The sequence below is a fragment of the Cibotium barometz genome, chromosome 14 (genome assembly GCF_041138505.1).
Source record: "Cibotium barometz isolate CiBa-2024 chromosome 14, ASM4113850v1, whole genome shotgun sequence".
In the NCBI taxonomy this organism is placed as follows: Eukaryota; Viridiplantae; Streptophyta; class Polypodiopsida; order Cyatheales; family Cibotiaceae; genus Cibotium; species Cibotium barometz.
Genome location: NC_141059.1, coordinates 28,119,928 through 28,264,106, shown reverse-complemented (window position 1 = coordinate 28,264,106; position 144,179 = coordinate 28,119,928). Strand labels below are relative to the sequence as shown.

Sequence of the window (144,179 nt, the reverse complement as noted above, 5' to 3'; positions counted from 1 at the left end):
TTGCCTTCTTTTCCTTAGGCAAAGGCACTAACTCCCATGTTGCATTTGCATCCAATGCTGCCATCTCCTCATCCATGGCATCTTCCCATTTCTTATTTCCAATTTCCTGCTCAAAGCAAGTGGGCTCAACCTCATGTATTGCTTTTACCATGTAAGCATAATGATGGGTTGTACATCCATCATATCTCAACCTGTCAATAGGGTATCTAATCCTTGTAGACCTATGTACACCTGGATCACTGCCAGGTGTCCTCAAAACAGCCCTGGTTCTCCTTACACCAGGAGTAACCACAGAGGGAATGCCAAGCTCCTCATCAAGGCTCTGCTCAGAGCCACTAGAGTCACCATCTACATATGAGTGACCTGCTGTGACAGATCATGCACAAAAGATTGATCTACATGTTCCTTCCCTTTCTCCATGATACATGTGTACCTGCATCATTCCTCAACCTGCCTGTGACCATGGGCTAACATTGGATCCACCACTGCCCGAGGACTCCCCAGGTCCACTCAGCACCTGTGATTATTACTCTACATGTGGTGCAACACCATCACTTCTTACATCTGCATCTTCTATTGCCTTCACTCTACTGGTGCATACTAGCTACTCATCTCATTGTGAAGACAACATCTCTGCTTACTCGCATCTCACGAGTGGTAGGGTTATAGCACCTATAACCTTTTTGCTCCATATCATAACCAATGAAGATGCATTTCTCTGCCTTTGGATCCAACTTTGTTGTCACTTCATCAGGAACATGTACATATGCAATACACCCAAACACTTTCAAGTGAGACACATCCGGTCTTATGCCTGCAAACTTTTATTCAGGAGTCATACAAAGAACAACTGCAGCAGTGAGTGTCCTGTTCATAATGTACACAGCAGCTGTACTGCTTCTACCCAAAAGTAATGTGGCATATTCTTTTCATCCACATCAAGGCACGTGCCACTTCTGCAATGTGCCTGTTTTTCCTTTCTACACCATTCTGTTGTGGAGTGTACCTGCACGTAAACTCCCTCTCTTGATTCCTTGCTGTCTCAGGAAACCGCTGAACTCATTGGAGAAATATTCTCCCCTACCATCTGATCTTAGGCATTTTATTTGCATGTCTTTTTCCTTCTTGACCAAGGCTTTAAATCTATGAAAGTGAGAAAACACCTCACTTTTCTCCTTCATAAAATAAATCCACACTTTCCTAGTGTGGTCATCAATGAATGTAACATAGTACCTCTGATGGACATGCTTTTCTTTTCCACAATATGCAACTCTTGTTTTAACTGCAACTTCCTTGTCTTTGTGTTAGTCTAGAACATCTATACCAGATTCTACCATGCAACTGCTGGAGTGTTTGCATCCTGAATGTGTCCTATCATAGTGTCTATGACACTAATTGACAGCTAGTACATGACTTTTCTTGCACCCTGATTCCAATCCTTGAATGCCTTTATATCTACAGGAGTGGCATTCTCCTTAGCTAACTCTGGAGGCTCCTCTTTGTCTCCTTCTACATAATCCCAAAATCCTTTCCCCATTAGAAAATTGGTCATTTTGAACTTCCAGGCATGGAAGTTATTCTTATCCAACTTCTCACTAATAATCTGGTTAATTCTGTCAGGCATGTTTTCCTGCAGTAATCAAATAACCTGCAAACAGACAACTTCTGTATGCAACATGTAATAGAGCAGTATCTCCTGTGACTCTGCTGAGCAGCAGTACTTCAACACAACCTGTGTGTCACCAAATGTGACCAAAGTACATGTACATACACCTAGTATCAACAATACATGTGCGAACCCTGTCTACACTTCCAAAATGCATTGTTGCACTGCAATAACCAGATTTTGAGTAGAAACAGTTCTCTACCATAACTTCCAGAAAACTACCGAAAATACCTTGCAGTGATGAAATGGGGCCTGTAATGCTCCTAAAACACAAATCTGGCTGAAAAATTCCATCCAATAAGACAAAATACCTACCTTGTAGCTTTGCTCTCACGAAGACAGCTCCTCAATTGGAGATGTATAGCTCCCAGAGCTACTGAGGGGGTGTTGAACCTAGACCAAGAAGGGGAAAGAGAAGATGGTGCTCTTACCCATGTAGTACCGCTTCCTTCGTCCTTGCTTGTTCTTGCCTCTTTCTTGCATCCTTAGCTCTCACACTAACCAGGCTCTAATACCATACATAAAGAGAATGTGGGGGAGAGGAAGAGCTTCAAACCCTAGCACGCAAACACACACACACACACACACACACAAGAGAGAGCAAGACACAAGAGAGAGATGGATAGCTGAATTTTCTTCTATCTTCTTCTTCTCTACTCAACCAACATAGCATAAAGATAAGAGTACACACTATATGGGTTAGTACTCAACTACTACAACATATAAGGGTCGGTCCATAATGTGAACTGACTAAATGAGTTGGCGCTATAACTATGCCAGTCTCTAGTAATCCAAAATGGCTGTCACACAGCTTGTCATCCCACTAGCTGCATATCACCCATAATCTCACCAACCATGCCAGTGGTGTAGATGCAGAAGCTATCATCGAGGAGCGGGTTATCAATGTTCGCCTTAGCACTAGGCTAGCTTGATATCTCAACATATTGGAGCTAAACCTATCTTGCAATTTTTATGTGACCCCACAGGTAAAATGAAAGAGAGTATCATCCTTTGGAGGGGATGTATCATAGTCCCCAAAAAAGAACCATAACACTCAAAGATGGAGTCAATACCATGAGCCATGCCTCACCAACTTTAAAAATCTTAAACAAGAATGGAGAGCATTGGCTTCTACCTCGATTCATGTGCCGACACCACCTCTTTAGAGAAGTCGAAAGAGTCTATGGCTTCTACCTCGATTCATGTGCCGACACCACCTCTTTAGAGAAGTCGAAAGAGTCTATGGACTCCAAGCAACAAGAGGCAACATCTTCCCCATGGGAAGATGCCTTACTCATGTTTGTTATCATCAATGAAGAGCCACACCCATGGTGCCAAACCCTAAAGAATTCCTTGCACACACTTATGTGGCATTGCTGAAGTAGCCCCAAGGCTCAAAAAGACCATCAGACCCTCACAACACCTATGTGCACCATTTTGCAACACCAACTCATCATCAATAGTTGGAACTGGAAAGACAAAGATTAATCAAGCATACACACATGTACCTACAAAAACACATCACACACATACACACCCAAACTCACTTGCATGTGCACCCACACAGACATACGTACACTCAAACCTCCCCTAAAAAATACCCCTGCTTAGGCCCTTTTAATTTTTTCCCCTTACGCCCTTTAAAATTATTTCCCTAAATTTTTGAAAACCCATTCCTTGGAGAAAATTACTACACACACACAAACTTGAGAACTATTAAAAAAATGTTTCCACATCATCACAAAGGCTCATGTGTGCAACATCATCATGTAGGCTGACATGTGCAACATTATCACATAGGCTCACAATACCATGTCATCACATAGCCTCATGTTGCCATGTCATCCCAAAAATCTAGAAAAAAAGGTTACCACATCATCACGTAGGCTCACGTCACCATGTCATCACATAAAAACTATCAAAAAAAGTACCACATTGTCATGTAGGCCCACGAGGGCCACATCATCATGTAGGCTCACATCGTCATGTCATCACTTGAAAACGTTACCATGTCATCATGTAGGCCCACGTGTATCGTGGTATCACATAGGCTCTTGTTACCACATCATCTAAAAAACTTTTTTTTAAAAAGAAAAAAAGTGCCACATCATCTCGTAGACTTACATTACCACCTCATCACCACCCAAAAAAACAAGTGCCACATCATCATGTGGGGTCACATATGCCATATCATCACCAAAAAAACCTAAAGATAGAAAATATTTTGAACTAAAAATCATACACACACACACACACATGTTTTTCTTATATATTATTTATATATATTAGAATAGAAAAGAGAGAGAGAGAGAGAGAGAGAGAGAGAGAGAGAGAGCACATGAAAACCTCCCCCAAGAAGAGAACCTAACCAAGGTGAAGAGCCTATAATGCAATCGAAGTTAGTAAAAGCCTGAGAATCAAGTGGACTCCACATCTCGCTCCAAGGCATAAAACATGTCCACAACCATTCTAATCCCTCGGGGGGGGGGGTCACTCATAAATATGTAAGCGTAGCACGTGGGTTCAATAGAAGGGATTTTTTAATCCCTTTTTTATACATTTTTTACATACATAAGGGCACCATTTAAAGAGGGTATTTATAGATTGAATAGAAAAAGGGTGTGTTTTATTCATGAAAAATTTACAGATAAGGGGTTTTTAAATTAGGCCTTGAACGCACATGATATAGAGAGTTTACACATAGTGAACTGAGTGATAATCACCCTAGTGGTAGCAACAGTAATAACTTTAGTGGATGAATTGTGCCACTGAGCACTATCCTTCCTTACCCAAGATAATAGGATACACAAAACTACCTATAAACAAGTTGGGACACTATTTTAAAAGCGATGAAATGAATGTTGCATAAGGCATGACAATTAAATGATAAAATGAATGTCATGTTACCTGCCATTTGTAAAGGTACGACTGTCTCCGTGATCTTGGATGGTGGTGCTAGTGTCAACATAATCACCAAGGATTTCTAGGAGGCCTGGGTAAGCCCATCATTTTTAGGCACAAGCCTTGTGGTCAAGCTTGCCAATAAGAACGTAGTTGAACCTTTGGGTATCCTTCAAGATACAAAGATTAAGACCTTTGGACTAAGCTTCCACCACATATTTGTGGTGTTAGATTTTCAGAGAAGAGAGTCATACACCGTGATCATCAAAAGTCCTTACATGAGAGATGCAAGGCTAGTTCTTATGATTGGGAAACCAATCACATTTACATATGTAGCAAAGGTAACCAATCCTTGAAAATAAACTTAAAAAAAACAGGGAAGACTCATCCCATGGGTTGAGGCATTCTTTGCCAATGAGTTTAACACAATTGCTCGAACCACATCAATTGATACATATAGAGCTTAGAAGATGTGGGATGGTTAAGATAAGGAATATATATCCCTCCCATCAAAGTCTTCTGACTCTAAGGATTGGATTCACATTTTGGCAAAACCATGGACACCACTCTTCCATAGAAGCTTGGGACAAGGTTTACACGATTGGTGGACGCTGTCGAAATCACATCCTTGTTCATGCTTAACACATTTAAAATAGAACCAGTAATGGAACCTGCTAGACCTTTTTCATGCTTGTTCATGCATAAATTAGGCATAAACTCATCCACCCAACCACCCTTGAGCCCAAGGGGTGACGCACACATGGAACATAATGAAATACATCATACCTATACCTTGATGTCCCATACCATCAAGAGGTATAACTCCAATCCAATATCATGTAGCTATATATTCATGTAGCTATATTGTGAAATGGTAGGTGAGTAGATATGGACCTCTACACAAGAGACAACTTGCTACCACACGCTCTTGAAGCGAAAATTGCCATAAATACTTTGTCACACGAGTGCCTGTCCAAGTTGTAGCTTTGGACACTATTGCTTGATATCTTGAATGTATGACCCTTTGGTGTATCTACCGTAACTCCTTAATGTAAGATAATGGCCGTAGCTCTTATTAATCCTAGAATTGGATTAACATTCCCCCCTTCCTGATGACGATCGCGTCCTTGTGAGATCGTGTTGAAGACCTTTATGTGGGGAGAATGGACAAGCTTTGTCGATGGCTTTGATGTTGAATGACATTCAATAATCTGTGTTCCTCTGAAAGGAATAAGAAAATCTAGTTAATGAATAAAGAGGTTAGTGGTGTATTGGGAATTCCTAACGGGGTGAGGGGTTTTTACAAATGATTACATTTTTATATTTGTGTGAGTGCTTTTTTTTTGGCTTACTTTACATGTGATTTTTGTTAGTGGGGACACTAAGAGATGTTAATATGGGATAGAAGAGAGAGAAGGATCTGAAGGAACGTAGACGTAATCATCAGAACAAGACGGCAATTTTTAGTTCCTCATTTGATTCATTGAAGTGAAATTCATCATTTGAAGTAATTGGCTTGTGATGATGTCCCTTTGTGTGGTAGGATTCTTGTCAAATGTTGTTGAGTAGGACCTGATCCTGTTTTCTTCTGCCCATGTGCTTTGTATGTTTTTATGTATATTTAAGTGCTCTTAGAAGCATATTTACATGAAGTACAAGAATTGAGTCATATAGACTCTTAATTAACTGTTCTTTGTTGAAGTAGCCACACTTGGGGATTGAAAGGATTACGTCGACTTGAGGGCTAATAGAGATATCTTCACTAAGGATTGAAGATCATTGATTTGTGAAGATGGTGGCATTGTTTGGAGAGGTTTGTAATTTGAAAGAAAATTCCAAGCGATGGGTTGTACCATTGACCAGGCTTTCGTCCAGCATGGCTCCCCCATCCACAGATGTATTTGGAAGTTGTTGATGGTGAGGCTTTGGTGCAAATGTTCTCCAATGCATGAGTATGGATATAAACTGCAGGATTATGACGTGAAACATTGAGACGTGAAAGACCAGACGTGAATGGTCAGGACGTGAGACACCAAGACTTGAGACACCAAGACGTGAAAGACCATGACGTGAAACATATGATGTGAATGAGCAGACGTGAATTATCAGACCTGAAAGAGCAGACGTGAAAGTCCAAGATGTGAAGGACTAAGACGTGAAACATATGACGTGAATTGTCAGAGTGAAAGAGCAGACGTGAATTATTAGATGCGAAGGACTAAGATGTGAAAGACCCTGATGTGAAACATATGACATGAATTGTCATACATGAAAGAGCAGACGTGAAAGTCCAAGACGTGAATCTACAGACGTGAATTATCAGATGTGAAGGACTAAGACGTGAAAGACCATGTCGTGAAAGAGCAGACATGAAAGTCCAAGATGTGAAGGACTAAGAGGTGAATCTGCAGATGTGAAATTGCAAGGAGACTGACATGGGCCGTGAATTTACAACTATGTTTGCACATGCTTAGGATGGATCATTTATCATTTCCAAAGGGGTGACAAGAGCATTGTTATTTTTTTCTTGATGTGCTCTTAAGTCTCCATATTTGATCTTGAATTTGTTGTTGCTGAAATGATGTCGAGGCAGTAGGAAGAAGATTGCTGATTCTTTGTTTGAACAGACAAGTTCTTGTGTTGGTGCTGAATGCACGAGAGTGGTGTTGTTTGCTTGTTGTTGCTTGGGCCTCCATTCTTATTGAACTTTAGGTGAAGTTGTTGGGGTTGAAGTCGATGGTGAGGTTTTCTTCACGTTGTTCGATTTTGGCAACCATATGATCAAATTACCATCATAGTATCCTTGTTGTTGAAGCACAGGCACAGGTACCCATCTTTGATGAACATTGTAAAGTGGTGGCCGATGTGCTTGGGACTGAGGCTTTTTTTTTATGTAAGCTTAGGGGACTTTGCGATACGCTTAGGGACCCAAGCTTTGGTATTTATTTGGTAGTACCCTTGTGCCTGCAACAATGTTTTTGGTACCCACACTTGTTGCATTGGAGGAGTTCTTTGATGAAGAACTCGCATAGGCTTTTGTGGACGGTGTTGTGGAGTACTTATCTTCTTCCTTGGCTTGCGAGTGCTACGTTGAGGAATAGGTTTTGACTGTCGAGGCACACAAATTTGATTGGCACCTTCATAGTAGCCTTGAGCTACAAGTAGCTGCTTCTCCACCCACATTTTGATACTATTAAGATATTGTGATTGTGGTAGTCTTGGTGGAGTTTTCTTTAGGGTTGATGTGGAAGGTTTGGGGCCCTCTTGACTTTGGTTGGCACTGAGGCTGCAGGTTTGAGACTCATTGGCATTGTTGATGATGAGGTTAAAGTCTCCTGTGGAGTGGCCGTCGATGGCAAGGCCTTTGAGCATGTGGTTGTCTCCTTTGGTGAGGTTTGTTGATGAAGATGCATAGGATACGGGGCCTTTCCTTTGAGTTCCCTGTTAGAGATAAATGGTTGGGCTCTAGGAACTTCTTCAGAAATAGCTGCTGATTGCGAGATTTTGGCATTGAACTTTGTAGGTGAGGATGGGGTTGAAGGAGTAGAGGCTTTATCGAAGTTGGTTGTTGAGACGATGGTAGGTCCTTATGTAGAGGGGCTTTTGTGGAAGAGGCTTGTATCCTTTTTCGTTCAGCATCATAGATATCCATTAAAGTTGGATCCTCTTCCTGGCAGTATGGTATGTCAACTTTTTTGTCGTTGACCATCATGATGACTCTATTGCTGCTAGCAAAGTACACAGTGGTGCTTGGGCAACAACATTCCATTTATGCCCCAAGATCAAATTTGCTTCCAACACATACTCAACCACAAAAAACTTGCAAGTGAGGGGGTTAGTTTCAATATACATTGTATGTTCAAAGTGCCCCAAACATGGCATGTTCAAGTCTTGTGTAAAGGTAATCCTTTCAGGATGTGCTGTGAGTGTTGGTTGACCTAACAAATCCCACAGGTCAAAGGTCATGAGATTGTGTTCTCCTGTTGGATAAAGCTGTGCTTGAGCTGTGGTGATTTTATTTACAATTTCCAATCCAACCAAAATCCTAGGGGTCTTTTCAGTAAGATATATTGGAAGTTCCAACTCCTGCAAGGCTTCTTCCTCCTGTTAATAGTAGCAATTGTACATTGCATATGCAGGAGTGTTCAAGGAGGTGATTGTTTGCATGGATTCATCTAGTGAATACAATGATTCACTTATCCAAGTTCTGCCAACAAGGATGACATCATACTCAAGGGAATCTAGGGTGACATGAAATGTAAATTCCATGTCGCCATCGATTGTTTGATTAGTGTATCTAAAGTAACCTGGAACTTTAATGTTTTGTTCATTGGTTCCTTTTGTAAGACTATTGCTTGTCAGGGTGAGTTCAGGTTGTCCCAATGACACCCAAGTGTCTATTGTCATGATGTTATGACTTGCTCGAGGGCTATTGCTCGAGGGCTAATCAATGCATGTTTGCGTTTGTAAGATTCCTCCTCAGTCTAAATAATGAATAAGCTTTACTTCAATCCCTTGTAATCATTCCCTATTTCTGAATACAAGAAAATATTATTTTTTCTTATTTTTTTCTAGAGAGAAGAAAAATTCTAGAGAGAGGTAATTCATTATTGAGATAATTTTAGATAAACAAATTCTCCCAATATCAAAAATATATTTCCATGAAATAAAAATTTAAAATAAATTCTCTAAGGTGCATTAGGAATAAATTAAAAATGATTTAAAAGACCTTAGCCTAAGGGTCAAGATTTTTTGAAAATTTTTGGATTATGATCCAATTAAGGTTCCTATGGGCCAATTAAGGTTCCTATGGGCCAATAAAATTAATCCAAGTGTTGGAATGAGATAAATCCAATGAATAAAAGAAAATACCCAAAAATGAGTAAATACTCACATAAGATGAAGAGTTGACTGAGTACAAGATTTATTAGTTAAAAATTATGAGATATTACTAAAAAAAATGAGATATTTTGGAGGAATGATGAATTTTTAACACCTTGGTAAGGAGGGGGAGACTTTTGAGGTAGGCGCCTCCTTCACATGTGTGGGGGGGTTTTTAATTCAAAAATATTAAGATATTTTTATCTCTCCTCTCTCTTGAATCACAAACTAGATCAAAATGGGAGCTAAACTGGTCCAAATCTTGTCCAAATTCAACCAAACTAAAGCTAGAAAATTCTAGAACTTAGTTGGACTCAGTTAGTGGCCTCCCTCACCTATAAATAGACCCTCATTCTTTTCTATTCTCATCTGTGAACTAGACCATGCCAATATTACATTAAAATAAGTATATTTTCTATTATCCCCTAAAAATCCTCTACTTTTGGAGAGATTGGAGCTTCTCTCTCTCTTCAACAATCCTTGGAGCTTTCCTCTCAACACACTAAACCAATTGATTGGTTGGGGGCTTCCTTCTAAGAGAAAGAAGCAAGCAAAATCAAGAGGTAAGATGTAATTTCATGGTTTTCTTTAATATTCTCAATGATTTCACTTCTCAACCCCTCTCAAGCTTGAGAAGTTTCAAATGAATTATTTTTCAATGCAAATTAAGCTTTCGATAAGAATTCTGATGATTAATCACAAAAGTTTATATTTATGCTTAATTAGGATGTTTTTTATGTATATCTCTCTCTGCCCAAAAGAATGGTCATTCCTATGACTAATTCTTATTCAAATGGATGCTTCTCATTGATAAATTCTCAATTCAAAAATCAAACTCTATGCTAGTTAAGCTAGAGGTTAGAAAATGGCTTTTTTTTTGCTTTTATGCTAATAAAAATATAGTAAACTTATGATTTAATTCCATGAATTGGATTTAGGTCCAATGATAGTGATATTAAAATAATGAATATTTTTAGAAGAATTTTAGATAAATTTATTTTTATGCATGAGAAAATTTAAATAATAAAAGAGGAATTCCCATGACATTTGGAATTCAATCATTTAAATGGTAAAAGTGGAATTCTTGGGATAATTAAATTAATGGATAGTTTTATTTAAATTTTGAAGAAGAATTTTAGATAAATTTATTTTTATGCATGAGAAAATTTAAATGATAGAAGAGGAATTTCCATGATATTTGGAATTCAATCATTTAAATGGTAAAAGTGAAATTCTTGGCATATTTAAATTAATGGATATTTTTATTTAATTTAAAAAGAAATTTTAGATAAATTTATTTTATGATAAAAGAGAAATTTCCATGACAATTGGAATCCAATCATTAAATGAGAAAAAGAGAATTTTAAGCTTATTCAAAAAAATGGATATTGGTATATAGTTAAAAGAAGAATTTTTATGGTATTTAAGTAGAGAAAGAATTGAATTAATTTTTGGTGCAAAAGAGGAATTTTCACCAAAATTCCACCTAGAGAATTAGGGTTGATAAATTAAGTGGTAGAAAGAATATTTTTAGATATTTTATGTGGTTAAATCACTAAATTGGTATTTATCCAAAATTAGATTAAATGGAAGAAGAGTATTTTCATTAAAATCTGATATTCTCGTATAAAACTAATTCTTAATCTTTTATGGTTAAGAAGGAAGAAATTCACAAAGTTGGAATTTCCTTACGGTTTGAAGTTTAGTAGATGTTTATCTGAAGAAAATCCTTGGAATTAAAGCTAGAACTAAACCGAATGATTTGGTTAGTTAGACCACGACTATGAGAGGGACGGTCAACAAACTACTTGTCCATCTCTCGATCTGAATCAAGCAAAAACCTCGTGACCGATTCCAGTTATTAATACAAAGAATAGACTACCGTTAAATTAACTAGTTTTCCCTTGACCGAAATCACCAAGAATCTAGTTGGATAGTCAGTCAAATGATGGGTAGATTACCTTGATAAGAGATCAAGGATTCTCATTATGAAATTGGGGATTAAGGAAAAAGGGTTTTGCGGAACCAATCTTAAACTGGGATTTTTACTTGCATAGAACCTCTATTTTCTTTAAAAGGGGCGGGAGTCGTCAAGCAAAGCCTGCCGAGGTCTTGACCAGCCTTGGTACGGTTAAAATGGTGTGCTTCCGGTACAATGGGCGAGGACTGCGACGACGAAGCGGTCCCTGAGTGAAGTGCTAGGACACCTAAGTAGGATCCTAGAGGGTTCTGACCAGGTGATGCACGGGCTCGCGGTAGGACACCCATGCGTGCGTCGAGGAAGATTCAGCTGGACTAAAAAGAATGACTTTTGTGAATCAAATTTTGATATTGGATCTCGTTGTTTGGTTGGCCAGCTGGTCTTCAACGGAGAGTCCAGATGACATATTTTGTAATACAATGGACTCAGAATTTTGGAGGATGATGATCATTAATATTATGATTTTCATTGAAGGATTGTTTAAAGACAGCTAATTCTGTTATAATGGCAATTTCATATTGGGTGTGTACGTGGTATGCCTACCTTAATTTTTGCATGAAACGCCAACTAGGGGACCTGGGAACTCTTTTCCTTGGTACCCGGGCAAAACATAACCAAATCCTTATAAAGGAATCCCACCAATACAATGGTCCTAACCCATGGGCCAGTTATGGTTAGAGGTGGGGGATTCCCGCGATACCATTAAGTTACGATTAGTTATCAAGTTCAATGGTATGTGTTCCTCCAGATGGAATAAGAAAATCTAGTTAATGAATGAAGAGGTTAGTGGTGTATTCGGAATTCCTAACGGGGTGGGGGGTTTTTGCGAATGATTGCATTTTTATATTTGTGTGAGCTGCTTTTTTTGTTTTTTTGTTTTTTGGAGTATAGTGGGAAATACGAATTTTCCTTTTTGGGGGGAATATTTTTTGAATTTAAAATGAAAGGGATATGGGCATTTTCCCAAAAAGGTAAGTGGAATCAAAAAGTCAATCTTTTAATGACACAACTTACACCCTTCATAAATGACTCCCAAAATGGACAAATTGACAACTCATGAGCATCTTCTCATTGAATGCTCATTAGCCTTAATGAGTTATGTAAAAAGGTGATTAAGAATTAAGCCAAGATTAATCCATTCACTAATCTTTTTCTCTTTTACATACTAATTAAGGACTCTAATTAACCACTAATCCTTAATTAATTCACACAATTGAGCATACCATTGGATAGAGCAAGGAAAAACTAATCTATGTGCATCAACAATTATATAAATTAATCTAAATTAGAAAATTAATTAGACTCTTAATTGTATTCTCCTCTTTAAGATAAAATTAAGCAAAGAGAGTCAAATTTCTCTAATTGATCAAAAAATTGATGTGATTAGGTGTTTTGATGCATCTAGATGCTCTCAAAACACTCAAAAACCCTAATTTTGACTACTCATATGATCAATTTAGACCCCAACTAATACATTTTCTAAATTTTTAGCCTCTTAAATAAAATTAATCACCCTTAATGACAAAAACCAATCCATTAAGAGAAATTAGTCAAATTCAAGGGTTTTTTAGCTACTCCTAATGCTTGCTAACACTCTAATCTAAACAATTTTAACAAAAAACATACAATTAAACTAAAATTAATGATTTTAGATCTATGTTTAAAGTAAAGAGAGCTAGCATTCACTAAAAAATGCATTCTCTTGCATTCTTTGATGCAAAGGATGCAAACTAAGCCTAATACAAACTATGTGCAAGCCCTAAGAACATGAAAAACCATAAAAACAACAACAAAAACACAAATTAATCTAAAAATTAAGCAAAAAGCATTCTTTTAAAAAATAAAAAAGAGAGCTATTCTACACTAAATCTCACACAAATCACCATCAAATCCACATATTTTTCATGGAAAACCATTAATCAAGATAATGGCAATGGGTTATGTGTAGGTTAGAGGCAAAACGATGGAAAAAGCCAAGGGATGGCTCCCCGACAGTAGCGCCAAAAATGTTATGGCTCACCCTAACCCTCCTTGAAACACATCCAAAAAGAGATTACCTAGTGAACCGCAAATGTCATGAGGATCTTTCCAATGGCCGAGCTCATAACCCTTGAGGTCTCCAAGCTCTACAACTCCTTGGAGAAGCAATTTCACCACGTCTCCCCCGCCCAGCGTTGTCACACCGCCGCGTTGCACTACGGGTCCTCGTCCCTCCTCTCACCTCACTTCACTCACACACACTCACTAGCATGCATTATTAGGGAGAGAGATTAGCAAGAGCAAGACTCAATTGCACAATGGGAGAGTATCTTGTATTATGAGAGAAATTCACTTATATATATGGCCATAAGTGTTCACACTCACTTCAACTGTGGCCGGTCGGTACTTTAGGCTCATAAGAGGCCTAATGCTATTACGATGACTACTCTCATAATATATCCATGAAGTACATCACTTAGGACTTCATCCTAACTTGCTACCACACGCTCTTGAAGCGAGAATTGCCATAAATACTCTGTCACACCATTACAAGTGCCCGTCCAAGTTGTAGCTTTGGATGCTATTGCTTGATATCTTGATTGTATAACCCTTTGGTGTATCTACCGTGACTCCTTGATGTAAGATAATGGCGGTAGCTCTTGTTAATCCTAGAATTGGATTAACAGAGAGGGTCTTAGCAGGAGATATTGATCTCATGTATGTTAGCACAGAGGAGCAAGTAGCTGACATTTTCACGAATGCCCTGGGAGTAGAGAAGCTTCACAAATTTTGAACTCTATGATTGGAGTCCTAGAGATGGAGTTGAGGTTGAGGGGGAGTGTTGAGATATCAAGCTCAACACGAGCTGACACATGATATTCTTGGGTGACCATTTCTGCCACTTACATCATTAGCGTGTTTGATAGGATGCTGACATGATAGATCTTTGCCCCAGTGATTCTACAGCTGGACTATACCAGCTACTAGTCCACCACTGAGTTATGGCATACTTATCTTGGTAGCTCGCTCACTTAGCATGTTCACATTATATACCACATGTACATAGTACTTTAGTACTTATGTTGTATTTCCCTTATCTTTTAGTGAACCCTTTTGTTGAGAAGAAGAAGAACAACAAATTTTCAGCCTCTCATCTTGTGTGTTCTCTTCTAGGGTTTGTGTGAGTGTGCATGCTTGCAAGAGCTCAAGCTCTCTCATCTTTTTAGGAATGGGGAGAGGTTCACCTGTATCTGCTGCTTTGTATAGGGTAGTTGGGTCAAGATCAAGGACGGCAGTTTGTAATTGGCTCTCCCCAAGCCACTCACTTCAAATTGTTCTTAGGGTCCTAAGGGAGGAGGAAGTTTTGAAATTTCCACCATGTAGCATGTGAGCTCTTGGGCAGCTTCCAACCTGTCCAATAACTCGGACTCCTCTCTATAAGGTACTATATCTTCTTTGGGGTAAGTGATGGTTGGTATGGACAATGTGGATGTGATTGTGGCCCCTTTTGCCACGCCGCCTTGGTCTGGTCCCTCCTCCAACTTCAATTCTGTGGAGCCCTACTATTGAGGAAGGTATAATTTATCTCTCCCCCAATCATGCAGCATACCTGCACCTCTTAACCAAGGTCTTCCAATGATTAGGGAGTAAGCACCTTTAGCAGTTGGGAGCCTCATAACCATAAAATCAAGTAAGAAGGTAGTATCCTAAATTTGTACTGTGACTCCTTCCACCAACCCAAGGGGTGTCACTTCACGTTGGTCCAGCATGCGGACACAAAAGTTGGTCGGACGAGTGATCTGAAGTCCCAATGCATAGAGTGTAGATTTAGGCACATCAAATTGAAACCTGATCCACCATCTACTAATTTGCACAGTAATTTGAGGACTCTGGTAATCTATGAGAGAGGTACTGGGGATGAACCAACTCCCATGTACCTTGCGATCTGCTTACCTTTGTCTTGCCTTTTCCCACCACTATGAGGCTTCTTTCCCATTTGGAGGAGAAGTGATCCCAATTTGCTATTGCAATATGGCTGATGCCCAACAATTGGTACATTGACACCCCAGCTTGAGCTTCTTGAAGGAGAGTCCTCATGGAGAAATCTGATGTGGTGGTGTCGGGGTAGAAGTGGTGTCGGAGACTAGTAGGTGTGTCTACCATCGGGGAAGCATCTTGTAACTCTTTCAAGGCTTCCAAAAATGTGTGATCTAGAAAGTTATGATGAATAGGCGAAGAGGTTTCTTCTTTCTCTTTGACTAATGGTTCTATGCCCCCCATGGCCTTGGATTGAGTACGGGTGACAGCTGCAATGGTGAGGTGCCGAGGATGTGGTTAAGGAGAGTGGTGAAGGGATTATACCCAAGGAAGAAGATGGTATGGGGAGGGTGTGTGGTGCTTCATTTTCTACTTAGATTAGATGGGCACTAGGTGGGGTTGGAAACATGAAGTCTATGGAGGTTGATGCCTGTTATTTGGGATAGTCGTGGTGGGTATAGTGATTCTTGTCCTCTCTGGACAATGTTGCAAGGAGATGTACCTTCTGGAAGGGAACAATGGCTTTGGTAATGGCCATACTCCCCGCACACACCTGATAGAGGATTGGACAATTATGGGGAGCTGGTGGATGAGGTGGTCATGGAGGAGCAGCGGGTTTAAAGGCGCGGCTAGTGGAAAAAGTAGGTGAGATAGGAATGAGTGGCAGGTGCATAGGCTTGTGTTGAAGGAGTAGGATTTTTGTGCTACATTGAGATGGGGGAGAAGGAGCATAAGCTGTAGTGTGGTGAAACAGTGGCTTGGGAAGGTGCAAGTTGTTGTTGTTGTCGGTGAAGTTGGCGAACACCTTTGAGATAGCAGCAGTCCTTGTCTTCATGGACACTTTTGGCACAAAAGGTGCAATATCTTCTTTTAGAACATTCTTGTGGAGTATGGCCTGGCATTGGCAAATGGCACACCATACTCCTTGCTTTTCTTCTTGTGCTGGCCTTTTAGTGCTTCAATCTCCCTCTTCAGCTGAGCCAATGTGCCATCCTCTCCTTGTATCTTTTGAAGCTTCAAAGCTGAGGATAGCCACTGGATCTTCCAGTGAGGTTGCAGCACCTAAGGTTGAGCCTTCAAACATTTGCCTTACATTTTCTAGTTGGGAAGCTAGCTCTTAAAAATCCAACAAGGTGGTGGCCGGCTTACTCTCTCGGATCTTTTGTTGGGTGGTCCGAGGCAAGGCTTACGACACCCATTGTCGCACCATGAAATCACTAGGGTAGGCTGACAACAGGCCACCATCAACATGGTTCTTATCATGAGTTTAGATATTGTTTCTCCATGGAGTTCCTAGTTCTTGGAGAATTTGGTCCTCATAGTTGCTCAGCTAAAAAGTTTGGACGTAAGCTGCCCATGGTGGTGTTGAGCTTAGAGACCTCAAGGGTTATGAGCTCGGCCATTGGAAACGACATGAGGTAAGTGGTTCCCTCTTGCTATCTCTTAGCCTTAACATTTTTGGCACTATTGCCAGAAAGTAATCCCTTGGCTTTATCATTTATTTTCTCTAATACGGTTTACCCATTCTCACACTCTTAATAAATAGTGGAGCACCATGAACGAGAGTGGGATTTTATGGAGATTTATGTGGAAATGGTGTGATTTTTGTTTTCTTTTTGCTCTCTTTTATGTATTAACATAGACCTTAGATGCCTAATTTTTACATATTATCTAGTTTTTTATGGTATTTGATTATATTAGTATGTTAGAATTCATACTAGGTAGCTTAATCAATAAAAACAATTCATAAAAAATATAACAAAGCTCTTGATTTTTGCTAATTTTCACTAATACATTGGTTTTTTTATTAGTGAAGTCAAGAGGGTAGATTGGGCTCCATTGAACATGTATTCATGATCTTCATGCTTAGGAGCTCTACATTGTACAATTTGGTCAAGCAAAAACATAAAAAAATTTCCAAAATTTGAATTTTAAATCTTCTACAAAATCACGTTTTTGGGTAAAACCTTCAAAATCACGGCCCTCGTGATTATCTTCCTGAGATTCCTGTCACATGATTTTTGGGATTACGAGGCCAAAAGTAGTAAACCTTATCTTATCTTGATTGATGTGAGGGGAAATTTGATGATGTCTGCAAGAGGGATCAAAGCCCCAGCTAGAAGCCCTTAGATGTTGTAAATATGGGTAAGAGTACCTTTAGCCAGCTTGGCAATAGTTGACTGGAGTGCATGTAGAGAGTCATGGAAATAAGCTGTGTTGTATGATATACATGATGGTGATACATGGATGTATACATCTGGATGATAAGATAGGTGAGTGTATATATGTTGAGATGTTAAAGATGGCACATGGCTAATCATGTGAATAGTGGGTGTTAGGTGTGTATATATGTTGAGATGTTATAGATGGCTCATGGCTAATCATGTGAATAGTGGGTGTTAGGTGTGTATATATGTTATGTTAAAGATGGCTCTGGGCTAATCATGTGAATAGTGGGTGTTTCCTGTGTTTTTTGAGAGCAAAGGAAACGAGGGTGAGTTTGAGAAGGAAGGAAATAAGATGAAGTTGAGAGATCTAGAGGAAGAGATTCATCTCTCAACTTCATCTTGCTAAGGGTCCATTAGGAATAGTTGTTCTTTTTACTATTTTCAGCCTTCCTAATTATAATGGTTGCTCCATCATTATGTATGATAAGATGCTATGGGTTGAGACATTGGTATATGCATCCCATGTCTATACATGGAGAGATTCCACTTGGTAGGATTGGGGAGGCACCATCAGTCATGGAAGGGGCAAGGGACTAACAATGCAAAATGGAAAGTGAGCGGAGTTGCTAAATTTGAACGTGTGTGATGCTCACCAGAAGGAGAATTGGGGAAAAAAGAGGTTTTTTTGTAGGGAAAAGTTACACGCAGAGAGAAGAGGACTAATCTCAGCCTATTGTTAGCCGATTGACAGGGAAAAATGCTACTGAGCTGATGGTAGAACATACAAAACAGAGAGCAGAGAATGATGGAACCCGTGTGCCCGGACACTAGACAGGTAGATGAAAACATGGAACAAGGACCATGAAATTTTAACATGTAAAACCGCCAGTCTTGGTCAAAAAGCACAGAAAAGCAAAAAGTCCAACTATGTTGACTGCGGGCTGAGGGCACCACTAGCAAGAGGAGACTGAGCTGAACAAAAAAGCTAAAAGCAGCTCCAGGGCCAAAAAGCAAATTCCTGAAGCTACAAAAGCATAGATCAAGAACTTTGGCCCTATTTCACTATTTAAAAGAGGAAAAGCAAAAAGCAAAGCAAAAAGGCATAGATCAAGAACTTTGGCCCTATTTCACTATTTAAAAGAGGAAAAGCAAAAAGCAAAGCAAGGCATGGCAAAAAGCAGGGATCCCTTTCAAGTATATAAGAAGCTTGTACCCTCTTGAAGATGGGGAGAAGAACTCGTGGAGAGCTTTCTTGTGGGAAGAGCAAGAGAGTATCATGATCATCTTCATTATCTTCTCCACCACCTTGTGCCTCTACACGGCCATCATCTTCCTCCTCCATTGTTCAGCCACCGCCGCACCTCCATTGCCCCAGAGCCAACTTTGTCGATTGAGATACCACTTTTGCCGCCGCCTTCGTCGTCCCAAAGCTAGCTCCACCGGGAGAAACACCGCCTCTGCCCCACAGCCCTAGAGCTGCCTCCTACCACTTCTGAGACACTGCCGTCGTCGCCACCTCCGCTACCTCATGTGCCTTCCTCAGCCAGGTACCTAGCAGTGTCTGTTCCACCCTCTTGCTGCTCTTGAGTGTTGCACCGCTTACTGCCCCTAAGCGCTACAACACTGCCGCCTCCTGCAAAAGCGCCACCATAATTTTCGGTGATGTGTCCTTGTAAACTGAATAGAAATTGGGAAAAATGTACATACACTCTCTTTAGGCTCTAATCTAGGCATGTATAAAAATAAAATGTGAGCCGCGATCACTTACTAATTCTAATGGGCAGTCGAATCTTGAGATAATTTGCTCATATAAGAATTTTGTTGTTGTTCGTGCATCAGCTCTCTTCGAAGCTCTGGCTTCTGCCCATTTGGTAAAATAGTCCGTGACCACAATCACATATCAGGCTTGTGATGGATGTGCCACTAGACTAATAGGTCCAACAAAATCTACTCTCCATTTTTTGAAGGGTTGTCTTACAATAATAGGGGTGAGCGGCATCTTGTCCCTTTGTTATGGGATAGCAAATCGCTGACATTCTTCGCACCTTTTAACAAATTCAGTGGCGTCTCTAAACAATGTGAGCTACCATAATCCTGCTTGAAGTACCTTGCAAGCCGTGATCTCGCCAGCAAAATGCCCTCCGACTATCCCTGAATGAGCTTCATCTAATATCATGGACGAAGTCATCTTCTCTTACACATCTTCTTAGGACATTGTCTTTATCTAGCTTATATCTCCCGTAATTAATTGATAAGGTGCCATGCTTGATAAGCTATCCCATTTTATCTTTGTTCAAGGATGTTTCCTGTGGAAAACCATGAGCTAGATAATTAGATATCTCCTCGCTCCATTCGGGTACCATGTCCAGTTTGAACAAACAAGCATCAGGGAGATCATCTTCAACACCAGTTTGCTAGTTCCCCATTTGGAATTCTTGACATATGCCGTGTCCCTTTTCTTACCGTAACTGTAAAGTCGAATTCCAACAGTAAAGCAACCCCATCGTGTGATTCTTCCCGTGGTGCAAGGCTTATTCACTAAGTATAATAAGGCTTGATGGTCTACAAAGAATACGAATTTGTTGGCCAATAGGTAGTGTCGATACTTCTTGATAGCGTAGACCATGGCCAATCCTTCTCTCTCTGTGGTGGTGTAATTCACTTCTACATCATTCAATTGGCAACTAGTGAAGCAGACTGGATAGTCCAATTTGAACTCACCGGGCTAGGCTAGTACGCATCCACCAATAGCAAAGTTTGATGCATCAATATACACATAAAATATGAGGTTCCAATTGGGGGGTCGTAGAATTGGCACGCTAGCCAATGCTTGCTTCAATCAATCATATGTTTCCTGGCATTGCTCAGTCCATTCAAAGACAATGAGTAGCTTGTACAATGGCCTGGCGATTTCAGCATAGAAAATTATGAAGTGGTGGTAATACCCAACGTGGCCCATAAATCTTTGCACACCTTTGTAATTAGTGGGCGGTGGGAGTTCCAATATCAACTTGTACAATGGCCTGGCAATTTCAGCATAGAAAATTATGAAGTGGTGGTAATACCCAACGTGGCCCATAAATCTTTGCACACCTTTGTAATTAGTGGGCGGTGGGAGTTCCAATATCAACTTGACCTTTCTATCATCTGTGGATATACCGTTCTTTGAGACAATGTGTCCCAATATCACACCATGTTTGACCCAAAATTGGCACTTTGAAGGGTTTAGGGATATACGATATAATCGGCATCGCTCGAACACATTCCTTAAACAAGCCAGATGGTTTTCCCATCGAGAGTTTGCCCACAAATCATTAATGAATACCTCCAACCACTTCTGCAAGTAGTCTTTGAAGGCTGTGCACATCAATCATTGGAATGTTGCTGGGGCATTGGTGAGATCGAAGGGCATGACTTTGTATGCAAATGTCCCCCACATTGTATTGAAAGTTGTCTTATGCTTGTCTTCTGGTGCTATTGACACCTGATTGTAGCCTGAAAATCCGTCCAAGAAGTTGTAAGCTTCTTCACCAACCACTCTCTCCAAAACATGTTCTGTATATAGGGTAATGGATAATGGTCTTTCCTAGTAGCTGCGTTGATCTTTTTAAGATCGACACATACCCTAAGTTTTTTATTCTTTTTTGGCACTATTACGATTGGTGACAACCGATCCATGTGTTCTATCTCATAGATGAAATCTGCAGCAGCAAAGATCTTATCTATTTCCTCCTTTACCATTGCCGCATACTTAGGTTTCTGCTTGGTTGGTCTTGATCCTTGCATGATTGGAATCATATGCTGCACTACCTCAGGTGGTACACCCTTCATCTCCTTGTAATTCTAAAGGCGAAACAGTCCTTAAATTCCTTAAGGAGGGCAACGAGCTCATCTTCTTCAGCTGAAGTCAAGTCCTTAGCAATATATATGGGTCTGGCTTCCTCCCCTGGTCCTGCAATATCAACTTCCTTGACTTTCGCCAGGCCATCGTATGATGTGGATAGCCCATCCTCCTTAACCCTTATTGCTGTCGTATGGCGAAAGTCAACTTCCTTGACTTTCGCCAGGTCATCGTATGATGTGGATAGCCCATCCTCCTTAACCCTTATTGCCGTTAGTTGGACCACTTTCTGTTCATCCAACAGTGTAGGTTTTGAAGTGGTCTGGTACTGAGAGGAAGTTTAGTTTATCCTCATTCTCACTTTTTGTTTTAGCCATGACTTTTCTAGCCTCACGTTTGGCTTCTGCCAAAGCTTTGTTCCATTTTTTACGCCTAGCTTTCGTAAGCTTAGGTGTTTCTGGCTCTTGAAGGGTGACTTTCTCCTTGTGTTTTCTCCAGTGATATCTTACTTAATTCCTTACCCCAATCCTTGGAAAACTCATCGTGTACCTTAGTGGCCTCAAGGTATCTCATCCACTAGGCATTCGTGGGTGTTCATAATAGGGCATCTCGTCGGGCAATATATCGTTTCTGTTTTTGCCATCTTCTGAGGCATTGAGCATTGGTACGGCCTTGTGTTATGGTCCCTTCTATGCTAGAGGTCTCCTCTTCTGATTCTTCATCAATGGTTTGCCAATTAACCATACAAACAGAGGTCGCAGGGACAGTTCCAAATTCCACATATTGGGTCCCCCTGGGTTGCATCACAACTATGGTAGCTAGCACATGCATCCAATTTTCACTAAAGTATGGAGGAGGAAGTGATGTATACATTTCTGTTTCCTCTTCTTCCTTGGAATTTTCCACCGTTGGTCGGCATATTTGTACGGATGTGGTTCGCTCCGTTTGTGACCGAATCATTATCGAATAATTGCTCTTCCATGGGGTGTGCTCTCCATGTTCTCACATCTATCTTTAAAATTTGTGAATCCCTATGCACATACATGTGATCTAATGCCCAATCATGTACCAATTTGGATTCCCTCATGAAGGGTCTCCCCAATATTATGTCATATGAGTCAGGTTGGCGCAGGAAGTCCATTACCACAAATGCATGATGATAGCGAAACGTAAAGAGTTTGAGTCTCACATTCTCCAAAAGTCCAATGGGTCTTGAAGATGGTCCATCTGCCATTTTAACAATTAGATCTGATCTTTTTAGATTGGGTTTTCCCTAATTTTCCTAGCAGTGTTTCGTGATAATGCTAACCCCTGCCCCACCATCCAAAATAGCCAACCCGCCATGATAAATCGAGATTGTAGCATTTGTGTCGTCACTTTTACAATAACGTCCCAATTGATTAACTGGTATCTTGACGACTCGGGTTCTTCCTATGCATTTCGGTAGCTTCCTATGCATGCAGGTACTTACCGACATGCCGCTGCTAGATTATCCTCTTCTTCTAGGGTTACAAACCATTCCTCAGCTTTGGGCTCTTCATTTATGGGTCCTAAGTTTGGAATTTCTCCCTCACTTCTTCCCATAACTAATTCCGGCTCCTTACCCTGTGATTGGAGTAAGTTTAAACCTCCCATCTCCTTTTGTTCAGCTCTCGCTCTTTGATTATTGGGCTCTTGTTTCCTTAAGCTCGACTCTCGTGCTGTTGTTGCACCTTGATCCTTTTTAGATCTAACTCTACTTCCTCTGAGGTGGGGAAGAAGACTTGACCCGTCTTGGCCGCACTTTCCATGTCCTGTCTCATTCGGGGGGTGTCAGTGTTTGACAACCTTGAATTTGACGTTTGGATGGGCACTTCTTGCCTTGGACCAAGTCTAGCACTAGTTGATGGACCGATGCCCGCAGATTGCGCTTCTTTGTCATGACTAGTTTGGAGACCAAAAAATCCCCAAGCGATATCAATGATACCATTGGATCTAGTTGGGGAGGGTAGTTTATCCTCTTCCCCAAACCCAGAGTACCTCAGCCCTTCTTCCATGGACTCTTCACTACTAGTTTCAACGGTGGTCAGATTCCTTAAGACACTCAAGTAAATGCTTATTGAGTGGCCTGAACCCATACTTTTTTGATAGGAAGATCCTGGGTGATTTGATGCACTATCGTCAGGTGTAAGATCATCTCTAATGAGCTTTCCAGACCTTAAGTGCATGTATGTATGATTTGACAAGCTAATTTGCTGTCCCAATTAAGTTTTGATCGGATTCTGTCGACCTGTTTTCCTGAGGCCGTGAGATTGTAGAGAACACTTCACGGCGTGAAGTGTCAGAAAACAGTTCACGATGTGAACTGTTTTCTACACTTTCACGCGCAGTTAAAATTTTTGTCTCTTGGGATCAGAATTCCACGTTCCCTTGTTGTGGGTGTCAATCCTTTCAAGACCTTCGTAGCCTTAACCTGACTATACCAAGCTTATGAGTTGGATTGGATTAAGGCGTGAGATTGTAGGAAAAAGTTCACACTGTGAAGAGATAAGGTTTCACGTCGCGAAAAATAATAGGTTCACGTCGTGAAAAATAAATGGTTCACGCCGTGAAGAGTTATGAAATAGTTCATGTCGTGAATGATTTTTTATACTTTCACAATTCTTAATTTTTGTCAGACCTCCTGGCGTCAGAGGTGTCAGGATAAGGCCACCTATTTTTGGCAAGGTAATCCGGTGAATTGCGGCGTTAATCACGGTGCTGATGTTGGGAGTAGTTCACAGCGTGAAGTTGTAGAAAACGGTTCACGACGTGAACATTTTCTTGCAGTTTCACGTGGGAACTTCCCGCGTCGACTAATGTGATTCTAGGTGTAAAATACTTATCCAACAATTCCCAAAATGATTGTGCCACGTCTAAGGAGTGGAATATAAGTTTAAGGCATAGTCAATGGCTCCTTATTTTTTCGATTTTTGTGAATTTTTAGAAAAGAAGAAAAACAGAACACCAAACTGCTCATTCACGTTGATGATTCCAGTGACGCAATTATCAAAATTAACTAGAAAAAACAGTGAAGCTCTATTCTAAGACCACTCCACCACACAACAAACACAACAAACACAATCGATTTCTGACTATTTTTTACTTCCACACAAATCTTATCCATTCATTTCCTACACAATGCACTACTAGAATGCAAAGGCAATCATGAATCTTATGCAATGGGAGCTGAAAGTCCAAGAGGAAGGAAGAAACAAAGGTGTTTCCCCGGCAGTGGCACCAAAAATGTTATGGGCTACCACGCCTCCAAGAGGGACCTCAATGCATTCACCTAAAGGATGAGCAATAGAACACAACTGTCGTAGGGCACTTACCAATGTTCCAAACTCGAGTCTCTTGAGGCCTCCAAGCTTACTTGTTATTAAGCTCCAAACCTCCAAGCTCCACCTCCACACTGTCACCGTAGAGTCGCTCACACCGTCGCATAAGGCAATCAAGCATGAATCATACAAGCATAGAAGAGGCACAAATGCAAGAATGCTCTCTCTCAAGACACAAAGAAGAGCTCAAAGGGGGATTGTATCTTTTCATTATAAGAAAATGCCTTATATACTTTTAGCCCTTATTCACACTTGGACGCCCAAAACTTACTTAACTAGGCCTTGGGTGGCCAATATCTCATAATGTACAACTTTTATAGTGCCTTTTCATGACACTTATTAATGTCCTCAATTAGAGGAGCATACTTGTTAATCCAAAATGGGATTAACAGTAAGGGCATTGGGGTTACCCTCCATCACGAGCCAAAGTGTGGATACAAAACCCTAGTATAAATCTGGTAAAGCTGTGAGAATAGTAGACATCAATGAACTATCTAGATAGGTCTCATCAATACATGCAAGTTGCTTCATGAGATCTTTAATTCTTGTGAGGAACTCATCCATTAAATCTCTCTCATTCATATGCTCGAACTCTAGCTGCTTGCATAAGTAGGCCACTCGTGCCTTGTTACGCACTTGATAAAGCATATCAAGGGCATCCCAAGCCTGCTTGGCAGTTTTACATGAGCGAATATGAGCAATAATGCTTCTTTTCACATAAAGTGTCACTAGTGCATGTGTATGTGCATCCCTACCATCCCACCAATGCATGTGTATGTGCATCCCAACAATCCCACCTAACTTGTTCTATTTATGGAAGCTGTGGAGGCGGATGCCACAGTTACATTTGAATTGCTATCACCATTCGATGTACTTACATTATGCTACGCTAGTGAGAGATAGGGGCATGCCTAAATGCCAATAACAATATTCCAAAGTCTTTTACATGACACATCATATAGAACCATAATGGGTAGTTGGTCTCGTCAAGCTTATCGTCGTCAATGTGGGGAAAGCTTCCCAAATACATCTTTACCTGCCATTTTAGCTTGCAAATAACGAATCTCTGATACAAAATCCCAACTAATGTCCACCACCATTGATTACAACTGAGATGTCTATTAGCAAATCACTGATGATGAAGAGAAGCCTGCAAAGTGTATGAAAAATGGTGAAGTGTAGAGTGTAGAAATGTTACTAGCAAGAATGCATAAATTGATGATAATGATGACGATGCTGTATGTTTACTTATGTTGTTTATACCTAGTATGATCTCCATATGTACTATGAATGTACCTAACTTGGTCCTTCTAATCTCAATTTATATATCATGTATGAATCTTACTTGGTTGCTCCTAATCTCAATTTTGAATTAGCCAATTCTACAAAAATTAGAATTCTCTCTCATAAATAACAAATTGCAAAATTCAAAAGATTCTAAGTCCTTGATCATTAAGACACTTAACCAAAAGTACTTTGAGTGACCAATCCCACCAAGTCCATACTATGCCCCCTAAAAGAATTTTTTTGATACATAGACAAAGAATGCGTCGGTTGAAGCCTAGTAACTAATCTCGCGAAAGAATGCGTGTTTATTAAATTAGATATAATAAAAACCGTCCAGATTTGTTTACAACTAAGTAATGCATGAATAAAGGAGCAAGCTTTCGATTGCGTTGGAAAGCACACTCCTTCAGTGATCCAACAGCAGGTTCGATCCCCATAGCTATAGAAACCTTTCCATGACTGTCTGCACGGCTCCGATCAGGCGAACCATTGATCAATCTTGGATGAGAGATTATTGCTTGTAGCTGGCGATCCCCGTTCAATGAAGGCCGGAAGCTCTCCCAGACCAGCCTCTTCAGGTCCGCCAGTTTCTGGTTCCCTTTTGAGACAATCATGGAAGCGTCTGCAGGTATGCCCATCAAATCTGACCACTTTTCTTCTTCAACTCTCTTGTACATACATGCCCATTCATTTTTCTTGTGCAATTTTCTACATGCCTATGCATTTTTGTTGTGCAATGCATTCCTGTGAGAGTAGGGCAGCTACGCTGCTGCTGCCGTCTACAGACATACCATGAATACATACATAATTATGAAATATAGGGCAGCTATGTCTGCTGCTGCAGTCTATATATACAGGTAATGCAATTATGCCTGATGCTCATATGCATACATACTTACAAAATATAGGGAAGCTATGCCTGCTGTCCTTATCTACATACATACCATGAGGGCAGAGCAGCTATGTCTGCTTCTGCTATTTACGTACATGCCCATGAGGATTGTCATCCAGATTCTACATATATTCATTTTTTTGAAATTTAGGACAGCAAGGTTTGCCACTCTCATCTGCCAATATACCCATGGCATGTAGCGATGCTTCTGTGTCTGCTGCTGCGATTATCTATATAGATACATACCTACGAGATAGGGCAGCTATGTCTGCTGCTGTTGACACTCATAGCATGAGGGTATGGCAGCTATGTGAGGGTAACACAGCTATGTCTGCTGCTTTCATTATATACATACCATGAGGGTAGGGTAGTTATATTTGCTTTGACTATCTACATACATACCCAGGAGGGTAGGCCAGCAATGTCTGCTGCTATCATCTATGCAGCTAGGTCTGCTGCTTTCATCTGCATATGCAGCTATGGCCTGCAGGGAATCCATGTCTTCTGCTGCCATCTGCATACATATCCATCGGGTTATGTCTGCTGCCACTATTTACATATAGGGCATGTTTGCTGCTTCTACATTCATACCTGGCAACGATTTCAGCTGCTTCTATCTAGCAGCTATGTCTGCTGCTGTTATCTATAAACATTTCCATCAGGATAGAGCAGCTACGTCTGCTCTTGCTCTCTATATCTATACTATGACTGTACAGCAGCCATGGTCTGCTGCTACTATCTACATGCATGCCCATGACATAGTTGCACAATCATACTTGTATGGGAGTGTTGGAAAAGAACTTGTATTATACTCGCCTATGTTATGGACTTATCTATTGGCCTATTCCTAACAAATAGTCATTCTTGCATGTCAAAGTGTCTTAAACATTTGAAAAGATGATTGTGAACTGCCCAACAGTCGCTATCTATATACACCTGTAAGCAGCTCTGACATCTGTTTTGAGCACCTGTGTGATCACACATTTTCTTCAAATGCCTTACAAATCCCTCTAGTATAGTGTACCTCTTAAGTTTTGAGCGAGTAAATGCTAAACACTAAATGCTGCAGGCATGATGAAAAGCATCACGAAGATTCCCTTTTTTTTCTTTTTAACTTTGTATGTCTTTTTTATAAATGTAACTCTTCAACTCAATGTCTGATCTGCTGCTACTTCATTGGTGCATCTGGGTATTGATGTTTTGCTTTGATGCTTTGTGCAGGGTCCTCTGTTCCTTCTTTGGATTGTCTTGTGCTTCAAGGTGAGAGTGCCACCTTTACAAGGATTAAGCTGCCACTATTCTCATTGTTGGACGAAAAGCACATACCGACAGACTTCCTACAATAGCAGGGTGGATATCTACCTTGTAGTTCCATACAGCAGGGCAGTGCAGATCTGGCCGTACGATTGTGTTTGTGAGGTGGCTGGTGCAGTGTTGCTGATCAGGGAGCACTGAGCACTAGAGAGAGAAAAAGGGCGGAGTGCTGGGCAGCTAATGCTTTTCCTGCAAGGGGGTTGGAGTGTGATTTGTGGGAGCAAAGCTTCTCTTTTATAGCTTGAAATCCTGTCGAAAAGTCGGAAATCTAATAATTATAAATCTCACTTACCTTATCCTAGAAAAACTGTAGTCTTATTAGTCTTGACTCTTCACACACTTGTTATTCATCAATTTAGGGCACCTAGGATGGCCAATCCTTTCTTTGTGGATTTATAAATAACTCACATATAGATCTCCCACTTTACAAAGGATTGCCCATTCAAAGGTGATTCAGTTACCCATTCACACGTGTTGCCTAATCACAGGCTGTAACATGCAGAAGCTTCGGGGGAGATCGGTAACTTCAATGCTCAGAAATCAGCACACGTTTCACGACGAGAATAACGCACAAAACTGAAAATAGATGTGCAGAAAATAGAGAGAGAGAGAGAGAGGGAGAAGAGGACACAGTATTGGGTTCCGAATACCCTCTGTAGGGCCCCCACCACGTATGGTGTATTTGCTTTTATTAGAATGATGCAAAATCTGAAATAAAAGGCTGAACCTGAACCTTCTTGGTTGAGATAGATCTCTACCCTTGACCTTCAATCCTCCACCCTTGCGTTAGCTTCTCCCTTGGCTGTCCTGGCCTGTGAGTAGCTGCAGCACCTTGTGAATTATGAGATAGATGGACTGAATTTAAATTTTGGGTTTATATAGCCCCTTCTAGACTTGGTCGGCCATGTATACTCGGGTTGGGTTGCTGAATAAGCTCACGACCAGCAAATATTAGCATTTAATGCTAAAAAGACCAACGTTTTTACATTGTTGATATTTGCCCCGTCTGACCTGGTCTGGCCGCCCTGTGGGCTGCTGTCCAGGACTGCGCAGGCTGCCGGGCAGCCCTTGGGCACTCGTCGCCGATTGGTTGCTGGGCAGCCCTTTGTCCTGGCTGCCTTGCTGGGCTGGCCCATAGCCTATAGGCCTTGTCAGCTGCTTGGCCAGGCCCCTTGGGCTGACCGACAGTCTGCCCAGCCCAAAGCTAGGGCAAGAGGCACAGCATGGGGCCCTCCTAGCCCCTTGGGGTGGTTCTAAACCTCCCCATGCCCACTTAGGCTTGGCTCTGGGGTAGCCCTATGGACTAGCCTCTCTTCTACATGCAAACTTACATGTTCTACACAGTCGTCTGACATCTGGTCGTAAGACCAAACACACAGAGCAACTGACATCATTCCAGAGGGAGACTCATAGCGCGGATTGGCACTGCTTCATGTGCAGGACAATGCACACCTGACCTCGGATGCATGGAGTAGAACCTTGGCTGACTCGTCCCAGACTGGGTTCACATAGGACCAGTTTTCTACTCCAAGTCCTACACCTTCTTGTTCAGATATGTCCACGTGGCATCCAAGTGCGGGATGCATGTGACATCCCCTTCTGCTTAAGTTGATGGAAGCTGCATAGCCTCCAAATAGTCCGTCAATAAAGCCGGATAGTCGTCGAAGAACTTTTTGTGAAGCCATACCGTTTCGTGGGTCTCTCAGTCTTGAAACTTTGTGAGGAACTGTCTTTGTCTTCGGCATAGTAGCAACGAAACCCATTTCAGTCCATTTGAAACGGACTGAAACATTTCAAAAATGTTTCATTATTTGAAACGCGTTTTTTATCTATCCAACAAAAAAAAAACGTCTCATCACATACACTCGACGTGTACTTCGTGTACTTTCACAGCCGCACACGTTTCGACTTTTGAGCTGTCGACTCTCGTTGTCGTTGCCTATGCCGATTGAAGACTGTTGTCCACAGTCCACAGTCCACGACTCCCACCGTGACCCAGGACTGCTGTCCACAGTCCACGACTCCACCCGTGACCCAGGACCCGATTGCTTGGCGACTCCCGACTGCTGTGACTTGTCTGTCCTGTTCACGACTGCTGTGTCCTGTCCATTCGTGGCTGGTTGCTGAGGAGCGTGTGGCCGAGTGCCATGATTGACTGTTGTGACGCGTTCACCTTCACGACTGTTGGCTGAGCGCTGTGACCTGCACCACCCACCTTCACGAGTCACGACTGTTGTCGAGACTCCAAGCCTGTTGCCCAGTGCCAAGACTCAAGGTAAGCCTAGCTGCCTAGGTGTTTTATGTTTCTATACTATTGTGTTTTATGTTTCTATACAGTATACTATTAACTATACATAATACAGGTTGCTCTAGCCGACTGTCTGTAGCCTATATCAGGCTTTTTTTTTCCCATAACTAAAATGGGGATTTTATCACAACCTATGCAGGCAATAGGTTACAGGGTATTTCTCTTGCTGCTTGTAACTTTGCAAAATGCCTCGCGCACAGGATCCCTTGTGGAGCAATGTCACATGGGAGAGCAAGTATGTAGGCTCAGGCTCAGGAAAATGGAGGTGCAATTTTTGTGTAGAAGTGCTGTCACGTAGGCTGTAATGGCTGTGACCGACGGCAGACCGGATAGCCATGTCCGGGGTTCAGTGGGAGAGGACGCCCATGCGGAGTCATGGGCGGCCAGGCTAGTGTGGACGGCAGGCCACACACTATATAGCCGGGGGGATGAGGGGCAATCCTCATTCTTCCTCTATGGCTGGGTGGTGAGCCAGAGGCCGTCCCCTCTTGTGGTAACGCCCGTAGCGGCGTTACGGATATCTAACACTGGTATCAGAGCGTGGTTCGATGGGATCGTCAGAGTCCGCGCATGACCGGGGGACCGGAGCCCACTCGATGGTTTTCAACCATTCATCTCCTTATCCTTATCTCCAATGGAGTGTGTGGAGGGAGGCGGCCAAGAAGAATTGGAAGGGAAGAACTCTCTCTCTCTCTCTCTCCCCGTCACACACAGCAAGCAGCATCGCAGGTAAGCAAAAGCAATTTTCCATAGATGATATTTTTTCTGTGCGTTGAAATTGTCTGCGAAAAAATTTGTTGAAGCTTGGGTGTGGGGGGGCGGCACCAGCCCCACTGTCTGCGAAAGTTTCGTTGAACTTGTGTGTGGGGAGGGGGGGGGGGGGGGGGGGCGAATACCAGCCCCACTGCATTGCGCCGTTTGGCCGTAGTGCGAAGAGCCCATGTGAGTAGTTTGAGCAAATACTTGTTCGCTTGTGGTACAACCGTTGGGTGATGATGTCATGCCTGAGCAGGCCGGCCTTGGAAGGGAGTGCAGTGCCGTCAAACGGGGGGGGGGGGGGGGGGGGGGCGAATACCAGCCCCACGGCGGCGCCCAGGCAGGCCAAGCCAGCCAGTTGGGCGGCCATGCCAGCGGGCGGCCAGGGCGGGGGCGGCCAGGGCGGCCGCAGCCAACCCCACCCACGGTGGCGCCCAGGCAGGCCAGGCCAGCCCAGCCCTTACGCGGCCATGCCAGCGGGCGGTCAGCCCAGCGGGCGGCCAGGCGGGCGCCAGCCCAGAGGGCGGCCAGGGCCACGGCCAGCCTTGGGCGGCCAGAAGGGCGGCCAGCCCTTAGGCGCGCCATCATTTATGGGCCTGCCCAGCGCACAGCTGGCAACGGCGGCCAGCCAGGCAGCGACGGCCAAACTGAGCGAGAGTTGTGGACACTCCCCATGAGCGGGCGGAAGCGGCGATGGCCGGCCCGGCCCATTATTAAAAAAAAAAAAAAAAAGAAACACAAAACAATGGTACACCCCACGAAACAAACCCAACACAGCCGTCGCGCCGTGTGGCCGTAGTGCCCGTTTTCCACGAAAAATACCCACCGCACACGGCCGTAGCGCCGCGTGCTAAGAGAGAGACAAATCCCACGGCCGTAGCGCCAAGTCCTTCGAGAGAGAGACGTTCTATGGCCGTAGCGACTCGAGGGTAGCACATGTGGTGATCACACATTTGGTTCAGAGAGACTAAATTTAAGCTGAGCATAGACTTAGTATTGACCATCAAAGTCACGTAGTTTGGCTATAGTGTAAATCTAAAACTGTGGTGTGTTTTACTTGGGCTAAGAGGACCGGCAATGGCGTCAGTTGTGCCCAAATTAGACGAAGAGCTTATCACGAGAAATCAAGGTAAACCTAATTGAGCCGTAGTGCTCATAACCCTTCACAATCTTTTAACAATTGGATTGTGATAAACTTTGGCAAATGACAACCATGTACAAGCGTAATCTTGATGTGGTTATGCCTTGTGTCCAAACAAGTTGCTTACTGTTTGTAGCCACAAAAGAGCCTTGGCCCGTAGAGGCAAGCTGGCCCTTGTTGGTAGTAACAAAATAGTGTCACTACTTGGGCCTAGAGAGTAGTGACTAGTTTGATTTAGTCACGTAGATTGCCTTGTAAAAGTAATCCCTAAGGTGTGTTTACTTGGGATAAAGGGGCTAGCTGTGCTGCTAGCAGTACTCAATTGAATGGTTTATCTAGGAGTACTAATCTGAAGGATTAGTGTACGCCTAGATAATAATAGCAAATTTAGGATTGATTTGTAGAAATCAAAGGTAAATCTGAAGGGGTATAGTCTTGAGATGTAATGCTCAATGCCCTTATAGAAGTTGATCGAAGAGAACTGTTCTTAAACTTACTAGCATGGCTTTCTCTTCTTTTTATTGCCATGCGTCGACATCCCACTGCTCGAGAGTTTGTGGTGATCTTTCGAGGGGGGAAAGAGCCTTTTTATATGCCACATCAATTGGTTTGGTGGTAATTTGATGGTATGGGACATCAAATTCTCACGGAATCGATTGTAGTCTTGGTGGAATGGGACGCCAAGGCTTGTGCATGTAACTTGACTCTTTGGCAGGTCTGTATGTACACTTGTCTGTAGTGATAAAGTGTGCAAGATAAAATTTGAACTTTGAAAATTACCAAATATAGCCATAAGTTGGGATAAAACCCAGTTACAGAGTTCGGAGAAGCTCTAGGTAGCAAGACCATGATGGTGTACTAGTGCTAACAGAGTGATTTAGTTCCGGATAATCTGAATCTAGAGGTTAGCAGTAAGACTAGTTAGGTTGGACAGTTTCATGCATGGGGGACGCTCTATAGCATTTAGCAAGTGTAGTCTTGCCTATGTTCAACATAAGTGTGCGATTGTGAGCACATTTTAGTTGCTACCCTATGAATTTGGGAAATATATTACTTTCCTACATAAGCAATTGTAATATTGCATGACAGGCTATTTTGCTTACAAGTTCATGTGCGTGTAAACCCTATAAGTCGTATGACCCCTGGGGAATGAGTGGAGCATTTCTAGGATTTAATAAGGTTTTACATGGCAATAGTGAGTAGTATCTCACTCCAGACGAGCCTGGTTGTTGTTAGTATCGGATCCGACATATGTAGTGTACATAAACTCGGGCTGAGTTATAGGAGGCTAAGCCGGAGAGCTTAGTGGTAAATCCTACTGTATCTGGTGAGTTTTGACTTAACCGGAGTGTTAAGAAGTAAACTCAAAGTCTGGGGCTGAACTGGAGTGTTCGGAGGCAGACATATCTTTTGTTAAATCGGAGAATTTAGCAACAGATGAGCTTGGGGTGAACCATGGTACCCAGGAAAAAAGCTCTTCACACTAAAATAGTGCACAATAATTTTAGCGTGATAAAAATCCATCGCAAAAATGTTTTACAACTTTCCATAGATGATAGATGAAGACCATGTACTTTACGGAGTTAAAGTACATAGGTGGTGACTTCGGCGCCACATTTTTTGTAGGAAGTCACTAGTGGTGTGGTTAGGTTAGCCGAGACTCCACAAGACCTATGCACTAGTTTTTAAGTTGACCTCTATGATAAGGACGTCCTAAAATTCGTGTTGTAATACCAGAGATTGTACTGTAATGTGCAATGGAGGGGTCAATTTGTGTAGTCACTTCTTAGCAGCAAGTGACTTAAGCATCTTGTTATAGATGGTTGTATATGGTACTCCCACTCGGGGGAGGTACGCCATTGGGTACGGAGTTACTCACAGACTAGTATGGAGCTACTAGTGTGATGATAGTGGGTACGTAGTTACTCACTACTAATACATAGCTGCTAATAAAATTAAGATCCTCGAGTGAGAGATACTCTAGATCAACATTTTAAATTACCGAACCACAATCCATGAGTATCGAGGTACTCATAAATATGTTGACGTTGCTCAAATCGAGGGACCGATTTGTTCGATGGTATGGAAAGCAAGGAGAGTGGAGTAACTTAAAAGTTACACATCACTAGTCCTAGTGAGTTGTCAAGGTCATCCGTAGTTTGATGATACCCTCTACCTATCAGACAACATTCAATTTTGCAAGCCCTGGCATTTAATCCGTAGTGATTATGAGTTTGGTGTGAGATATGGTTATGAAGTTCTTACAAGAGTACTCGTTTATTTGCTTGTCATCGGTTATAGCTTGGTAGAGATTGCCACCTGTGATGACTAGGTAGCTTTGCCGCTATAATGAGGAGGCAGCAAACAATGTTCTCATAGTTATACTTCATACCAACACCAAACAGGGATAGGATGAAATTCCTAAGTTCATCATCACGAAGTACTATGATGTTTACATTTATATTGAATGTATGATGTAATAAACATTGGGCTTGTGTAATTACCATCAATTATCTAGCAACCTATGGCTTCGCAGCAAGCTCGGTCATTATCTGTGGATTGATAATGTGGTTATTAGTAGTTTGGAATTTTCTTGATAGATGGTACAACCCACCCACATGATTCATAAGTGTGTAACCGCTTATGAAGGGTAATAATATGCAACAATGAAGCACTTTGTTACAAGTGTGAAACCACTGATCTGTTGCAAAGCAGTTTATCAATAGTACCACCATATGTGCGTAGACACTATACCACATCTTCGTTGCAAGATGTTTAAAAGTTTCTTGGAAGGACTCAAGAATATAACATATGATATTAAACACGGTCTAGATTTGTTCTTGGACCTATGACACTAGCGCGTAGTCCGCTTGAGAGTAGAGTTTTTGAGGACAAAAACCTTTCTTGAGGGAAAGGAGGGATATCCTCAAATATCACATAAACTCGAATAGTTGTGTGAGTCCAGACAATACTTGAAGGGATGTGTTTGGTAATAGCAACAAAGAGTTGTAAGTGATTGGATGTAACTCCAGACACCCGTAGTGGTGCAAGAATCTTTATCAAACATCTCCACATACTATATGGTCTGCCCGCATATATAGTATGGCATAAGAGATAGGAAGTTTGATTGTTATATTTGAAGGGAAATCTTCAAAAAGTTACATTTACTCTGAGTTAGAGTGGAGTTTAACCATCCGTAGATTGATGGTAGTTAGAAACTCAACAAGATTCTAGAGCATATGCTTGTGCAAGATGTTACTCTAAGAGAGAAAGTATCTCTCAGCTTTGGAATTAATCCTTGTGATGCATGATTAGATTGGCTCTAGTTTATTTCTCCTATGGCCGTAGAGCTTTCCAAGAAGAAGTTTTAACAAGTTGGTGATGCAACATGGTAGCGTAGTCTACAAATATCTAGTAGCTTAGTCTAAGAACTTGCGCTACTAGAATGCTCTCTAGTACATTAGCTTCTGTGCTAATGACATGATGCAAAATCAAGGCATGAAATTTGCCTTGGGGTTTTGGTTGAAATACCAAATCACGGCTTGCGTGAGTACTACTGGACATTTGCTTACCAATGACTTCCCCAGTTAATGGCACGTCGGATTGCCCGTAGCGGCGGTCGAGCTCGACTAGACACGTGGGAGAAATATGCTAATTACTCCATTGACGACGACGGGTACTTACTTTACAAGGGTAGAGTATGTGTACCAACTATTGGTGACTTTCGGGCCCAATTCTTAAAGAAAGATAGTCTAAGTGCGGGTCATCCTGGGATTTAGAAGACCTATGCACTAGTAAAAAGACAGTTTTATTGGCCTAGTTTGTTCCAGAACGTCCAGACTTATGTGCTGAAATGCAGTAAGTGCCAGGTCAATAAACATGAACGTCTTAAGGTAGGAGGACTACTCCATCCGCTGGAGATTCCTCAAGGGAAATGGGAAAGCATTTCCATGGATTTCATTACCGGTTTACCCAAGACGAGTCGAGGGAATGACTCGGTGTGGGTGGTAGTGGACAGGTTAACTAAAATGGCAAAGTTTATTACCACAAAGAAAACTGTAAAAACGCCAGAGTTGGCAAAACTCTTTATTGAACATCTCTATAAGCTATATGGCCTGCCCGCAGATATAGTGTCAGATAGAGATAGAAAGTTCAACAGTCATTTTTGGAGGGAAGTCTTCAAAAAGTTGGATACTACTCTGAGTATGAGTACGGCAGATCATCCGGAGTCTGGTGGTCAAACTGAAAGAGTTGACCAAATTCTAGAGGATATGTTGCGTTCTTATGTTAGTAAGAAGCAATCTAATTGGGAAGAGTACTTGCCCTTATTGGAGTTTGCCTATAACAGCTCCAAACACTCAGCGAGACTGGATTTACACCATTCATGTTAATGTATGGATTCCAGCCGAGATCTCCGATGGCTGTAGGCCTTGAAAAGGAGAAGATTCAATCTGTCAAGGATTTCCTTGAAGATATGAATGATATGCTCAGAGCCGCACGAGAGAGCATTCGCAACGCTCAGGATCGCGCTAAAACTTATGCGGATAAAGGACGAAGAAAGGTGACCTTTGCAGAAGGTGACTTTGTATTCCTCAAGGTTCCTGCGCAGTCAGAAACCATGAAAACGGGAAAGTGTGATAAACTTTCTCCGAGATATTGTGGTCCTTTTAAAATCCTTAAGAAGATTGGGGACGTAGCATATGAACTTGAGTTACGGAGAGTTCTCAAGTCCATTCCGTCTTCCATGTCAGTAAACTGAAGAAATCAGTTCACGGGTTAGAGAACGCAGTTTCTCCAGAGATTTTGGTGGACTTGATAGAGCCACCAAAGATACCACATGAATCTGAAAAGATTCTACAGTATCGTGACAGACAAACCCGACATAAAGTGTACTAGGAGGTACTTGATAAATGGACAGATAGGGATGAGGAGGTGGCAACCTGGGAACGCCGTAGTGCAATTTCCAAAAGGTTTCCCCAGTTTGTTTTCGAGGACGAAAACTCTTCTTAAGGGGGGGGTAATGTCACGTAGGTTGTAATGCCTGTGACCGATAGCAGACCGGATAGCCATGTCCGGGGTTCAGTGGGAGAGGACGCCCATGCGGAGTCATGGGCGGCCAGGCTAGTGTGGACGGCAGGCCACACACTATATAGCCTGGGGGATGAGGGGCAATCCTCATTCTTCCTCTATGGCTGGGTGGTGAGCCAGAGGCCGTCCCCTCTTGTGGTAACGCCCGTAGCGGCGTTACGGATATCTAACAAGTGCATCCTGGCAGCATTACACGGTTGAAGGCACACTTCACACATACAAAGGACCATGGGGTGGAACCTTGTAAGGCCATATCAAGGCACATTTATGAAAGCCTTAAGGCTTGGAAGGCTAAGGAAGTAGGCCTTCCCGTTGAGGAGATCGTGGAATCATCTTGAGTGTTCCTTGGAAAGAAAAATGAGTCATCCGCATAAGCTTGGCTAACAAAGTGATTTACATCCGAAATCTGTATGCCATGTAGCTTGTTCTATGCAAGTAGTTTGTCCATTAATAAGAGCATGGGATGAGTGGCTATTGCATAGAGCAATACACTGAGGGAGCAACTTTGTCGCACTGATTTGCCTAGAGACCAAAAATCTGAAAGACCCTTGTGTAATATACATCGAGCAGTTCCTCCTTCATAGAGCTAGTAAATAATATTTCTCATCATAGGGCCAAAGCCCATATTTTCCATGACATCGGCAATAAATTGCCATTGTACTGAATCAAATGCTTCTTTTTCTATGCCAATCTGCATTATGAGTACATCATGTTGAGTATATTTCACATATTCAATGCCAATGTAAGCATTGGCAATGCTCTCCATCATTTGCCTTTTGGGTACAAAACTATATTGTGCAGGGTGTAGACCCTCATATAAGATGTTCTTCAAACGGTTAACCATAATTTTTGCAACCAGTTTGTAAACCACAGGCATAAGAGATTGGTCTCCAATCTGATAACTTTTCAGAAAGATGTTTTTTGGGAAATAAATGAACCAATCCCTCTTTCCAAGAAGAAGGGTGTCTCCCCGAATGCCAACAACAATTAATCATGAAAAGCGGCTCAAATTTCAGCATATTCCAGAAGGCTAGAAAAAATTCTACCGTTAGGCTATCTGAGCCTGGGGATTTCCATTTGCCCAAATTGTGTAGAGCATGTTGTAGTTCATCCATGGTGAATTCAACCTCAAAATCAGATGCCTATTGGTGGGACACAATTCTATTTACATTGCAAAGCAACATGTGCCGTGCATCCATAATCCTTTTAGTAGGTTCATCGGGGGCAACAAAAAGGTCACTGAAGTAGCCATAAACTTTCCTTTGTAATTGCTGCCTATTGTCAATCCAACAATCATCGTGATTCTGAACTCTATGAATGCATTGCAAAGTCCTGGAAGCATGTAAGTCCTTGAAAAATCCTTTAGACGAGCAACCTGTGTCTTTTAGAGGTTTTTGTTTGGACCTGATCTGCCACTTATGCAGCTTTCTTTCATCATTTCTCTTAAGACAAATTGTTATATGATGAGGTTGATCATAGTAATCACAGTCTTAATTAACTTAATTACTGTAGAGATGAATGCAATGCAACTATATTAATGATGCAAATGATTACAGCTAAGATGAGATCTGGGAACATAGGATCTGGGAACAGATCTATGATGCTGATGCTGACTTCAACTGCGGAACTATCGACTTGATCAACTTTTGATCTGATGAATGAACTTGATGATGGAATGATTTTATGTTGAATAATCAGCGCTTCTTATATATTAATGAATGCAATGCAACTATATTAATGATGCAAATGATTACAGCTAAGATGAGATCTGGGAACATAGGATCTGGGAACAGATCTATGATGCTGATGTTGACTTCAACTGCGGAACTATCGACTTGATCAACTTTTGATCTGATGAATGAACTTGATGATGGAATGATTTTATGTTGAATAATCAGCGCTTCTTATATATGAATCCTTGTTGTCGGCCGGCCAGAAGTATGCTGTTGGCCCGATGCTAATTGGACAAATAATGCTTAAATCAACATTAAATGCTGGCTGACTGGTTGATGCTTCATGACTTGCTACTAAGTGGATAAATGCTAGCCGACTGGGATCCTTATGTTGATGGTTATGATGATGTGTTGATGATGCCAGCTTGTCACTGTGCAACTTGAAGGGTGTGCACGTGACATTCCCTTCTACTAAACTTGTTGCTAAGGTGGAGACCTTGCAACACTTTGATTTCGACAATTGATTCCAACTCCACTGACACCACTGACCCCCTACGTCTTCTTCTCTGGGGATTGAGGCTTATGCAGGAGCAACTAGGAATACCTGAACCAAGAGTCCTAAATGTTGAAGCCCTTCCTACTGTCACACGCAAGACCCACTTATCGGCCAGGACATGTGCTAATTGATGGCAATGTTGAAGAGAACTTCCTGTTGCCAAGTGATGCACAAAACTCCCCTGCTGGTCAGTCAGAAGTATGTTGTCGGCCAGATGCTAATTGGATAAATAATGCTTAAATCAGCATTAAATGCTGGCCGACTGGTTGATGCTCCACGACTTGCTGCTGAGTGGATAAATGCTGGCCGACTGGGATCCTTATGTTGATGGTGATGATGATGCTAGCTTGTCACCGTGCAACCCGAAGGGTGTGCACGTGACACATTCTTGCTTGCATCAATGCCTCTTGCTCTGAAACATCAATATTTCTTTGATGGCTACATTTAGTGAGTTGTTGAGCCACTAGTTTTGCATCCTTCACTTTATCTCTTTCTTCTCCCAAAAACCATTTACCATAATAAAAAATAACAGCCTACATGCGAGTGTTGAATCTGCACCAAGCCATGTCAATGTCAATAAACATATGCAACAAAGAGTTGATGTTTTAGATAGCTATTGTTGATCAGTAGTAGCCTCTTTTGTGGGAGTGGTACATCCATTGTCGACATGCCAAAATACAACATAATCTACTACGGGTAATGATCTGAAAGACACATCGAGTAGTCTATGGATGTTTTGCAAGTGAAAGTATCATATTGATTTGCATTCAACATGTACCATCTGTCTAGATGAGCCCAATAGTCAATAATAGCATTATGCTGAAATGTATACCCTTGCATGGTAAGCATCAAGTGTTTCCACAAATCACATGCTCCCATATATTGAAGTGTAGCATGCCATTGACGTATTTCAGAGCCAAGCATATGCGATTTGTGGTTACTATTATCATCGTATTTGGGAGCGTTATTAAAGTCTCCACACAAAAACGAATTTGAAAGCCAAGGGTAAGCTCTCAAATTTTCTCACATTTGAGTTCTCATTGACGAAGTTTGTAATGCATATACTCCACCAAATTCAAAAATCTCTCCATTGGCATGGCATTGAAGAACTATCCATCTTCCCAATGGATCATTATATGCAACACATGGCTGAAATTCATGGTGAGTCAACATGAGTCATGACTACTGCTGAAAAGTAATGAGTGCTAGCATAAAAGATGTGATACCTTGCAAAGAGCCTTCCCTACTAGCAAAAGCATGCTGGTTGTGTTCTTGTAAACAAACCATATGAGGCTTATTTTTATTTATGTAATCCCATAAAAGCCTCCATACCTACAGAGGCTTTGGATATTATCGGTAAAGCATTTGAGCGGTATGTACATATTTACAATAACAAGGTTGTGATGTAAGGGCACCAAGAATCCATTTGCATGTCAGAGATCGGTGCTCGATTCCGTGCATGCCCTTCACTATCTGGAAACTGAGAAACATCATTGTCAGAATGTTCATCTATATTTTCCACAAAAGGCCGAAAGATTGCATCTGTCTGCTCTTAAAGAGAGCGACCACTCATGACCACATTCCACATTTTACCCACTCTTGAGACATCAGGTATGAAACGAGGACCAGATGAGGATGTGCTAGCAACATTAGACCTCTTTGTCCAATTTCGAGCTACCAGAGTTCTTGGTTTCATCGTTTTTTCAGGTGTTTGCCAAGATGTCAGATCTTGCTTTTCTTTGTCTTTTTGAGGCAAGAGAGCAATTGTTACTTTGGCTTTACCCTCATCTGTAAAAGCATTCTGTTGCTGAGCTATATTTTTCCCCTTGTTCTGTTGTGCATTCACAGCTGATTGAGGTGATTGCAAAGGCATAGCCGCTTTAGGGGTTTGGTATAAAACTAAAGGATACTCAGATTGCATTTGGTATATAACATGCACGTTCCTAAAAGGTGAGTTTGGGCATGTTCATGGATTCATCTAGGTATATAATTCAGCCGTATTAGCGGACATGCAGATTTCACATTGTGAAGTCTTCGTTCGAGTTTCGGCCAGCTGATATTGTGCTTATTCTTTCTATCTTTAGTGGTGCATTTGTCCTATCAACTACTTATTTGCTGTACTAATTCTCTCTATTTGCTACTTCCCTTAGTACTAGGCTTCATTATGGCCGAGTCAAACTCAGTACGAAGGGCTTTGTGTGAATATATGGTCTTATGTGTGTGTGTGTGTGTGTGTGTGTGTGAATATATGGTCTTATGTGTGTGTGTGTGTGTGTGTGAGCATATCTTGATACAGAGTTCTACACCCACTATTGGGCAGTGATGACGTTAGTGGGGATGTCGTAGTATCTAGTCTATACTATGCATAATGGAGTTGATAGTTATATAGTCTTGTGGGTTGACTACCATGAGTATATAACATGCACGTTCCTAAAAGGTGAATTTGGGCATGTTCTTGGATTCATCTAGGTATATAAAGGACACTTAGATTGCATTTGTCCAAATTTACCACACGCAAAACATGAACTAGCAAACTTGCTCCATTTAAGCTGGTAAAAACCCTCTTGGGTTGGCATCCCTTCCATATGAATATCCAAAGCCACACATTCTGGAGTAGGTCTATCTGCGTCCCATAAAATGCAGAATTTATGGACATTACCATATGAATACCTCTTTACCAAGTGATTGAGCCAAGTAAGGTAATGATAACTAACAATACATAGGAATATCTTTGACTTCAACCCAGATAAACATGAACAAGTTGTTGACCATAAAACAACAGAGATTTTTCCAAGAACATTTGCTTGTATTTGGGATCCGTCAAAATAACCTCATAAAAACCATGATCCACTATGTAACAAACGTGCACAAAACAATCTCCCAACAGTGCTTTTAGCCATTGTCCACAGCAGGCATGTGACCAAGGAAAAAAAGAACTGCTGCTTTATGAGCAAGATCCATCACACAGGTGCATACAAAGCTTGAGCTGGAACCGCCACATAGAATTCCGGAGGCGGTGCATCCCCCCAAGTATGTTTAATGGTTGAAAATCCTTCATGCAAAATATCTGTGAAAGTTTGAAGTGTCGGGTTTTCACATACAGAAGGGTTTGCTTGATGAGTTGAGAACTTGGGGCGTTTGGAGATATTATCTGCTCTTCTGTGATATGCAATAGGTTCTGGAGAAGCAACTTCAGAATACAAGGGTTTGCAGGCCATCTCAAATAGAACACAACACACTATATACCAAAGGGAAAATTGTCGAAATCTAGTAGCGTTGAGCAGAGCAAAAGGTGACTTGACAAGTTATGTTGGGCTACTGCACAGGTGATATTTCAAGCTGCTGACGATCATTGGCGAATCTCTGGTGGGCGGTAGCTAATGATGACTGACTGCTGAGGGCAACGACAGAGTACTGAAGGCAAGGATTGACTGCTAGTGGCGACGACTATCTGTTGAAAAGGATAGTCTGCTGAGGGTGACCACACACACACCCACACACACCCCCACACGCACACATATGCGAGCGCAAGGCACATAAGGCACAGGCGAAAACTGTCAGCAGTTGTTGGCGAAGAAGCGCAGTCCCACCGCTCCTTTCTCTACACATACGTTTTTTTTTTTTTTGGTAAAAACTAGTCCTCCGTTACTGAAAAACAATATACATGGGGAGGATGTGCTTCAGAGAGAAGTCATCTAAGGAAGAAAGCTAAAAACAGTAGAAAAAGACTTCAAACTGTGGGATGTCAATAGTCTCCAGCTGTCGACGGTCATGTAGGGATTGGCGAAGATTGGCACAAAAGAAAGCATAAGCATCCAGAGAAGGCTGTCGAAACATAGTATGATTCCTAGCCTTCCAAATAGTCCATAGTGCCCAATATCTCATCCAAATGATGAAAGTGTCGAATCTAGCCAAAGTTGAAAGAAAGTGGGAATCATGGTGGCCTTTCTTGCCAAGAGATGATAATGTAGATCAAGTATATTTAATCCACCATGCATTTTAGGAGTGCAGACCAAAGCTCTCATATGATGCTTGGTTTTCCATAGCAATTCCAAGGCATTAGACATAAAAGAATTAATATCAGTTTTACGCCAGATCAACAACAGTAAATAAAATTGCATATAGGCCATAATGATTGATTGCACAATTATGAGATGCACACGTAAAGGCCATGTAGAGAGCTTCCAGTATGCTAGCTTGGCCTTCAATTTATTCAATACCCAAAGAATAGCATCCTGCGTAGACATATGCCATGCCAGTGGATATCCTAGATGTCTAACTAAGTGGTTTGTTGGAATAATTTGCCTTGACCATAGCAGTGCATGCCAGTCACAAGAAGTCAATGGAAGCAGTTTAGACTTAGAAAACTTGATATAAAGTCCAGTTGCTTTACGAAACAATTCCAAAGTTCTCATGATGCACTCCCCCCTTGCTGCAGATGACGGCATCTCACACATCAAGGTGGCCTTCATTTCCAGCAAGAGGCCATTCATCCGTTGACTGATTTCCAAGGCATAAGTGGGCTCTTGAGGGCCATTCACGTGGTCACACCGAAGCTTGTCGGCTTGCATAGCCACTGAGGTATTTCTCATTTGGTTATTGGTATTTCGGAAGGGGAGCTTCCCACCATAGCTCATCCTTGGTTTGTTGCTCGTATTGATGGTGTGGGGAGGGCACTCTGCCTCGCATACTCTTCATTCCATGGTACTAGGCATTGTGATGGAAAGATGTTTGCTGAGCTCTCAGCACGACAATGAAGATGATTGCTTGTCTGATCCTGGGCTCTTGTTTGTGTATATGTGTATGTGCTCGATGTGTGATGAGTTGTCATGCCGATCATTGTGATAAATGTAGGCATATGCTCACTTATGGTAGTGCTATGTGTGAATAGGGCTTAACCAAGGGCACTTTTTCCCATGTGGTTTTTCCCCTTGGATATCAAGTGTGAAAGGACACTCTACATATAATATTTTGTACTTCTATATTATATGGATGTGGCACACATGCAAGGGTTGACTTGCATTTTGTGGTTACCACACTTTTCTCTCTCTCTTTTTTTTTTTTTTTTTCGTGAAATGGTGTTTTATATTATATGTAAAATGTACATCAGCCACATGGCTCACACAGAACCTATGGCGCCAAACAAAACCCCCACAAAAGATCCTCTATAGGATCATGACCATGCAAACCTGTACACTAATAAGAAAGCCTCCTAGCCAAATAAGCATCCCAGATAAAAGGATCAAAGATGAGCCAGCCGAGCCGCCGTAGACCATAACGAAATAACATCTGCATCCAGTAGCTGAGCTGAGAGAAGAGAAGAAAACTGCCAAAGCAGCAAACCGCGGATACGTAGAATGTGCCCATGTATTCCAGACAAGGAATCAAAAATGAACCCATTCCGTATAGTCCAAATATGCCAAAGTCCTGTCCATCTAAGGAAATGGAATATCACAAGGTGGCTGTCTGAAGTAATGACTTGAGGACAGATCCCAAATATCCACTGATGAGCCGAAACAGTAGACCTCTCTACTGCCTCCCAAACGGTGGAGACAAAAGACCAAATCTGACGGGCCACTGGACAACTCATGAACAGATGCATAACTGTTTCAGTGCATGTTGTGCAGAAGAAGCAAGGGGCCAGTGTGATTTTACGACGGCTCAGCTGATCCCGTGTAGGTAACCCTCCCACCAACATCCTCCAAATGAAAACCTTACCTTGGTAAGGGAGCTTAGACTGCCAACCACGCATAAGAGTTTTCTGCCACCATGATTTAGACTTGTTCAATCCCCACACCTTATTGGCCTTGGCTGAAACCCAATCTTTCTCTGATACAAGCTTATGATAGACCTGGTTAGCTGAGAGTGATATCAAGTCACCAGATTTACATAGTGCCCAATCAAGCCAAGGCTGATCTGCAGATGGCCGAGGCAATGGAGTAAAAGGCTCAACCGCATGCATGATGTCAACCCATAGTGGCTGAAATGTCCGAGGAACCCTAAAGTGCTGCCGAATACGACGAAATGAATATGGCCTGTCACGACCAGGTATCACAGCATCTCGGATTCTAACCAAGCCTAGCCTGACCATGCGGTTGAGTCGTATGCGTGAAGCATCTCTGTCTGGCCAAACAATGACACGCGACTCCACAAATGTTTCGAACTGCAAAGAGTTCAAAAGTAGTCTTTCATGACCAGGATCCCACCGAGCTAGCAGTAGAACTTCATGCCAAGAAAGGAGAATATGTGATAAAATGTGTGATGAGCGAATACGGACAGGATGAGCCGCATTCACAATGTCCCACCATGAAGCCTGCACACGTGTCCGCCCATGTGACAATCCCTCCAACTCAATCAAGTCACGAGCCATGAATACCCAAGGCTGCTCTTGCAAACACATATCCTGAAAAAGCGCCCACCTACGCGCCACCATATGCAAGCGGACATCCAGTAAAGCAGCCCCACCCATTCTTTTGGGCGTCGTAATGTGATTCCAAGCTATCCATGTTTGACCCATAATATTTCCTTGCCTCTTCCACAGGATAAACCGAATGGGAGCAACCAAACGGATGAGAGATTTGTGCGTCCAAGGTAGCAAAGGCAAAAAATAGGAAATCATGCTAAGCATAATAACCTGAGCTACCTTAACCCTCACATGCATAGGCCACCCTTGAGCTTTCCAATACACAAATTTATCTGAGATCCGAGCAGAAATCCAAGCAAGAAGCGCTTGGGGGTCCACATCCACACCCACCGGATATCCAAGATGACGAACAATGTCTCCTGTATGCACCACACGGCCTTGCCACCCTAATGCCTCAAGATCAGATTCCGTGCATACAATGAGGGCTGATTTTGATGAATTTATTTTCAGCCCAGAAGCCAATGCAAAATTATTCCAAGCTTCCATTGCTCGATCTATATTGCCTTTTTCGGCCCTGAGAAACATAAAAGTGTCATCTGCAAGGGCTTGAGCAACCAATTGCTTGCCATGAGGGAGATGCAAACCAACCACTTCACCATGCGATGCCATAGCATCTAGGCGAGATAACATAGGATGAGTGGCAATGGCAAAGAAAAGAGGGCTAAGAGGACAGCCCTGCCGGAGAGAACGGGTGAGAGAAATACCATCCGAAAGTCCTCCATTGAGCATAATCCGCGTGATAGAGCCAGAGCCAAGTAAATGCACCAAATTAGCCATTTTGGGACCAAAGCCCATGGCTGTCATTAACTGAGAAAGGAAAGACCAGCTGACATGATCAAAAGCTTTTTCAAGATCCAGCTGCACCATCACAATCTCTTGCTTCTTTGCCTTGGCATAATCCACTCCAATTTGAACATTAAGAATATTATGCAAAATATTCTTGCCATGCACAAATCCATATTGATATGGATGAACAAGAGTAGGAAGCACCTTCTGCAAGCGATTGGCAAAAATCTTTGTAAAGATTTTATACATAATACCCATAAGTGAGATCGGGCGCCATTGAGCCAAAGAAGTAGGCGAAGGGACTTTGGGCAACAAACGAAGTATGCCCAACTTCCAATGGGCAGGCATATATCCCTCATCCCAAACCCTTTGACAAATAAGCGTCAAAGGCTCTGCAAGCTGATCAGCATATTTTCGGAAAAACTCATTTGTCAAACCATCCCAACCAGGGCTCTTTCCCATGGGAAGTTTGGAGAGAACAGCTTCCACTTCCCCTTGAGTAACAGGAGCATCAAGCTGAACCGCCACATCAGGGTCAACTTGATATCGTACTTCAGCAAACAATGACTCCCTTGCAGCCAGGACAGCCGGTGAGACATCCTCTCGAGGGGCAAGCAAATCTTCATAAAACCTGATGCAATGCTGAATAACCTCATAAGGTTGAGTAACAAGGTTGCCTTTGGCATCCATCAGCCTAACAATATTCTTACGCATATGTTTTTGATGCAACTTATCATAGAAGCGATGAGATTGACAGTTAGCATCCCGCAAAGCATCAAGACGTGCAAGTAGTTTAAAGCGAACATATTGTGCTTCCTGCACCCTAGATAGCTCCTTTTTCAGCCATTCTATGGCATCCACAACTTCAGCATCCATAGAGTCAGTAAACATGAATGCCTGCAAGCCCTTTAAAAGCGACTCAAGGAGGGCCACATGCTGTTTTTGTATAGAGGCATTAGCAAGACCATAATGCCGTGCTAATTTCCGAGTGTTGGTAAGGAACACTGGCCAAGCATGATAATCAGCCATGGACACTCTTGTGGAGAAATGTCGTATCAACTGACGCATATAAACATCAAAAACTTCATGCTCCAAAAAAGTGTGATTTAAGCGCAAAGGCAAGCGTCCCAACAAGCCTTTATATGCATCCACAGGATGATAGACCATTTCAAACACAAGCGGCCAATGATCTGACAAAACCTGTTGCTGATCAACCATCATAGTAAGAACCTCTGGCAAAAAGAGATCTTGATGTAAAATATACATCCTATCCAGTCTAGCATAAGTGCCCCGAAACTGTTGTGAGGCATAAGTGTAACCCCTTTCATCTGAATGCAACCAAGACCACATGTCTTGTTTTAGCGACCTTGCTGCAAAAGCTTCCCACGCCTTTTTCTCCGGGCCATCCATTACAGAATGAGGCGACGTGGCTTGCTCCCTGGAGACACACATATTAAAGTCCCCCATCACAAAGCCAGGATGAGAGATTGAAAGGGCACACAAGTCATTCCATAGCAAACGGCGTGCACGAGCATTATTTGGAGCATACACCCCTAACAACCATAAAGGCGTATCATCCCAAACAATCTGTATCACTAGAAATCTTCCATGAACATCTTGAATCACAAGAGAAGGCTGAAACTGCGAACGAACAGCAAACATAACACCTGACTGCGAAGCAGGATGTCCGCTGTAGAAAACATGAAACTCCTTATATACATAGGCTTTGCCAGCCAACTTATGCTGCTTATGTTCAACTGCACACAAAACATCCCAACCATGACAAAAAGTTGTACGCCAAAGCCTGAACTGCTTTTGGCGCGAAGAAATACCCTTTACATTCCATTGTACAATTTTCATAAGCCTTCCCAGAAAAGGAATCAACAAGGCCGTGTACTAGGCCCAGGACAATCTGCCAAATCACGAACCTTTTGAAGCATTGCATTTTTAGACATGGTATTTGTGATCTCAGACTGCCCTTGGAGTTCCCGAGCACGTGTCAAAGGGTAATGACCATCCCATGGCGAGATGACCTCACCCTTCGAACCAAACACAAGAGGCAATTGTTGTTGTGCTTCTTTTGTTAGGCGAGTTCTAATAGGATAGCGTTCTACTCTATCCACCCCAAGAGGCCCTGTACCCTGAGAAAGTTGGCCTCCCGGCCTCTCAATCCTGGTCTGTTGCTGGGCACCTGAACCCAAAGGGCGACGAGCATATGTATGTAAGGGCCCCTGATGAGTACGCAAAGGCCCCCGCCAAACAACATCTGAGAAATCCCCCCGCGGGGCAACAAATCGTGTCTTTTTACCACGTACTTCCACCCATGGTTGCTCAACCTCATTCTGAACATCCACATGTACATCCATGTGTTGGGCATCATGTGAAGGAGCATCATGCTCATCTTCCACGGGCAACTGCCCATCAAGGATATCCTTTGAAGCAGCAACTTGTTCTTTCTTAGGACATTCGGAGACAAAGTGGCCCATCTCACCACATTTGAAACAGTGGCCAGCAAATGTATCCCACCTCAATTCATACATTAAAGGTTGCAGCCCAGCCATATTGACACGCAAATGTGTTGGCCTAGGTCTCCCAGTATTCCACAACATGCATAGACGATTTCGGTTTCTAGATGTCATTCGAGGCACCACCAAGACATCACCGATACCTCGCATGAGACTTGGTAAAACACACGCCAAAACATTGGTGGGAATTGTTTCACTTCAACCCAAACTGGGCAAGCCTGGCGCAACATATCTTGGTACTCTGCCATAGGCTTCCATGGAACCACATGAACCAACTGCCCATCCAAAAAAAGTGGCACTTGCTCCAAGACTGCCCTACGGGCTTCCGAAGTGCGAAAAAGTATTTCATAAAAGCCTCTCGGACCATCGTAAATCTCCTCAAGTGCCTCAGGCGACACCAAGCGGCCCAGCCATGCTCTAAGACGAGGCAACAATGGAATACGCCCAGTAAAGAAAAAGATAGCAGCACGATCATGAAAATCTGCTAGCTGTTGTAGCAACAAAGGAGTCTCCATGCATACATCAGCCACACCACTATTATCTACTGCAGCCATTTGCACGCTATTTGCCTTCACATATTCTTGCAGAAGCTCACCAGTGATCTGCAGCAAACGTGCAAACTCCGGAGAAGGTGCCTGAGAACTTTCCTCTGCATTCTCTCCAACATTCACCGGAGTATAGCTTGCATCAACATCAACCCTTTGACGTTTTTGTTGCTCTGAGGCATCTGAAGCATAACCCACATCCTTCTCGATCATCTCCTCAATAATATCCATGTTAAGGCTATTGGCAGCCATGTCGCCAACAGCAACAGCCGGGTCATCCAAATCCATGTACAAAAGCAAAGAAAACTCGTTCTCTCAAACCCAAATTCAGCACCTGCTGCAGTGCTGGCTGGAAACTCTTCTGAACCTGCAGTACCTGCTGAAACCCTACTGTACCTGCAGTACTGGCTGGAAACTCTTCTGTACCACCTGCTGAAACCCTACTGTACCTGCAAGTCACCTGCTAGAAACCCTACTGTACCTACAGTACCGGCAGTTGGAAACTGTTCTGTACCTGCAGTACTTGCGGAAACTATTGTACCTGGAACAACCCCTACTGTACTGCAGCACCTGCTGGAAACCCTACTGAACCTGCAGTACTTGCTAGAAACCCTAGTGTACCTGCTGTATTTACAGTAATACCTCTTGTTGCAAGCAGCTTCACTGATAACGAAAGGCGGTGTGTTGTCTTCTCTGCAAGGATGTCGATCACACCATACGGATCGCTGGCCTTGGGAGTGTGAGGATGGCGAGGAAGAGCAGGAGGCCGCAGATGGAGATGGCAAGAGAAAGCCCGACTGCCGGGTTGCATCCAAACTTCCTGAGCTTCACCCTCATCTTCTTCTACGTCCTGCTGGATTCATACTTCCCCTCAGCGATCAAAGTGCTATGGAAGGCAAAATGAAATTTTATCCTTCTCTCTCTCTCTCTCTCTTTCTCTCTCTCTCTCACGCTCTGCTCAGTTCGCCTGAGAGGGAGGGGATCAGAGAGGGAGAGACACCTACAGAGGCAGATTACAGACTTCTTTCGACCAGAGATTGAGCAGTCAGGTCAGCAGGCATTGCAGCTAGCCCCAGCGTACAGCCGCACCAGAGGTACACTGATTGATCGGGCTATAGAGTTGGGGCGGTCCAGGCGCCCCAAGATGAGAGGCCCATCTCGACACCGGCGGAGACTACAACAGAGGATCAGGACCATACTAGCACGGCATGGGAGACGTCCAGTCAGAGTACTCACCATGGAGGACATTGAGGATATCCGCCATCGACCGATGAGAGACATCTTTGGATAGTGATGTGTATGATGCTTACCTTTGTTGCTGGAGTTTTCCTCCCAGATGTTATCCATTAGGAGCTCCTGGTACCGTATTTTTCCTCATAGTTGTTTCAGTTTCAGTTAGTTGTTTAGTTGTTTTTAGCTTTCCTTACACAGACATTGTATCAGATCCACCAATTGTTGTAACCTTTTTGGTCTCATAGGTCATTTTGGCCTTTTGAAGACGTTAATATATCATTTCATTTCATTTCATTTCATTTCTCTCTCTCTCTCTCTTTCTCTCACGCTCTGCTCAGTTCGCCTCGCCTGTTCGCCTTCGCATATCTGCGCCAGCCTCCTGCCAGCCCCTCGCCGCGCCCTTGCTCTGCTGATTTCGCCTCCCTTTTCGCCAGCCTCCCGCCAGCCCCTCTGCTTAGTTCGCCTCGCCTGTTCGCCTTCGCATATCTGCGCCAGCCTCCTGCCAGCCTCTCGCCTCGCCCTTGCTCTGCTCAGTTCGCCTCGCCTGTTCGCCTTCACATATCTGCCTCCCGCCAGCCCCTCGCCGCGCCCTAGCTCTGCTGATTTCGCCTCGCCTGTTTGCCTTCGCATATCTGCGCCAGCCCCTCGCCGCGCCCTAGCTCTGCTGATTTCGCCTCGCCTGTTTGCCTTCGCATATCTGCGCCAGCCTCCCGCCAGCCTCTCGCCTCGCCCTTGCTTTGCTCAGTTTGCCTCGCCTGTTCGCCTTCGCATATCTGCGCCAGCCTCCCGCCAGTCCCTCCCCACGCCCTAGCTCTGCTGATTTCGCCTCGCTTTCCCACCCGCCCTAGCTCAGGCCCCCAAGGCAGCAACATAACTCTCCCTCTCTCTCTCTCTCTCTCTTTCCCGTTGCCCATCTCTCCTGCTACTCACATACGGACCTGTGCACCTATTGCCCACCTGCTCACCCTAGTTGTAGGGTAGGGTTGTAACCCACCTCCAAGCAGGTAAGGGCTTGCACCTCATGGGGGTGGGGTTCGTGAAGAGCAACCTCTCAAACAGTCCAGCAGTTTGACATGGCCAGCAAGAAAACCTTCTCCGAAACCCTTATCTCCCCTCCTACCAAACCCAATGAAAAACCATCACCATGGGAGCGGTACCTCTTGAGCATGATTCAACATCTTCAGCAAACAAATTCAGCCTTGCAAAATGAACTACATCAGACAAAACATCTTTCAACCCTGGAGAAACAGATTAAGGAACAACAACACGAAAAAGAAAACAGGGAGGAAATCACACAGGTAAATTTACTTGATCCACAGCCTAAAGAAATTCTCATTAAAGAAGTAATATCACAGATTAATGAAGAGAACGAGCAGCAATGGATTGCAAAAGAAATTAGGGTGGGTGGTTTGTCAGAGGGTTGGGAACAGGTGGAGGTATTGGAGGACGAGGAGATTGCGAATGATACTTATGTCCCGGAATGCGAGATTCTACAAAGAAAGCTGTGCAGAGCTATCCCTTTCATCGACACTGGAGATCTCTCAGTGGCAATCAAAGGAAAACATGTGGTTTTGAGGTACGCAGATATGAAAGACAAAATTAAAGTCATGAAGCAAACAAGGTCACTTAAGGGAACGAAGGTGTGGATGGCAGATGAACTCACAGCCACACAACTAAAAAACAGGAAACAAGAACTCAATAAAGTATACGAAGCAAGGAAACAAGGAAAATGGGTAGTCTACCGTAGAGGTAGAGCTGTTATTGCAAATTTCAGGACAACCAAACATGGTAGTAATGAAGAGTAGCTGCTAGAGAAATCCTTCATGTTATCTAGAATTCTCCTACGGTCATGTAGGGAATTTGAACTATTTTTAGTTTTATCTTTATTTTCATTTTGTTGCCCCCAAAGTGGAATGTAATCACATGGATGTATCTGATTAGTCCTATAGGTCAGATGTGGCCTCTAAAGGACGTTAATATAGTTTTCTTCTTCTTTCTTCTCTCTCTCTCTCTCTCTCTCTCTCTCTCTCTCTCATTTTCTGTGTGTGAGCTTCTCCATCCTACACCTAACCCTAATGTGCAGGTTTGTGTGTGTGAGTGTGTTGAGTCCAACACCAACAATTGGTATCAGAGCTTTAGTCCAAGGCCTGTAGCTCACTGTGGAGTTCCGCCGACGAAATTCCGTCGAAACTGACGTTTCGGTCGTTTCCTAGTTTTCGCTGCCCGGCCCGCCGCCGCCGCTCAGCCCGGCCGGCTTCCACAGTGGTCAGCTCTCCGCCGTCACCCAACCTCGCTGGCGCTCTTACTGCGCAGGGAGCCGCCACCGCCGAGCCCCGCCGGCGCTCTAACTGCGCAGAGAGACGCCGTCGCCCAGCCCGGCCGGCTGCGATAGTGGGCAGGCCTCTGCTGCCGCCGCCGGGTCCTTGGCGCAGCTACGCCTGCGTGCGCCGCCTCCGCATGGGCTGCCGGCTCTGTGCGCCGCCGCCTCCACGTCCGTCGACTCTGTGCGCTCCGGCTCCCTGTCGACTCTGCAGCTCTCCTGGCTCCCTCTCGCAACATCTTCACCTGGGCCTGACTGCTGGTGCTCAAACGTCTCCGCACGCCCAGTACCTCCATCCATCTGTTCACGTGGCTAGCAATGCCCCCGGCTGATGGTGCAGGTACTCTTTTGAGACAGAATTGTGTTCGCATAAAAATATGCAAATTTTGCAGACATTACAGTGCAGGTCAGATTCAAAGAAAGATTGCATGTGGTAAAGGGTTCAAGCAATTTGGGGGATTTCTCAATTTGAGGCCAAATTGAAAAATTGGACATGTTGCTTGCTTGCAATTTGGGGGTTTTCCAAATTGAGGTCAAAATCAGCAAATTGAGCCTCTTTCAGTTGCAAAAATTTGGAGCTTTTGTGAAAATTGGCCAATTAAATGCACATTGAAGCGATTGGAGTGCATAAAAATTAGGGATTTTTAGATTGGAGCATGTAATTGGGCATTACAGCTGTGATTTGTCGCGTTTGTATACACATAGTGTGTAATTGGACAATTTGGTGCATGTTTACACTTGCTTCAGTTTGCAGGTAAACATTTGCACAGGACATTTGGTTGCCTGGCAGTGCACATTGGTGCTTGGTTTGCTTGCAGGTATATTTTGTTGACATGGCTCAAAATGCTACAGATGTATTTGGTGTGCTCACCCAGGAGGACAAGTTGGATGGATCTAACTACTCCCTTTGGAGTTTCATGATCCGTAATTTGCTGGTAGCCAAATTGCTTTGGGGCATCGTGTGTGGTGATGACACACGCCCACTTACCATACAGCCAGCCACGCCTCAAAGGGGAGGTGCTCAAAGAGCTCCTGATGTATGAATGGGAGAGAGAATTAGGGTTAGATTAGAGTTCATGTGTGGGAGACATACACAGAGAAGCAAGGGAGAGAGAGAGAGAGTTGTGGGGATAAGTCAACTCATCAAGATGAGTGTGTGACTACCCTATCACACATGTATATTGCACTAGTACACATAGTGCACTTAGTACATTAAAAGTACTAAGTGTACTATGTACTATAACTTATGGGCTTGTACACACTATAAGGGTGGGCATAATGCCTTTACCCCAACAACCTCCCACTTAAAGGCAAAGTACCCTTAAGCAAAGGAAAAAAAAAAAAATCAGCATGTACATGATAATATACAAGGCCATATCAAGGCTGAAACTGGCCTCATCCATCAAGTGTCTGCAATGAGCAAACCGCTCCGGAGGCAAACTCTTTGTCAACAGATCAGCCGGGTTGTCATCCGTATGAATCTTAACAAGCTGAATTTGCTTGTTCTCTATCACCTCTCTGATGAAGTGATACTTCACATCCACATGCTTCGTCTTTGCATGAAAGACAGGGTTCTTTGCCAACTGGATGGCACTCTGACTGTCACAATGCAACAATGGAATATCCCCTGTATAACCCAAATCAACCACTAACCGAGATAGCCATAATGCCTCCTTGCAAGCCTCTGTGGCTGCAATATACTCGGCCTCTGTAGTAGATAAGGCTGTGCACTTCTGCATCCTGGATATCCATGACACAGCACCTCCTGTGAATGTAAACACATAACCGGTAGTAGACTTCCGGTTATCTGGATGACCGGCATAATCCGAATCCGTGTAACCATGCACTAATGCATCCTGTTTGCCAAAACAAATGCACATATCTTGTGTGCCCTTCAGGTATCTCATGACACCTTTCACTGCTTCCCAATGCTTCTTGCCAGGGTTGGCCATGTATCTAGAAACCACTCCCACTGCAAATGCAATGTCTGGCCTAGTAGCAACCATGGCATACATGAGACTGCCACAAGCTGAAGCATACGGAATCTTGGCCATATCAGCCCTGCCACTATCTGACTGTGGGCTGTCCATAGCACTGAGTTTCACATATGGAGGCAAAGGAGTACTAGTCTTCTTCCCCCCGTCCATATTGAACCTCTGCAAGACTTTGCCAATGTATTCCTTCTGAGACAAATACAACACATGCTGATTTCTGTCCCGAAGTATCCGCATACCCAAAATGTGATTTGCATCACCCAAATCCTTCATATCAAAGGTTTGATGCAGCCTCTGCTTCAAGGTATCCATCTCCATACGAGATTTCCCGGCAATCAACATATCATCAACATACAAGATGAGGATCAATAGACTGCCATCCAAAGCTTTTTTTGTGTATAAGCACTGATCTATGTCACTTCTCCTGAAATTCTGGGATTTCATGAATGTATCAAATTTATGATACCATTCCCTTGGTGCCTGTTTGAGCCCATAAAGACTCTTTTTCAGCTTGCATACAAGCTTCTCCTTTCCACTCACTGCATAACCCTCTGGCTGTTGCATATATATCTCCTCATGGAGATCACCGTGAAGAAAAGCAGTCTTCACATCCATCTGAATCAAGTCCAGATCATCATGTGCAACCAAAGCTAACACAGCTCTAAGTGTGGTCATTTTGACCACTGGAGAGAAGATCTCCTCAAAGTCCACACCATATTCCTGCTTGAAGCCCTTAGCCACTAACCTGGCTTTGTATCTTGGCTGGTGCAACTTTGAGCCTGTAAACCCACTTGCATGGCAAAACCTTCTTGCCTGCAGGCAAATGCACCAACTTCCATGCTCCATTTTTGTGCAGAGAATCCATCTCTGACTTCATGGCATGCTCCCAAAGAGCCTTGTCTGCCCTCTGTAAAGCCTCCTTATAACATGAGGGCTCCCCACAGTCAGTAAGCATCAAGTAGTCAACCCCTGGAACAAACCTATCAGGGGCTTTGGAGGGTCTTGTGGACCTCCGTACCCAATGACCATCATTTGCAGGTTGCTGTCCAGCCTGCATATCACCTATTGGTGGCTCCTGTTCCATGCCATAAGGCTGAAAAATCATGCCCGGTATCTCCTCTAACTGTGGTATATCCATAGGGATATCTTCTGCCATCTCTGGCTGTCCATTTGGACCATTTTCAGCACCATTTAAGGGCTGGTTTTCCTGCTGTAATGGCTGATTTACAGCCCTTGGTTGTTGTCCATGATGTCCATCATCATCAAAGATGACTCTGCCAGGCTCCTGTTGCCTTGCAGGCTCCTTATACATGCATGTTTCATCAAAAATGACATCATTGCTGCGTATAATCTTTCTATTCACGGGATCCGAAAGTCTATACCCCATTTCACCTCTGTCACCATATCCTAGGAATATGCATTTGTGAGACTTAGGATCAAGTTTGGTGCGCATTTCCCTCGGTATGTGCACGTACGCAATGCAACCAAACACTGTTAAGTGCTTGTATGACGGAGGCTTCCCTGTCCATACTTCTTCTGGCACTTTCCCACCAAGCCTCGTGTTAGGTGACCTGTTTATAAGGTGAACGGCTGTCATAACAGCTTCAGCCCAAAAACCATGAGGTAATGCAGCATGTGACAACATAGAACGGACCTTCTCCTGAATGGTCCTGTTCATCCTCTCTGCTGTCCCGTTTTGTGGAGGATCATAAGGAGTAGAGAGCTCCCTCTTGATGCCTTTAGCATCACAAAAGTCCTGAAACTGTTTGGACATATACTCTCCACCATTGTCGGAACGCAAAGCCTTCAGTGTTTTGCCAGTTTGATTCTCAACATGAGCAACAAACTTCTGAAACACTGAGAATGTATCACTCTTCAAACGTAGAGGATAGACCCACACCTTGCGTGTGGCATCATCAATAAAAGACACACAATATTTTGCCCCTCCCAAAGAAAGCTGAGGCATCTCACATACATCTGTATGCACAAGCTCTAACTGAGCATCTTTCTGTCCAAGAGCTTTCTTGTGGGGGCACTGTAGTTGCCTACCATATATACAATGCTCACAAAACTGAAAACTTGAAAACTTTAGAGAAGGCAAGTAACCCAAACAAGACAATTGCTCCATTCCCTTGACACTCATGTGTCCCAACCGGCTATGCCACATAGAGATTTCCGGCAGCTCGGTTGCATTTACATTAGCATGGTGACAAACACCTGCATGAAGTAAAGAGTGTCCACCTTAGAGCCTCTGGCAACAACCAGTGAGCCCTTACTAATCTTCCACTTTCCACGACCAAATGTGGTAACATAATCAGCATCATCAAGCTGTCCAGTAGAAAGCAGATTCTTCTTGATCTCAGGCACATGCCTGACATCATGGAGCATAAGCTATGAGCCATCTGAAAACACAAGCCTCACATCACCTCTGCCAAGAATCTTGCATGCATGGTTATCACCCAAATAAACCACTCCTTCATTGCCAGCAGTATACCTGACAAACAAGTCTCTGCAACCTGTGACATGAAAGGAGGCACCTGAATCAATGATCCATGAGTGCATACCATGACCACCTGTAAGAAGTGAATGGGCATCAAGTGAAGACGTAAATAGGACCTCATCCTCACTGTCACCTGCATGTGACACATTGATTTCTTCAATCTTGACTCCACTTTTGCCCTTTGGCTTTACATCTTTGGCTTCATCTTTGTCTTTGTCTTTGCCTTTTCCCTTTTCCTTTTGATCATTTTTCCATTTGTAGCATTGCTTTTTGATGTGTCCCTTCTTGCCACAATAATGGCATTCCAAATCCTTTTTGGAGCGAGACTTGCTCCTTCCCCGTTCTTGGCTTTTACCCCTTTGCTGGGATCTCCCACGTGCATTCATTGCATTGGACTTTCCAACAGAATTGTTCTTCCTGTTCATCTCTTCTTGAAGAAGAGCACCCTCAACATCTGCATATGACAGCATAGCATTCGAATTGCTAGTGGCTGTCCTGAATGTGTCCCAACTCTCTGGCAAAGTGCATAAGAGAAAAGTGGCTTTGAACTCATCGTCCATTGCCAACTTTTGATTTATAACTTGGTTGACAATACCATTAAACTCATTTAGATAGGCTGCCATAGACGCCCCTTCCTTCATCTGAAGACCTATGAGTTTCTTCAACCAATACACTTTGCTTGAGGCACTTTGTTGGGCATACAAGTCCTGCAATCTCTGCCACATTCCCCAAGCTGTCTTCTCTTCACGAATGCTGAAAAGTAATGAGTCTGACACAGACAACATGATAGTAGATCTTGCCAGCTCATCCATATCTTCCCACTCTTCAGCAGTAAGAGAAGCGGGCTTTACACCCCTTTCTTTGATAGGCTTGTGCTGCTTTTTCTGGAGCAACACATTATAGCACTGGGTTTGCCAAATATCATAGTTATGTGAGCCTTCAAGCTTCTTGATGTGAAGCAATGAAGAGCTTTCACCTGTGGTTGCCATAGCAATATGCAACCTGTCAATGCCCGACTCCCTGCAAAATGTGCAAACATTGCACCAAAGGCACACAAAGTGCTCACAGTTGTTCTCCCAAACTTTATCTCCCATTGCGGAAGCAAGAATGCAACTTTTCTCCCACTTTATGTGATGAAATCACCAAAATCTGGTTGCTGCAGATTTAGGACAGCACCTTAAATGTGCTCTGTTGCCCTTCCAAAGTACTGTACAGCAGTACTAAGTGCTCACTAATGATGTACCAAACCTGTACCGGCAAGTACAGCAGCTGAAAATGAACCTTTTCTTCACTCAAATCAGTGTACAGCCATGCCAAAACTTGCACAAAGCTGTGCCAAATCTGTACCAGCAACAGCAATAAATGCTCTCCTGGCTGTCCAAATGAGTGAAAATCAGACTTTTACAGTCTCGAACACTGCATACAACAGTTCCGAACAGAAATTGGGCAAAAGCCCCTTGACTGCAAGCTGATTTCTGAGGATTCAAGGCATAAAAGTCTTGCCTGCTGCTTTGCCGAGCTCAACAAGCATACGATCTTGAAAAGCCCCTTGATTTAAGATCAATTGCTGATCATACATGGTACATTGACGCACATGAAGGCATCCAGAGTCTTCGCGATGCTTGCCCCTGGCCACATATACATCCAATACATGAAAGCCCCTTGATTTACAGGCACATTGAGTGCTTGTAAGGCATCAACACATTGCCCAAAGCATCAAATGCGATTGCTTGCATGCAAATCAACCAAATCGGCACAAAAGCCCCTTGATTTGCACTGCAATTTGCTGCAATTTTGCCCGAATGTGCGATTTCTCACATCATACAGCATGTATGAGTGCTTAATTGCACAATTACATCAAAAGCCCCAAATTTCGACATCCAATTTCCTGCAAATTGATCCTGATTGTGACCAATGTCACCCAATTTTGCCAATTTTGCTCAAAATTGAGCAATTCGGCACTTGTACTTGCTCAATTGATTGAATTGATAAGAAATTCCCAAAATTGAAGGCAAATACCTCTTAATTTTTTGAATTTCTTTGATCTGCAAGCTGAATTTCTTTGTGTTGATGCTGTTGCAGAAAATCTGATGCTGTTGCAGAAGTCTGATGTGCTGATGAAGGACTCCTCACGCTTGCCTGTTGAATGATGCTGCTGCTGCTTTTGTAGTCGGGCTTGGACCAGACGGCGTTGGACTGACTTGTATGCCTTGGGCTGGTCGTGGAGGGCTGGTCGCAGACGGGGCCCTGTTTGGGCAGGCGAAGGACCAGACGGCGCTGGACTGACACCTCGCACCCTCCTTCGCACGGCGCCCGACTAAAAAACAATGCTGGGTGCTTTTATGTATTCGCCCCACGTGCAGCGTTTGTGCCGCCGCCTTCGCCTAGTGGTGGCGGGTAGTAGCGATGGCCACTAGGCGCACAGTTTGCGCCCAGCACACAAGAACGCGTGATGTCGGTGGCAAACCTGGAGAACCTGACGGCGCTGCGGCACAGCTACTCCTCGCTCGCCTGTCTCGCATGAGCTTATCCGCCAACTCAAAGCTGCCTACGTCCAGCGATAGCGGCCAGCGCTTCTACACGCTTTTTGGTGCGCCACCCAGTCGAATAGTTGAATGGCGCTGCTTTTTACGTGTACGCGTGCTGTGCGCTGACTCATAGACGGTTTTACGCCTTTTGACTAACGCTCGCCAGCCTGCACCTAATGGTTCGCTACGGGTACTCGCTCACGCCCAGCAATCAGCCATCAATGCAGGACACCCTATTCGAGCAGAGAAAGCCCGAAAACCTGTGCGTGTGTATCACCGCAGAGATGAATAGCAACACCTTCAATAAGTGCGACTGGCTATGGCTCTGATACCAGTTGAATGGGAGAGAGAATTAGGGTTAGATTAGAGTTCATGTGTGGGAGACATACACAGAGAAGCAAGGGAGAGAGAGAGAGAGTTGTGGGGATAAGTCAACTCATCAAGATGAGTGTGTGACTCCCCTATCACACATGTATATTGCACTAGTACACATAGTGCACTTAGTACATTAAAAGTACTAAGTGTACTATGTACTATAACTTATGGGCTTGTACACACTATAAGGGTGGGCATAATGCCTTTACCCCAACAATGTAGAACCTGCTCCCACACAATAGCTGAAGAGATGGGACTCTAGAGATGCACATGCCATGTCATTGATAGCCCTTTCAGTGAAAAGGACTATTATTCCGCACATTCGTTCTTGCAAGACATCGAAGCTTGCATGGGACACATTGGAAGCAATGTATCAGGTACGCAACGAGGCAAGAGTTGCCTACTTGAAGAGGCAATTGGATCTTCTTTCTATGGATGAGGGTGACTCCATGGCAGATCATCTCACCAAAGTGAAAGATTTGCAGGAACAATTGCTCAACATTGATGAGGTTATCCCAGACAGACAGATGGTCACCAACACTCTTCATTCTTTACCACCTTCCTACTTGGGCTTTCACACCTCTCTCAACCTCTCAATGAGAGGAGGTGGTAATCCCGTCACTTTTGAAGAGCTGGTGGGTTTACTCTTGCAGGAAGAGCAAACAAGAGCAAACTTATCGAGCAACCGTGGTGGAGACAAGGCATTTACAGCCAAGGATAAGGGTAAAGCAAAGAGCTTTAAGCATGGGGAACAACAGTCTAGCAAGGCTAGTCATGGACAGCCCTCTTCTGGTGGTGAAAAGTCTGACAAAGGGGATGCAAACAAGCCCAAAAAGAAGGGCAAATGTCACTACTGCAGGGCAAGAAGCAGGCACACGGGGGAAGTCGGCACTGCACAGTTAGTAGAGGCTGAGCTGCGCAGAGGCGGCGTCGGTGCTGCAGAGAGGTTAAGTCGGTATCAGCAGCAGCAGATCTCCTCCTCGGGAGCGTCTTACACACCACACACACCACACCAATGCACCTACTTCTCTACACACACACACAACCACTAGTATATGGTGTCATCTCACACATTCCAGGTCTTATTTTCTTTGTTGTGGGGGAGGCATTGTAGAATTTGGAATTTTAATTATTGGATTAAGGAGATGAAGAAGATAGGGAATTGGGATTAGGAAGAAAAAGAGATGGGAGAAGAAGAGAAGAAGAAGGGGGGAGGAGGAGACTAAGACTAAGAAAAAGAAGAAGAGGAGGAGACTAACACTAAGAAAAAGGGGAAAAGGAGAGGAAGTGGAAGCAGGGAGGAAGGAGAAGAAGAGGGGAAGGAAGGAGAGGGAGAGGAGGAGTAGGGGAGGGTCCATGAGCACTCAAGTTGCTACTACAAAAGGACTACTCAAGGGGAAATTGATTTTCTTTTTTACTTTTTTTTGGGACGTCATTGGCCGAGAGGTTTCGAGGTTTTTTAGAAAGATTTTTGAAACGTTTCAAAGGTTTCGAAACGACGAGACACTTTTTTTTTTGTTGACTGTGCCTGTGGATCAAGCTGATAGGGTTAGTGGTTGCGGATTGGGTAAAATGATGACATCAGTGCTATCCATAAACTAGCAGGATTTTATGATCATATGCTATTGTGATGGCTGTTGCCATTGACTTGAAAGGCAAAGCTGTTTTCCAGGTAGCAGCGGACTCTGTGATGAGCATAGCTGTGGAAACTCGCAATTATCTTCTATATGAGACCTTTTTGTATTACAACCCACTTTTTTTGCTGGTCAGTGGCATATATTTATTTGCATCACACTATCTTAATTAAGTTTATAAGCAGCTGGCAGCCTTATGATTTCTGAAGGTTGGTAAAGGTTTTAAATTTCAATCATGTTGATGTTCTGAACTTGTCTACATGCAGGCCGGGATGCTATGGCTATGGGGAATAAATATATGGGTGTTTTCCATCTCAAGGGTTAACTATGCTAAAGTATTTGAACTGGATAACAGCCATTTGACTTGCAAGGAAATTTGGACAGTAAGTGCTTTTGAGCCCCTTGATATCATTAAACCAACGTTCCAAGAGATTATACCTGTTCATTTTACTATTATTATTAATGGAAATATTAAAAAATAAAAACCAAACAGATTCTAAGGCCATGTCTGTTCATTTTACTATTATTATTAATGGAAATGTTAAAAAATAAAAACCAAACAGATTCTAAGGCCATGTCATAGGGTTAGTTGCAGTCCAACACTTCACATAGTCACTGGCGCTGCTGTGAATAGGATCATGTTGATGGATGCACAAGGTTGAGCCTCATCATGATGAGTTTGTTGAAGTCGGACCCCCGATTCAATAACACGGTGTCAGGCGTTTTTCTGAAAGATGTTTTGGGCCTGTGTATATATGGATGCATGGCGTGTGTGAAGGGTTTGGCTTTGAATGCGTTGCCAGGTGTACAGGGTGGATGGATTTGCTTTGGGCTTGTTACAGGCCTGTCCGGAACGAGGTTCGCAGGTGGTATCAGCAGCTTGGTTGTGTACGCGTCCCCAAAAATGAGTGGGCACTGGAAGGTTATGTTGGAAGATGTGGAAGGCATGGGTAATTAAATATTGATGCGGCCAAGGTAGCCTTGAAACATGGTGTGAAATCGGAGGCTCTAAGCATTGTGGCTATATTCCAAGAAAAATAATAATAATAATAATATCCACATGGCCAACTTATAGAAAGGCCACATGGCTGTTTACGTAGCCGCTAGGACGTGAAGGAAGGATCGCGAGAGAGCTGGAGAGTTGGCGAGTCGGCGCAGCTGCAGACAAAAGGTGAAGGGCCGCCTTGTTTGTTTTGGTTCTGGGGCGTAGCCGCCGCAGTCACACACAAAAGGAGAGGCTTCTTCGGTGGGCAGCAGCCACAGGCGCAGGAAAGGCGAGCACTGGTGGTGTGTGGCTAGGCGCAGCAGGAAGGCCTCTCTGGAGCGGACAGAGTTGACGTTGTGAGGTAGTGTGGCCGCCTTGCAGAGCTGGAGGGCCCGGGTCAGTCTGCGGAGAGAGAGCCGACGTTGGAAGTGAAGGCCGTCGTGAAGGGACTGGGGGGAGCTCTTGGGAGAGCTGCAGGCTCTGGACTCGGCAGGCGCACACAGTTTGGGAGGCCGCCCTTGAGGTGATAACGCAGCTACGTGGCTGGTGTGGGCCGTGTGGGAGCTAGCGTGGCACAGGCTGAAGGCGCTGTGAGAAGGTTGGCCCCCTTGAGTACGAGAGGGAGCTGGTGATACTGCGGGGACAGGACGGAGAGCAGGCAGGCGTGGCTGACAGCGCGAGGAGAGAATTGAAGTCAAGCGTGGAGGTGGTCAGCGCAGAGCATGGGTGAGTGCCTTTGAGGTGTTGGCACAACAGAGGAAGAGCTGGATGTGCAGTTGCAGGTGCAGCTGGATGGAAGCAAAGGGGACATGCAAAGGGTGGCTGGTGTGGGCCGCTAGGTGAAGCCGGAAGTGGAAGTAGAGCGGGTGCCGAGTGAAGAGAAGAGAAGGACAGTGTGGCTGCTTGGCTGGTGGGGCCGGTAGCACTGCAGAGAAGTGGCAGAGGAAGTGGGTTCGTTGTGAGGCTGGCAGAGGATCAGCACAGAGAGTGAGAGAGAGAGGTGTTTGTGTAGCTGCTGCTGGCAACACACACAGAAGTGATGGGCTGCAGAGAGAGTTGAGGGTTAGCTGGTGGGGCGCCCTCTGAAGAGTGAGAGTGGCCAGGTTCTTTCTGGTGTGATTGGCACAACAGGCAGGCGAGAGGTTCGCGGTGATTGGGGATGTGGTGTATCCTCGGCAGTGACAGGTTTGAGTGTTTTGTTTATGGTTGTGTGAGTAAGGCTTCTGTGTCGGGAGAAGCTTGTATGATGTGTTTTCTGGGAATATATTGCTGGGTGTTTGCTTTGGTCTATGGTGCCCCTGTTTTGTGCTGTCTTTTTGGCGTGGGTGGGTGGTGAATTGTGAGAAGTGTTCCAGCTGGTGGCTGGTGGTGCCTCCGTTGTGTTTGTATTTTCCAAGTTTGGGAGGTGAAGGGCTATAGAGGCAGTGGTTCTTTTTCTTTTTTTTCACCTCACACACGGCTCTCAAAAACAGCGTTCACAATCTCTACTTGTGACAACTAGGCAGTATTTTAGTTTTTCTTAAGTGATTCAGCATTTTTAAACTAATGTGGCCTTCTCCAACTTGCTTTCCAAGGTGGTCCTCAAAATGTTGGTTGGCAAGTTGGGATGGAGGCAATGGCTCTTCTTGGCCAGAAATGTGAGAACAAGGTTGGACAGTTGGCCTTGACTTCTTCAATAAGTGCCTACTTCTATGGGGTACACAGATATTCATTGGAGAGAGGACCTTACCTTGCTACAGATTGATCATCGGAAAACCTGCTTAATCCAAGTTAGGGCAGCCATGGAATAGGGAAGTGGGCAGTCTACAGGGATGGAGGAGTCATCACTGCAGAGCGGTGCCCTGCATACGAGCGTGGATTCTTTAAGACCATGGATGCTTTGCACATGGCTACTTGGAACCGTAATCGTACTTTATGGTAAGATCTTGGAGGTTTCACAAAGACACACAGGGAGAGATGCCATTTTATATACAAACACATCAGTGTCTAGAGAGAGGACTACACACAGTATCGGGTTATGTATGGAATTTGCCTATAGAGATGAGACCTAGACAGGAGTAGTTGAGGATTTGGAGGTCTCATCTGCATACAGTGCTCTCGGTGGTCAGATGGGATGCAAAGGTCTGGTTCATGTGGATCTGTCTATGCTTGCTAGGGGAGAGGATATACACGTTGTAGTTTGTTACTTACCCCAGGAGACATCTGTCACCAACCTGGACATTTCCCACTATCAAAGGTGCCTTTTGGCTACAGAAACTTCTGGTATGACTGTAGTTGACACACAGATTGACAGTGTATCTGCCACTCTTGAAGAGTATGCTTGTGGTATTAGACTTATACAGTTGTGAACAAGTGCTTATAAGGTGGAGGGGATGTCACCATTGGGTCCCTCACCAGCTTTGATCAATGTTTTGGGGGAGACCACACACAGAACGGAACCAAGGTGATCAATGTTTTGGGGGAGCCACGGAACCAAGGTGAGAACGGTGATTTTCCACAGGAGTAGTAGTACACTGAAGCATTCACTGACATGGATAGGCCTGAAAGATGGTCACAAAGCATGAGTGTCACGGGATTCTAATCATTTATGTGACTTATAAGGTTTATGATTCAGACATCATTAGAGTTTGGACGGACATACTATTATTTGGGTATGGATTTATGGACAGAAGAAGGCGCCTAGGGTTCAGGGCATACAAAACTTGGGTAGGAAGTTTGAAGATGCTAAAAGTGCTTCCCCAAGCACTTATAGCTGGCCGACTTGCTTTTTGGGGGTTGGAGCTATAGAGAGAGGACTACACACAGTATCGGGTTATGTATGGAATTTGCCTATAGAGATGAGACCTAGACAGGAGTAGTTGAGGATTTGGAGGTCTCATCTGCATACAGTGCTCTCGGTGGTCAGATGGGATGCAAAGGTCTGGTTCATGTGGATCTGTCTATGCTTGCTAGGGGAGAGGATATACACGTTGTAGTTTGTTACTTACCCCAGGAGACATCTGTCACCAACCTGGACATTTCCCACTATCAAAGGTGCCTTTTGGCTACAGAAACTTCTGGTATGACTGTAGTTGACACACAGATTGACAGTGTATCTGCCACTCTTGAAGAGTATGCTTGTGGTATTAGACTTATACAGTTGTGGACAAGTGCTTATAAGGTGGAGGGGATGTCACCATTGGGTCCCTCACCAGCTTTGATCAATGTTTTGGGGGAGACCACACACAGAACGGAACCAAGGTGATCAATGTTTTGGGGGAGCCACGGAACCAAGGTGAGAACGGTGATTTTCCACAGGAGTAGTAGTACACTGAAGCATTCACTGACATGGATAGGCCTGAAAGATGGTCACAAAGCATGAGTGTCACGGGATTCTAATCATTTATGTGACTTATAAGGTTTATGATTCAGACATCATTAGAGTTTGGACGGACATACTATTATTTGGGTATGGATTTATGGACAGAAGAAGGCGCCTAGGGTTCAGGGCATACAAAACTTGGGTAGGAAGTTTGAAGATGCTAAAAGTGCTTCCCCAAGCACTTATAGCTGGCCGACTTGCTTTTTGGGGGTTGGAGCTATAGAGAGAGGACTACACACAGTATCGGGTTATGTATGGAATTTGCCTATAGAGATGAGACCTAGACAGGAGTAGTTGAGGATTTGGAGGTCTCATCTGCATACAGTGCTCTCGGTGGTCAGATGGGATGCAAAGGTCTGGTTCATGTGGATCTGTCTATGCTTGCTAGGGGAGAGGATATACACGTTGTAGTTTGTTACTTACCCCAGGAGACATCTGTCACCAACCTGGACATTTCCCACTATCAAAGGTGCCTTTTGGCTACAGAAACTTCTGGTATGACTGTAGTTGACACACAGATTGACAGTGTATCTGCCACTCTTGAAGAGTATGCTTGTGGTATTAGACTTATACAGTTGTGGACAAGTGCTTATAAGGTGGAGGGGATGTCACCATTGGGTCCCTCACCAGCTTTGATCAATGTTTTGGGGGAGACCACACACAGAACGGAACCAAGGTGATCAATGTTTTGGGGGAGCCACGGAACCAAGGTGAGAACGGTGATTTTCCACAGGAGTAGTAGTACACTGAAGCATTCACTGACATGGATAGGCCTGAAAGATGGTCACAAAGCATGAGTGTCACGGGATTCTAATCATTTATGTGACTTATAAGGTTTATGATTCAGACATCATTAGAGTTTGGACGGACATACTATTATTTGGGTATGGATTTATGGACAGAAGAAGGCGCCTAGGGTTCAGGGCATACAAAACTTGGGTAGGAAGTTTGAAGATGCTAAAAGTGCTTCCCCAAGCACTTATAGCTGGCCGACTTGCTTTTTGGGGGTTGGAGCTATATTTTTTTTCTCGCCTAGTCGCTGCATAAGCTGGCTGAACAGCAACTGTGGTTCTCTCTCTCGCTCTTCCTCAAGATTGGCTGTTGCAGAAGCTGGTTGAACAGCACCTTCACAAGGGACGGGCTGGCAGCAGGCCATGGACAGTCCTCTGGGTTCTCACTTGTGGATCAGGCTGTGAACAGAGGGGCTGTTTTGGAATAGTTTCTGGACTGTTTTGCGGGATTGATTTGTCTTGACTCTGAGAAGTGAGCTTTGTCAGAGCCTCTTGTATGCTTTGTGGAGCTGACCAGTACATTGTGGAAAATCTGGTGCAAGTCGCATCCTCACCTTGAATTCTTTGTAAAGCTTCTACATATTAAAGAAGTTCCTACGGGGGGCTGGCCGTACCGGCACATTGTGCTGTTTATATTATATTCTATGGCTTTGTGCTGTTATTCTTTGTTTGTATTTGAAGGGTTTCTCCACCTAGTTCGGGTCCCTATCGGTTACAACATCTGTCTTTGCACATGACTCGTTGCAAAATAGTCATCACTTGATGCCCCTCTTTTTGCAAACATAGTGGAGTTTCCTCAACAAGGAAATATCCTCCTTTTGGGTGACATTAGTGCTTGGACACCTAGTAGATACTGTTGGAAACATGGATCCTCCCACTTCCCGGGAGGTCACCCATCCTAGTTGTGTTCATGTGCAAGCACGCTTAACTGAGGTGTTCCACAAATTGGTCTAGCCATCTAGACCCCAAAACCTTAAGGTGTTAGGTGACCTCTGATTATCCAATTTGTAGAAACCTCAACTTGCCAAGATTCAAACCTAGTCTTACCAAGTGAGTTGACAGGTGCATATGTATGACTTCTAGAGATATCTGATTGTCTTCTCAGAGATCGAGTTGGGGATGTAGAGGATCTCATATGACACGAGAGAGGTTATCAGTTATGTTCATTACATATGCCCCTCTTTTTGCAAACATAGTGGAGTTTTTTGAACAAGGAAATATCTGTTTGGGTGGCATTAATTTAGTAGACAAGGGCATATGTATGACTCCCAAACATCCTGTGAGACGGGAGCAAGGCGCTTGCACACTTAACTATTAATATAATTAAACACTTTAATGATGGCCACAATCAGATACCACACAAATACTTGAAAGAGATTTTGCATAGGGGACACCACAGTAGGGCCGGAATTTACCCCGGGGCCCTTGGAATTTTTACAGTACCAAGGAGTATTTAAGCAAGTGCAAGCTTTGTAGGCCTCTCTTATCTCCCTGTTTGGAGTGGCCAGATTTATCCAAGTACAATATGTTTTGAATTTATACAATGGGCATCCTAAACTTGCCCAAAAATCATTAGAAAAGACTATTCATAACCCTCTTGGCACCTTTGTGCAGTTGTCATGCCCAAACATTAATAATATTGATGGCCATAACTCTTGCCTATGAATACAACCCCTCAACCACACGGTCTCTTGTGATGTCCTATGAGGCTGCTCCATCAAAGCGTATGGACACTCAATGTCCATCAAGCATCCCTTGGCACATCACTGTATCATGTTGGTCGAGGACCACTGAGATCCTCCAAAGCCGGGTCAAGTGAAGAGCAGCTGCTGGCACTGGTGGGAGCAGAAGGGCGAGTAGATGGTGCTGGTGTCATAGATATTGCTATGGCAGACGAAGTGTGTCTTCTCCTTGGACTTCTCCTTGCCCTTACCATTTAGCTTCCTCGTGTTCTTCGGACAATCCCTTCCAATATACTCAGTGGAATCACAATAAAAGCACTGTCTAGCAGCCATCTTGGCGCGCGATGCTCTTGCCCCCACTTGCCTTGTCCTTATTATCTGTGGCCTTGGACTGGCTACCCTTGTCTTTGCCTTTTTGTTACCCCTGTTGTTTAGTTGGTCGACTCTATCTAAAGAGGGCTGGGCTGAATCGTGAAAAGCAGGAGGAAGAGATTGCTCTTGGGGATGTGCACAGGTGGGGCTGATAGCATATCCGTACAGCATGTGCTCTCTTTTTCTCTTCTGGCCGCCTCCAAGCTATATGTTTCTGGCTCCCTTTATTTGGGATGCATTGGATTTATGGAACTCATGGATATCTCATGGATCAAGGATTTTTCTATGGATTTCTATTGTCAGCCGAAATGCCTGTAAAACTATTGGTAGTAGAAATGTTTATGGAGCACCAAGAAAGAGTGCTATATTCACGGGCTGCCAGCATCCAGTGACCAGATAGGTGGGCAGCCAGGCAAGCGACCAGATAGGTGGGCAGCCATGCAAGTGATCAGTTAGGCGGACAGCTAGTTGAGCAGTTAGGTAGACGCCAGGTGTGGGAAGGCGGTGCAGAGGATGGGGACACAACAGTAAAATTTGGCCAGGTACTGGTGGTCGTGGAGCAGGTTACTTGCATGTGACAGCCAGGCGGGTGGTTCCCTGCATCATGGAGCAGATTGCATCGCTGAGGCATGTCCACAGCCAGACTGGACAGGCTTAGACCAGCATGATGGAAGCGGGTCTATGGGTTTTTGGCATCGTGATTGGATGGTGCATATGAGGATTTATCTGTCATGGAAACAGGACATTGGTCTTTTGAGAAGCAACAGGACTTTGATAACAAGGATACAGGCCTATGGTTTATGGATACAGGTCTATGGTTTATCAGATACAGGTCTTTGGTTTCGTGTGGAAAGCATGTCTCTGGAATCATGTGAACAAGTTCTAGTTTTCTCGAGGTTACATGCAAGCTGTGACTATAGGAAGGACATGTGGTTTGGTACAGCCCTACTGCTGTTTGGGAAAGGGTTGTGGGATCCATGATAGCGATGGAGAAGACGTTTTCAAGTAGGGAGGTGTCGTACACAGGTGTGCCTTATCTATGGAATGCTTTGCTGTAATAACGATAGTTTTTATTTGGAAGTCCTGGGTGAAAGCTTGGAGGGATCCTATTGGTAGAGGATTCGACAAGTTGTACTTTGTAGTCAAATTTTGATCAAGTAAAGAAATACCGCAAGGGGCGCCACTGCGTTTTGGGGCCAATCGGTGTCCTTGTACTATTTGCAGGAGCACTCTAGCTCCCCTGTTTGTTTTACTTTTCCAGGTTCCCATGGGTGATGAAGTGTTTTGTGTGCGAGTGTTTGTCTCACCGCCCGTCAAATTTCTGAAGGCCGGTTTCAGTTGTCTTTATTTCTGTTGTGCATTCTGACAGATGAAGACCGCTGAGTGGTCACAGTTGACACAAGTGACCAAGTATTTCTCAAAGTTCTTCCGAGTTTAAAAACTTTGAAGACGGGCAAAGTGCCAAAGTTGTCACCTAGGTATTGTGGACCTTTCACAATACTTAAGCGTGTAGGTGAAGTTGTCTACAAGTTAGCTCTGCCAGAACATTCCAAGGTTCACCCAGTTTTTCATGTTAGTCGTCTACGGAAACGACTATGTGGTGGATACAAGTGTTCTTGTAGATGTAATTGAGTCTCCGGTGTTACCACACGAGCCAGAGCGCATCTTGGATTTTCAAGAGAAGCGAACTTATCACAGAATTAGACAATGTCTAGTTAAGTGGAAGGATAGACCGGAAGAAGGTTCAACTTGGGAGGACGTTAGTACTTTCAAGACCCGCTTCCTTGACGGAAGTGGGCTCTTTGTCCCGCATGATAGGAGACATCAAAGCATAGTTTACCTGTAAAAGTTCCGCTGAATGGCTTTTATCATGAACTCTGTGCGATCTTCGAGGTCCGGCCTCTGTGGTCCATTCGGAGGGAAGCTCTGTGACACCTGACTCCTGAAGGGTGTCCACCAACCACCTGGGTACTCGAACAGAACGCGGAGCCTCCTGCTGCTACGGGGGCTCATCTCCAGCTGTGGGCTCAACCTCCTCACCTAACTGAGGCTGTCCAGCTAGAACAATAGATTGGGAATCATCATCAGAATCTTCTGGGTCTCCAAGAAGTGGCGGCTCATCAACAGTGGAAACTGGAACATGCTCATCAAAGACCACATCCCTGCTGACAACAACCTCGTTTCTCTCTGGATCATATAACCTGTATCCCTTGGAAAGAGAGTTATACCCCACAAAGACAAGCTTTTGGGACTTTGAGTCGAGCTTCCCCCTCTGCTTCTTTGGAATGTGAACATATGCATCGCTCCCAAACACACGAAAATGGGAGACATCAGGTTTCCTGCCAAAATATGCCTCAAAGGAAGTCATGTTCGGTACTGAAGTTGTCGGAGAACGGTTGAGGATATGGACAGTCGTAGCCACAGCCTCTCCCCAAAGTGGATGAGGAAGATGGGGGAGGGCTTGCTTTTGCCAAGCTTTGCTTTTGTTTTATCTTCTTGCTTTTGCTTTTTCTTTATTGAATATTATTAATAATAGCCAAAGTTATTGATTTGTGCTTTTACAACTTCAGGGCCTTGCTTTTTGGCCTTGGAGTTGTTTTTTGAAAAAGCGGCTTTTAACTTTTTGATCCAGTTCGATGTCCTCTTTCCAATGGTGCCCTCAGCTTTTGGTCAACATAGTTTGACTTTTAAATTTTTCTTGCTTTTTGACCAAGAATGGGATTTGTAGAAATCAATTCTATCCATATTTCCACTTTTGGTAAATAATCATAAATCGAATTATACTAAAAATTCCTCTTCTTCCCATTTAATTTCTTGGATCCCAATTACCATGGGAATTCCTCTTTTTGCATTTAATTATTTACATTCCAATGTCATGGGAATTCCTCTTTTCCCATCAATTATTTCTCATAAAATAAATTTATCTAAATTAAAATATCCATTATTTCGATATGCTAGAAATTTCTCTTTGCCCGTCTAAATGATGGAATTCCAAATGTCATAAGAATTCCTCTTTTGACATTTAAATATTTCTCATAGATAAATAAATTTATCTAAAAATTCATCTTTAAATTTAAATAAATTATCCCATAATTCCAATATACTAGGAATTTCTCTTTTCCCATCCAAATGATGGAATTCCAAATGTAATAGGAATTCCTCTTTTAACATTTAATTATTTCTCATAGATAAATATAATTATCTCAAAATTCATCTTTAAATTTAAATGAATTATCCAATAATTCCAATGTGATAGGAATTTCTCTTTTCCCATCCAATGGATATCCAAATGTAGTGGATGATGGAGCTGTTGTTATACACTATGACAACATGAACAGTATTCAGTTGGCTAGTAATCTAGTTTATCATGCAAGGACCAAAAACATAGAGATCCATTATCATGCAAGGACCAAAAACATAGAGATCCATTATCATTTCATTAGGGAGAAAGTGTTAGATGGACAGATAGATTTGACATATGTAAAGACTGAAGAGCTGATTGCTGTAGATCTCTTTACCAAACCACTTGGTAAAGAGAAGTATGAGTACTTTAGAGATAGACTTAGAGTATATGAGATGGACATGGTGACCTTGAGGGGGAGTGTTGAAAATGCAAGCTCATCAAGGACCGGTGGGGATAGCATTAGTGTGTAGTGGCAATGCCACATGTCACGTACATTGTCTGACTCTATGTGCTATTTGATGTCCGGCTATGCCTTGCATACACGTAAGTGTCACATCTGATGCCGATGTCAATCCATACGCTGATGGAGAGTCAAAGACGTCTCAAGCCATGAAATCATGAGCAAGACAAAGTCATACTCCATGGTATGCATGTCCCACATGCATCGCGTCTTACTGCCAAAAGACACACTGTTGTTACCTTCATGATCATCACAAATGATACAAGCATGTGCATCATGCTGCATCAGTTAAGTGCCAATCAAATGGTCACCTTTTCGACGATCAACAACTGATGTAGCCACATTATTTACACTATCATCATATAAGGCATCACACGCTTCAGTGTTTTTTATATTACCATCATTGGTGATCTCCCCCTCAATGTGAACACCCATATTTTTTCAAATCTTTTAGCGGCTTAAGGCGAATTTTTTCCTTAGTCAATTTTGAAGTGCATCCTTATCTACATAATCATCATCAAAATCATCCAGCCAAATTGGGTTGTCATAGTGACCATCATCATAAATGTATTCACCATCTCCATCATCATGCACTTGGTCACATTGTTGATCATTTTCCTCTTTTGCACTTCTTCAATCATGCATGCATTCTTTTCCTCTATTGTGACCAATATAATTCAGAGGGAAGTAGCCACTCTTTCTCGCTCCTTCTCCAAGAGCGTGGTCCGCAATTTCTCATAGTTTGGGGCTTTATAACCCTTCCCAAAAGAAGAAATAGCAGAAACCATGGCGTGAAAGTATGGAGAACGGGCAAGAGTAAAGGACAAACCATTAGCATAGAAACAGCGAGCCACTGTCTCGTCCACTTCTTCTCTAGACGCATTTTGAAACATACTTTCCACCGAAGGCTGCGACAAGGATTGCTTCCCGGACGCATGTGTAGCATGAGTGATCTTCTGCTTCTTTTTGCTAGCACTTTCATGCTCTTCTCTAGCCATACGTGCCTTGTCTTCTGGTGAAACCTTCGAACAAAGTTGGATCCCCTCCTTTGTGATCCCCAACAAATGTGCGCGCACACGAGGATAGGATCCTCCAAACTCTCGATTACAAAATGAGCAAGCCCATTTTTTGGTCCCACCTTTACCAAATGCACCTTTCTCTGTCACGTACTTCCATAAAGGCTCTGGAGAATGTGGTGGTTTTACCCGAAACCCTATTGGTGGAGGACCTTGTGAAGCAGATGGTGAGGAAAACATATTGTGGCGAGGTTCAAGAAAATAGCGGTGCTCTCCTTCGGGTGATTGGTGGAAAAGCAGCGTCCTGTTTGTTAGCACACAACCACTCTGGTAAGAGTATGATGCTCGGACACTTGCACTTGCAGGCTCTCTCTCGGATGGCGTGGTCAAGGGATAGATAGCCTCTGATGATAAGTGGACACTTGCAATGCTCAAAGATCACATTACGTGGCGCACAATCAAAGCAGAAGCACTCTTTCCTAGGATTTCTACCCTCAGACTGTTTCTCCAGTGACATTGGAGGCAGACATGGGTGATGGAGAGAGAGAGAGAGAGAGAGAGAGAGAGAGAGAGAGTACAAATGGTGAAGTGGTCTGCCCAATTATATAGACAAGGCTTGGTCCAAGACTCCAAGTCCATGGCGCCAGACGACGCAACGCGCAGAGAACACGCAACTTTTTAATTCTACTCGTTAAAAAACTAACGCTTCAATTACGCAAAACCAAAAAGCCAAAAAAAATTTTTAAATTCTGGAGGCGATTTAACACGTGGCAAAAAAAATTACGTGGCCCGTTTCTTGCGCGTTTCCGTGTAATAGAAACGCTCGCAGCAGCAGGAAACGTTGAAACGGCGTTTCCGCCTGCTACGCAGTCGTTTCCTGCAACCTAGCTTGAGCATCTTTTTCCTTTGTACTCTCAGCAATAAATAACATTCTCTTCTACCATCCTTGGGATATCAAATCCACTATATTGATAGCTTTCTTGCAAAGCTTCTTTTAAATGCAAGAGCTACCCATCACTTGTACATTTAAAAAAAACTTCATGCCTTCACTTGTCAATGCATGAAAATTTTCAAAAACCTTTCCTACTTGCAAGGGCTGCCACGTTGGCAGAAGCAGGTGGTGCATTTTTTTTTTCTAACTCCATTTGGTGTGTACGGCTTTGACGCGTGCCGTTCTCTTGTGGTGGGTAGACCATCTTAGGCACCACTCCGTGACTTGTTGGGATGATTGTCACAAGGCGGTCTTGAAGTTGTTTATTCCTGTAGATTACGAGCGTGAACTGAAGAAACAGTGGGAGCATTTTATGCAGAAGCATGGTGAATTCATAACTGACCATGTCGCTCGTTTCTGGAAGCTTTTTCTCAACTCCCAAGGATTTGCAAGCAAACGTTCGTGCACATCGGCCTCGTGATCTTTTAAATGTGTTGGTCTTGCTACAACCCTCGAGACACGGGAGAGTTCCAAGTCTTGGAATCAACAATAGGGACAATAGAAAGGCAAAGACAAGGGTAGCCGGTCCAAGGCCAAGGATGGTAAGGACAAGGCAAGTGGGAGAGACTTGGTATGCATTAGTGGCTAGTGTTTGGATAGTGGAGTTTTGCTGGGCCATTCTATGGAGTGTTTTTCTTGTGGGCTACTAGAGGATACTTAGAGGTTTGCAATGTTTTTTCATGGACGGTTGGACATACGGCGAGTGCTTGATCAGGTGGAAGTTGGTCATCTGTAGGTTTCTTTGTAGGTCTTCATGCTGACGCGGCGAGGACTGAATATGAGCCTTCACAGTGGATGCAAATGTTGGCCATTGCCTAGAGTGCAGCCACACAATAGTGGAGAGAAGAGGGAGAGATGATAATCAACAAGAGAATCAGCACAAGATTAAAGGGATTGTGGGAGTACAAGATGTAGTGGAAAGCATAAATTCATAATAGAAGTAGGTCCCTTTTATAGGAGAGACCTCATTACATATTCTAAGCATATGCTAGATGTGATGCCACCACATATGCTAAATAAGATTCCACCACATATTCTAAGTATGATGCCACCACATATGCCTTTTAAGAGGCTGTTCCTACACAAGAGACTTGTGCATACAAGTGGTTGTTCACACACATTGGAACCGCTTTATTTAAGGCTTACATTTAGTGCTAGTTTACTCAACCACCTACATTAATCACTGTTAATATTTAACAGCAAAGTAGTCTCACAGTGATCGGGATCTTGGGTATCTTGGATGAGTTTTGGTTGGATCTTTTCTTTTTATGGAAGGGCACTTTGTATGGACACCATGCAGCTAAGGACAACTGCAGTGCAAGTGGGGGAGAATGTGGTACAGCTCATGTTCCTCTACCATGCACATGGCTGCAGCAAGCAACCAGCATATGGGCAGCACTTTATGCAAGTGGGGGAGAATGTGGTACAGCTCAAGTTCCTCTATCCTGCACATGGCTGTTGTACAGCAAGCAGCCAGCCTATGGGTAGCAAGCAATGACCTCTGGGCATCAGAAGAAGGGCAAGAAGTGGTAGAAAGGCCACACGTGTGTTGACGGCAGGCATAGAAGCAGTCGACCAGAACACTCGAGCAGTTGTGGGCTCACATGAAGCAGTAGTGGAGCATAAAAACAGACTGACAGCTTTATAACTGGCCGACTAGGAGCATCGGTGCATATAGATGCGTGGTAGCCAAATTGTCATATTCATCTGCTTTCTTGAGTGTTGGACTTCACACAGAGCGTTTCTCTGTAGGCAAAGTGCTAATCAAGAGTGTACTACAGTAGGCCACATGGCTGTGCTTTGACGTCTTCATTCTCAACCACATCTTGTACTTGAATTTCAGTTGTATTACTTCTTTCTTGTGCGTAATACAGAGCAATAGTTTAGGACTCTTGTGTGTGCTATGTGTGATTTCGCCATACTCTTCTTTCTATCTCTGGAAAACCCTAGCACATAGGTGCACGTGTTCTACACTCAACCTTAGTCTAAAGCACACAAATATACCTAACACCTCAACATTTAGCTCATATCAAATGACCACGACAGACACCCACACCAGAGAGAGTGGATAGATTGGGGGCAATGCATTAGATCCTGAGAAGCCGTTAACTTTTTTCCTAGTGATACTACACTTCAGCAAACCTGTATTGTCACCTGTGAGAGGGCATAATCTTTCTAGAGAGCCATGCAGCCCCAGTCTTGGAGGTCTAGACCTTGGTCATATCAGCTCCAGATCCAGGACATACTCCAGTGACAACCACGGCCTCAAATATCTCCGGTTGAGCTCCTTTTGTGTCATCACCAAAAGGGATGGAGTCGATGTGGTTGCTCTAGTGTTAGTCAATGTCAAGGGCACATCTTCGTTGGATGCACTATACTCGATCTCTTGTATCTCGTCTTGCTTGTCTATAGCGGGAGCGTTTAGGGTTTTCCCAAAACGCAAGTAAACCATCCACTATGTGTGTGTGTGATCGCTACTTATAGGTTGCCATGGAGCAAAATTAAACCATCCACACGAGAAAATTCTGCCTGCTTTTTGCAAGAGTGATCTCAAAGCTCTGATACCAATATTACCCGGCGAAACACTTCACAAACTGAATTATGCAAGAGAGAGATGGAGTGAAAAGAGAGAGAGAACCGTACACATGATTGGGTCCTAATAACCTTCATGTATTTGCTTTCCTGCTGTAAGAATGTAAGGACTGACCGTAGGACTGAATATCCCTGTTTGTAATGACCATACACAGGTACAGATGTTGTGGCTGCAGGGTGAATGCTGGTTGCCTTGTGCAACACCTGCTGGACAGCACTTCTACTGTGCGTTCTGTTCCCACACAGGCAAAGACCTATGTTTTTTAGTCAATGCCATTTTGGGACTGTTTTGGACCTCTGGCTGCTTGCATTTTGGGCTGAGGCTGCATCCAACAGTGTGCTCAACTCCTGGAAGGCAATCGATGATGAGATGGCCTTCTGGGTTGGATGTGCATGCATTTATAGGGGCCTGGCTGCTGGTGTACTATGCCCAGGGCTGGCCGACTCTTGCTTTGGGCTGGTCGTGACCTAAAAAAGTGAATCTCATGGCCCCCCTTCACATGGGCACTTACCTGTGGCCCATGGGCACCCAACTCCTCCATGGTACCCTTTATGGGGGTGGCCAAAAGAGCTGCCCAATCAAGCCTTTTTAGTAACTTTGGCCCTTTACCACCCCTACAAATAGTGTTGCTAGTGCCATAAAATGGGTTCATACACATCGACATAATGTGTTAGACGTAGAATCTGCTGATGGGTACCCGACCAGGCAGTCTAACAAGTACCTAGGATGACTAATCCAGTTTACACCATACATAAGGGTGACAAGTGTACGCCTTACGGTTATAACACTGACCGCAGTACATTGGCGACTTGTTCCTGGACAAGGGTTCACAATAATATGCCTGGTGTCCGGGACTCCGGCCTCATGGCCTTGCACTTGGTGGTGTTGTATGTCCATGTGGCATCCTAGTACTGTGATGCACGTGATAGAACCTATTCTACCCTAGATCATATTTCTGCACTGAGGGCCGTCATTGAGGAGGCGTGAGTGATCGAGGGGATGGAAGGTCTATTGCTGCTTTGTGAACTTCAGCAAAGCCTTTGATATTGTACCTTGATGAGTGTCTTCTTAGACGCCTTAAATAGTTGGCCCTTCCAACGAAGATGACATGGGAGTCATATGTAGACGCCTTAAAGAGTTGACCCTTCCAATGGAGATGATACGGGGAGTCATGGTATTGTATGAGTTGGTGACATGGAGAGTCCGGTCACCCTAGGGCATGTCAGATGTGATCACTAGCACCATAGGAGTGAAGCAGGGATGCCCTTTTTTTGAGATGGGATCATCCCTGCAACACACCTTTGGTGTGAGTGGGCTCACGGGGATAGGAGGGAGGCAGAGGCGCCTTGGCCTTAGGTTGGCCGCCAGCTTCTCGTGTTGTTGATCTGATGCTGCTGCGCTTATCCTCTGTGTTCTGACATGAATATGGCTAAGGCCTAGACTCCTATTTCATAGTGTCTAATGTTGGTGAGTTGGCTACCAACTCTACCAACCCTTATAATAATGTCCAATTGAGTGTGTTCACACAATAACCCAATATAATTGTGTCCACACTAGGCTGCTCATTGGGTGCCTAAACAATATTATTACAATGATAGCCCTTACAAACACTTGAATCTGGCCACGTACTTGACCTCTGAGTTGGCCAATGGGTAGAAGCATGTCCGCTCACACTCGTGAGAGTGTGCACGTGACATCCCCTCTTGCTTAACTTGGAGCACAGGTGCAAATGATGCACCCCCTCAACCAATACCATAGTTGCCAGGGCCACTGCGATTCTGTCACTCTGGGTGCCTTTGGTCTCACTAGAGAACAACTTGGTATGGATCTTCTAGCGAACTCCCTCTTTGCTCCACACACTAGTTCGAATTTCAATAGCATGGCTACTAGACCTGTTGTGTCCAATGATGTCTTCGCCAGTGCCTCCTCCAGAATTGTGGGCACTAGAACTAGCCCCTCTACCTCTGGATGCTCAGCTGGATGCTGAGCTAGCATGATAGACACCATTGTGGAATCACTCATCTCATCCTCCTGCTCAATGGATTTGAAAAGAAAAGTTTGAAACTTGCTTGATGACTCCTCCTTGTCCTCGGAAACTGGAATGGACTCTGGGATAGGTTGTCCTCGATTTGACTTGATCACCTATGTCTGCTGCCTAGGCTCATCCTCCAGAATCTACTCCTTGTGTGGGAACTCTATCACCGATACTACTTCCTCTCTTGAAAGCTTTCCGACACTCCATCCTATTGAGCTTCATCTATGGATGGACTTACCACTATATGTGTTGCCTGTCTTGCTTGGATCTCGTGTCGGCAAGATACCAACTGGCTCTCCAACTGCTGGATAATCTCCTCACCCCTCTATCCTATATGGTTCCACTATGCTCTTGTAGAGATTAATGTTTGTGGACCATGTTCTCTCAACATCAATCTCTTGTAAAGATTGATGTTGGTGGACCATGTTTTCTATCAAGAAACCAAAGAGCTCTTTGACATCTACCGAAACTCCATGTTTTACACACGTGTACTTGTTGCAGAAGTACGTGAAGAAAAACAAACACACCTTTGTGGTCAAGGACTAGGTGAAGGTTTCATCCTTGCACGATGGAGGAAGGGTGGGTGTAGCCAATTGGTTTGGATAGGTGTATAGATGCTACCCTATTTGCCCTCTCCGTCCACAAACAGGCCGGCCTGTAGCACCCCCTTGTAGGCACCCTTTTGATGCGTTTTGCTGCCATGGATGACCGTTTGCTGTGTGCTGTCCTATAGCTTGAACAGGGCTGTGTTTTTGTTGAATATGGCCACCCTTATGCTCTCCCAGATCTGGCCTTTGAGGGGGTTCTTGCCAACACATGTGAGATGCTTGAGAGATCTATCTGATTTTTGTCTTTCCATGCCCTATAGCGACATGATGGAAAGTCGTGTTCAGGTCGGTTTTTCCTTTTTGACCTACATAATAATGTCCAAAAAGTCAGATTTGGCCAGCAAACTATGCCCAAAACTTAAAAGGTGTCCCGTCCATGGGCGCATGTTCAGGGCACTTCTAGGTGCTTGTAGAGCTTCAAAATCAAGTCCAAATCTGCCTCTAAGTGTGCCCATATACTTGCTAGGAAAGATAATAATGTCCATGAGCATCGGGATTAACAGATGCATATGACATCCCTACTGCTAAGCTTGGAGCACCGAGGTACTCCATACACCTTTGCTGTAATTCTGTTCCAGTCCAATTGAAGACTCCATTTCATATCCTTTGGCTCGATCCCTAGGCTCTTCGACTTGGTCTTCTAGCTTGGCATCTGAATCTTTTGAATCACATGTACTCTCATCCTCCTCATAGGATCCAAAGAGATTTTTTGGAAGCTCCTTGGAAACTATCGGGCCGACCCCATTCTCCTCCAAATAGGGTCTAGAGAGGTCTACCTTCTTGGAAACTATCGGGCTAACCTCATCCTCCTCCAAATGGGATTTGGAGAGATCCACCCACTCGATCTGCATTTCTGGTTTTGGTTTGGCTTCTGGCTCTGGCACGTGCATCATGGGTAATGGCACCTCCTTGAAAACACCTTCTTCTGTGATTACATCTCCAGAGAACTCATATCTTGGAAGCTCTACCTTTCTTGGGTCAACGCTTTCGGTCTTGGGTTGCTTCACAACCCTAGGTGATTCCTCATTGGCCTTGCCATTGGTGCCATGAATTGTGTCCATGTTTCTTTGATTTGTGCCTGGGCTTGACATGCCTCTTCGCAAAGGTTTACTTGACGTGCTTCTTCCTCGTGTCGCTAACGGTCCTCTTCTATGAGTTGCTGCCTATAATCAGCCATGATTTGTTCGTATTGGGCTTGGCGTTCTTGTTCCCTTTTGTATTCTTCTTTTTTACTTTTGTATCATTCTTCATCTTCCCATCTCCAATGCCTTTGCATAGTGTCATACTCACGTCATAACTATTCTTTCCAAGCATCATTGCCCTCCATCAAGGTGAGGCTTTGGTGGAGGGAATAAAAAGTCTTTTGCTACCTAGGTTAGACCTAGGCTAAGACTTGTGCATACAGAATGGACTAAAACCCTAAAAAAGGAAACCCTAATTTGGTTTTTCCACTTTCCACACTGAAGCTAGAGCTTAAAACACTTTTGCTAGGGATGAATTCATGCAAAATACAAAAACCCTAATTTTGGCCTCCAAACCCTAAAACACAAACCCTAATTTCAAAAACCTTAATTCAGCTTGCAAAAAGTGCAAGCTAAGGACTGCCCTAGGATGACCTAAGCTTTGATACCAATGTGACATGTGTTGTGGAAGCGTGTCTATGATTAACGCTAAGCAAAAGACATTCACGCTAATCCTATGTTTCGCAAACACATAGAAGACAAGGTAGACCTAATCTACTGTATATTCCAAACATGAACATGTACAATGATCTTGGATCTTGATCTTGATCCGACTCGTGCATGCTAATCTATGTGCATACAAAAGCTTGCTGATTCCACAGCTTGGTCGTGCTCTCCAGATGCTTGCCTTCTTGCCTAGAGCTGCCTCGGGCTGCCTCTATGTGGCCTGGGAGATGCGTGAGAGATCCATCTAACTTTTGTCTTTCCATGCCCTTTGACCTCCATAGGGATAGGATGGAAAGTCGTATTCAGGTTAGTTTTGCCTTTTTGACGTACATAATAATGTCCAAAAAGTCATATTTGGCCTCCAAACTGTGCCCAAAAGGTGTCCCATCCATGGGCGCATGTTCCGGGCACTTCTAGGCACTTGTAGGGCCTCAAAATCAGGTCCAAATCTGCCTCTAAATCTGCCCATATATTTGCTAGGAAAGATAATCATGTCCACGAGCATCGGGATTAACGAATGCACATGATAGAGAGAGAACATGATGTGCCGATTGTGTTCACTAGAGGTCAAGATGGAGGAGTACTATCTTTTAGATGCCTAGTGTACTACTATGAGATAAGAGGGAGGTTTGATTGCCTCTCAGGGAGGGATTTGGCCCATTGTCTTGGCCATTGATATCCCAGACAAGCCATACTTGGGACTTTACGTGAAGGCCTGCCACAGAGATCAGCTATGCAAAGAGGCACAGATGCAGATGCTAGATTCCTCACAGCTCCCCATCACAAGTTTCTTTCATTCGACCGAGGATGAAGGCTCCTGCTGACAATCACAAGAGAGCTCTAACCCGCTCGATAGAACAGCCAGTGCACACTGGCAACCATGTGCCACCCCGCCTCCCAGGCATCTCCCCAGATAGAGTAATCTAGGTGCAGTGAGCTAGACGTCCAAGACCCATTGGTGCGAGAAGATGCTCCACTCGACATCTTCAGATATGAGAGATCCGCTGGAGATACAGGTGTGCCCCTCCATAGTGGAGAGCCTCTGTATAGCCAGAGATGCCGAGGACCCACTTTGATCCCATCACATTGTATTTTTGTACCAGTGACACTTACGTGGCTGCTTTTTTCTTTCAGCTTTAGCTGGGATTTTTTCCATGATTCAGTCAGTTCGTGGACATATTGTAACACTTTTGGTCTCAGAGACCCTTTGGTCTTTTGTAGACATTAATAGAACTTTGTCTCTTTCTCTCTCATTCATCTCTATTCTTCTCTCTCTTCCCCTCTTTTTCTTCTCTCCTTGCACCCTCCTCTTCCTCTTCTGGCCCCTTCTTTTTCTTTTTCCTCCTCATCCTCTTCCTTCCTCTTTTTCTAAGCAAAGGCAGGTCCCTTGTTGAAAAATTCTTCTCTTGTTCATGTTGATAATCAAGAGGTGAAGTAAAACAATATCAACATTACCTTTTTTAGTATTTAGTTTTTTACTTAAGAAATTTCCTCTTCTTGGTTTGTATCACCTCACCTCAATTGTCATCTATAAAGGACATTGATTTGAGTTGTTGTATGCAGATTGCCTCTTGGGTTACAATCATTGTGCTGACAAGCATGACATCCTATCTGTACCTGTCTTCTCATGGAGACTCTCTTGCTGCATCGCAACCAGTGTAACATCTGCCCCAACTCTGTGGTTCATTTGGTTTTTCTAGCATATGTTGATTTCTGCCACTTTGATAAGATACTTTGTTGGGTCTCCCATGGTAAACATTTCTGTTTCCCCCTTGTCTGTCCCCACTGCTGCCTTGCTAGTTCCCCTTGGAGCTGCCTGTTAGTCACTGCTGGCTGACTATTTTCAACCATGAGATATTGTTTTCGTGAACAAATACTAGATGAAGGCAGACCTGATTCGTCTTCCTTCATCTCCTAGCAATAGATTTAGCTTGTATGAGATAGAGACTCAGTCTCAAGCTACTGGTAGCAGAAACTTCAAGAAGGTTATTTCTCCTTGCCCAGTTGGCAGTGGTTGTGATGTAGCTCATTAGGGTCTATGAACCTAGGCTTCTCACTATTTGAATGCTTTATTGGTCACACACGCACAACTCTTGAATGCTTTGGGACTATCATAGGCTTTCTCTAAATTAAGCCTCAAGCCTATTCTTTGAGCCATTGGGCAATCACTGTTAGCCCTCTGACTGCCAACATGTGGCTGGTGATGAATTTTACCTATTTTCTGTAGTCACTTTATTGTAAATGTAACAGTGACACAGGATGTGCTGCTCACACATGATTTTATTTTTTGGTTTTTGTTGGTCTAGGTACTTCTTTACAGTATTCTTCCTCTGATGATGGTGCTCCCGGTTGACGTCTTTTATGTTTCGTCACGCATTTTCTTTCTTCGAACTCTTCTTCGGATTTTTCTCCCTTTACAGGTGGGAATCCTTTTGCTTAACAATTTTCTTTCATGGTAACCATTTCTCATTGTGGTTTATGTTGGCCCATGCACCATGGGATCAACTCTTAAGGGCATTTCTGTGCTTGTGCATGGAGTTTGGAATAACCTGAAAACCAATAAGCGCCCCCATCAAACCCCCCCTCCTCCCCCCCCCCCACCCCCCCCCCCCCCCCCCCCCGTCCCTCCCTCTTGCCCACCCACACACAGATCATAAGTTTATTTTGCCTACATATAGAGCTCATCAAAATTTATTGTTTTTGCAGCCAATAACATTTGCAGACTTCTTTGTGGCAGATATCCTCACTTCGATGGCTAAAGTAAGTGCTGATTCATCTGGCTTTGTTGTCACTTACATTTCAAGAGCTTTAATACCACTCCTTTTTTTGTCTAACCTTTTTTAAAAAGCAAAAATGAGTATAAAGAGCGCATGAAGGCTTGATGACACAAGTGACATGGGGATATGTACCCAAGAGGCCAATAGTGCCATGTAATCCTTTGCTAGATGTCCTAGAAAGTAGGCATGGAGACCTAGTCTTAGAAACAACCTCTAGTTATCTTATGCATGGTCAGAAATGCTTTGTGTTTGTTCCCATTTGTCTCACCATGTATGAGTCACATATGCCCATATGGCATTGAGGACCTTAGCGGATTGAGATTGATATTCTTAGTGGCTTCCACGTAAAAGACTTGGTTCTCTATGCAAGTTTGTCAAGCTGTGAAAGTTCTCATTGTGTATGAATGGAAAGGAGCGTTGGGAATAGGGTGTGGGGCCAAGTCCCGTGATGTGACCCATCCCAGTTGTGTTCACGCCAATGCGCGCTTAACTGGAGGTTTCCACAAATCGGTCTAGCCATATAGGTCCCAAAACCTTAAGGTGATGGAGGACCTCTGGTCTATCCATACAAGCCCCAAAGCCTTAAGGTGATGGAGGACCTTTGGTCTATCCATTTTGTGGAAATCCCTCCTACTGCTATGCTTTGGAGCACTTTACCCGCAAACCCTAACCCAAGCTATGGTCAACACATGGTATTAGAGCCATGGGTTGAAGTGTAATCTCTGAGCCACTAGAGAAGCCAAGTCGATCCTTTGAGCCAAGAAAATATGAACAAGCTCAACCTCTAAGCTAAGAAAAAGTGGACAGGTTGGCATGAAGGGGGGTTGTTGAGAAAAGTGGTGCCAAAGCGTAGCACTAGGAGATCTCCACAAAATGGATAGACCGGGGGTCCTCCATCAGTTAAGCTGGCGTGAACACAACCCGGATGGGTGCCCTCCTGGGTCTTTGCCCCCCATCCAATTTCCAACACGGAGAAATCAATTCTTCATATGTGGCATTTATTGCATGTCATATTAGAATACCGGTCATCATAATGCTTTGCTGAACCGAGGAGGATATTGTGTGGCTCTTGAAGACCAGATTCACATGCATGTTATGGTCTTGGAGCGGTTGTATGATGTATGGAGCTGATGCACAATGCCATTGTGATATGGTCTGACCTGTTCTTGACACTCCTTGGTAGGTTCACTTCTGTATGAGTATCCATTTGCCTATGACGTAAATTACACTCTTTGGTTAAACTAATGGGCGGTGCACTTACTGATGATATGAAACAATAAGCTGTGCATTGGAGAAGACAAGAACCGTCTATTTCACAGAAAATCTTTATGTGATAAAATTTCCCTCCAGCATCCAATGGAGGGTCGCTGCATCTTCATCAAGTCTATGACCTGCAGGTCACCCAACAGACTTCATGATTTATTTTCTGGCTCCCATATTTGAGATTTCACTAGAGGGAAAGTGGTCATGATTCTTTCGAGCATTGAAGTGTACCTTGTGGCATTGTGTGGGCTTCAATCTCGCAAGTGTCTGCAAATGTCCAAAACTCCTCTAATTGCTACCCAATAGATAGTCCATCAGCTCGAGAAGCTCGAAGCCCGGGCCCCTCTAGTCACTGCAAGGGTCCCTCTAGCCCCTTCGGTTTGGCAGCCGCTGCCCCGCTGACATGACTCCTCCGGTTCTCAGTTTCCAATGAGGCCTGAATCCCCGACGAGCTCCTCCTAGCACCCTCCCTCTCCGATGGATCACTCCCAACCACCCCCACCCCCACCCCCCCCACCACTCCCCCTCCCCCCCCTTTCCTCGTCGTCTCGGAATTTGTCTGCAGCAATCCCTTCAGCCCAGCCCTCTTTCTCTGAGCCCGCACTCCCCCCTCCCTCCGCCTCTCCAGAGCATTCTCGTCGCCCTCCAGCGGCGGCGACCGACCCAGTGTAGAGGCAGCCGGCGAGCTCTGTCCGCCGCTTGATTCATCGATTTTTGGAGTCGGTAGAGATGACCATTGCCACTTCCCCAGAGAGGGCTCTCCCGCAAGAGTCCTCAGGTGGGCCGCCCAAAATCTTGAAGCTGCCTATGGATTATAGTTTCTTCCGGTGTCTTCCGGGGCGGAAGGGACATTTTTTGAGGAGACAGTAGCTCCCATTCGGATTTGTGTGGTGTTTCATCACTCTAGACCTTCTATGAGTGAGAGTGGTGCGATGATCTTCTCCTTTCCCTTGAGTGCTGCCGTGGAGACACAGTGGGATTTGGAGTTGGTGGCTGCCACCATCCACGGACAAACTATAGAGCTCTCGCACGATCTTCATGATTAACGCATCACCGACCTGCTCACGCACTTCTAGCCCTTGGCTTGGAGCTTGGAGGTTTAGGCCATAGAGACCTGGACGGGGAGGTGGTGGCCTCCAGCCTGGAGGTGTTGCTCTTTGTGTTCCTTCATATCTCAGTTGCTGCAGTACCCCTCCCTCCCTCTTATAGACACCTCCACTGTGATCGATGGAGTTAAGAGTATGCCTATTCTCACACTTAGACAGAGTGGCGACACATGGAGGACATGATTCGTGCCCACTTGGTGCGCCTTCGCCCCAGGATTGATTGTAATTTGAGATTATTCCCCAGCTAAACCCACACCCAAGACTCTTCGAGTGGAGGGTAGTTCCGCCTCCCACAGAGATTGATATGCGGATAGTCTCATGGAACATTTAGGGTTTAAGGGGGCCTTAGCGCTTTCAGAGGTGAGGTGTCCTTAGAGAAGAGCTTCATAGAGCTATAGTTGGGGGACCCATCGACATTCTTTTTCGCTACGAGCACCACCTTTCCGAGGGGCGTACTCGCTGCTGTGGGAAGATTTTACTAGACAGGAGCCACACTTTTGGGTCTCCCTCTTTCGGCCCCTAGGGGAGGTAGGGAGGAGTTTGTATTTCTGTCAGTGAGCAGCTCTTGTCGGCAGTGGTAGGCTCAGGTGTCGTAGTCTCTGGGCGAGCGCAGTGGGTTACCATTATGATTGGAGAGGACAGCATGGGCTTCCTCAATGTTTATGCCCCGAACACGGCAGCAGGTAGAGTCTTCTGGAGCACAGTTTGTCAGGCTCTTCCTCAGGTTCTTCCTCAGGCTGACGTTTGGTAAATGGGTGGACACTTTAACATCATTGAGGCAGCAGAGGACAAACTCGGAGGAGGCATTGCCACAGTCTTAGGCGCAGAGTACTCTACATGGGAGGAGTTGATCCTTGCACTCAGGGGACAGGACCTTTGGCATCTCCCAGAGTTTGGGTGCAGCCTCGAGAGCCTGTGCTTCTCCGGTCTGATAGGAGGAGCACTGGCCCCAACCTCTCGTGACTTGGCAGGTTTTATGTGGATGAGCGGGTTTGTTGCCATGGGGGCATGATTGGCATCTTGGTGGGCACCACTTTTTTGGATCATGCTCTTGTTATTCTGTCCTTAGAGGACCTTTGGAGGCAGGACAGGCACACGAGCACAAGGATTCTGGACAGCCTCATATAGGACCCAGATGTCTACAGTAGGATAGAGCAGATATGGGCAAGATTGGACTTATTTCAGGCTCTGCCACGTGCACCTTGGATTGGGCCTAGGTGAGATCAGCAGATTTTTGTAGGAGGCAGCACAGAGCCGATTAGAGGGATTTCATGAGTAGGAGAGGAGCCTAAGGAGGGGTCTTGCTTCTCTCCAACGGCTTTAGGAGAGTTCCCCCGATAGCCCATGGATTGAGAGCCAGCTTGCTGTCGTCCGCACGGAGATCAGATCCATCAAGGAGAGGAGGGTGGAGTACAAGTACCATGCCAGAGCTTCCTTTTGGACCCAAGCTGGCGATAGAGTCACGGGAGACTTCTTTGACATAGCCCCCACAGGCGGAGAGATGGTGTTTGCAGGTTGCACGGCTAGCATAGAGCCATTGTTTTCTGACCCCCCCCCCCCCCCCCCCCCGCTTCCTTTAGCACATTCATCCCCAGTTTCTGCCCATTTCTGGTGTCCTTTTGGTCCCTTTTTGCATGGCCCTTGATTGTGGGCTGGCCACCCCTATTTTACATATTTTTCTGGGATTTTTCCCAGCCCATATGGTATTTTCCCTGTCGGCCAGCTATTCAGCTCCAGTTGGCCAGCTTTCCCCACCTATAAATAGGTGGGGTTGGCCTCTCACTTTTGTATCTTGTCTTGTACATCTTTTGCTCCCTCACTTATGAGACTACTTGTGTCTCTTGCTTGGGACTGTTTTGCTTCAGTATATTCAGCATAGTTGCTCCATATCTCTCTCTCTTGCACTCTCTATTCAGCACACTCTAGTGCCCTTTTGCTTCCGCTCTGTGCACTCTTTCATGGTATCATCACTCCCGGTTCAGCGATTCCATCTGCTGCCCCAGATTTAGCCCTATTTACAGCCCCTTATCCTCTGTGTTTTTCACAGATTTGTAGCCTTCTTCTTGCTGCGTTTTCTGGACAGCTTCTGCTGGTTATTTTCCTTCAGTTTGGCTTAATCGCTTGCAGCCAGAAGGTAACTTTTTCATCAGCGTTTCATTCCTACTTGGAGTTTGGATCTAGGCGGTCTGTTTTTCCAGAACAGCACCCCCTCTTTGGCTGCGTTTTCCTCTCCAGTGGACATTCCCTTTTGCAAAGGGGGATTGTGGTGGTTTGGGCTTTGGTGGCACCCTTGGTACCTGTGGAGGACACTTCTTCTTCTGAGATTGTGCATATTTCTTGAGGAGAGCCAAGCTACAGTCCTAGTTGATGCCTTTCCCTCTTGCACCCTCTTTGTGCTATGCAGCCAGTGATCTTGTGGATACTTCTTTCGGAGATGTTCTTGCAGCGAAGGATAGTGGGCTAGTTTTGCTCACTGCATCTGCATCTGAGGAGTTTGTTTCTCGTGTTGCCTTGCCTTCAAATTCTGTGCATACTTCTCCTTGCCAGGATGATATATCTGGTAATGTTTTTGAGGAAGACAGTGGGCTATCTTTGCTCACAGCTTTTGTGGGAGATTTGTCTCCTATTGCTTCGCCTCCGACTCTTTCTTCAACAACCAGTACTGCTGGTCCCTTTGCCTTCTATGGAGGAGCCTGCTTCTACGTTGTGTGATGCTATTGAGGAGGCTACTACTACTTCAGTTATACCAGTACTGTGAATGTTCCTATTTCCCTTACTCTGTGTGAGGATTCTGGATTGTGGTCAGGTGTGTCTGTGGCCATGTCTGGGGCATAGTGGTACTTCCAGGGATTGAAGGATTGGGATTTGGATTTGGTTGGGCCTATGGAGTCCCGACATCAGTTTTCAGAGGGGGCAGTTGAGTTCTTACATCTGGCGATGCCGACCTTCGAGGAGAGTGCTATTGTACAGCATTTGGCTACTCTTGGTACACAGTTCGAGCAGATGGACTCTATTTCTTTTGAGGGTATTATCTTCTTGGAGCTACAGGCTTCTAGGGATTTCTGTGGCACTGTGTTTACATTTGGGTTTGGCACCGATATTTGGAGCAGCATGATGCAACCTACATGGTTGTTTTCTTCTAGAGGAGCAGTGTACATGGCAGCTTGTTCTGTTGCTTTTGTAGCTGGAGATTGCTTGTGGAGCTTTCTTGGTACCTGTTGTTGCTGCATTCTTTTGTCTTTGACAGAGGACGACTTCTTCGGCTTCTTGGAGTTTGTTCAGCATCTCGTGCTAAGAGGGGGTGTTAGCACATTAATCCCCAGTTTTTGCCCATTTTTGGTGTCCTTTTGGTCCCTTTTTGCATGGCCCTTGATTGTGGGCTGGCCACCCCTATTTTACATATTTTTCTGGGATTTTTCCCAACCCGTAGGGTATTTTCCCTGTCAGCCAGCTATTCAGCTCCAGTCGGCTAGCTTATTCAGCTCCAGTCGGCTAGCTATCCCCACCTATAAATAGGTGGGGCTGGCCTCTCACTTTTGTATCTTGTCTTGTACATCTTTTGCTCCCTCACTTATGAGACTACTTGTGTCTCTTGCTTGGGACTGTTTTGCTTCAGTATATTCAGCATAGTTGTTCCATATCTCTCTCTCTCTTGCACTCTCTATTCAGCACACTCTAGTGCCCTTTTGCTTCCGCTCTGTGCACTCTTTCACCCCCCCGCTCTTCGGTCCTTCTTATTGACTCCCTTCACTGCAGAGGAGCTGGCGGAGGCATTGACGGCTCTCCCTAGGGGCAAACGCCCGAGGGCAGACGGGCTTCCAGTTTCTTTCTTTCTTTGCCACTGGGATCTCATGGAAGGCGGCCTTCAAGCAGCCTTTAATGAGATTATGACCACAGGAGCCATGCCAGAGAGGCTTTCAGAGGGTTTGATACACTTTATCCCGAAGGAGGGTGGGGAGAGGTTGGAGATCCGGTAGTGGAGACCCATCACCCTTCTTGGAACCGCCTACAAGATCTTGGCCAAGGCCATCAGCCGGGGACTTTAGCCTTTCCTCCGTGACTTGATCCATGACACTCAAACAGGTTTTGTTTAGGATCGGAGCATTCTTGACAACATCTTGGCGACCGCTTTGGCCAAGATGTGGTAGCAGGATCTCATTGTACTACTCCTAGATTTTGAGAAAGCTTATGACAGGGTTGATTGGAGCTTTCTAGACGGCACGATGCGCTGGATGGGGTTCCCTGTGGAGTGGATCCGTGGTGTTTCAGGAGTATACTCAGCCTCTCACAGTTAGGTGCTCATTCAGGGAGCTCGAGGCGACAGATTCCCCCTTCCTCGCTTGGTTCAACAGGGTTGTTCTCTAGCACCTTATCTTTTCTTATTCGTCGCCGAGGCCATGAACAATTTTCTCTCAGCTCTGGAGACGGGGCTCGAGGGATTGCGCCTTCCCCCCCGTACACAGGAGGAGTTGAGTTTGCAGATCACACAACAACATACCTATTAGGAGATGTGGGGAATCTCCAGAGATTCGCTGAGGTGATCGAGATCTTCTGTCGCGCATTAGGAGCGTAGATCAACTGGCACAAGGCATGTGGTTTTTGGGTAGGCTTTGCACCCGCCCCGACTTGGCGCCCAGTTGATGCTTTCCAATGGATCCCGAGGGGCACTCCAGTTTGCTGTCCCGGATGCCAGGTTGGCATCCATATCTCTCCGGAGCAGCAGCTCGCCCCTCTTCTTCTGAGCATTCGGAAGAAGCTTCTGTATTGGAGCTCTGCGAGGCTCTCCTTAGCCGATGGAGTGGTGGTGGCGAACTAGGTCGTGCTTGCCACCATGTGGTACATTACTTCTTGTTGGGCCTTCTCTCGAGCATGCATTGGCCAGGAATAGCGGTTGATTTGGAACATCTTATGGGCCGGCAGTGATGGGAGGCCTGCCCGGACCAAGGTGGCATGGAGAGTGATTATTCAGCCACGGCGCAGAGGGGGCCTAGGCATTATTGACCCCACTATTCAGAGGCGCGCCCTGCTAGGCAAGTTGATTGTTAGAGGATTGGTGGTGAGCCTTGGAAGGACTTCCTCTTGGCATGGATGTCAGCCCGTCCCCTGGCCATAGAGTACCAGTTGGATCTTCACAGAGATGCAAGCCCGTGGATTTAGCCCAACTTTTGAGGACAGATTTGCAGCCAGCTTACTTTGAGCTTGGGAGCACCTCAGGCCAGCCCTTAGGTAGATAGCTCCGGTAGCCTCAGAGGAGTGTCTTCAGGCAGCCATTGATTTGGGACCCCTTGGTCCGTTTACCCAGTGTCCATATGTTGGGGGCCTGACCTCATGTATCATGGGGCATGTTGAGCACAGGACCTGCTAGGTCCCTCGGAGATTGGCTGGCACACAGGCAGCTTCCCCTGGTGGTTCAAGAGAGAGACCTGGCACGGATCCGGGGTAGAGATAGACTTAGCCTCGACATAGACCCTGCTATTCCTTAGGAGTGGCTGACACCTATCCCAGACCCGACTGGAAAAAAAAAGAGAGTCTACAAACGTCGAGCTAAGTCATGGCCCTTGGCAAAAGTTGGACGCCCTGACTGAAACATGCTGCCAGTTGCTCTACACCATCCCTGCTTCTGGATAACTAGGCAACCAGGTTGGAGGACAGTATATGCCAGACAGAGGTGCACACAACAGATCTGCAGGGCCAGCAAACATGCTTGGACAGTATATGAGTTTTGACAGGTGGGCAAACAGAGCCCATTTTGACTCAAACCTGTGGGGGCTGGCCAGCCAGTTGCTGACCAGAAGGGGTCCTTACATCTGATAATCAACTTTGCAAGGTACGGAACTATGAGAAGGGAATTGGCTGAGTAGCCAGCAAAGCCGATTATGGGATGCTTCTGAGAACCTTTTGAGAGACATACACGGAACACTCTGCAATTAACTTGTGTGTGGATATCAGGTCCCTTTACTTTTGTGCTTCATCACATATCAGGATTATCTAATGGTACTTAATGTAATTGTGTGGTCTCCATGGCAGTGGGTGCTGCCAAAGTATAATGAACTACCCACAATAGCACACTGTTGGGCCTCACAGGGCATCTTGGTCGAGTCTAGACAAGGAGATTTTATTTAACTTTGGGACTGTAGATCACATAGGAAGTTCAACCTTAATATCATCCACAACTTTCATGCCTGCTCATTGCAACAGAATATCCCTCTGGCACATTTGAAAGGTGAGATGTCTACATGCCATAAAAGAGAATAATTTATTTGTTAATATAAGAGTCTTGTTTGGATTTGAACAAACAAGTTTTTGCCATTTTATAGGTTCTCTCAGATCTAGAGCGAGCAACTTGCAGGATGTTTCATGGCCAGGTAAACCAATGTGTGAAGTGGTGTCTCTTATGCAAGCTCACAAAACTTAGTATACAAGAAGAGGTTAATGATTTCTTCTAGATTCTAACCTCCCCATGGTTGTATGTGTGCTCGACAGGTTGCCACTTTATCATGGTTTGAACCTGAATCCACTTGTGGGAGTCATTCTATTTGGATCCCACTTGTATTAGCTCTTCCTTACTTGTGCCGCTTTTTCCAATGCCTACGGCAGTATAGCGACACCAAAGACAAGACATGCATTTTCAATGGTAAAAGTTCTGTGCTACAACACTTGCCTCTAGATGTCATATTTAGTAGTAAATTATTTCTTATGATTTTACTATGATCCATGTTTGCTATGGAAGGCACATGTCATTGTGCGACCACAAACCCCCCCACACACCCCCCCTCCCCCGCTTTTCTCCCTTCGTCCCTTTTCTCACACCCTCCTTCCCCCCCAGAACAACCATTCCCTCTTTGCTTCTCCCTCCTATGGCTAATCGGCCTGCTGTAGCTTGGAGGGGACAGGGAAACCTCTCTATGGGTTCCATATGTGCCTTTTCGCATTCCCAGCCTTTGGACAGAGCTTGGGCACCTGCCTGGGGTTGCTTTACGTCTGTCCAATGGCAGTGCAAAGCCCTGAAAATCAGGCCCACACCTGCACATTGCTGTCCAATGTTGAAATCCGTCTACCAACTGGCCTGCAAACTGTACTGTGCTGCTCCTGTAATCTTCCTGGGCAGTCGCCTTCAGGCACTGAATTCTCCCAGCTCAGGCTTGTGCCCACACTACCCTAGTTTTTTCCTGTCTGACTGTACACTCAATGAACTGGTTCCGTTTTACAATCAGGGCTTGCAATGGCTTAAAAATCACCTATTCTACCTTGGACAATGCCTTTGTAGTTATGACATATGCATCTGGGGCCTAATGTGTCACAGTGCAGGCACACGCGCACACACACACACACACACACACACGTATGCATGCATGGCTGAATCCAGTGAGCTCAGGATCTCAATCTTAACTCGGATACCTTAAGGAAGCAGTTTACAACAAGCATACAGAGAGTTAAGGGTTTTAAAAAAGGTTCACAGAACACCCTTATTGGTCAAACAAACCCCCACCCTCCCCCCTCCCCCGGCTCAGGCTCCTCCCCCACCCCCAGCCCTGCATGGCACGTATGTGGAATGCAGAAACAAGACTCCATTTCAGAAAACTGCTTTGAAAAGTACAATAAAGGTGTAGCGTGTTTGTTCATTCAAATTTACCTTAAACCCACTCGTGGGTGTGTGGACAGCTTTGAAGTACGCTACATCATTTCCAGTCATACTACTGTCAGCTCTTAAGTACCATGTTGCAGCAGAGATGTGGAAAGGAGTGTACAGGCCACTTTGGCTCTTCTTGGGTTTGATCAACACTTGCTTTTCTTTCTACTGGGACATCAGACGTGATTGGGACCTTAGGTTGTCAATCCTGCATTTTCCTTACGTCTTGAAACTTCATGCTTTTTGAGACCTTGCAGTGTTATATCCTCTCGTTGTAATGGTGGTGGTGTTACTGTTTGTAGCCTTTTTTCAGGTATGTGCAATGCAAAAAGGTACCCACTTCTCAGGCCAAGCTTATTATACAGTTACCATTGGGTATGCCCCTTTCTATCTACTTATTCAAAGTTTTGTAAAGTCTCCAGGCTTCTCTTTCTCATATGCGAACAAGGTAACTTCATTTTCCAGCTATATCAAATAGGGTATCCACAAAATATGACCATAAGTACGTTCATACATACTTACATACAAGCATGCAAACGTGTATGCACGTGTATGTGTATGTGTATATATATATATAAATATAAATAAATATGTATATGCATTTGTGTGTCTGTGGTGCACATGCATACACATGCATGCACACATTTTGAACTTTCCAACCCATCATGGAAGAAGATAAGGTATTTTGTATGCTACTGTCTACAAAGAAGAGAAAGTCATGTTTGTCAAGGATGATAATGTTGCGTAACAAATGGGGATGGCATGGCAGGTTTACTATAGCGCGATTGGGAGCAATTTATTGCTGCGTTGGGCATGGACGTACAAGCTCTCAGCTCATTTGAGGCATAACTACATCACAGTTTTTCTTATGACAGCTCTTGAGATACTTCGTCGATTCCAGTGGATCTTCTTTCGAGTGGAAAGTGAATGGAACAAAATGACTCGCATCAACTTACAAATATCTTTGAAAGATAACTCTAAGGAGGTTGAGAGACTGCTCTCACCTATTGAGCATAACGTGTGAAAGGGTGGAGGTGAAATGAAGCAGCTTTGCACAAACCCACTGCATGTATGCTTTGGTGAAAAGCTATGCGAGTATGCATTGGTGAAACCGGATGTGTGTGCATTGGTGGAACATACGCGTATATGCATTGGTGAAACTGGATGCGTGCATGCACCAAGATGCCTACCGTGTCTAAGGCATTATAAAGACTTCCAACTATACACTGCTGACAGCCACATGGTAGTATTAAAATTGTCTTCAAGATTTGGAGCATCTAGTTGCCTTGAAGATCAAAGGTCACCATCGAGATTATTCAACATCAACTGGAGAAATTTTAAGATTCTTTGTTACATAGCAATGTTAGCATTGAACTCATGGAATTTTTGAGTGGCTATGCAAAAGTTTCTCTTTTTGGGCTCTCATTTTGAGCTCTCTCTTTTGCAGCGAGATGCTTGTAAACTTCTCAATTACTAGATGTAACATTGTTGCTGGCATATTTTGAAGGGAATGTCTGTACAATTTCCAATAGTTCTTTTATAAATTGACTGTTGCAAATATTTTGAGACATCACATAATGTTTAGCAACAAGTAGCTATTTTTTGTTTGCTATCAAGTAGTTACGAGTAAAACAAGGCTTGTGTTGTTGATTTTTGCTCTTCATGCATTCACCTGCTAGCTGTTAGGATGCTATGTGGCCCCCTTCCTATGCCACTACATTGGTTGCTTGGCTGGGTTTGCGAGAGAAGAGAGGAGCTGAAGGAGATCATCAACCAGATTGGGATACTATCACAAATTATGAGTGACTAAGAGAAGGACGAAGAAGAAGAAGATGACGAAGACGAAGAGGAGGTCAAAGGAAGAGGAAGATGGATTTTATTGATGCCTATCACAGATCCAATGGGTCCATGAGACAAAGAACGATTAAAACATGGACATAAGAAAGACAAATCTACTAAAAGAAAACAGCCCATGTCATAGGGAGGCCTTGCATATAAATTAGTGAATGAAGAAGACGGGGGTTGTATATTACACGGGCCTTGCATGTCTAATGAAGCAATGAATCAAGGAGACCTCATTATGTGTTCTCCACCCTCAATGTACATAGTGTCAATCAATATCCACCTTCTATGGCTATGAAGTTAGAATATATCCCAAAACTGAATCTATTGAGAGGATGGCTTGGATCTTTGTGGGCGGGGCTGTTTGGGTCTATGGAGGAATCGTGTGCTCTCTCTTTGACGATACCTTGTGTGTTGGGTGCCAACATGTCTTTGTTTGAAATGAGCTCTCTTAATGAACTTGGGTGTCTTGTCCATGATCTGTCTGCCTCGGATGGGGGCCAAAGAAGTCTGTCTAGGTGGTATCTTTTGTTGATGTCGCTTCCTTGTCTCTAGCCTCAACAAAACATATTTGTGATAGCGCTAGTAAGTAAAGGCCCAAGCATTGTTGATATTTGTAGTGCATCATCCGTGATAGAGGACCAAATCCCTCTTCAAAGAAACTATGAAAATTTCCATGCATCTCATATTGAATTGGTCATGTGAATATATAGTGCTCCCCGCTGTTAAACCACCCTTAGTCATGCATAGTGTGCATATCCACTCCTCCAATCTTACGCCCTTGGCTCTCCCGTTCTCTATCAGCCAATAGCCATCCTCATAGCATGGGATGTGTCCATAAGGTAAGTGGGTTTCTTAATGAAACTATGATTAACACTCAAGAAGTGCATTTTGTAAATTTGGAGATTTGTAGAAAGCTACGATAAGGATAGTCATGTCTGCTCTGTGTGGAGCCAATTCAAGCCTAGGTGGATGATGCGGCCATGAAGGATCCAACGATGGTGGTCAAGGCTATACTCAGGGGGGAACAAACCATCTACTAGTGATCTCATTTTCACACTCTACACTGTAATTTTTTACACTTTGTAGGTTTCCATCGTCATCAATGATCTCGTGGCAGCCATATCGATTGCATTCAGTGGACATTGACAATACCTTTACAAGTAGTTGGGATATTTGTATTCTATGTCAGATTAGTTATTTGCAAGCTGAATGGCAGACAATGATGTTTTTGGTTTGTTTTTTGCTGAGGATAAGCTTGACAGGACCAACTACCCATTGTGGTTCTATATGATACACCATATAGGTCGCTAAAGGGCATTGGAATGTTATTATTGGCAATGAGGCAGGTCCTATCTCACTAGAACATTAGCATAGTACATGTACTTTGGATGGTGATACAAGTTCTGATGTAGCTGTGGCATTTATTCTGCACCTCTCACAACGGAACAAGCAAGGTGGGATGGCATGGATGCACATTCACATGCATTAGTGGCACTTATCTCTATATACGATAATATATTAGATTTATTCATGAAGGTTCTCTCACGAGAGAAATTTAAAGCTTTTTGTAAATCTTTGGGCTTATTGCCATTTAGAGACTGATCAACCACCACATGATCCATGTACATGCTCACATCATCACTATAGGAGGGATTTGTAGCCATTTATATGGTAGTGACGTGTGGGCGTAGGTTAATAATGGACCAGTGTACTTTTTCCCTCTTTAGGAGTTTTTTTTCTCCTGAGCGTATGAACGCACTCTTATGAGTGTAAGTGACCTTATTATGTCACTTCACTTGTACTTCACTCATTCTCATCAATCTACTTTGAGTGTTGTGCTTCCATCTACCTCTTCTTGCTTACTGCATCTATGTGTGTATTGCTACTTTGATCTTCACTCCAACAAAAATCACTTAATATTGCAACATAAGTTTGTGTTAAAACTTTAAGGTGTATTGACCATCATCTTAATGGTTTCTATGGGATATTTCTATATCTCTAGCCTTAGCAATGGTTTCTATGGGATGTGTCTATATCTCCTAGCCCTAGCAATAGATGGTGCTTTAGTTAGATGTGAGTTACAATTATGGATAGATATCGGGGTGCTTTAGATAGATGTGAGTTTACAATTATGGATAGATATGGGGGTGCCAACCTTGATACCTATCTGGCCCATGTGGCAGCCTTGCGGTCTAATTAGTCTCGGCAATAAGATTATTTTTAAAATATATTAATTAAAAAAAACAAGGCTTTCATCATGGAATCATTGGTGTAGTGTCTAAAGTGGCTGAGTGTGGAGCTTTGGGTTGTAGGTTCGATTCTTGTGAATGGAAATATTTATTCACTATTTTGGGAATATATGTTTGAACATTCTTTATGAACCTTTGTTCACTAATAATGAACATATCTAGCATAAGTCGTGAAGTTTTATTTCCTTAACAAGAGGTGCAGAAAAATCATTAATTTGTGTTAAGAAATCATTAATTTGTGCTAGATATGTTCACTACTAATAATGAACATATCTAGCATAAGTCATGAAGTTTTATTTCCTTAACAAGAGGTGCAATATAATTTATAGAAAAAATCATTAATTTGTGCTAAGAAATAGAAAAAACTTATCTATCTTAAGAAATTGATAGCCTATCTTGATAGTGATTAGCAAAGTAATTCCTCAAGCAACCGGTTGGATACTCTACAGGTGGGGTCTTTACCACAACACTCTGGAAATCCAAGATGGGAATAAGCTATGGAGTGTAGAAATGGATTAAACTCAGGGTTTAGCATAATAGAGTACTAATGATAATTAATAATAAGATTAGCAAAATAATAATTAGATTAGAAAAGTAACAAGACAATGATATGAAATGAATACACACACATTGCATTAGTAGATGGGTGCAAATACATTATCATTAGATGGATGCCTCTTAAATATGATGAGAATACATCATCATTAGCCACACTATCAGATTCCTCTTTTCTTATTTTAATGTAACTGAGAGATTATTTTCAAAGGTGTATCTTCTATTGAGAGAATGTATGTAAATTTTTAAATAAGGTGTGGAATTAAAGGGAGAGATTTGGGAGTCTGAGTAATTGATAAATTAGAAGAAATAAAATTTAAGATTAATGGTCAAGTTGCACATGTGCACTTCCCTGCACATTGGAGTTAGAAAGAGAAAAAAACATTGAAATAAATGAGGCATTTTTCAAGAAAATTAAATAATAACAATTATTCAAAAAATATGCTAGGGTGTGTGAGCATTAGACTTGGCAAAAATTATAAATAGAGAAGAGTGTACATTTTAAGCTAAGATTGAATGGGTGAAAATTTAAAGTCTAAGGTTAAAAGGCGGAGTGCAAAACCTTAGGAGTAATTTTTGGGAAGTAAAATTAATGTTAAATGTGGAGATAAGCATGGAGACTAATAGATAATTCTAGCCATGCATAAATGTGGGAATTAACTTGTTGTATGAGTGGATGCATTTGGGAGTGGTTGAGTGCATAGAAAATGAGTGGATGCATGAAGTCTAAGGTTCAGTTTCATGGGATATTGTGAGCTACCAACCTTTAGTTAGAGCTAAGTGAGCACGTAGAGTGGTCAGTCATGATTTTCAACCATATAAAGGCTCCCTTGCTTATGAGAAATCCATGAATTTTCCTTTTGAAGGAGGAGAGTATTTTTTGCATGTTGCAGTTATTCCTTGGTCATATGTTTGCATTACCTATGCTATCAGTAATACTCAATTAGACTCAAGAAGGTGATATTATACAAGCACATTGGGATCCTCAAAAAAACTCATGGACTTTTGTGGAGGAGGAAGCTTCATTTTTTTGCACACAAGGTAGAATACCTCCCTTACAAGCTAATTTTCAAGGTACAAATAGATCCTATATTCAAAAATTATAATTTCTCTTATTCCTTTATATTTTACTTATCTATTTATGAGAAATTGAGTTTAAATTTAGTTAGATCTTAATCTCTGCACAATCCCCTGGAATAGAGATTTCTAAAGTCTAAAATTGATTGTATAACCTTAGACAATTTAAAACTATATATAACCTTGTGGAGATCTTAATAGATTTTCTTGTTGCATAGCACCATAGAAAAATCAAGGATTACTATAGGCTATCTCAAGATCATGAAAAGTTGATATCTAAATAATTTGTGCGTAGCCTTAGGAGAAACAATTCCTAGAGAGAGAAAATTAGCCTAGGTGATCGAGTGCCTGCCTTCATGCTTCATGCTTTAGATGTGCATGGATGAATAAAGGGTAATGCTATTCAAAAACCTTAGGATTAAATTCAAAGAATTGAATGTCATTTTTGTGGAAAGTAGGATAGAGTCGGATAAATCTCTTCAAATGTTGATACACTTTTAGAGAGAGCAAGTTTTATTTGAGCCATAAAATCAAGGGTTTGGAAGCACATTATCTATCCAAATAAGTGTAAACTCATATCTTAAATTATTTAAAAGCAAGTCAAATGTGCATTATAGTGCACAAATTAGATAATCTTTAGATAAATTTAAAGGTATAGAATTAGATAATCCTTAGACATGTGGTATAGAATTAGAGATAGTAAGGGATAATGTTCAGTTAAAAAGGGACAATGTCCTTAAGATTATAAAAGGATTTTCATCTCACCGATAAGAAGGAATGAATCCGATCAATGTCCTTAAGATTCATCATCTCATCAATAACAAGGAATGAATCCGATCAATAAAGAGAACCCAAAGTTGGGATTGGTCAAGACGTTCTTGAGAATTCTAAGAAAAGAAGAAGAACCTTGTTCTATGTGCATAAGTATGCACTAAAGAATGACCATAAGACTCTTAAATATTTTCAATATCAAGATAAAACCTAGATAAGAGAAGTAAAATATAACCTAGATAAGAGAAGTAAAATATAACCTTAGAAAGACCCTCCTTGTATGTGAAGGACTCTACTTTAAATCTAAGATGAATGACTTTTCGATTGAGGAGTTGTAATTCTCCTAACAAAACTTGGCTAAGGAAGTCAGAGAAGGGATGGCTTAAGAAAATCTTGCCAGAATTTATATAGTTGGACCAAGAATTCAACTTGCTCTCGAGTTTTGTTTGGAGAATTGTGAAGAGCTTGCAATGGTTTACATTGGTTTACACTGTTTGGATATACATATATTGCATGTTGCTTGAATTCGTGTTTTGAAATTACTGTTTGGGCACTATATTCATGTGATACATATGTGTTGTTTATTTGTGAAAGCTATGTAGCACACTAATTTATGGATTTTTGTGTGACACGAAGGTAGTCTCGTCCGAGACTTTGACCCTCATGGAATGTGGGTGTGCTCTTGGCACGATTAGTGTGATGAACAAGGAAGCAGCTTCAGAGTGAAATGGGCATGATGGTAGTGCATGGTGGCTAAGTATGCATGCTGTAAAAATACATATCTGGCTCTTGACGACAATACCTAGAGTGTTTTTGCTTCTAGGATAGGTAACAACTATTTGATAGAGAAGAGGCTCCTAGGATTATGGCACTTGTGTTGAGGTGGATGTGATACATGCAAGGCTCCTTTGGTCTCATTGTGGATCCATGAGTATTTGGGCTCATTGGTGCATGCTATCCTAGTCTGAGGATCATGGTCATGGTGTAAGGATTGATGTAATGCTACCACCCAAGGCTACAATTCCAGTGAAATGAACAGCTCTGCCTCTGTGGACATCTTTGCCTTTTGAGCTTCTTCTTTCTTTTTTTGTTGTTCCTCTTCTTTCCTCTTTCTCTCTTTCTCCTCCTTCCTTCTCGTTTCTTCTTCCTCCTTTTTTCTTTTCTCTTCTTCTTCCAGCTTTTTCTTCTTTTCTGCTTCTGCAGCAACTTCCTGTTTCTATCTCTCTTCTGGTTGTCTTTTTCTTTCTTCTTGTGCTTTCTACTTCTTTACCTCTTGCAGGTCACGCAACAGCTCTTTGTCTACAACTTAAGCTTTATCTTCTTGCTGGCCTTTTGGGTAATTTTTTGCCACTCTTCTGAGTTGAGTTTCATTTTCCAGATTTATATGAAAGGATTGTTTTCAAAGGAACGCATGTGTGAATTTATTTTGAAGTGGTGTGTTATGTAAAGTGAAAATTTTAATTATGGGTATGTGAGGTTACACCGACTCCATAGGTCCAGTGGAGGATGAAAGACTAGACCCATGGGAATGGATGCAGCTAGGCTAAGCCTATGGGTGTGGTTTGAGTAGAAAAGGATCAAACACTAAAAAGTGGGCGGCAAGGTGGTTACGAGTACTTTCCAAAACAAAACAAATTTGTATTTATAGAACAGGGAAACTTGGGACGAGTAGTTTAGCTCAGTAAATCATGAACAAGGATAGAGAAATTACCTTCATAATTGAGGATTCAAGACATCTTGTTAAGCCTCGAAGAGTGGCTCAATGTGACCTGCTTGTGAGAATTATGAAGGGGAAACAATTGGAGGAGTCAAGACATCTTGTTGAGCCTCGAAGAGTGGCTCAATGTGACTTGATTGTGAGAATTATGAAGGGAAAACATGAATCATTCACCTTTCCTTTCGTAAGCATTGTTCTAGTCAGCCTAGGGTGAGCTGGGAAGAATATCTAAGCATTAGGACATTGTGATATGAGGCTCCGAGTGGCTCGCTCTACCCATAGTATGGTTCTGATGCCATATTATTATATAGATGGAGGGTTAGGGGTCTCACACACCACTAATTGGACTCCATAATAATACTTAATCAATCTCCCACTAATCAAGGGCCACCTTTCCCCACTTTTAGGTGCATTAAATGTTGATTGTTGATAACTTATCCACTAGCCTAGACTTGAAGGAGGTGCCTACTTTTGAGCTAGTTTGGGGCTGAAATCTTGTTCACATTGCACTCTTTTATGTATAGAAGTTACATCAAATCCACCTCCCTTATATCCTAAGGTTGTGTTCCCCCCCTTCGTGCAAAATTATTGCACCCTTCATCCCCCCTCATCTTATGAACTCCTATCTCTATCATGTGCTAGAGTCTACACCCCAAAGCACATGCCAAATGGATCACTCTAGTTGCCTTTATACAATAGGCACACCATGTATATATGACTTGGAATTTTACACAAGGGTAGGGATTAGTGTTGCAATTACAAGGTGAGGATCATGTACTTTTACATCTAGAAGAGTTGCTTAGGAAGCCTCGTTGTTGGCCTCCTTGGCCTCTCATGGCAGCAATCCTTAGCCATGTGTCGTCCTACCTTCCCACAGTGTTACATGACTTTGCTCTTGGCTCCTTCTTTGTCCTCTCTTGATAATTTCTCTTCTTCATTTTTTGTTGATGAAGCCTTGCTTTTGTGCCTTCGATCTTTCTCCATAAGAGACTTCTATTTCTATAAATATTGGTGCTGAAAAGTTCTTGAGAGTAGCCACCAATGGTGGCCCATACGCTTCCAGGGAAGGAGGCTACATCATCAGAAGGAAGACTAGAATGCAAAGAGGTGGGAAAAAGAGTGGTGTGAGTAGCTTGTGATGTTGGAATGAATGGTGTACTATATATGTGTGCTCAAGAATGAGTGGTTTGGGTAAAATCTACAGTTATCCATATGGTCTTCTGGTTTGGGTATTTGGACTATCGTGTTATATGCATTTAGACTTTTCAAGTGTATGCCTATGGGTGTGTACCTATACAAAAGTCAACCCAACTATACCTGCTCTACCCACTCAATGGGAAGCCAAATAAGCAATAGAAGGAGGGTTGAGAAACTTACCTCATAGACCGGGTTGAAGGCTGCGGACATTGCTTCAAGGCATGCTTGAATGGGGATTTGTTCAGAGGTTATGCTTGCTAGTTAGGTTGTTGGTTCTTGTCGTGGTGTTGAGAGATAGCCTTGATGTGGTGGTTGTGTTTGCCCTATGCTAGTTAGGTTGTTGGTTCTTTTCGTGGTGTTGAGAGACAACCTCAATGTGGTGGTTGTGTTTGCCCTATGCTAATGGCACTCCCATCTACTACGGGGATGTGCACTAGAGTGTGCCGGTGGTCTCTTGCTTCCTTCTTGATTCTCCCTTTATTTCCATGTTGCTTGGTTGTTCTTCTACTTCTTTTGGCTTATACTGCACTTCTCTTCATTTTGTGTGCTTTCTTGCTTTTCTTTTTCTCATTCGACTTCTTGCTTTTGGCCTACCTCTTGCTCTTGGTTTCTTTCTCTCTTCTTTTACTGCTTCTCTTCTTCCCTTCCTCTTCTATTCTTTCTTTTAGCCTACCTCTTGTATTCTTGCTTTCATTCTTTCTTATTTTTTCCCTCCTCTTCTTCTCTTTTTCTCTTCTTCTTCTCCTTACTTTTTTCCACTTCTCTGAATGAACAATGAGAGGCCAGCATCTCCTATTTATAGTCGAGGTAAGTTGGCCGACTGGAGCTACAAATATGGCCGACTGGAGCTACTGGATAGGTCGACTAGAAAATGCCAAAAATGTTGGAAAAAACCCCAGAAAAATACTAGAAAAAGGGGTGGCCACCTCACAAGCAAGGGCCATGCAAAAGGGACCAAATGGGCACCATAAATGAGCAGAATCTGGGGATGAATGTGCTAACACCCCCTCTCAGCACCAAATGCTGAACAAAATCTGAGAATCCAAAGAAGTCATCCTCTGTCAAAGACAAAAGAAAGCAGCAACAACAACATGCAAGCAATCTCCACAATAACTCAGCTACAAAAGCAATATAACAACCTGCCAGGTACACTGCTTCTCTCTAGAAGAGAACAACCATGTAGGTTGCGCCGTGCTGCACCAACTACCAGTGCCAAACCCAAATATAAACACAGTGTCATAGGAATCCCTAGAAGCCTGTAGCTCCAAGAAGATAATACCCTTAAAAGAAATAGAGTCCATCTGCTCCAACTCTGTACCAAGAGTAGCCAAATGATGTGTAATAGCACCCTCCTCGAAGGTCGGCATCACCAGATGTAAGAACTCAACTGCCCCCTCTGAAAACTGATGTCCAGACTCCACAGGTCCAACCAAATCCCAATCCTTCAGTCCCTGGAAGTACCACTGTGCCCCAGGCACGGTCACGGACACACCTGACCACCACAATCCAAAATCCTCACATAGAGTAAGAGGAAGAGGAACATCCACTGTAGTGGTAACTGAAGTAGTAGTAGCCTCCTCAATAGCATCACACAACGTAGAAGCAGGCTCCTCCATAGAAGGCAAAGGGACCAGCAACACATCTAGGTCACTGGTGGACGAAGAAAGAATCGGAGGCGAAGCAATGGAGATAAATTCCCCTCAGAAGGTGTCAGCAAAGATAGCCCATTGTCATCCTCAAAAACATTACCAGATATATCATCCTCGCGCAGGGAGAAGTATGCGCAAAAATTGAAGGCAAGGCAACAGGAGAAACAAACTCCTTAGATGCAATGAGCAAAACTGGCCCACTATCCTTCGCTATGCAGGAATATCTCCAAAAGAAGTATCCATAAGATTACTAGCTTCAGAGCACCCAGAAGTAGAAAGCATCTGCTGATCATTGGCATCACCAGATGTTGGGAAAAATCTCAAAAAAAAATACTAGACAAAGGGGTGGCCAACCCACAAGCAAGGGCCATGCAAAAGGGACCAAATGGGCACCATAAATGAGCAGAATTTGGGGATGAATGTGCTAACAACATTCTGGAGGGAAACCTTTCAAATAACTTCATCTCCTATATAAGTTAAGGTGAGTGATCTATTCACTCACTGAGTCTGCATTTGGCTTGCTATCATGACTCTAGTCCTTGCATGCAGTGGGAGACCTTCCAACCAAGTGCTTTTTTCTGTTCTCATGTAACTTGGCTTACATTTTACGGTTCATTGCAAGTTGATGCAGTATTATGAAGATGCTAATGATAAGCAACTGCCACACATAGAAAGTAGACGCATCATCAAGAGCATAGATGAAGTGTCGAGGAACCGAATCCTGACAATTCAGGAGGAGAAAGCCATAGATCTATCCCGTCACTCTTCCTCCACCGACACACATCCTCCGGAGAGGCAAGGTCTGGCAAAAGCACTAATTCTTGTACGAGAGAAACTCCATCAAACCATACTCCCTGAGAATAGAAGTAACGTGCAACTTCCATGACTGAAAGTTACCACCATCCAACTTGTCTACCTCATCAAGGAAATAACAAGAGAGTGGTACGGGAGCCAAATGTGAAGTTGTCATCATTGATCCAATCAATAGGACCAACCCTCATAAGATAAAACTGTCCAAATCAGAAAACGCTAATATAGGGTCTTTCCTCCCACCAAAACGCAGCCCTAAGAGGTTGGACAGCACCCGAGAATCCTCTTGTAGTGAAAAACACAAAAGCTTCTATCGACTGTACCTCCAACCTTGAGGTCACCCACCAGAAGAGGGAAGAGGGAAGCAAAAAATGTGGATTTGATATAAAGAGAAAAGGCAGTCACACGGGGCTTGGGAATATGCTGTAAGAGGGTGCAAGAGGGAAAGGCTTCCCTCTTCCCACCAGAAGAGGGAAGCAAAAAATGTGGATTTGATATAAAGAGAAAAGGCAGTCACACGGGGCTTGGGAATATGCTGTAAGAGGGTGCAAGAGGGAAAGGCATCAACAAGGACAGTAGCTTGGGCTCTCCTCAAGAAAAAACGCACAATCTCTAAAGAAGAAGTGTCCTCCATAGGTACCAAAAGTTCCACAAAAGCTTGCAACACCAAAGGCCCCCTCTGCAAAGGAGCAAGCCCACTAAGAGGAAAACACAGCACAGAAGGCTGTTGTCTTGAAGAAAACAGGCCGCCTATGTCCCAAACTCCACGTGGAATAGAAAACGCTGGTCAAACCTGTACTACCTGAAGGCTTTGTTGATGAAGCCAAACTGGAAGGCGCAACAACCGACAGGTACAGTCCAAAAAACGCAGCAAGGAAGCAAGGAAGCCATAGATCTGAGAGAAAACACAGAGGCAAAACGACCAGCAGCAGGTTTAGTCCAAAAAATGCAACAAAGGAACCGGGAGAGATTCCTTTGGGTTAAAGCATGTAAGGCAATGTGATATTCTTTGTAGTACTGATTCTGGGATATAATAAAGGAATGAAAAAAACATGATAGAGTATTATGATTATAACTCATGGACAATTGTTGAGTTCACATATAATGGTCTAAATTTGCATATTCAGATCTAGATCCTTCTGGTGACGTATACAGTAGTGTAACTTTGAAAAAACTAAAGTAATTGTGCCTCAATTGGTAGATTTTTGTACAGAGCATAAAAATTCTTTTTTATTATTTAACAAAAATGAAGCATGTGTGTACTTTACAGTTACACCTTTGGTATTCATTAGTCCATACACCATTATAAATCATTTGAAATTAAAAGATAAGTCAGCAGATCTAGGCTTGACCTAGCATGATAATAAAGAAGAAGTAAATTTTCGATGGCATATTCTCTCAACACTCCCTGATTGGATAATTGGCTGCCTAGATTTGGTATAGCTTGCCTCTTGATATAATTTGCCTAGATTTGGTATAGCTTGCCTCTTGATATAATTTCTTTTAGGGATTTTTTACTACATAAGAGACCTATGATATGTGTAATGTTGAGTGACATCGATGACAAGTGGCTGAGTCCCCTGACACATGCAAGACACATCCAAACTAACACATTTGTTTGTTTGTTTGTATGGATGCAAGTAACATGACTCACCTTCTCTGGATTGCATGTGTGAAAAAGGGTTTCTCTACTGAGGATGTGCCTCGGCTTGTTGTGTTTTTTTCTATCACTAGATCCAAATTTCATCTTGAAGTTTTACTTGAGACTCAATGCTCCAAAAACATGATGTATTACACAGATGATGAAATATATCATGTTTCCATTTATATCTTAGAGTGTCTTTTGAATTTGGTATTCAACTGTAGGGTATTGTGTTATGTTTAAAACGAAAACACACACTCTAGCTCTACAGGGGCTACTCTCTTTAGAGATAGTCCAGATACTCATACTCAAACTCTTTATACCTGAGCCGTATACAATTCTTACTATCATTGTGCTTTTAGCCGATAGTCTTAAAGATTGAATTGTATGCTGATTGAGGTTGGAGCTTGGCTCATAGCCGTGGTGCCCTTGGGTTGGTGCCCTTGGGTTGGTGCCCTTGGGTTGGCTGGTTTTAGGAAGTCTAGCTTCAATAGTACCTTTCCTAGGGCTAATACTCTGTTTTATGTCTCATAGACTTTACCCCTTTTTAGAGGGCAGAGATTCCTTCTGACCATTCACCGTCAAAGGCATGCCAGCATGTTTTGGCATGCATGAAGACCAAAGAAGCACATGATATTATCATGTCCTTGGTTTGTCTCGACAAGAGTCGTGCAACATGGCTCTCTTCTACAACTCCTGTCCTTTAATGATTGGGTTAAGCTTTTGGTGGCTGAGCTAGATAAGGATCAGGAAAGTGGGATTTTGGCTCTTTCTGAGCATATTGGCAAAATCCCTACTTTTACAAAAACCCTTTAGGCGGATCTTACTACCTTTGTTGCATCTGGGTGAGAATTGTCTAATTTCCTTAGAAGAAGGCAATGTGGTTTGGAACCCACTTACCTACTACTGTGGGTATCTTTGGGAGAGACCTTGCAGCACTCGAAGCTGTGAAGGCTTTTTAGAATGATCTATGTGTTATGACAGATTCATGGCTTTTGGAACTAGTACCAAAAGTCTCTAAAGTCTATCCCTTTTTGCCACCTAGGCAGATTGAGGTAGAGTCTGCTGGTGGCTGGTGTTGCACATCGCTTATGGGACACTGGCTAACAAAGGTTTTCTGGCCCCCCTATGAAAGCTGAAACCTGGATGTTTTTGTCTAATCTACCTGCATCCACTCTAGAGGTTTGCAAAAATCAAGCTCTTAAAGGGTAAGCAATTTTTGGATCGAGGAGAAATCATAAAATCTCCCTTCTCCATGCACTTCCTAGATCCTTCCAAGTGCTCCTCTCCAAGGCAATATGGCAGTGTGGTGCCCAAACCCCGCTTAGTGGGCCACAGCCACAAACTGTTCCGATAACAAAGGAAAAGGTAGTAAAAGCATGCAGCACCAACTCTTAACTAAAACCAATGTTCACACTGCACAATCATTGGTATGGAGGAAGAAGACAACTCAACAAGATGGGTTGTGGGTTGCAAAGCAATGTCGGTAACCACTTCGATCAAGGAGCTAAACAAGGACCCTAAAGGTAGAAACAAAGAAGTTTAGCAAAGGGACACGGATAAAATCCCCCAACCACAAGACTCACTAATAACAATGTTCAGTTGGGTGGAAGGAAGAATAAAAAAACTCCCACATGGAGCTAAAACGCCTGCAGCAACACCTACCTAGAAGTGGCAAGGTGTCACCTTGATTTTCATGGCAGTAAAAGATGAAGGTATCCATTTGTTGACCAATAGATACAAGGTAAAACTGGGTTTCATTCACTTATTTAATGCATGTTTGAATGACTGAGCATGAAGAAAAAAATAGAAGGTATCAATCTTGCACACTCCTGATCCGGAAAAGTTCACGCCTTGAGCCAATCCTAAAAGGTTCACGCCGTGTGCTAATCCTAAAAAGTTCACACCGTGAGCCAATCTTAAAAGGTTCACGTCATGAGCCAATCCTAAAAAGTTTATGCCGTGAGCCAATCTTAAAAAGTTCACGCCGTGAGAGCCAATCCTAAAAAGTTCGCGCCGTGAGCCAATCCTAAAAGGTTCACGCGTGAACCAATCCAAAATAGTTCACGTCATGACTTGATTCAAAACAGTTCATGCCCTAAACTGGTCCAAAATGTTTCATGTTGTGAAATGGTTACTTCTCAACGGGCCAATCGTAAGATGCCACATGGCATTCTTCATTAAGGTAGCCACCCTGTCCGACGGCTACGCTATAAATTCAAAAATCTTTCCTTTTTCGTCATTTCGCATCGTGTGCTCCAACGCAATTTGCTCTCCATCTTGATCATGCATCGCATTCCCCATCTTCTCCAACTCGAATAATCGACATTCGCACATTAAGGTGGGAGCTTGGTCCCTTCATTGTTTTCTTTTCTCATCCTTTTTTCTTTTTTCTTTTTTCTTTTATCCTTGAATATAATCGATCAATATCATGCACTCAAAAAAGCATCGATCGAATCATTACACGATTTTAGTGTTATTCTAAAAACTCCGCTTTGCAGTATCATCACTTTGGATAAAAACAAAAAACATAAAAGCGTAAACATTATAAAAACTTGCAGTTTCACGAAACTGCCACAAAACTGTAGTTTCACAGAACAATAAAAAACCTGCAACTTCACACTTCCAAAAAAACTCACGAAACAAAATCTCATAGGATTCCGTCTCACAAAACTCCTTTTCACGTAACATCTCACGGGATTCCATTTCACGGAACTCCCTTTCACGTAACAACATCTCACGGGATTCCGTCTCACGGAATCTCTTTTACATAACAAACTCTCACGGGATTCTGTCTCACGAGCCAATCGTAAGATGCCACGTGGCATTCTTCATTAAGGTAGTCGCTCTGTCTGACAACTGCACTATAAATTCAAAAATCTTTCCTTTTTTGTCATTTCGCATCGTGTGCTCCAATGCTCCTACGTAATTTGCTTTCCATATTGATCATGCATCGCATTCCCCATCTCCTCCAACTTGAATTGACATTCGCACATTTAAGGTGGGAGCTTGGTCCCTTCATTGTTTTCTTTTCTCATCCTTTTTTCTTTTTTCTTTTTTCTTTTTTCTTTTTTCTTTTTTCTTTTTTCTTTTATCCTTGATTATAATCGATTAATATTGTGCACTCAAAAAAGCATCGATTGTATCATTACACGATTTCAATGTTGTTCTAAAAACTCCGCTTGTGGTATCATCACTTTGGATAAAAACAAAAACATAAAAATGTAAACATCATAAAAACCTGTAGTTTTCATGGAACTGCCACAAAACTGTCGTTTCACGAAGCAATAAAAAACTTGCAGTTTTCATGGAACTGCCACGAAACTGTCGTTTCACGGAGCAATAAAAAACCTGCAACTTCATGCTTCCAAAAAAACTCACAAAACAAAATCTCACGGGATTTTATCTCACGAAACTCCCTTTCACGTAAAAACATCTCACGGAACTCCCTTTCACGTAACAAACTCTCACGGGATCCCATCTCACGGAACTCTCTTTCATGTAAAAAAACTTTCACGGGATTCTGTCTCATGGAACTTCCTTTCATGTAAAAAACTCTCACGGGATTCTATCTCATGGAACTCCCTTTCATATAAAAAACTCTCACGGGATTCCGTCTCATGGAACTCCCTTTCACGTAACAAACTCTCATGGGATTCCGTCTTACGGAACTCCCTTTCACATAACAACATCTCACAGGATTCCCTCCTCATCATCACGACCTGCAGGTTCACGGGACTACCAAAATCTTGCACTTTCATAGTACATCATTAATCGGTTCAATTAACACACCTTGTTTATTGCTCCTACGCTGACACACTTCTCATCTCAACTAACCATTTTACCATATCCAAAAAAGAAGAAGAAAAAGACGAAGAAGAAGAAAAGGAAAGGAAAGAAAAGGAGTGGTACCTACCCCACCAGTTTGAAGACTGACTTTCTTTTCATGAACAGATGTCGACCTCGGACACCGAAGCCGTTGAGGCCCCTGCAGTCACCCAAGCCAGTGTCACAGGCACCTCGGTGAGTCAGAAGAAGAAACCAGTGCGAGGACCAAAGACGAACTACTTGGGCCCATATGCCCAAGCCTTCTATGGGGCCATCATCAGCAAGGAGATCCATATGGCCCATGGAAAGGTAGCACTGCAATATCATATCCCGGAGTGCCTCCAAATCCTAGAAGAGGTAGAGGTAAAAGAAAAGCTGGAGAAAGTGGGCCTAGGAAGAACATTGACATAGAGCTTTGTGCGGAGTACATAAAGACTTATGACAAACCCACCAAGCGAGGCACAGTCATGAAGGCCGATGGCACAACAAAGCAAGTCTTAATCATAGAAAAACTCATCTGTGAAGCTCTGCAGCTCCCACCAACAGTCAAGGTACATGCCCATGCCTTTGACAAAATGCCTTTGGACGCTATGTTGAAGAAGAGTTCGTATAACTCCAATGGAGCAGAGTATGAGAATGTCTGGGATGAGGTCATGGAGAAAGCATGCAGAGCTATGTCACTGATCATGCAGGTGAAGCCAGTGGACTCCTACTACAACAGGGTTCCATTGAACAAGATTGCTAAAGTCCATGAAGAGAAGGAAGAGGACTGGGCGTACATACATAGGGAAATGGAAAACTATCTCAAGGCCCATTAGTCGAAGATATGCAACCCTTACCTGCTCTGCTGACACAAGTCCTCAACCAGGTGGCAAAAGTCCTCTTCCAGAACCCAAACTAGCAGAGCAGATACAGTTAGCATTACTGCCAGAGCAACCAGCACTGACAGATGCAAGAGGGCCAAGCTATCCTAGTGGAGACACAAGCCATAATGAAAGAGATAAAGAAAGGGAGGAAGAAGAAGATGGAAAAGAAGATGAGGGGCATCATCCCAGATGTAGCTGCAGAATCACAAAGGCTAGAGGTTGAGCTGGCAAGCACAGGAAACAAGATCATACCAGGAAGTACTGACATTGCAACAAGAAGCCACAGTCAATCAAGCCACTCAAGAGCAAACACAATAGATTAGTCCTCCCCCGAGCTCGGCATAACTTATCTTCATGAACCTGTCCCCACTCAAGGATTCAACCTTGGCAGACACACCGACAGAGATAGAACCAGAACCAACAGCATCAATTCTAGTGCCAGCTGAAGAATCACAAGAAATTGAGACAGCAATGGTCCCAGTGCAAGATCCAGTAGACCAAATGAATATAAGTAAAAGACCAAGGAGTGAAGAGCCATCGAGCCCAAGCAAAAGAAGGCATCTAGAGGATGAAGAAAGACTACCCCAGTTGTCCTTCCTACAGAATGTCGATTATGAACAGTTCATGCAGGAAACTATGGAAGGTTTGGATGAACTATTAAAACCTATTGCATGATGCTGGACTAGAAGGGGCTGCAAGCACAAGTGCACCACTATGGGAGCAAGAACAGAGAGTATGGCATTGCCACCTCCTCACTACACACATGTTGCATGATCGTACGCTGCGCTTTGAAAGCAGGTTAACGAGTCATACACACAAGTAAAAACTTTAAAGGAACACTTGGCGGTGTAGAGGCGACACATAGGGATGTTATAATGAAGAGTTTGAAGGCCACTGAGGAGCAAGAGACTAGATACAAGGCACTGGAAAGAAATAATTTAATTATAAGCCAAACTATTGTTCAGAGAATCAAGGAGAATACGGACCTTAAGGCAAAGTTAGAACATGCTAAGGAGCAACTCTAGAAGGATGTTACCCACAACCACGAGCTCACAGCCCTTCATGCCCAGCAAGTACAAGAACTCCAGCACAAATCCAGCATGAAGGGCTTGCGATAAAGTTATAAGCTAGACTATTGCATGATGTTAAAGGGTTTCGAAAACCCAATATTTGGCATGTCCTTGAAGGTGATCACCCTATGGTCATGGAAGTTAGGCCTTCATCGAGGTCAAAGACTAAGCATTCCATTGGTTATTTGGCACCTCCTTGAGGATGAGGATGATGAGTCATTTGTTAATTCACCAGTCAAATTTTGGCCATATCAAAGGGTGTGTCAAGGATGCAAAGTTTCCTAGGAACATGAGGTCCCACCACATGGGTGGATAAGTGAGTTGATGTTCATGTGGATGAGAGCAAGGACACCCGTGGGTCTTGCCGCGTGGGTGGATAAGTGAGTTGATGTTCATGTGGATGAGAGCAAGGACACCCCCTAGTTCCTTCCCATTATCTTCATTATGTGTTTGGTGGTGGTGCCACATTAAGGTCATGCCCCTAATGGAATGGTCTAATGATTGGGGTCTCATGAATCCATGTGATGAGGTGGTTAAGGTGAGGAAGAAAGATGGAGAATAGGAGGTTGAAATGTGGATGAGAGGGTCTTAGGTGGGGCATTGGTTTGGACAGGGTGGAGTAGTTAGTAGGGTCGCTTCGAGATTGCTCATTGCCAAGTTTGGGTTTTGCTCTTTAAGACTTTGCCACCCAAAATATCAAAAGTGGGCCTCGTCAGCTTTCATATCTTCATCTCTTGAAGGCTATCTTAACCTGCTTGCCTTTTTTGAGAAGTTTTCAAGGTCATCTTCTTCATCTATAGGTTTATGGCTTCTGAAAAAGGCATAGGCATCTTGTGCCTCATTGTTGTGGAGAGGTCTTACTCTAGCAGGCTAGACGAGTGCTTTGAATGGTGGCATCTCTAATTATGAGGGCTTGCTCGAGATTTTGAATATGTTCTTGCTATGCTTCTAATTGAAGCTGTCCTTCTTTAAGCCTTGCAAGAAGCCATGTTGCTTCTCCATATCGAATCTTCTCCAACAAAGCCTCTCTTCCTTGCAGATGTCTTTCCTTCATGTCTTCAAGGCTTTCCATTATGGATTGAAGTGAGAGAGTGTCCAAAATAAGCCTTTTCCTACCTAGGTTAGACATAGGCTAAGTCTTTTGTGTATCCTACTCTACATGCAAAAATGGGTTGAAACCCTAAAAACAAAAACCCTAATTTGGTTTTTCACTTTCCACACTGAATCTAGGGTTGAAAACACTATTGCTAGGGCTCAACTCATGCAAAATATGGAAACCTTAATTTTGGCCTGTAAACCCTAAAAACAAAAACCCTAATTTGGTTTTTCACTTTCCACACTGAATCTAGGGTTGAAAACACTATTGCTAGGGCTCAACTCATGCAAAATATGGAAACCTTAATTTTGGCCTGTAAACCCTAAAACATAAACCCTAATTTAGCTAAGAACTAAATTAAATTATAAACCCTAATTCAGCTTATAGAAAACACAAGCTAAGAACTACCCTAGGATGATCTAAGCTCTAATGCATTGTGACATGCATAGCAGAAGCATGTTCTTGATTAACACTAAGTAAAAAGAAGATTAACTTTAATTTTATATTTAGCAAAGATACATAAGAGAAGGAGAGATAGACCTAGTATTTAATATTGCCAAAACATGATATATATACAATGATCTTGTTGATTCATAGCTTTGTGCAAATGATCTTGCTAATTCACCTCTTGATGATGCAAATCAAAGATCTTTGCAACCCTTTACTTATAATCGGACAAGAGAAGCTTTCGTTGATCCACAACTTTGAATGATGATTTTAATGAATGCCTAATGATCCTATTTATAGGGAAAAGGTATCAATTTGTAATTGAGTTTGTTTTTCCCTTTTAGCCCACAAACCTTTGTTCAAAAAGTCATATTTTATGTTCATAATGTGTCCAACTTATGCCCCAACCATTGGGCTATGTCCTAGGCATTTTTGTACATCATTTGGGCTAGCAAGACAACTCAATTTGGACTATATTTTGCCTCTTATCTTGCCCATATATCTACTGATCCAAGTAAGCATGTCCATGAGCATTAGGATTAGCGGTGCACGTGAGTATGCACATCGAGAAACATCACTAGAGAAGATCTTTTTTAGCTCACCCACACCATAGTTTCACCCTTTTCTTATCCTTTAATGCGTGCACACACACATGTAAATTTGACTAATTTGGCTAATTTTTCTAAGTTCTAACCTCTAGGCTCACCACTAAAACATCATTTCATGTAAATTCAACCTATTTGATCTAATCCATTGGTAATCCTCTTTTAGAGAGATTAGAAATAATTAACATTCTTAAATCTAATTAACAAAATTCTAAACATATGAGGACCTAAATACTCAAAATGATCTCATCTATGTAGTCAAAACTCTAATTCACCTTAATCTCTCACTAATAATCTCTAATTATGTTAAAAATAGATTAATAAATATTAAGTAAAGGATTAACCTAATTTGCAAATTTGAAAGCATAGGGGGGATTTTCTTTCATGATTCATGGTCCTAATATTTTCTTCTCAAATTACCCTCTTAATCCTTTGCTAATTACAAAATAAGCTCACTAATCACACTTTTTGAAACCTTAATTTCTCACTAGTTAAGAGGAGATTTCACATAATTAACAAAATCTAAACATATAAGGGCCTCAATACTCACAAAATGATCTCATCTATGTAGTCAAAACTCTAATTCACTTTAATCTCTCACTACTAATCTATAATTCTTTTAATCTCTCACTACTAATCTCTTTTAAAAAAGAGATTAGTAAATATTAAGCAAAGGATTAACTTGATTTGCAAATTTGAAAGCATAGGGGGCTTTGCTTTTGTGATTCATGGTCCTAATCTTTGTTTTCTCAAATTACCCTCTTAATCCTCTGCTAATTACAAAATAAGCTCATTAATCACATTTTTAAAACTCTAATTTCTCACTAGTTAAGAGGAGATTTCACTTGAGGATCCTTTTTTGGGCCTTGTTTTCACAAGTTTGTACATTTCGAAAGAGAATGTCAGAGAGAAAGAGTTGGATGGTATAGTGGATTTGCAGTATGTAAGACTGAAGAGAGTAGGTGGCCGACATCTTTACAAAGCCACTTAGTAGGGAGAAGTTTGAGTACTTCCGTACTATGTTGGGAGTACGTGGGATGAGCTTGAGGGGGAGTGTTGAGAGCTTTGATAGCCCAAGCTCATCTACATCTTCATCTATTGGCAGTACATCATGAGCTTGAGAGGGGTTGTTGAGAGCTTTGATAGCCCAAGCTCATCTACATCTTCATCTATTGGCAGTACATCATGAGCTTGAGAGGGGTTGTTGTTGAGATTCAAGCTCAATGTCAACTTGTGCCAGTTGCACCATGTGCTGGCATGTTAGGTAGGAACATGTGTGAGACATAAATGACCGCGTCCAGCTGGTCATAGTTGTGTGGACATTAGCTAGGGTTAGCAGTGTGTGGACATAACACATAGTGTGTGTTGTAGATTATGATTATGGCTTTATGCATTGTGTGAGAATGGAGATGGCTTCCCTCTATGGTTAGGGTTTGCAATAAACATTAGACGGTTTGCTCCTGTGTGTGTCTACTCTCCCTCTACCTGTTTTCCATCAGAAGGAACCCCTTCTTTCAACCTTCCCAGAAACCATAACAATATGGTTGCTCCATTCGGGATGCAAAGGTGAATCAAACCATGAATACACGGGTCTCTTCATGAATAGTTGTGCAATGGATTCAAAAAACCCCAAACAAAGGGATAAATCTCCTCCAAAGCATACCCATCCAATATGATTGCTGCTAATGTCCTAAGTTTAGGTGGGAAATTGGGACTTGGCAACCAAAGCAACTTATCCGACCATCCAATCATGTCCACAGTTCAACCCTGAGTCTGAAAGAGGACTGCTCCTTGAGGAGATTTCAAGCTCAAGATAGATTGCTAGGTCTTCTAAGACATATGGTGGACCTGCATTATTGGGAAGAGATGTGGCCATTAAGACCCAGCATAAATGCATTATGATGCAATTGGACTTAGAGAAAGCTTATGATAGGATTCAGTGGTCATTCATTGCCAGGGTGATGGAAAAATGGGTTATCTGACATATTTGCTCAATGCAAATGTACCTTCCGTACACGTCCAAATCTATAAACGAGCCTTCCTCAGCTCAACCACACTCTAATAAGTGTTCAAGATACTCCAAAGTACTCAACAAACTTCACTTTTGATGTAGAATATCAAACTGATTGCATCCAAAATGAACTGGCATACGCAGTCCAAGGTACCCTATGTTGGCACGCTTTCCAAGGCTTCAAATTGTAATGTAGTGATTCAATCAAGTGTGGATAACTTGAATTGACACCTAAACAAGCTCAATGTTGCATATCAACACCAACCAAGGTGCATACATACCAAATTTGTCAAATCCCCTTCTCTGTTTTGAGAAAAACCAGTAAAACCAGAGAAGACCAGTAGAGTAAAAGTGCTCTAATTCCTTTGATTCTTGTACAAATTGAGAGACCAGGCATTCATTAGCTTAGCATTGATGTCTAATAACTCCATGTAAAAGGAATTAGACCAATTGTTTAAGATGAGAGACCGATTAATCACCCTCTGTTTCACTAATCACAATAGACACCCTGTTTAATCAGCTCATAATCAGCTCCTTAATGCAAAATTGCTTCAACCAATCATATAGCAACCTCCTCAAGTATGTGTATCACAGAATTGCTAAGCAAGTTTTAGGTTTAATCAATCACACAAGTGGTATTTGGCCTCCGCTTATCAAAAATATGAGAAAACTACTCTGTTTTTGCATATCTACCTACGCCGCCTGCTGCTAAGGTGATTTGAGATGATTATAGTGGCTATTGAGAGCATAGGTGAGTTCCCAACACTCTTAGGCATGTACACTATCTATCAATTGAGTGATTTTTACAAAAAACCGGCGTTAATTTCATCCACAATGAGCATCACTTCTCTGTTTTTGTGAAGGCTTCAAACCAGTGAGTGCTAGTGGAATGTAGTTCTACACTGTCTGATCATCTTCCTTTGAAGTGGAGCTGGTCCTATTCTGATGGGACTACCAAGGATTTGTCTCATTTCCCAACAAGGAAATTGAGAGTGAGTAATCTACTCTTGAAGGACCCCCTCTTTTGGAGTATACTGAAGAAGCTATTAATAAACTAAAAAGGAGAAAGGGGATTGAGGGCTCCTGGAAGTAATTTGCTAATGAGATGCAAGGGATCATCATCACCTTATTATCCACCACAGGCTAATGGTCAAGCAGAGAGCACAAACAAAATTTTTTGTAGTGTCTTGACGAAAACCTTGGAAGCAAGTCGAATGGACTTGGAACATAAGTTGACAACGGCCCTATGGGCATACTGAACATCATATAAGGTAGTGACAGATACACTCCCTTCCGTCTAGCTTATAGTGTTGAGGCAGTAATGCCTATGGAATACCTAGTTCCGAGCTTAAGGATTGCAGTGCAAGAACGTCTGATGGAGAATGCATTAGCTGAAAGGCTAATTGATTTAGAGAAGCTTGATGAGACCAGGCTAATTGCATCGCATGGACTCATCTAAAGATCAATCTATAATCAGTAAATCACTAAAAAGAAAGCAAAATGATTTATTATAATGTTCACAAGAAAATTATGTATTTTTTAAATTGAGATTTTGAGGAGATTAGGACTGTGTGAAGCATCAAAACGGCTACTTACCCTTCAATATGACCCACTTAATAAAATCTTGGGAAAAGTCCGACAGCATTTTGACCCCCAATTGAACACCTTTCCTTTGAAATTGGGGCTTCCTTGCTTGGTGGAAGCAAAGCTTCTGCTTAAAGATGATGAGGATGACCCTTAGAGTGACTCAGTCTCCTCTCTCACTTATATAGGGATTAAATGACTCTTATAGTCCTCTCCCTCACTTATATAGGAATTAGAGGGCTCATCCATGTAGAAAGACCCCACAAGGTTCCTTCACCTATCATATCGGCATCAATTTAAACATCCTAGCCTTGGAGCATGATTGGCTATGGTAATAAACCATGGCTAATTTGTTATATTTGCATAGGCCTCTGACAAAATAGGCATTGTGGGATCAAAGGTGTGATTTGTTGTTAAAAAGCTTTCATCATAAGTTTGGGTTTGAGGAGCGGGTTACTTGTTCGGATTATCTGCTCATAATCACTTGTGGGCATGTCAAGTATGACATTTGTGCTTCCTTAGACAATCATTGGAACTTCACATGGAACCTCCTAATGTTGTGGATTGGTCACAATGGTTGGCATAGCTTCCAACGACTCATGGGGTTTAGAGTGTTAGTGGGGAAATCAAAAGTTGGGAAGAAGAACCAACAAGAACAAGGTTCACAATATCTATGTGTTCATTAGTACCATCCCCCTTCTTAGCTCATTGGCTTTCTTGAGCTAAGGAAATGATCAGCCTAAAGAGGGGGTAGGTGTTTTCTTCCTTTGGCTCTTTATCTCCTCCCTCTTCGTCTTGGTTAGGTGGATGTGGTTTTATAGAGATAAATGTATCATGTGTACGACATGCATATCATCCTTCTTAGAAAAAGAAAAGGTAGGACACTTGCTATGTTCTTGTTCAAAATCATATACTAGTGTAGTAAGATATTTTAAATGCATATTACTAATATTGAATAGCTTAAGCATGCTTTATGGTTATACATAGTCTATTATGCATTAAAAGGTGTTGGTATGTATCCCAAGCCTCATACTACTGGCCCTCTAGGCTTTGTTGTATTTTTTGGATTCTATTATTGGTTTCATGAGATCTGTCAACCCAAGGTTTGCCACACACAATTATATGCCAAAGCATAAGTAATCTACATCAAAATGTCAAGGTTGTGGACACACCAAACTTATATAGAAATAAACCATGATGCAATGGTATCCAAAGGTGTCCCTCAAAGTGGCCCATTCTGCAAACTCATCAGCTCTGGGAATTGGCTAAAGCACTTATCTATGAAACTTTCAAGTGTGGATGGAAAGAGAGCCACATAGGCATCTTCCCTATCCAAGCCTCTGCTCCTACACATAGAGAGGAAACGTCGCACATGGTCATCTACATCTTCTAAAGCCGAGCCTTTGAAGATGGGAAGTTTGACATTGACCCGGCCCAACACTGTGGAGAGAGATTCCGGCTGTTGCCTGGGTTGTTACCTTAGTTACCTTGGTTGTTGCCACACAATTAGGGTTACCAAGGTTTGTAGTAGCCATGGGTAGATGTGGAGGAGGGGTTCTGGATGGTATGAAATTGACCTTGCTACAATTGTAGCAACATTTATAGGAAGAATGTGAGCTCTGGGGCGCACTCATAGCTCACTAGCACATAGTACACACACAAATAAGCAAGAACACAAATACGCAAGAACATGTAGATGAGCAAGAATAGTAAGAATGGCAAAAACACAAGAACACGAAAATAGATGAGACTAGTATTGCCAAAATGATCCCCATCACACAATCCCATATCCCTTTGTACAATGCCACTTAGCCTTTGGACTAGTCCAAGGGTGACCATCAAGTGGCCTTGCTATCACTACCGATGAGTGTGGTGTTCATTAAGTGAGCATAAGTGAGCATAAGTGACAAGTGGTGCATTGTTGTAGTGTTAGTGTAAGTGGTGCAGCACTTGGCCTAGGCATCAATGCAATGGGCTGGACCAATCCAAGATAGCTAGCACTTTTGTCCAGTTCAAAAGTGAAGGACCAAGGTGGCGGTAGGAGTGGGTAGCCAGAGTGGCTACATAAGACTTATCTCTTAGCATCTAGCTGTGAGATTAGGACATTCTCTCATGTCATTCCATGAAGATCCAAATGACCAATCTGGATGACCATCTACCCATGCAAAGCATTCCATGGTGTCCTGGCACTCATTTCACGAATCTCACAGGGTGAAAACCAACCACATTATGTTGAAGGCTCCACACCACTTCCACATAACTAACGGAGGCCTAGCATAAAGAACCTCTACCTCGCCTACTATCACTTTTCATGCCACCTTGATAGGTTGCCCTCATCAAGGCTACCCAAACCTTACCACTACATTTTTGTACATCTTATTTGTGAATCGCTCCTGAACTATATCACTTAACCTCCACCAACTTCATGACATATCCTAGACCATCCACACCTTCCACCTTGGCACCAACTTCACCACCAACTTGACTGATGCAAGGATGTGATCTCACGATTAGGAAGAGGGTTATGTTAACCACTTCATTGGTTAACATGATTTCACCACCAACTTGACCTACCATATAAGGCACTTTGCCATCGTACCATCTCGAACAGGCATTTATCTTTTGTAAGATGCCATTGGATCATATAAAATAGCCTTACATCATGCGTTTAGTGTTAAGTAGGGGAAAGTCTATGAACTCTCTCTGTACGTAGTTGTTGAAGACTAGTAATAGAGGCCATATCGTTTTTTACTTTAGCCAGTCTAGTGTGAAAACTAGTAATTTTTGTATCTATGTCATTTTTGACAAAGCAAGATGCGATCGTTTTTAGGTTTAGCCAGCTTAGTGTGAAAACTAGTCATTTTTGCATATAAGTAATTTTTGACAATAAGCAAGACGTAATCACTTTTGTATATAGTTGCTTAAGACTAGTAATAGAGACCATATTGTTTTTAAGTTTGGTCGGCCTAATGTGAAAACAATCATTTGTATATAAGTCATTTTTTACAATAAGCAGGATGCAATCATTCCCCTACTGTGCAATAGTTTACTTGTGAGCTCTCATCTTCCTGCTTGCTTGTATGCCATTGAATCTTTCTTCCTTGATGGATGCATGCTACATAGATTTGATTGTAGGTTGTCCTTCCCCTTCATTCCCCATATTTTGTGAGATAGTTTGAACCATCATGAAGGACTGTCTCTTCTTGACTCCATCTAGGCATAGAGAGCTCTCCCTTTACCCCATTGGCAAAGGAGCATTCTAATGTGATAATAGAGTGAGGGCACAAGATGGATGACTAGTGCATTCACATTAGGAAGCTGCATTTAGAACTCAAAGGCAAGACCTAACGACACATGCTTTGACAAGGCTAAGGTAAGCTCTTGACTTGAACTGCCCACCTCAGCACAACTCATGGGTGTGCTCTTAGGTATGCCCGGGCAAGCCCAAGTGAAGTGGTCTAGGATTTTGGGTTCGCTATAGTAGGTCGATCAAGCGAAGCTACTCCTTTAATCGATTGAATGTAGCTGGGGCATTTGTCAATCCAAACGGCATGACAGTGAATTCATAATGCCCATACCGAGATTGATGGCTGTCTTCGGGATATCTTGCTCATTAATCCTGATCTGATAATACCCTGATTTGAGATCTATCTTTGTGAAGATCTGGGCTCCACTTAGCCTATCCACAAGCTCATCAATTCTGGGGATAAGATACTTATTCTTAACTGTCAGCTAATTGAGACCTCTGTCCACACAGAGTCTTAGCGTTCCATCTTTCTTTTTTTTTGAAAGAGAACTGGCGCACCCCAAGGTGAAACCCTTGTTCTAAACAGCTGTCTAAGCTGTTTCTTGAGTTCGATGGCTTCAGGAACTAGAATTTTGTACGTGCGCAGGGCTACTAGTTGAGCTTCGGGGTCAATTCTATCTCATGATCTACTTCCCGGATTGGAGGCATCTTTGTTAATTCTGCTGCTGGGAATAAATCATCATAATCACTTAACCATTCAGGTTCTTTAGCTTTTAACTTTGTGTCTATTGGATTCATTTTGACAACATAAATGAGATGCTTCTTTCTAAGTCCTTTTAGTAACTTAGAAGCTTTTACTTATTATTGCAGACTTGGGGATCTTGAAATTTTGGTTCCTTGAACTTTGCTTCCGTGAAGGTCATGGAAGGAAATGGTTCCATTATGACAGTGAATGTCAGCTTGATTTTTATGGAGCCAATCCATTCAAAGGATCCCGTCGAAAACTCCCAAAGGTAGGACTCTAAACTGAGAGTCAGTTAAATTCCCATCTAGATTGAATTGAATACGATCTGTCTCAAGGTGAGTGAAAAGAATCTTCTCACTGGCCAATTTAACTTGCATAGTTTTTCCTCATTTTTGATCTAAGACTAGCTTACGCAAGCATCCAGGGGAAATGAAAGAATGAGTACTGTCTGAATCAATCAAAAGCTTAAAAGGCTTACCTTTATACTCAATTGGAGTATGAATGATGGAGAATTGAAGGTTTGGTGTTGAAGACAGTCTCTTAGGTTGAATGTTGCTTAGTCGGATATTTTGTAGTAAGTCGGATATGTGCTAAGTCGGATATGTGCTTAGTCAAATATTTAGGAAGTCGGAATTATAAGGTGGTAGGAATGTATGACGAATTTCTTGGGATCTTAGGAGTTACAATATGTAATAGTTATTCAAGAATAACGTTTTGGGGAAAGAGTAACATTTTTTGAGCAAGGTAGAAAAGAAGGAGAAAGAGAGAAAAGAGGAGAAAGGAGAGAGGAGAATGAAGCAGATTTTTAGGGCTTATCTCTCTTGTATGACTTTGCTCTGTCAAAGTTCTGTCTGTGCATTACGTTTCTGCTATGTCTGAATCTCTGTTTTCACCTAATCAACATGTTTCTTGTGGAGAAATTGTATCTGCTTAACTGCTTGGCTGTGTAACCATTAAACACTGGCGATTCACGGTGGTTTCAACCACAATGGTTGATTAGGATGGAACCTACAATAGGAGCATGCAAAGCAAGTGCTGCAGATTCAGGCACTACTACATATTTAGGTGCTGTTTCGAAATCAGATTCAGAAGGCAAAACCTGATTCAAGAGGCGAAATCTGATTCAGGAGGCGAAATTAGATTCAGTTTAAGCCATTCTAGAAATCAGAGTTCCACCTCTGAACCTGTTGTTGCAAACTGCTTTGAACCTGTTGCAAACTGCTCTAATTCTGCAGGCTCCTCTAATCTTGCAAGAGCAAACTACTCAGAACCTGTAGGTGGAGCAGTATCAAAATCTGCAAGTGCAGCAAAATCAGAATCTATAGGTGCAGGAGCAGACTACTCAGAACCTACAGGTGGAGCAAAATCAGAATCTGCAAGTGCAGCAGAATCAAAATCTATAGGTGCAGCAAAATCAGAATCTGCATATCCTTGGATGGGATGGTGGAATTCCTCATTCAAAGTGCTACTTCACATTGGAGGTTGACGTGTTCCAAGTAAGCCATCATTCAGATTTTGCATAAAATAACACCTCACATTCTGATTTTAGAAAGTTTTTAGCAATGTTTGAGCACCTATTTGTCATGAGTGGGGTGGATCTTGGTATAGCACCGCAGCTCTCCATTCCAAGCATACATATGGGCTTTATTTGGTGTGGTGCATTGAATGTGAGAGCTCACATAGCTATCTAATTTCTAACTTTAAATATGGGTAAAAAGAAGAAAAAGAAGTGTTTGATTTGCATGAGTCATGAACATGCCACAAATGAATGCTCATACATGTGTGAGCCATGTTCAAAAGAAGATCAATGCATGAAATTTTGCATGGTTGGTTTGAGCGCCAAACTTCACAAAATCATTTCAAAGTTCAAATATGCATCCAAAAATGGGCCTTGTGAGAAGATGGAGAGAGCTAGAGAGAAGCTAGAAGCCTTTGAAGAGGTTCTTGATGATGCATATGTATATTGTGAAAAGCATGAGGATAGGAAGAAGAGAACTTGTTCAAGCCTTAAGCGGGTAGCTAGATTGCAAAAAGCATGTGAAGCATTACATGAGAGTTATGAAGATGAGTTTGAGAGTGAATCACGTGATGATGATGATGAGTTTGAGAGTGAATCAAGTGATGACGATGATGAGTGGGGATACCCAATGGGAGTGTCGATGATTGAGGGAAAGGGAGTACAAGTGGAAGTGAGCCAAAGATGCCACCAAGAATCCATAGATACCCCCAAGCCAACATCAGGCATTCAACCAAATGGGGAAATTCTTTACCACACGCATCCCAACAACCAAGATGATGATGAAATCATGTGCATGAGCAATGTTTTTGCATCACAAAACTCCAACTCTGAATTTTCAAAACTGGAATCAAATCAGATTTCAATTCAAAGCTCTTAAAGAGAGTACTTTGAATTTGAGACGTCTATGTTTTTTGCAAGTTTCCTTCACCTAGTGCTGCAAGGTGAAGGGCAAGTCTCAAATGATGCCCAAGATCATGAAGATGGGGCTGAAATGCATCAAATTTCAAATCAGAGAAGTAACTCTGAATGTCCCAGAATTCAAATTTTATGCAAATCAGCAGATCATGACAAGGTGGATGTGCATGTTGATGAAGTGTTTGATGTTGTTTTTGATGTTGATGTTGATGTTCATGATGAAGATGATGTCATACATAGTTTTCTTCATTTTTGTGATGATGTTGATGCCAAAAGTGGGTATCTTGTTCATGATGATAATCATATGCATCAAATGCATGATTGTGATGAGCATGATGACATTGAGAAGTTTTTACTTTCAATTGATGAGGGATGTGATGATCTCTTTGATGTTAGAGAGCCCTCTGATGTTAGAGAGCCCTCTGATGTTGCAAAACCCATCCTTTTTGTAAGTTTCCTTGACCTAATGATGCAAGGTGATGAGAAAGTGATGAGCCATGCTCAATCTCAGCAAGTTGGGGCTAAAAATCAACAAAATTCATATCAAGGTAGTCACCTTGAATGCCAAAATTTTCCAATTTCATGCAAAACAAATGAAAACAAAGCTAACATGTTTGATGTTGATTCTGTTGCAACATTCTGTTCCAACTCTCATGGCTGAAAATGACTTTGAAAGTGATCCCATGGATCAAAATGGGGATTCTCTGATAGTTGAGGTGGATCAAAACCAATTTTCCACTCTCTAATCCATGTTTTAGCATTCAAAAGAATTTTTACAGCAAGCAAGTGCAAATCTCATTCAAAGAGGCTGCTGTGTCGGATTCTTGGTATGACCAATTATTGATATTTCTGATTGATGGCACTATCCCAGATTTTGAATAGCACATGCTGGTGCAGCAAGTGGACATTTCTCAGGAGATATAACAGGAAAGAAAATTCTCCAGGCTGGATTGTGGTGGCCCACAGTTTTGAAGGATGCACATGAGTATGCTAAGAGATGTGTCATATGTCAAAAGACTGGTCAGCCAGATAATAAGGATGGAATGTCAGATCATCCTATTCTGCCACTAGAGCCTTTCCAGAAGTGGGGGATGGATTTTGTGGGACCTGTTAAGCCTACAACAAGGAAAGGATACAGGTATATTTTGGTTGCAACAGACTATTGTACTAAATGGTGGGTAGAAGCTGTAGCTTTGAAGGATAATAAAGCTTCAAATGATTTCTTTGGAACAAGGGTAGAGAAGCCAATCAATGGTTTTAGGCTGAAGAAGTTTCAAGGGAAACCACCACATCTTGATTGGCCAGTTTCAGCTTTGGTGCATGTTGAGGAAGTCAGATCCGACTCACCAAAAATTAACACAGCACAGAGATGGATGTTCTTAAGGCGGAACATAGGTGTTGAGATGATGCCAAGAAGCTTAATTGTTGGCACAGGGTGTTTTGATCAGTTATTGCAGAGCTTGAAATTTGATGTTTGACTGAATTGTGCTATGTTGGAAGTTGCTTAGTCGAACTTTACTGGCTCGGAGTTTTTAAAATTAATATTTTTTCCAAAAGTCTCGAGTTGGGGACTACATGCCCACTAAGAGTGATGATTACTTTATGAAGAGCACCTTCAATGCAGAAAGTGCAAGATGTGGAGAAGAACCAGAGTTTCAAGACACAAGTTGTAGGTTTGCTGGCAGAATCAGTTGAGATAGTTGCAGACCAAGTGCCTGATGCATTCATTTTAGTTTCAAGGAAGCCCGGAGGACAAAACCTCTTTCTGAGGTAAGCTTTAAGATCGGTCCAAGTCTGGGTATTCCGGTCGAGACGGTTGGTCTCGCAGTGATTCCTCCAAGCGACCCTGGCCATTCCACAATCTTTAACCTAGCGAGAGCCATCTTGCTTCTCTCATTGTAGCCAGTTACATCAAAGTATTCTTCCATAGCCTCAATCCACTTTTCCACTACTTCACCTAACTGCTCCCCTTCACCCTTGAAGGGACCAGGTTAGTAGATCTATGTAGGGCTTTTCGAACATCCCGATCTAACTCTTCGTCTCATCGGTTAGAGGATCCGGTTGACTCTGACAAAACGAGATTTTTGTCAACTTATAACTTTGACAACACATTTATGATTATTTAATTTTTGTGATTTATTCTTTAAACAAAGTGAGCTTCTAACCAAGCAAACTGATTCTAGAATTTTCCAGATCAGTTTGGTCAATTTTGCACACTACGTACTTGTGCATTGGTGGGTTCAAGGTGCGGTCTATCTAAGGCTACCCATGTCTCATATGAGATCAGGTTATGACTTGATCCCGTATCTATTAGTGCAATGCTCATTGCATGGCATTTAGTCGTTAGAGAGTTCTACCCTGAGTCGTGCTGGCTCAATGTTCAGTTCCTCTTCGTCCAAGAGAGTTAAGGAAGCCATGTTAACGTGTAACATTCTCTTCTGGAGTAATTGTTTAGCTTTGGCCTCCCTTGCCTTAGCCTCTTCTTGAGCTTGCTGGATTTTTTCCTTTGCGAGCTATTTTTGTTGTTTTAAGAGATATTCTTGCAAGAGCATCTCTTCGGTTAGTGGTCCAAAATATGTTTTGAGCTTGCTTCCATTGACGTAACCCTCCATCTGTATGCCGTCAATTGTCTCAATTCTAACCGACCCCTGAGGTGTGATCTCAGACACTCAGAAGGGTCCTAGGCCTCTGTATTTGAGTTTCTTTTTCCTGGTGCTTCCTACACAACTAAGAATCCAGCAAGTAAATGATCAATCACCTCATTCTACTCATGCTAACTATGCTGACTAGGAACTCACCCACCTATCTGCTTCAGTTGACTCCATCTTGAGTCAAATTTCAACCCTCAATGTCCGGTGTCACCTCCAATCCCTTAAAAACTACAAATCCCACCAGGACGACTCAACTCCCTACACTCACAGCTGACAGCAGAGCTGACACCCTTCTGACTATGGAACACCTTTCCCTTCAATTCTGCCTGAGTACGACAGTCCTCTAACTGTCAGACCTAACTCAAAATATCTTTTCTCCAATCTAGATAAACTAAATCTAACCTTGAATATCCTCTACTAATTCCTTCTAATACTCAACTGATCCCGGTTGAGACCCTTCTGACCTAACATAGTTCTCAGCACCTTGACCACTAGCAGTGCCCAACCTATTAGGCTAACTTTTTGACTGGTTCCTGATTGTCAGCCTAGACTTCACAACTGTCAAACAAGACCAGACCAATACTTCAACAACATCAGCTGACCTATCCAGACACACAGCTGACTCCAGCTGATCAACTTCTTACATTGTCAAACCCTGCTTACTCAAAAACAAAGCTACACAATTCTGATTTAATACAGTTCAATCACAATCGGTTCTTTTCAACAAACTCTATCAAACCAACACAAATAAAACCAAAACATAGGAACTCTTTAATCCCACATAATTAGATCTTCTGTGTATATAAAACTGAGCCAATCTTAACAACCTTGAGATTTGGGAATTGAACAGAAAAGACAGAACATCATGGAACCAAGGGACCTCCACAATTTTATCCCCCAACAAAAAACCCTTTATTTTCAACTCCACAAAGACCAACTAACACAACAAAAGCTGCAGCTATACCCTGCACACTTCCACCATCAAACACTGTAGAGAATTGTTGAATAAGGCTTTGAGATGGTCCAATTTCCAACATAGTTGCAGCTTCAAAGGTCCTAGGGAACCAACCTCCTACAAGACCCTCTATCACCTATGCAACCTCTGCTCTGGGCAAACCCAAATCTCTTCAAACAAACCCCGCTTCGCCTTCTTCTAAAAACAAGACAGAGTTTAATAGCAAGCTATCACAGAGCTGCTTCACCACAAAACCCCTTGGCTCTCTCACGACTCTCTTCTCTACAACCAAGCTCACACACAATGCAATTTTTCTCTCCAAAGCTTCCTGTAACTATGCACTACTCTCCACAATCTCTCCTCCTCTACTACATGCAGTTCTTCTTGGCTTGAGCCAAATGACATTTATCTGGATTTAGTTAACCACCCAATTACATTCTCTAAAACCACATGACCAAGCCGAGTCGATTACCTTGGCTTGAGCCAAATGACATTTATCTGGATTTAGTTAACCACCCAAATCATTAAGTCTCTTCAAGGCCAACCTCAGCTTCTCACAATGGATCCATCTACCATTGTAGATACAAAATCATCACTAAACACTGTGATGAAGGACCCCAGATATGGCTCAAACACCAGATTCATAAACCTTTGAAAGGTTACAAGGGAATTTGTTAGCCCAAAGGGGATAACCCTGTAAGCAAAACACCCCTGTTGTACAATCCCCAATCTTCTCAACCTCTATACAATTGGCTTAGCCTCTGGCTTCAGCTAGATCTTATGCTGCACTGCAGATACTCCCCTAACCTATGTATAAGAAGAGATGAACATGTCTTGAAATTTCAGCAACATACTTATATATTCCTTTCTCTCAGCCTTAGTTCGATCCTTGGCTGGCATTTTTTGTAAAACTTCTTCCCCACCTGGCTGTACTTCAACTTCAGACTTCAGCTTCACCCCTTCCTCTACACATAGTTGCACATACAAATAAGGTTAGAATCAGGCTCTAGTAGCTGGAACTCTTCCCCATCATCCTTTGATCTGACCTCCTTTGTTTTTGAATCCTCTATAGAGCTGGTTTTCTCATCTTCTTCTTTTGATGTGCTACTCTCTAGAATCAACTCCCTTCCTTTAGCCATATCATATTTAAATTGTCTTCTCACAGGCTGGTCCCTAGAATTAGATGTCCTCTCCACCAGTCCTGCTTTGCTCTCATGGTAATCAGCCATGGCCTCCCAAGAATTAATGGATACACTTCAGAATTTGCTAGCATCCCAAGCACATCTAATTCTTCTTCCAATCCCAAAACATTTACCTGCAGCTTCTTTACAATTCCCAAACATCTGACTTTTGCACTATTTGCCATTCTGACTTTAAATATTCAGATAGGGATTCAACCTTCTGACTTAAAGCCTCCATTGTCTGCTGGGTCATTATACATACTTGTGCACCACCATCAATATATACTTTGGGGACTCTGTGCTTGTTCACCCAAGCATCCATAACTGGCAAATAATCTTTATCTCCCTTCACCTGCACTACATTAATGAGACCTCCCTTCTTCACTTTCTTGGGGAGTCTTGTGCTGACCAACTTACTCCATGTCCTCCTGAGTTTGGGCGGCACAATTGCAAAAGATGGGGCCATGTCAGACTAAGACCCTTCTAGTGAAGGTCTTTCATCAAATCATACTCTTCCTTATGGAAACCCAAAGGAAAATCCTGCATGCCAATGTGTCTTCTTGACATGGTCTTCTTCCTACCTTCCTTGGGCTGGTCTTCCACTTGTCCTTTTTTCCTCTTGGATGGCCTTGGCTCATCCTCTACTTCTGCCCCTCTAGTCCTTTATTGGCCAAAATGTTTGCTTCTTCAACCACTCCAATCAAATTTACTTCTCCTTGTCTAGGTCCATTTACTGGCTGTTGAACCTGTGGCACCTGTTGATTTGGCATCTCCTCTGCCCTCCTAAGATCTTACCTTTATTCTATCATAGATACCAAGGGATAAACATCACCTCCCATCCTCCTGGGATAAGGACACTACGGAGATATATGACCCCTCTCCATACCGTTAAAACACTGAACATTCATGTTGGGTCCTCCTCTTCCCCTACCTCTCATACTATCTCTATCTCTATCTCCTATCCTGGGGGGGTGTCAGAGCATCTGTAACATCTTCCTAGTTGGAATCTGGTTCTTCCTCAAGCCCTTTGTTCATGCATGAAGCTAAGGCATGGTTGTTGTTTGCTAAAAGCTCATGAGCAGGGACGTCATCTTCTTCAGCTTTATCAAATTGTTCATCTCCAGACGAGTAAAGTACCATTGTTTTTTTTTCTTCTCATTTTTGTAAGCTCCAATGAAGGGGGTCTGCTATATAAGTTTTCCATGTAACTATGTGTTGAGTGAGAGTTCTTAATGTTAGTATCTAGTTGTTCAATGTTTGAATGGATTGTTGGCTGTGGATCTTGAGCCCTGTATTTGTGTATGTCCTGAGCAAGAGAGGCCAAATTCTGATTGTATTAGAATAGATTTCAGAAGTCAAGCATGTATTGCTAACAAACATTGGGTCTTAGAATTCTAAGGTTTGTTCAAGAGAGATTAAAAAAATGGATAACTAGATATAAATTAGAAGATCTCAGGTTTATGCTCCAAAGTGTCAAAGGAGAAACATAGTAACAAGAGGGGCTAGATTTTTCAGAATCGTCATCAAAGAGGAGGCATAATAACAAGAAGGACTAGGCTTCCCAGGATTCAACATCTTAATCTGATTTCAGAGGAGAGGATGGTACAATAACAAGGATGATATTAGAGAAGATCCATAGGTTGATGTTCATTTAAAGTTTGAGGAGTGTGAGAATTTTGGTTTTAGAGGAATGGGAAGATGCTATAAGCTGGATCAGCTTTCTCAAAGCAAACAAGACAAATTCAGGTCTGGATGGGAATATTATGTTGAATCTCAGTTTGTTCTACAGTGGAACCCCTAGTTTGTTTTAAAGTTGAGAGAAGAGCCCATTTAAGTGATATCAGATGATTAGATGACAAGCAAGCTAGATAGGTTAGGAACCCTTTGATCCAGAGAACTAGAGAAGGGGAAGGAGTTGCATCCATCCATCCATCCAAGAGGGTTGTAGCTGTTGGTTTAGATTTCCTTTGATTCACAAGGACTCTAATGGTATTACTTGGATAGATATTTTCTCTTGGAATTGTGTGGTGTTTGGTGTTGTTATAGAGGCCAATAGCCAGAGCTCTCACATGTTTTGGTGCCCCCACTCAGGATTGGAGAGCTCTTATTTAAGGCATTGATCTCTGCAGGTTGGAACCCACTTGTTGGGCAACTCAGGACCATGGTAGGTATAGGATATGAAGTGTTTAGAGGGCAAAGATTTGAGGGGATGTCAACCAATTTCTCAAGAGGATTGAGCTGGCAGCCTTAAGGATGTCAACCAATTTCTCAAGAGGGTTAAGCTGACAGCCTTGAGGATGTCAACCAATTTCTCAAGAGGATTGAGCTGACAGTCTTGAGTAGCAACAAGGATGAAGATGCATACAAGCTGAGGATGGTGAGGCTACTCTTGGAAGGACCAGCCAAGGAATGGTATGAAGATGTGGTTACAGATGCTGAGAAAGGGAATTGGTTGAAAGGGAAAGGGGAGTTCCACTGGAAGCTCCAAGATTGGTGATAGGACTCAGGATGGGTTGCATCAGGAGATCCAGAGGCTTACTAAGAAAATTGGCCATCTAAACCTTGATGTCCAGGGGATTTAAAATCAAGTAAGAAGGCCACAAGGAGAGAGGCAACCAAGGAATAGGTTGGAAGAAATACATTGTTTCAATTGTGGAGAGAGAGAACACATAGCACCACAGTGTCTTCAGCCTAGAAGGGAGCCACGTGGGATTTGTCCAGTGATTCAGAGACAGGAAAGGATAGGCATAAGGATCATAGAAATAGGGGAAATGGGAATCCATTGCCAGTACAGGGTCAAGCTCAAGGTCCCATGGGCAATGTGAACATTCTGGAAGCTATTCTAGAGGAGATAGATGAGATTGATGTGGTGGCCAATAAAAGAGCATGGATACAAATATCAGAGTCTGAGGGAAGAAAGAGCCATGAAGAGATTAGAGAAGGGAAAAGCTCCAATGGATCAGGGTGAGTCTAGAAAAAAAGGGAAGGCTAAGGCTAGGAGAAGGAAGATTGGAATGGGATATTTTAAGTTGGGAAAAGGCCAAACACCATACGACCTACTGGCAAATGTGAACCATAAGAAAATTGATATTGCATATGGGCACAGCTGCCTACAGGTGAATTCCAGTGTAAGAAGGCAATGGCATAACCCTGCTAGCATTAGAAGGGTGAAGGCAATGGGCACAACTAAATTCCAGTGTAAGAAGGCAATGGCATAAGCTTGCTAGCATTAGAAGGGTGAAGGCTAGAGTGCCTGAAGCAAGTGTAGTTCAGTTGAGTAAGGAGATAGATGTATTACCTGTTGTGGATGTTTGGATCCAAGGCAGAAAGATAAACAAGGTTTACATTGAAGGAGGAGCTCAGGTGTGTGTGAATACTGAGGAAGCAGTTAATACCCTAGAATTGGAGGTTACTAGGAGATCCATGTTTAGTGTAAAGATGGCTAACAGTGCCAAGGTGAGTGTTTAGAGGTAATAAAAGATTTATAGAGCTGAATGTGCTTGTTCAGAAGGTGAGGATAGACATGCATGTCATGCCAGCTAGGGTTGGGGCATACCCAATAATCTTGGGAAGACCATGGTTGATAGCCATGTCACCAATCACGTCTTTGGAATCACGACATATGGACAAAACACAGTCTATGAACAATGTGATTTTGCAGTCACAGAAAAAGTTGGCGTGATTCTGCAGTCAACGAAAAAAATTGGTGTGATTTTGCAATCACGAAAAAAATTGATGTGATCACGGACCACGCTGTATGACCAAAATCACGGTGTACGAGTGTCATGATTCTGCATTCACGAAAAAAATTGGCTTAATTCTACAGCCACAAGATTTGGCATGATCATGGATCACGATGTATCGACAAATCACGATATACGAGCGACACGATTTTGCAGTCATGGAAAATTAGGTGATTCTGTAGTCATAAAAAAATGGCATGATCACGAATCACGATCGTATGACCATAATCACAGTGAACAAGCAAACCTATAGAATCACGGCCGTGAAAACTCAAACCTACAAAATCATGGTGCAAGAACAAGGTCGAAAGAACGAACATGAAGCCTAAAATAGCAAAAGGAAGTGGGGAGAAGCTTTTGAGAAGCTAGGAGTTTGCACTTTAGCTCCAGAATCCCAACCTGTCTAAAAGCTTCTAGAGGCTCTATTTTCCACCTAGAAGTCCAATTTTGGTCATCTAGGGGTCGAAAGTGACCGCCTTCACAAGTGCTACACTACTTACACCAAAAACTAGATTTCTTGTTTCTATGAAATATTAATGCAAGTGCTACACTACTTGCACTAAAAACTGAATTTCTTGTAATTGTGTTTTCTATGAAATATTAATGCAAGTTTAAGTTTGAACTCTGTCACCTCGAGGTATCCCAAAGTCATGCGTGACTTTCAAAATAAGGGGTCCCAAGGCAGCCTTAGGCAGCCAAGACACACATTGAGGCCCATGGCACATCACACTCTTTAGGGATTATATACTTATATTAGATAGCCTTAGGCAGCCTTAAATTTGTGCTCAGAAGGCAGAGCAAGAGAGCGGTTTGAAACACTAAGGCCAGAGATAAAGGTCAACTTTAAAATCCTGAAAGAGGCCTTTATTCTCAGGTTCTTGAGGCAAGGCCATTGGTGGTATGCATCATGTGAACTTTACTCAATTGGGTGGAAAACTGATGAAACCATACAAGATTTTATCCTCCGGATAAAAACTCTGTATTCATGGTGTGAACCATGGGAAAAATTGAATGGTGCTCAATTAAAACAATGTTTTATGATTGAGCTAAATAAAATTGGCTTGCACAATTTGATCCTTATATCAAATCTTGAGACCTTTAACCAATGTTGTAAAGAGACTATCGAGTTGGATGACAACATGTTAGATGATGACCTCGAAGCAAAAAATCCCTTAGCCAAGCAACGGGTTGTAAACAAATTGACTTTGGAACTCACCACTCAACAGCTTTACACTACTTTAATGGGGAGAGAAGTTAGGATCAACAAAATCTAAAACCTCTTCCACATGGGGGGCATAAAGCCAATGTTTTTATATTGCAATCATTGTAAACAAGGCCATGAAACCACACTTTATCCTAAGATTTGTATAACCAAACCAAATCAATCACAAACATAAGTTGTACAAAAATCTTGGTGGAACATTGCCATTCAACTCAACGAAATATGAAACAAATGAATCTGCATGAGACACAAAACCCTCAAACCTTGCAAATCCAAGTACTCACATTGGAAAGTCTGGTGCCCTTGGCCTCGAATGAGACCAAAGAAAAGGTAAAATTTGTTAAAGATGTAACAAGACCATTACTCCAATGCATGGACTACAATGCATGGACTACACAAGATGTGACAAGACCATTACTCCAGTGCTTTTACTAGCATGGACCACACAAGATAGTAGATTGCCCTATTTTTACACCATGTCTCCAACAGTTGTCCTTATGTGAGCAATGTGTGTTACACTACTTGTTCAAAGATTGCCCGAAACTTAAAACAACAATACCAAACACAATAGAAGCTACACAACTCAACATTGTTAGTGTGCATAATGGAAAGTTAACCACCATACCATTGAATGTGCTAACACAACTGCACGACTACAAGCAAAGGTGTGAACCAAAACAAAATATGCCAATGCTAAAACTTCAAAATGGATCGAAGAAAATGTTGTAACACATAAAACCAAGATCCAAAGTTGAAGGATGAATCCCAAAAACCAAAACGGATACTTAACGGAGACAAACAAGCCTCAAACCAACTAGAAGCTCAACTACAAAAAAGGGATTTGGAACCTTATAAACCATACAAAACCAAGGATAAGCAAAAGATAGAGGTTGAAACAAGCTCAAATCAAAAGTCTCACCAAAGGAACTCAAGTCAACTCTCAATGATGCAAGAACATCCACTGCACAAGAAACATCAAAACTTGCATATGAAACTATGGATATTGATAGCAAAAAACAAGTTTTGCTAGGAGGCAAAGAGACTGGGATGAAATTGCTACATGGAAGGACACAAATAAAACTTTATCCTATGCCACCAAATGGGAAAACAAGGGATTAGAACCATGTGTACCCGCCCAACCAAATGAAGAAGAATTGATCATTGACAATTTTAGAAATGAAACATGGGAGAGCATGGTAAGAATGATTCAATAGTGGATGGAGTCACCCATTGACTCCTCTCCATCGACTCCCAAAATGTTTACATAAGAGAAGCAAGACCAAACAAAGGATTATTGATTTCCCTTTCAAAATAAGCCAGATTTGCCAAATGAAAGTCAACCTCTGAGACAAGCTAACTGGGGAGAACTCAATATGTTGTACGAAGGCGGAACGACGTCATGGCTTACTGCAATGATAAGCTAAAAGAAAATGAAACCAACGCTATCTATGCAAGCAAGACACAAATGTTAGCACAACCAATGGGATGAGGTAAACAACTGACTGATGCGTCTTTGTACACATTTAATGTTTTGGACCCTAGCAGTGACCTTCAAACCCTTGATCAACCTTTAACAAATAAATGTAGACCTAATGTTCTCTAGGAGAATATGAGTTGACTAAAAATCAAATGAATAAATCTAAAAGTGTATAGGAGTCAATAATTGAAACACCTATACTACCTCTTCCTAATCCAATCAATGTTTGGCTAGATTTTCTACTGGACAAAAGCATTCAACAAAAACAAGCGGTGATTAGCCTCAATGCTACTCACATATTGTTTTAAGACGAATTGGACATCTTTAGGCCAACCCACACTTACTCCTAAACAAATGAATGTGCTAGATGATGAAGGCCAAGACCTCGAAGTTTGGGGTTATTTCTCACACACAATTCTCACTCTTTGATAGCATCGAATGTGAATTTCAAGTTACCCCAAAGGAATTAGAGGAGATTGTCCTTGGGGATGATTAGTTGGTCAACACTTGGTACTCCACTCATGAATGCAAGCAAACCATCTTCTTGGAGACTCCTGAAATATCCTTCGCATGGCTCCTATGACTAGAGGAGCCCTTACCTAAAACACCTCTTGCCAGAGTCAAAATAGCTAGAAGCTCAACAACTTAAAGCTTTGGAACCTAAGACTTCAAAACTTGAACCATTCCAATGGATTCTTAGAAAAGAAATTGGCTTTGACATGATCTTGTAGGTCCTAATCATCCAATCTCAAGTCCATTCTTACAGACAACACACTCTTATGACATATTAGCTATGGTGTTGTATAGGCGAGCCTAGGTGGTTGTGATCATATATCAATGATTAGATGGTTGTGGTCATATAACAATGATTAGGATAAAGTAAGATAATGCTGGCTGATTGTGTTTGAAAATAATGTTATCATCTGATTGGCTGATTGTGTTTGAAAATAATGTTATCATCTAATTGGCTAATTGTGTTCAAAAGTCTAGTGGTAATCCTCGTGGTAATCCTCAAGTTAACTCTGGCACACCATAATTTTTTAGAAAAATCTCGAACCGTGGTCAAGAATCATGGGCGTGATTCTGCAGAAAGGATCATGAGCGTGATTGTGCCGACTATGTACCATTTTCACACATTGACCTTGATAAGAACTTTACATTGAGAAATTGTTTTGTGATTTAACGCTCTTTGATTAGGTATGCTATCCTTAAAGAATTATGGAGATAGCTAGTAATTGTCAAAATCAAGCCAGCCATCAATGTGGCAATTTTCTTTACCAATGGGTAAATAATCCAAATTAAGCCAACCGTCAATGTGACAGTACTCCTTACCGATGTGGTAACTATTTGATATCAAGCTAATCATCAATGTGTCACCTACACCTTACCAATGTGGCTTTTGAGAAGATCTTAATCTTGTAAAGAAAATCATAAACAATTGATTCTTCCTTGATTAACACCTTGAAGTTTTTTTTTTTTTTTAAAGACAAGAAGATGCATGGACTTAGCATCATTCCTAAGGTCTCGTAAGTAATTGTAATAGCACCATTACATAAAGAACGGCATCACAGTGTATATAGGGAGGCTCATGTACAAGAAGTCCAGCTTCCAAAAAATTAAAGGATGAAGGCACAAGTCTACACCCTTCTACAACAATATAGAATAAGATGATACATCTGGACAAAAGAGCCCTGCATATGCACAGTTCTTAAGGACAAATATTAGGTGACACAATAATGTATGTGCATTCTTACAGCTTGCCTTGCCAAGACACACAGACTCAGAAAGTTCAAAAGTCCATTTACCTCTCACTCTTAGCAGCACTCAAATCAAGAGTGAAGACACCTACCCTGTGGTCAGTGCTTGTCCTTGTCCCTTTGCACTAAGCGTTGCTTCCATTGTTCGCAGGCTTCTTGCAATCTCAGAGAAGGTTGGCCTTTCAGCTGGGTTGGCTGACCAGCACATTTCCATCAATGCCTTCCATGCAGCATCACACCATCTCGGAACTGGTGGGCGTAATGTGTTGTTGACTATGCCTCCTATCATTACAGGAACAAAAACAGTTTTTTGAAAGGACAACTGCCCACTCACCCACGCTTATAGATGCAACCTGCCATTAGGGAAAGGAATGAGTTGAATAATTTTGGCATGAATTACTAGTGCTTTACCGATAATAGCCCCATAATGCATATTAGCATATGGCTCCTCGCCTGTGAGAAGCTCCCACAGCACTATGCCAAATGAGAAAACATCAACCTGAAAGTAACGACCAAGTGTAGCGTTACCATTGCATCCATGATATACAAACTTACATACAGAGTCCCCAGCACATTTTCATTCTTAGTTTCACCTTTTCAGAAACCAAGCTGCTGCTCCCGTTCAATAGCTCTGGTGCCATCCATGGAAGTGTCCCTCTCACTCCACCTGAAATCATGGTCTGCTGCTTTACTTTTGACAAACCCAAATCACCAACCTGCAACATGCCAAATGAACTCATTACAAACAACACCTGAATCTCTTGAGAAAATTGGGAGCCATTGAACAGGCACCTTTTTTTTAATCAAGAACATAAATTTCTGAAGATTATCATCTCTACTCAAAATGTTGACTTCCATGGATCTTTGGATTGCTGGGACATAGAGCAACATGGTCTCACTGGCTCCTGGGAAAAGATTTAGGTCCCTCAGAGGAGTGCAACCTTGTGTTTGGTGCTATCTATTACCTGTTTGTTAGCGATTTGGTCTTCTAGAAATGAGTTAGTTTTTGGGCATTTCCTCCTCTCTTCCCCCCCCCCAAAACAGTAAAAGAAACACAACAGAGGCGCTTCCTCCATGGCTGGCCACTCTCAGAGGAAGGCTACATTGCTAATACAAAGTAGAACACGCAACCTACCTCCCAACCTCCAAAAAGGGGGGGGGGGGGGGGGGGGGGGGGGGGGGGGGGGGGGGGCCCGCGCTTGTTTCAACTCAAGGGTGGAGCCTCTCTACTAGATTTCGACAGAATAAAGTGCTATAGCGAACTGGTGGAGGGGGCTCCCACGCCGAAACTTCCGTCTGCTCGTTGTGGGAATCCTGCTGCTGATGGGCTGAGTCCGAGGAGGCACCTGTAGGCCCAGGTCTTGTGCGGTCACTGTCAGGGCCGGTGAGTCTATCACGTATCACGTCAATCATCACACTTGTGCTGACGCTGGCCCAAGCCTGGCCAGTGGCAGCGCTACCAACTCGCTGCCAGCTCTAGTCCTGCTCCATCGACAGCTCGGGCGCATCCACTAAGATCTCACCAGCACCTTGGTAATGCAAGGCATCCGCGCGGGGGACAGCTAGGGGAAAAGGGGGCTGTCATTGACCTCCAGCGGACGCATAAATACTCAGAACCTGCTTCCAAAGTCAACTCTTTGTTTCCTGTCCGAAATCTGCTCTTCAGAAGCCCAACGTGTCCTCTACCACCAGATAGCTTCACAAACAGGTCTCAAACCTTTCATAACTAGGCAGCTGACTTCTGTCTGACAATATACTCTCTTGGTTGACTCAGACAAGTCAGACTTTGTCTGTCTTTTGCCTCTGAAATCAACAACAATTCTGACCCCTCTTAAAATGTCCTCTGTCAGCTATAAACCCTCAGATATCACTCAACTAGGCAAGATATCACCTCACAAGCTCTCTACTGACTATTACCAACTCACAATTGCTTCCGATTGGGCAGAACCTACCCAAGCTGAACTAGCTGACACCGAACTCTATCCTCTAAGTCAGCTGACACCACACAGGGACCTCTAAACACTTAAACAAGACCAGTCCCAAACCTCAGAAGTAATCAGCTGACCTAGCTGACAGACTCCTGCCTCAAATACACTGTAAAATAGTAAGCCTTTTGTCGTCTGTCCTCAGACTGGTACAAAACTATCAGCTGATGCACAGAATCACTTCCCTCAACTAATACTAGTTAGCACAACATCTCTATACCATATGCTGACCATTCTGATGTCTCGATGACTCAGAATCAACCCTTACTCAGGCTAACTATCCACAAACCAAACCCAACCAAAGTTAACTCTCACTAGTAGTCTCTTAACCAAGAGAACTCCTTCCCTTCAACATAAATTGAACCAAAACACAGAAGAAAACCTTGATTCACACAATTTGATCCTCTAGATATTCAAAGAAGACTGTATAACACGTAATAAAGCCTCAATCTTGAGTAGATGAAGCAAACAAACAACAGATCAAAAGAAACACTCTCAAATGACCACAAGGAAATCCAAACATCTATTCTCAAATGTGTACAAGCTCATCATCAACCATATAATCAGCAGAAAGTGTCTACAGGCTTCTCTGGCCAGTACAACAGGGAGATGCTTGAGCAATTCTTGGTTCTTCCAAGTATCTAACAATGGTGTTTATTGGTAGGTTCTAGGACACTAGTCCCCACACATAACTCTCTCCCTCTAGCACAACCCCCTTCTCTGGACAAAACCCAAGTCTTCTCCACCAAAATCCTTGTCGCTCTCCTCACAAGACCTGCGGATACTTTACTACTTCCAAACCAACTTCAACAGCCAAAAAACTCTTTCTTCCCTCCCCACCCGAAGAAGATCCTTCACGAAGTCGCTTCCTTTTTTCTTTATAGCTTCTCCCCCTCCAGAAAAGATCCCCCATCTCCTCTTTATTTTGGGCAACTACCCTCTATCTTTATGCATACCCCTACTTTACCAAATCTTTTTTTCATGCAACGGAAGCTAATAACAGCTTCTTCCAGCCTGCGTAAATATCCATGCAAAAACCTACATTTGCTAAGGTCCCTAACCATATCTCTCAGTTGAATATAATGGTCCAAGGTCTCCTCCCTGGCTAGCTGCAGCTCCTAAAGGTCCGGCATCCTTTCTTCATACTCATCTCTATTCCTCTCCTGATAGTTCAACAGAAACTAAAGACTAGGGATTTCCACTTCAATAGGCATCAAAGCTTCTTTTCCAAAAACCATGTGATAGGGAGAAAACTCTCTTGCAATCCTCATGGTTGTTCTGTAAGCCCATAAAGCAAATGATACATGTAAGTCCCACTACTTAGGATGCTCTTCAAGACACTTTGTCAGCATAGTACATAACTCTCCATTAAACCTCTCAACCAACCCATTACATTGTGGGTAATAAGGGGTTGAAAATCTGTGGGTAATGTGCAAGTTCTTCATCAGTTCTTGAACAAACTGACCCCTAAAACCGAGTCCTTGATCAGTCAATAACTCCAAAGGCATACCAAATCTTGCACAAATATCCTCAAAGACAAACTTAGCCACTTCTTTTGCAGAAATGCTCTTGACACATTTGGCCTCAACCCATCTAGTTAAATAATCCACCCCTGTCAGGATATAAGTCTTCCCCCTTGTTGTGGTAGGTAGGGGACCAATAGCATCCAGGCCCCACTTCTCAAAAGCTCCATATGAAATGATGGTCTTCCTCAATTCATGGTGCATTACTCTTCTTCCCTGCTTCTGACATGGTTCACAACTTCTACACCAATGGTAAATATCCCTCCTCATACTAGGTCATACATACCTTGTCACATGCACTCTACATTGTAGTGCATGGTGACAAGTTGGCTCATCATCATCATTGCAACATTGTACAGTATTAGAATCCTTTAGGATTGATATTTGTCGTACGCTGTGACCCCATTGTAATCCTCAGTCCAGGATATGTCAGGCACGAGCTACATAAGTCATTCCTCAGCCATAGTGAGTGAGTCAGTCAGTTAAAGTCACTTAACCCACTTGGAGAGAATCATTCATGCATATAGATATCATAGAAGCCTTAGAGTTTGCATCAAGACATGTGCATTTCTGCATAGCACTCATCCCATATGCATGTAGGCCGTTTTCTGCTTGCAACCAGTTTTCAACCTTCGTATAATCATCGTTTTGCTACAACACTTCAGTGAAGGTAACCCGCATGCATTCATTCATTTACAACATACATACATAGCCTAGAACAGTCCCAAACAGTCCATATCTCAGCCTCAGATTTGCAACCTTCCTACATTCCCTTGGGAGGAGTGCATAGGCTCGAGATCGGTCATTATTGGTGCTTCTACAGCCGTGTACAGTTCAGCCCGACTCTTGGTCCTCTAAGATCTTGCATTTGGCTTATCGTCAATCCAAAGTCATTCTCTTCAAAGTAATAAAAGCAAATACTATTCCGGTAACGGGATAGGGGACCCTTCAGTGGGTAATTCGAGACCCAATCTGGTGTACAGTTTCTATCTCTATCTCTCTAAA

The 144,179-nt window shown here is 43.0% G+C and overlaps 2 protein-coding genes across 5 annotated transcripts in view; one reads left to right on the top strand and one right to left on the bottom strand.

The window, feature by feature from the left end:
- Positions 1-26,401: 26,401 nt before the first annotated feature.
- LOC147631891 (uncharacterized) lies at positions 26,402-96,800 on the top strand. 4 transcript variants are annotated; one of them, XM_086808452.1, is made up of 12 exons: positions 26,447-26,729; positions 28,215-28,253; positions 62,732-62,824; positions 62,960-63,076; positions 84,023-84,115; positions 84,766-84,879; positions 85,166-85,219; positions 93,923-93,970; positions 94,089-94,239; positions 95,268-95,433; positions 95,549-95,610; positions 96,005-96,147. In XM_086808452.1, the coding sequence occupies exons 1-12, from the start codon at positions 26,643-26,645 to the stop codon at positions 96,013-96,015; spliced, it is 1,035 nt and encodes a 344-aa protein (XP_086664578.1). In that variant the 5' UTR covers positions 26,447-26,642; the 3' UTR covers positions 96,016-96,147. The 4 variants fall into 4 exon arrangements, with proteins under 4 accessions (XP_086664577.1, XP_086664579.1, XP_086664578.1 ...); XM_086808450.1 differs by having other exon boundaries at positions 26,448-26,729; positions 95,538-95,610; positions 96,005-96,800; XM_086808451.1 differs by lacking the exon at positions 28,215-28,253 and having other exon boundaries at positions 26,402-26,729; positions 95,538-95,610; positions 96,005-96,800.
- A 42,786-nt stretch (positions 96,801-139,586) lies between these two features.
- Positions 139,587-144,179, bottom strand: part of LOC147631889 (RAF-like serine/threonine-protein kinase 20) — a 16,048-nt gene continuing 11,455 nt past the window's right edge. Inside the window, exons 7-9 of the mRNA XM_086808448.1 lie at positions 140,260-140,382; positions 140,078-140,165; positions 139,587-139,948 (exon numbers count right to left, since the gene is read on the bottom strand). Of these exons, the coding sequence (XP_086664574.1) occupies positions 139,755-139,948; positions 140,078-140,165; positions 140,260-140,382 (405 nt within the window). The 3' untranslated portion in view covers positions 139,587-139,754. The remainder of the gene's footprint in view (positions 139,949-140,077; positions 140,166-140,259; positions 140,383-144,179) is intronic.

Bases quoted from the DNA above. Each gene is read 5' to 3' on its own strand.
- LOC147631891 (XM_086808450.1), top strand. From the start codon at position 26,643: ATGAAGGCCGGAAGCTCTCCCAGACCAGCCTCTTCAGGTCCGCCAGTT. The intron at 84,880-85,165 runs GTGGGAATCCTT...TTGTTTTTGCAG, and splicing joins GGATTTTTCTCCCTTTACAG to CCAATAACATTTGCAGACTT. The intron at 85,220-93,922 runs GTAAGTGCTGAT...GCCATTTTATAG, and splicing joins TCCTCACTTCGATGGCTAAA to GTTCTCTCAGATCTAGAGCG.